At 41.6% G+C, this 114,506-nt stretch overlaps 4 protein-coding genes across 5 annotated transcripts; 2 read left to right on the forward strand and 2 right to left on the reverse strand.

Moving 5' to 3' along the window:
* Positions 1-1,653: 1,653 nt before the first annotated feature.
* On the reverse strand, positions 1,654-13,816 carry LOC137660825 (leukocyte elastase inhibitor-like). The gene is given in 9 exon segments (XM_068395921.1): positions 1,654-2,058; positions 2,182-2,352; positions 4,046-4,188; positions 5,437-5,554; positions 6,445-6,576; positions 6,940-7,053; positions 8,701-8,881; positions 12,347-12,349; positions 13,773-13,816. Coding segments are annotated over 9 exon segments (1,311 nt in total).
* Positions 13,817-20,064: 6,248 nt separating this feature from the next.
* Positions 20,065-28,601, reverse strand: SERPINB5 (serpin family B member 5). Its single transcript, XM_068395922.1, has 6 exons — positions 28,428-28,601; positions 25,706-25,843; positions 24,994-25,111; positions 23,413-23,555; positions 21,788-21,955; positions 20,065-20,457 (listed from the first exon to the last, which is right to left on the reverse strand). Exons 1-6 carry the CDS (start codon positions 28,599-28,601, stop codon positions 20,065-20,067), a joined length of 1,134 nt encoding a protein of 377 aa, XP_068252023.1.
* Positions 28,602-48,269: 19,668 nt separating this feature from the next.
* VPS4B (vacuolar protein sorting 4 homolog B) lies at positions 48,270-70,804 on the forward strand. Of its 2 annotated transcripts, none has more exons than XM_068397059.1 (11): positions 48,270-48,429; positions 51,155-51,266; positions 52,619-52,769; positions 54,299-54,366; positions 55,428-55,547; positions 55,789-55,945; positions 57,397-57,545; positions 57,720-57,801; positions 63,143-63,362; positions 66,357-66,494; positions 68,339-70,804. In XM_068397059.1, exons 1-11 carry the CDS (start codon positions 48,403-48,405, stop codon positions 68,438-68,440), a joined length of 1,326 nt encoding a protein of 441 aa, XP_068253160.1. In that variant the 5' UTR covers positions 48,270-48,402; the 3' UTR covers positions 68,441-70,804. The 2 variants fall into 2 exon arrangements, with proteins under 2 accessions (XP_068253160.1, XP_068253161.1); XM_068397060.1 differs by lacking the exon at positions 68,339-70,804 and adding an exon at positions 67,788-68,312.
* A 12,417-nt stretch (positions 70,805-83,221) lies between these two features.
* KDSR (3-ketodihydrosphingosine reductase) lies at positions 83,222-108,385 on the forward strand. The gene is made up of 10 exons (XM_068396222.1): positions 83,222-83,460; positions 91,089-91,178; positions 92,300-92,356; positions 96,260-96,325; positions 96,478-96,573; positions 97,673-97,864; positions 99,667-99,750; positions 102,602-102,685; positions 104,563-104,664; positions 105,023-108,385. Exons 1-10 carry the CDS (start codon positions 83,353-83,355, stop codon positions 105,140-105,142), a joined length of 999 nt encoding a protein of 332 aa, XP_068252323.1. The 5' UTR covers positions 83,222-83,352; the 3' UTR covers positions 105,143-108,385.
* Positions 108,386-114,506: the final 6,121 nt, after the last annotated feature.

Raw genomic sequence — 114,506 nt, forward strand, 5'->3', positions numbered from 1 at the left:
ATTTCTGTGATTTACACTGCCCTTTACAAAACCTTTCTTCATTTCTCAGAGCATGGAGAGAGCCCTGTCTTTCAGATCTGCATCTCAGATCATTAAAATTCACCAGACAGCCGCAGGCAAGGAAGAAAACGTATTTCTTGGAAGTTCATGGCTACAGTTTTCCACATCCGTAACTTCAATGGGGTGCTTTAGACCATTTTCCTCCTACTCCTTGAGAATGAAATCACTTGATTTATCCCCCCCCATATAAAAGGCAGCCTTCTTTACTATGTAAATAATTAATCCTCTTTAGAAATGTGTGTTTTCATATCCTGTTCCTGCAGACACCGTGCATACAAAATTCTCTTTGGAGTCATTTGAGAACTTAGAGGGGGCTTTGGGGAGGTTGTCCAGAGTGGTGGAGTCTCCGTCCTTGGAGGTACACAAAAGCCATCTGGACACGGTCCTGGGCAACCAGCTGTAGGCAGCCCAAGCAGGGCTCCAGAGGCGCCTTCTGACCTCAACTGTTCTCTGAGCTTTTCTTTCAAAAATGAATGCAGAAAAAGTCCAGTAAAAAGAGGGCCCAAATCCTGCCCTCCTGTATACATAATTACTGTTGTAATCAACTCCCTTTCTAGAGGTGTCCATGAGGGCAGAATCTTACCCTTTTCCCTGACTGAATATTCTTACTGTTATTATCATAAAAACCAATTCTACTAATAAAAACTCACACAAAAAAGATCCAGGGCTCATGAAAGGAGTACATGTCACATCATTCTTCCAATTGGTAAGATGACACTTTAGATGTGAGCATACATCTAAATAAATAAATGAAGCCAAAGCTGATTCTATCATGAGCTTTTTTATATAATGCAGAACAGCACAAAGGCAGATCCAGTATACATCGCTGGGGAGAAGGTGGTACAGTGATCAATAAATAGGTATATTTGCTGTAAATAAGTCTCTCTCGCTTGGCTGTGAACAGGAAAGGGAATTATCAAGGTCAGATCTCCACTGTGCAAAGGATTTGCCACAGCTACAGAATGCAGATAAGGAAAAAGTGTTTCTAAAGCACCTCTCTGCTGACCAGGACCTGGCTGGCCAGGACTCAAAAAATACAGAGCAGGGCTACTCTGTTTTTACTGGCGGTTACTGAAAATTGTTGCAGACAATTCTCCTCAGACAACAGCATACCAACTCCACCTTTGCAAGCCCAGGCAGGTGCTGTACTACACTACATGGCTGGGCTTGGGAACTGTAAAGATAACAGGAGCATATGTGGGCATCGAGGAAACAAAATGTTATTCATATCCAGTGAGGTTAAGGCAAAATTTAGAATCATAGTGTCATAGAACAGGTTGGGTTGGAAGGGACCTTAAAGATCATCTAGTTCCAACCCCCCTGCCACAGGCAGGGACACATTTCCACTAGATGAGGTTGCTCAAAGCCCCATCCAACCTGGCCTTTACTCCTACTCTGGATTCAGATCAATATTTGCAATTCAAGGAGCCTAGTGGCAGAGCATCCAATTGTTGGGTTCTCAGCTCAACTGCTTGTAGTGATTACTTTGACATGCAAACTAGCTGTCAAAAGATTAAGAACACATTGGGGAAAAAATACCATTTTTGATTTTCATCCAGGTGTTTCTCACAATGTTAGAAAATGGCCCTAATTTTAAGGTGAGGAGAGTTTGCCAAAGAAAAGCATGGTTTTAGTAGGATTGTATCTGATAAAGAATAAGAAAGGGTGGTCAGCCATAAACACTTCTGTGAGAGGAAGAGACCTCCTCACAATGACAGCTCCTGTACCAGCTGCTGCTATGGTGCCTTCCTCATTGACTTCCACGTACGTCTTATGGACAATACTTGACAGCACTAGAGATTTTGCAAATGACATTGCAGAAAGATCAGCTTTTGATTCACTGAAGATGTCAGTCATCCCCATCTCTTGTAATACCTCATTGAGGTTAAAGGTGCCTTCAAGCTTGAATCGGGGGAGATATACCTCCACTCTTGTCTCAAACACGTGCTCTGAAGAGGTCCATAGCATTAAATTTTCATAGGTCATTGTGCTTTCAATCTAGAAGAGAGGGGAAAAAAAGAGCTTAAAATAGATGGACAGCTTTGAAAAGTTTAGATCTTTACCCAGCCTTAATTCAGACAACGAACTTTCAGCCATAGTCTGTGATATATGCTGCCTTACCTGCTCCAGCCCACTGGTAGATCCATCAGCCATGTCACCTGGCAGCAGGATGATCATGCTCAGCGACTCCTGAGCATAAGGGAGTTCAAGGACCTGAGCACCCATCTCCTCAATGTAGCCTAACTTAAACATGCCTTTCTGATACATCATCTGCACAGGTTTTGTCTCATTCTACTTAAAAGAAAATTATACAGTTACTTAAGCAATACAGCTCTTAACATTTAAACTTATTATAGGTGTAACATCAGTAGTCAGGGTTTCAGCAGTAATTGTTGTTAGGCTAAACATTTTTCTTTATTTTGTTGCTTCTACAGTGACACACAAAACATCAGCTTTGCCATGCATAAATAAAGAGGATAATTCTCTGAAAAAAAAACAATTTCCCTGCAACTGATCAGATGGTGAAGTTGCTTAGTGGTGTTACACTTCCACACAGGCTGATGCTGGTTGGAGTTGCAAGTCCTAACTTGGACTGGGATAAAGAAGAAACAACACTGCAAGAATCAGGCTGTCATTTATTAGACTGATTGTTTAGACAGGAAGCAATAAATAGGTTAAGGGCAAAATCATAGCGTTTCTCAGCCATGCTCTTCTAGGTCTTGTTATCTTGCCTTTTTTTTGCAATGGGGTAGTTTGAAAGCTGTGTAAAGACTCAAGTTTCCTTTTACAGTTAGCTAACATCTAAAGCACCAAAAGAATAATTTTGGTAGATGACATATTTTCCAAAAAAAATCCTGCTAGTATGGGTTAGCATATGAAGAAAAATCTATACAGCTTCTCCTTATCTCATAGTTTCTCCTACTGCAGCAGTGCACCAAATGTTCTCAGCTATAGACCATTGTCAATATTCATATTCAAAGATACATTTAAAGTCACAAATACAAGTACTCAATATGACAGTTTCTTACCCATTCCATTCTTAACAATGGAATGCAACATGATAACTAGAAATATATGTTTTTCTGACCTTTTCCTTTGATCTACAAGGAACACTCAAAAGAGAATTTTTCCCATACAAAGCTCTTCAGGTTAAGATCAGACCTAAATCTGTCAGGTTTTTTTCTTTTGTTATGGATGAGAACTAACAGAATATTGGCACAAGATATGGAAAGAAGACAAAACTGAATTAAATGGAAGTCTTTTCTGATAACATCTGTTAGGCGAAAATGGCACACACAATATTTGGAGGAATGTGCTTGTTAAAGAATTAACTTTGCAACCATATTGACAATACCTTAGTTAAACAATGAAGGCTTTGGTGATATCCCTATGGCAGGAAAAAAAAGGGCTAAAAATTAAAATACATTTAAAATAAACCTTCAAATGTTGCAAATACTACAAATAAAACAAAATACCCTATAAGAATTTTTCCTTTTTCAAATTGCAGCTGTATATTTGCAGCTTATTGCTCTCTGGCCTAGTTTGTTTGGTCTGTTTGTTTTAATCTCTCAAATGCATAGCTAATGTTAAAATGTATTGAACATATAAATGCCAGGATGACCCCCTGGAGACTATGAAATGGGATGTTCAGATTTGCTTCCATCCATGACAACTGTCTGTAATCACTACTATGTTCAAAAGTGCTAATCAAGGCTAACACTTGTTTTTTGCCTGTCATCAAAGCAAAACTCTGAGTTGTTGCAACTTCTGAGTCTTGTACACTTTTTTAGTAAAGTTTATGGTTTTTTGTGAAAACCCTCCTCCTCCCTCTTCACAACAGGAGAGACAGGTTAAGTTCCCAGCACACCCACACCTTGCTCACCGGGCAGCTGAGCCCTGGACATTGTGCTTCTATGTTATGCTCGCTTCATTGCTCACAGTATCTAGGGTAAATAATGTTAAGATTTACAGAATGCAGATGTACCTGATTCAGTTTAAAATCTTTCTGTACTGTTTTTTGTTCCTCAAACTTGTGTTCCCAGGATGCTTTGAAGTAGATTACGTTCACCAGCACCAGCAATGCATGTACATCGATCACACCAGGAGGAAAGAGTTCCTTGATTTTACCTAAAGGAAATTTTGAAATACACAGGTATTTGCTAGTTGTCATTAAGATTCTGGACTGAGACTCAATTACTTGACTGTGAACTTAGTTTTGGAGAAACTTAGAAATCCAGTTCTTGGTTTATTCAAAGGACAGGGACCATATAGGCAAACAAATGGTAGATTCCTCTGCACTGTTACCAGCCAGGGAGGACAGGGGGGATTGGGGTCACCATATTAGCCAACTGTCAGTGTCAGTGACGATATATATGTGCCAGGTGACATTAACCACAGGGAAGGAAGCAGCACCATTAATCACATACTTCGGTTTACATGAGGGCATCTTTCCCTTTGCACCAAGCGCAGCAGTTAACCAGCTGTGGAGCTTTTGACTTTCTACGCAGAGGCTGAAGTAGGAGTTAGCAGGTCCACAGGCTTCATATGAGCACCCAGAGCAATAATGTCTCCTAACCCTGTGCAAGGTGGCTCCTGAACCTTCAGCCCTTTTACTGGGAGCCAGCTGGGGTTAACAGCTCTTTCCCACACCAGTCACAGGCCAGTCTGCCAGTACAAGGACAGGTTTGGTCAGGAGATGGGCAACTGAGAAATTAGAGAAGCTTTCAAATCTATTTGCCTGTCCCCCAGTAAGTTTTGTGTTCTGTTCAGCCAGAAGATTTAGAAAATTCTCATCTTGCTGCTACTGCAGCTCTGGCAAAACTATAGGAAACTGGCATATATCCTGTTTAGTCTAATCAGCAAGAGCCAATGGCCCCTGCTAGCCTATTAAGGGCAAGAGCTTGTTGATTGTCACTTGTGATAGTGAGCCTCGCTGACTATTTCTCGTCTTTGTGGGCATCGCCCTACATATAACCAGGTCCTTGGTCATCCTCCCTCCTCCCCCAGGTTGTTCCCAGTCTCACCATGAAGCTCACAGCTTCCATCCCCTGCTGTCCTATATCTGCATTTCTGGCTGTTTGCAGAAGCAATTTGTCTGGTCAAGCCTTATAGGTATTATTGCAATTATCATGCCAGACTAAGAGTGGGAATACAAAAGTATTTGACAACAAGCACACCTTTAATTTAGAAATAATTTAGCTGATAACTTACTCTAATATTTCAAGAGTGGATGGGAAGACAAACCATCTTTAAACAGCATGAGATTGAACACCCAGAAATGTGAATAAGTCTTTGCTTTTCATACCCTGGAATTTCTTTTGTTGAAGCAGTGGAAGAAGGCAGTGATAATATAGCTATGTTTTTGCTTTGTTTTACCTTGTGTCTCCCTTTCAATCCAAGTGTTAATTTTTATTCTGGCAGCTTCAACAGCACCATGAAAGTCCACTGTTTGCAGCATTGCTCCATACAGTTCCTCAGTGCACATTAGAAATTGCTGTAAAGCAAAATAAAGATTATGAATTGGTCAAATCTGTTAAGTACTTATTCCCGTTTGAAAGAAATCAATGGTTCAGAGCTATTTTAGAAATTATGAGGGACCTGTTGACTCCATAAGGCAAAATTTCATTTTGGAAACATCAACTATCTGAAGTTTATTCGGAGAACCTTTGAAGAAGAAATAGTTATTCTATTGAATAGGCAAAAAAGTAAACAAATAAAAAGAAAACGACAAGAAAGAGTCTTCCTATAGAGAACTGCATACCTGAGGTCCAGATAAAAATAAAAATTAGAGAAGATGCAAGATGTGTTGTTTAATGCTTAAGTATCCAAATCATTCAACAGAAATAACTGAGGTGACTAGCAAGATATCCATACTAGGATATCTTGCACAAAGCAAAGATGTGACTAGGAAGATACCCATACTAGGTAATCTAGAGACCACTCTGTCCTTCAGTAAGAAAGGAGTAAGAAGTTCAGCACAGCAGCTCTACACATGGAACTATATAACAACTCAGGTCATAAGCCCTCTCTAAGCTTACTGCTGCCCTAGTCGTGCCACTTGCAAGCCCAGAAGTAAGTAGCTTACAGCTAGCTTGAATAGGCCATTTTTGGCTGTAGTCACACCTCTGGCTGAGTGTAGACATATGCTGAAAGCGAACCGACTCCTGCTTTATTTTTGCTCTATAGCCATGATATTCACGGGGTGGGTTTTTTTAAATAAAAGACTTGAAACCTGCCACTCTTGCCTTCTTTCCACCAGCCCCAGGAGATATGGCTCCAAGAAGTACATCAGGTGCTCCAAAATATACACGAGGGGGGCAACAGCAAGGCTCACAGTTACAGTGAGGTAAGGGCCACAGCAGTTAGCAGACACAGGTAACTTACCTGCTGGAGTTCAAATCCTTGTTGTATAAAGAGATTGTTGGCCAAGGTTAAAACATAGCTTTTACCAAGGTTTTGTAGTTGTAAAAGCAGTGCCTGGAATGCTTTATGGTTAAGGTCTCCATCCTTGTTACACTAGGAATATTACAAACACAACAATTATAACGATTCCTCCACATAGCTTTGGTTGTTAATTTGCATCGTAATTAGATTACACTATAGGGATAATTCCTGTTGTACTGATTTTTAAATCCAGTTAGTCTAAGCTTTATAGCCTGATCCTCCTTCAGATGAGACCGCTGAAGGCTTTGGCATTGACCTTATGGAAGACTTGGCCCGTAATAAGGTAACACCTTGTATCAGGCTTTTCCTAGTGCATTAGGCAGACTTTATGCATATGATCTTGACTCCCTCCAGTGGTAGACTCTACTGCTTTATAACTAGTAACCTACTTTGCGGTGAAGAAAAGGCTCCTGTTCTCCCCACCCAAAGGCGTACCTGTGAGAGGGATGACTCTCTTTCCTGGTTTAGTTCTGGCTCCATTTCTGGGGCTGGACTCTCAAGGTCAGATCCAAGGCTCATTCTTCCTGCAGCTTTCCCGACATGGAGCACCTGCAGTTGCAGATTCCAAATTATGGCTATTGTAAATGGGATAAAAACATTTTCCTTGTTTAAAAGATTTGCTATGCTGTCCTATATAAATGGTATAGACTTATGAGAGATATTTTCTCAGCTTCAGTCAGGCTGAAATGACAGAGTTGAAATTGTTCATATATTCATGTTCAAATTCACATTTCTATATTAGCAAACTAAGAAGAACTTGCACTTAATCCCTCAAAATGTTAAATTCCCAATACCTCAAAATGTTTACATTTGATATGTATGTTTATTGCTACATTTACCTTAAATTTCAAAACAGAAAGTTGCCTCAGGCAAAGAGACAAAAATAGTTTTCTCTGAAAACATCAAAACTGGTTTTTTTGTAATCATGCTTAATCTTTGCATCATCTTAGGAAATATATCAAAACCACAGTGCTCTTAATGGAAACCAGTCCTTGCTTCTAATGTGCAAATGTCTCGCTGAAAAATTTCCAGCAGCTTCTCCATTATAATAATGTTGCATCATACATAAACTTGATCTTTTTTATTGAGGATACTGGATCCCCACTGATTTCCTAAAATAAGCAAGAGTCCCTGTGTATTTGGTTTATGTGACAAGGTTATGGTAGCCAGAAGGCTGCAGGGGTGGCCTCTGTGCAAAGAGATGAGGGGCTGCACCCATGTTGAACAGAGCTGGTTCCAGCTGGCTCCAAAATAAGTCGAGTCTGTTTTGCCATGACAGCAATTGGTGAGTGATTGTCCTTATCTCAATCTGCAAACTTTTTCATCTTATTTTCTCTCTCCCTGTCCTTGCTGAAGAGGAAGACTGAGAGAGCGGCTGGGTGGGCACCTGGCAGCCACCAGCCAAAGTCAACCCACCACACCCTGGGAACCTCATGAGGAGGGCATGTCTACCTTGGCTGCGGGTGACCCAGCAGTCAGACTGTGCACATGGCAGTGTTAGGATATGATGGATGAAGATCTACCAGTACAGAACAAGCTACTGGCAAGAACTTCTGCCTTAGGATTATTGGTCTTTTACTGCTCATGGGCACAAACAAGAAAAGAGAAGAAAGATTGTAGAAAGCAGAACTTGCACTGCAGGGAGTAAAGCCACAGCAATTGGAGGGGTGGCCTTCTTCACCCCCTCCCTGCCCACCTGGCCCCCTGTGAGCTCTGCAGGTGAGACATTTTGGCTCTTGAATGTCATAAGTGATAAGTGACTTAATGCTTCCTGCCACCCAGGTGCAATCACTTCAGGTTTCTGCAACTCTCCCCACTACGCACCCAGACTTACACTTTCAGGATTCTCAGAGCAGCCACAAGAGGAAGTGCCTGCCTGTAATTTTGAAACAAAGTCTGATATTCTGACAGCAGGCTGGGGGAAAGCCAGAGTGCCCCACTGTGGTGTATCACGTCCTCTCATTCAGCTCTTGCTCCATGCTCCTGAGTCTGCATGGGGGCATGGTGCAACTCACACAAGCAGATGGCAAGGATCATAGCACGCCAAGCATGACTGTGAAGGCAGCACCTGTGCTTGTATTTGTAATTGTTTCCTACAAGACCCTCACAGATGTGTCGTGGTAGGATGCCCAACATTTCCATTAAGGAAAAAGCAAGCAATGTGGAAGCACCTCGGCATGTTTCGTTAGTACTTACTTTCTCTATCTGAGCAGCAGTGTTGTTTTTTGCACCTAGACGGACCATGGCCAGGGCCACAGAGATGCTCATTGGAGAGAAGACGATGTTCGTGCCCTCTGCATTTCTGTTGAGCTTATTGTAGAGATCAAGGCAAAACTCAGTAATCGGTCTAGAAATTGAGCCCATCATGAAGCAGCTGCTGCCTGGGAGCACAAAAGGAAGAAGAAATTTAATGCAGCTTGTTGCCTAGCTAGACCACACTGTGAAGCATCTGTCTGCCCTGAGATTTTCCCATAGCTGGTTGCTAAATAATAGAAGTTTGCTAAATTCTGAGAGTTTGAAACAGCCAACCTTGCACACATCTGTTGGTCCATGCTACACAACAGGAGCAAGGACATAGCGGGTCTGGAAAAGGGACTTCTGCTCACAACATACGTGAATTCCTCAGAAAGGACCATTTTTCTGTCTTATCCCATGGTGTATCTTATTTCAGATCATGGTATTGAAATCAGTCAACTGTGGATTAACATTTTCCTTCTCCAAACTGGTTTGATGTACACAGTTCATTCTACTCATTCTACTCATTCCTCTTCTAACAACATATGATTAGTGACAGAAATTTGGTGACAGAAACTACACCTGCATATAACCATGTCTGGTAACCAGAGCTATGGTATGAGGGTTTCAAACAACAGGTTTATAAAAATAAAATCACTATTAATTAAATGTTTTCATATATGAAAAAGGGTCATTAACAGCTATGGAGACTGAAGTACATATGGAAAAATGAACAGTTTGAAATACACTTTTTCCCCTCTCATGAGTTTTCCAGGAGCCACAGATTCAGGCAGGATACACAACTAAAATTTCCAAACAAAGAAATAGCTGAACAGCCCTTAAAAGAAGTCTGTAAGTTTCTGCTCAATGATATGACAAGATCTGTCATAGACTGTTTTCTTTTGTACTAGAAACATAGCAGTCTGATACCTTTCCCGTGGGTCATTTACATTAAATCCACTCTGCTAAGAACAAGTTGGGACCAAATTCCAGCTTGGTCCTTGCAAGCAGGAAGCCAACGGAAAAAAAAAAAGGGTTTAGAAACTCCTTTCCTGTGCCTTAGGAGAATAATTGTAAAGCTGTTGTGTGGATACCAGTGGGATCACATCTGCTTTTCTGGAATCAATATACCCAAAAAACTCCACACCACTTTAGTGTCAAACAAATGATATTTTGGACAGCACGCCAGAAAAATGTGTGAAAAGGAAGGCATATACTCCTGCCTGCTTGCAGCTGTAGAGATGAGTAGTTGTGGCCTGTGTTCCAGAAAGATACTTTATTTATGGGAAAATACACAGCCACAGTATGGAGAGAAGGCCCTCATGTCTCCCACAGCACAGATCTGTCTGGCTCTAGCTTCCAGCCTGCATGGGGACAAGCATGGGTCAGGTCCATAGCAAGCTGCCAGAGCTCCTCTCCGTTGAAAAGATGGGTGAGTGCACAGCCGGGTGGTTATTCCCACCGCCCACAGAAAGCCACAGCACAGCAGGTGCTCTTTCTCAGCCCTGTGCCCCCCGGTTGCTGCAGCCCGCAAGGCCAAGTTATGTGAGGAGCTCCAGCCTGTATCACCAGAAGGCTAAGGGTGGAAAAGGCTGGTGCAAAGCTGAACTTCAGGATTTTTCATCAGCAGAGCTCTTGCATGGCTTGTCCTGGGCTGTCGGTGTCCAGCAGCCACTTTGAGAGAGGTCTAGAGCCTTCCTGGGAAGGGGCTGCCTGGTGTTGCGGACTCCTATCCCCTGCCAGCCAATGCTCCCCTGCCACCCCCTTCACCCACTGAAGCACCAGCTCTTCTACCACAGCCACAGCCCCCACACACACACACAGAGCCTGCCCTTCACAGAGCTTTCTTTACTCCAAGAACTACTCAAAATGTCTTGCGTTATCCTCAAGGATGCAGAGCGCACACTGGCTCTTGCTCAGCCATGAGCCAGACATAAACTTTGCATGAGAAGCTGGGGCTCAGGCTCCAGAAGTTACCAGGATGTAGAGAGTTGATGTGGCTCAGCTGAGATGCAGCATTTTGTGCAAACCATCTTAGCCCTCAGCAAGTGCCGGACAATGGGAATGAACTCAGCCCACACGAAAACTGACTTAGCCTAAGACAAATTGCTGCAGTGGCTTGGAAAAGCTGAAAAGTCAAGCTCCTGAATATATGAAGGTGCCATGTGTGGCAAATGAAGCTGTTTCTTGCCTTTTGACTAGCTTGGAAAGCACAGCAATAATCAAAGCTTCATCATGTTTCTGATTGATGCTCTGTGGAAAGAACCTGAAATGCTGAAAGAAAAAGTTCATATATAGAATCATAGAATGGTTTGGGCTGGAAGGGACCTTAAAGATCATCTAGTTCCAACTCCCCTGCCATTGGCAGAGGCACCTTCCACTAGATCAGGTTGCTCAAAGCCCCATCCAACCTGGCCTTGAACACTGCCAAGGAGGGGGCATCCACAACTTCTCTGGGCAACCCGTTCCAGTGTCTCACAACTCTCACAGTAAAGAATTTCTTCCTAATATCTGACCTAAATCTACCCTCTTTCAGTTTAAAACTGTTAACCCTCGTCCTATCACTACATGCCCTTGTAACAAGTCCCTCTCCAGCTTTCCTGTAGGCCCCCTTCAGATACTGGAAGGCTGCTATAAGGTCTCCCCGGAGCCTTCTCTTCTCCAGGCTGAACAATCCCAACTCTCTCAGCCTGTCTTCATAGGAGAGGTGCTCCAGCCCTCTGATCATCTTCGTGGCCCTCCTCTGGACTTGCTCCAACGGCTCCATGTCCTTCTTATGTTGGGGGCCCCAGAGCTGGACACAGTACTCCAGGTGGGGTCTCACAAGAGAGCTGGCCACACTTCTTTTGAAGCAGCCCAGGATACTGTTGGCTTTCTGGGCTGCAAGCGTACATTGCCGGCTCATGTTGAGCTTCTCATCAACCGTCACCCCCATGTCCTTCTCCTCAGGGCTGCTCTCAATCCATTCTCTGCCCAGTGCCCAGCCTGTATTTGTGCTTGGGATTGCCCCGACACACATACATGTTTCATATGAAGACAGACGTTTGTTTTACCCTGAAGTCCAGAAGTACTTCACATAGAGACCTAATATAAATGGGCAAAACAGAGGAGAAACACCCAAAAGGCTCTGTGAACAAACAAATTAAAGATGAGTTCCATCTCATTAATTGTGAAAACAGCTGTTCTAGCTCTGCTGTTTGTGTCTTTGTATGTTTGTGTGTTTCATTTTCCTTTTAATAACACAGTCATCTTACCACAAGAAAAAGACATTGCACTAAATAATCATTTCTCTTTTCTTCCACCTTCACTACCTACTATCCAGAACCTTCTGAAAACAAACCTCAGCACTTCTTTAGTGCTGAAGTTTGTGTTGTTCCAGTTCCACGCCTCTTGGAAGACCTGAAATGGAGCTGTGAAATCGTTCACGGCAAATGTAGGTCATGAGGCATATTGTAGGTGTGCCCAAACCTCAGAACGAGTCAAGGAGAAAAAAAGAGTTAATAAACTTCCACAGCAGGAAGGAGGCACCTCCACCCCACCCTGCAGAGAGAGGACTGGCTGCCACCAGGAGCTGGGAACAGGTTTTAAAAGCGAGTGCCTGGCCTACCTCCTTTAGAAAAAGCAGCAGGCTGTCCTCAGGGTGACATCCAGGTGCAAACACTATGGCCAACTCTGTGGTTTTGTGAGTGCAAACTAGAGAGCTGCCCTGGAAATACAAAGCAAGGGAGGGCAGGTGTGGGAGGAACTCTCTTACTGCAGAATGAACGGATTTAGTGAACTTTTTTAATCTAAATTGGGGCGGGCACAAGTAAAGCCATGCATGTAACCTGTGTAATCATTCAATCAGTGAGAGTTTTGGAGTTACTGCAAGGACAGTGGATTTTGGAGAACACCTACATAGTGGACAACAAATGGTAACGTAACTTTTAAAAGATCTTGGAGTGGTAAGGAGAGGAGATATAAGATCAACAGAAGTGTTCCAGGAAGATCATAGCTGCCATTCTGCACTAGCCAAATTGTCTGCACTGAACATTAGCAATCATGCAGAGACAGCAAACAGGGCTGGGGCTTTACAGCTGATGAAGGGACATGCTTTGTGTGATGGTTCGGTAGCTTTTAACATAGTCTGGCAGATGGAAATTGCTGGCGCTGTTATATGTGAGCACAAAGCTACCCAGGAAAGGAGCTTCCTTCAGAAGAAACCACTGTATACCGGAGACCTTGTAAAGATGACAAACTTCTTCTGTGGCTGTGTGAAATTAAGAACATCTCTTTTCTATAACTATTCATGATCTGTTCTCTCTTTACAGTTTGTTCTCGGCTAAGGGTAGATGAAATCAAGATAAAAACTCTCAAAGAATAAAAAAGCTGTGCTCAAAGCTATCATAATTAATAGGTGTATCAGATTATACTATGCAGTCAACAGGAGGAAGCAGTAAATAAGGCGGGGAGGCTAAGAGCACTGTAGCCTTGTTTTTAAGGTAATTCTATATTTTATACAAGGTAAAGCAAGAAGGAACCTGTTTTCCCTGATGCCACATGCCGATTGCATGTTTTAAATATTCAAACCTGCCTCCCATTAAGGTGCTTTAATGCACATTCATTTCTCATATACAAAGGAAGACAGAATTGGCAGAAATGACATGTGTCTATCCTAGAAAAGGAGCACTTGCCAGATAATACTGTCTCCTCACAATCTATGAAGTGACTTTCTTATTTTTCATGACCATTCGCACAAAAATACATTTCCAAGTGTTTCTGTGCTGATTTGGACTGAAAGGGACTACAACTAATTCCTACGACACAGAAATTCTAATCATCCCTATGTGACACAAAACATTTCCAAAGCAACATGCTTTAAATTAAAAACCAATACATTTCAGTACAAAAATAACTTTTCAAGGGAAATGTTACCAAGTTCGTTTTCTAAACAACTTAGCTTCTCTGGCTGCTACTTTTATGCCAAAAAGGGCTTTTTCTGACTGCTTTTATTATTTTGCATCAGTACCTCCAGGATGTATCTTTTCTATCACTTTCTAGGCCAATTATTCCTTCATAAACAGACGTGGATGTACATTGGGCTGTTACGGGCTGTACAGTGGCAAGTTATTTGCTATGCCTGTGTGCAGCTGCACAGTCTTCTCAGCAAGCTTGTAAACATCGTTGCCAAACCCAAGAGCTAACATGTTGATAGCGAAGACTAGTATCCCCACTAACAAAAGAAAACCTGAATACCACTCCACCCTTCCTATTTTATACAGTCATTGTTTAACAACATAAACAATCCCCCCCGCCCCCAGCAGCAGAGGGGATCAGGGTACAGGGAAAACGACCCAGTGAAAGAACTGCATGCCTTCTCTCTCCTCTAGTGAAAATTTCAAGGCTTTTTCTTGTGCCATGGAAATCTGAGTAAAGAAGGGAAATTAACCTGTTATCTCCCACTTCATGGGTCAGTTTGCCCAGGTCATCAGCACCATCGCTTTATGTGAAGCCCGTTTCTACCAGAGTGGGTAGAGGTGCTCTGAAAGAGCCTGCCTTTCAGCCCTCCTGGAGATATAGGCAGAAAAGCATCTGCTTTCTGGCATAAGCCTCTGAGCTCATCTGTCCTGTGGCAATTAGAGCTTTCGATGGGCAGAGATGTCCTGGGGAAATTTCAGATTCAAAAGTCTGTGAAATTTAGGCAAGAATCTTCAGATTCATAGCTTTGGACATGTGTCCCTAAATTCCCCTTTTACATCCCACTGAAGACCAGCTCCCTTTGTGTAACCTCTTGAGCCACCTGAATTTTAGCAGTGTGTTTTGCTGCCTGCAGCCTGTAAAGGTATCTCCCTCTCTGTCCCATCTGTAAACACAATGTTTACTTTACCAGCCTGTAGACTACTTTGGATCTGCCAAAAAAAATCACAAGTTATTTTTGAAAAAAAAAAAAAAGAATTGTTTACCTTCTTGCCTGAAGAAGTTAAATGAAGAGCACAACAGCTGAGCTCTGGAGCACGTTCTTGTGAATACTGTATTGCAAAAAAACTCTCCTGTGGGAAAGTTCAGCCTCTAACCAATTGTTGATGATAGCAGCATGTTGCAATTTAATGCAAATGCCATCAACATGAAGCTTCCTTCAGAAGACTGGGAAACCTATATCTAGCAATATGCTAATAGCTTTTCTCTCAAGGCTGCCCAACAAGTTTGGCAGGCAATATCTTCTGGCAGCATCTCACGATTGCAATGCCAAGTCACCCTCAGCTGGAAAACTGGTCATTAACCCTGGAGATCCATGGCTGTACTGCTGTGCGTAGTCCCTTTCAAATTTGATGGGGTCTGACCTGGACACAGGGATGTGCAGGGATCATGTCAGGATTCAGAGAAGCCTTGTTTGGAGCTGAGCTTGCTTGCAGAGATAGAGCAAATGAATTGGAAATGCATGAGCTTTATGTTGCCTGCAGCCCTCTCTCTCTCAGGTATGGAGTCAGCTTTATGCACATCGAAGGAGCTTAGAGAGGGGAAGAAGTATTTCCTTGAACTGTAACAGGAATCCCCAGCCAGTGGGTATTCTTTTAAATTGTTGGAATTAAGAATAAAAGAAGGCCAGGAGTGGCTGATCACTTAGGTTATGCCTCCAGCATAACGTGAGATGGAAGTAAGGAGATGAAAAGCATGGAGCTGCACTAGCACAGTGTTTGATCTCCCCTCATCAGCACCACTGAGCTCAGGTGCAACACTGGGTTATGGCAGCTGGACTCAGGGGTCAAAATGAAGTCCTCTAGGGTTGTACATAACTTTGCAACCCTGAAAATTTTCTGTCTTTCCTTTCTCATCTCTTCTTTCTTCCTACAAAGCATAAAACTGGCTTTGGACTCCCAGGATATTTGAGGGATCAGACATGGTGAGGAGAGAAAGGAGGAAAGAGGAAGAAGGTCTCCCAGCACCATCTTGCCCTTCCCATACTTCCCTTCTAGCGTTGAAGCTGGGCCACCCTCTGCCTCAAGCGCAGCTCCTGACGTGCGGAAAACAGACTCCACAACCGGCAGGGTTGTAAAGTAGGTATGTTTATTCAGCGCTGGGCAGCACGGGGGGTAGTCCCACCAAAATCGTGTGTGCAGGTTTGGCAAATTCCCAGAGAATATATACCATAAAGTTATACATAGTCATAGGATTTCCGAGAACTCATTTACATAGCCATGAGATATGCAAATGTCCGTTCGCATGCGCAGTCATTTTTCCTGGTGGTCCTCAGGGGTCTTCAGATGAAGGCCCGTAGTCTTCCTCACTGTGTTCGCTGACTGACCCCTGCTTCTGCACAAACTCAGTCCGGGGATCACGTAGCCCATGTCCTTTGAGGTAGCTGTTGCAATTCCCTTATCGCTATGTTCCCGTGCATCCGCCCCTCCCAAGGCCCAGCCATCTGAAGTGAGACCAGCCTGGAGCCTCCTTATCTTACAGCCATTACCACTCTCCAAATTGTAAAGGCTTCCCTTTGTTTAGTTGAGCACCCAGGATAGTCGAGTAATTAAAGTATTTACAACATCCCCCTTGCCCTTGGAGTCCCAACGTTTCACTCCCACCAGCTTTGCTGTTCCCTGCTCCTCTGCCAAGTTCTCAGCCCAGCTGCCCAGGCTCCAGTGCTCCAGTGCCCAGCAGAAAAGAGGGATTTGTAAACAATGCAAGATACAACGATAAAATGAGTGTTCTTCTTACCTCTATTCTTTTCCTGGCTTTTTTGCTTCCATTTGCCATTCACTTCTTTGTTTCTGTTTTTCCTTCCTGCATGTTTCTGTAGTGCTCCTTAGTCTTTCTCCTGAGTTCTTTCTGTTTCTTTATCTGTTTATTTTTTTGTTTCTGCACATTGTCTTACCATGTGTCTTTTCTTCCTCTACCTTTATGAGTCCTAGCCTCTTTCCAGTGACAGTCTTTTTGAGTATCTTTCAAGACTTTCCTTCTTCCAGTCTCTGTGCTTTCTCCCTCCCTCCTATATTAACATCATTCCTCCACTGATTTATTTTACTTGCTCTGTATCTATATTCCCTCAGAACCTCCTCGAAATCAGTTTAACTGCTTTGCCTCAGGAAATGTCAATGTACGTGCAAATGCTGTCTCTTCTAGGCCCTTAGGATAGTATATTCAGGGTTCAAAACTGTACTGCTTTTCCAGTGGGGCCAATTGGCTCTACATAGCATTTTTCAAGTTTCAAAACCAAACTGCTCTTCCTCACAAACAACTTTTGTTACCACAAGACATTAGGATGTATCCCTTCTCTTCTACAAAATGCTGGGAGCAGGAAGTGGGCAATGACTGTGCAGCTGAGCAAGTGGTGAGATGACTAGACACGTAACACTGCAGTTTGCAACTGCCTGCAAAAGCCAGCCACGGCTTGCTTTTTTCCGTCAGGGCCGTCATCCATCACTGGCTAGTAATGCTCTGTTGAAAGGTGAGGTGGAGCAGCCTGGTGATCTGAGCAAGTCCTCAGCTATGTTCACTTTCTCCATCGTAACCAACACCTTTCAGCACGTACGTGTTCCTATACACAAGCTCCCACACACGTTTTCCCACGTCCTCCCATGTAATTTCTTGCCCAAGGCCGAGGCCAGCGTGGGTGGAACCAATCAATAGACCGTAACAGTGTTTCTCACAGCAGCAGGAACCTTGCTGATACTTCTCCCTCACATGCTGCAAGACGGATAGGTTTCATACTGGGACTGGTAGAGAGAAGAGGCAGAAGTGAAAAATGAACCTGAGCTTTTAATGGGCAAGCTACCCTCTTTGTAACTGACCAATAAATGGGTTTGCCTTCTGTAGACTAAGACAGCTTTGTATCTCTAACATCTGCTTGCCTTGCATAGGCTAGGATACCTTGGTATTAGTCAGGAGGTGGAGAAAGATGGGCCCCACCCTGAGGCAGTGTTTCTCTCTGCTTTCATGGGATACCCTTCCAGGCAAAGCTATCACAAGGAACTCTCTGAGAAGAAATGCTTACGTAAATTTGTGGGGATGTGCTAAGTGCTCTGGTCAGCACTTAAACAGAGTATGACCTCCATTGAATGAAGACTAGCTCCTGGACTGGAATATTTTCAGAACCTGAAAAAACTGAGAGTGTGATGTCTGAGCTTTTCTCCTTCAGGAAATCTCTCCAGGCAGAAAAAAGGGAGGGGGCAATCTGCCAGAGGTTTTCATCAGTCTAGAAGACCAGCACAGATGTAGCGATGTGTGATATGGCCTGCTGGACAACTGGCACTACCTGACCAGGAGTCAGTGCCCAAACACAAACAAACTGTACAGATTATAGGCAACTAGTCCATCTTGCCTATGTATGGACTGCCTGTGCAGCTGCTTAGTCAGTCATCAACCCCATGTGCAATGCCCCGACCGACCTCCTACAGAAGAACCAGTAGAAACCACAGGTCTGGATAACTCCGTAACAGATTAGATAATGATGGGGTGTATAAAACATTTCCCAGTCATTCAGCTATCACTGAAGTTACTGAGATGGTAAAGATCTTTCTCAGACAGGATGGGCTGCGAAGTAATTGCTATATTTTGCATTCTTCTTCTGACTACTATCCATGTATCAGGACACTTGATGCATATCAGCAAAGACCTCTAGAGGTCTGCAGGGTCTCACCTCCCATTGTTTTTGGTGGAAATTAGTCACCTCAGTACCTTCAAAGATATGGGCCAATGACTTCAGTTAACCCTCTGGTATTAAAATGTTTTAGAGCCCATTAAAGGTCCACAGAAGGAAGGAAACTGGTAAAACCACTGAATCATTGTGACTAAAGACTTTTCCTGGGTTGGCAAGGTCAAGAATCAAAACAGAACTCCTGTCTCCAAATTCACAATAACCACCATGCTGTTCTCTGGTGTTAGAAGAGAAGCCTGTGTGTTACGGGTCACATGTTCCCACTTAGAAATCTCTTTCCAGTTTGTTTCAGACCTGAAGCACTAAGAGAAATTCTCAAGTAAAATGCTCCCATTTTTTGAGGACTCATAACTGAATTCTCTCCATATTGTGACCAGCTAGTAAAATAGTCCTTACTGGGAACTATCGTTATGTGGTCCAGAAGGGCAATCCAGACATTGCTTTAGTTTTTTATTTTGACATTGTGGCCTAAGTGAATCTGATCATTTCCATTCCCATAATTTATTGGAGGTCAAGAGCGAACACTGACATTGTCAGTGAACACATAAGAGTGAACACACAGACTGACACTGGAGGTATTGCAGACATTTGACACGGGTTTTATAGTGCTTTATTCTGAACAGTAATTAGGTAAACCAGTACTGAACATATGCAGCAGGCAGTCTTTAGATGGAAATGAAATCTGATTACCATGATTTCATATGGAATTTGGAGACTGGTAATTACAATGTTAATCTCACTCAAGTTGAAGTCCTTATTTCTTTCTCATGCCTCAGACATTAAGTAATTGTATGGAGTCTCCTTATTGATGAATCCAGAACTAGAAATGGCAGATAACCTCTCTGTGAAAAGTGTGGCACTTCCAGAATTAATCCAACTGTTTTCTCTCCTAGAATTGCATAATGTTCTTTTCCTCAGGATATATACAACAGGGCTCCTCACAGCTGCAGTGAGCTGGTCCCCTCTTCCATGTTTGAAGAGCAATGAGTCAAAAAATCCCACACAGAAGAGTCCAGCCTCCCCAATCTACAAACTGACTTAGCTCATGCTGAAGAGTCTTCTGGGTATACGTTTTGTCACCATGATTATTGCCTCTTGCATCCATAGGTCTCAGTGCAGCTGCTGTTTCACAGATGCAAACTCTGATGCTAGCCTGAATTGTCTAGCTATGCTGCAGAACTTGGGTGCTGTTTCACAGGGCATTGGCAGGGCCCTGGACCACCGGAGTGTAGCCAGGTAGAAGGGGAGGGCAATCACACTACATTTTCCCCTTCTAGGCAGTAGAAATCCATAGAGCGTGGGTCACAAGTGAGAGTGGTTTGGCTAGGGAGCAGGAATGTAGCTCTTCCTCCCAGAGCCCTTTCCAGCTCCTGGTCTATCTAATACAGGCTCTCAGTTCAGTTAATTTTGGGAAAAAAGATGTCACAGCGGAACAAAATATACTTGTTGCTGAGGCTGGGATACTTCTCAGTAAAATATAATGTGTTCTTCACAGTGGGAATCCTTCAGCTTAAGGGGATGAAACATAAAGAGATAAACTAGTTCTGCTGCATATGTAGAGTACATTCTATTACCCAGCTGATATAAGAACCTCTTAGATTTCCTTTCAAAGGTGATAGTCAGTATGCCAAGCTTTACAGGAACATGCACCACCATAAATGTAATCGTGCTTTTTCATAACGAATATGCCCTGCTTAAGGGGAACAGAATCGGCCTGAAAGAATCACATTGCGAGTTTTGTTGTGTCTAAACAAAAAGATAAATGGATGGTCAGCTTTAAATTCATCTTTGTGTTGCAGAATCCGATATCCTGGTACCTCTCGGGACTCGCCACCTTGTTCATTTACTTCCAAAGAGACTTTATGGATGATCTTTGACAAAACCACACCTTTTGTCTCACACATCTCAGAGAAATCTGATGCGTTCTCATTGAAGACATTTTTCATTCCCAGGCTTTCCAGAAGTGGCTTCAGGTCATAATCACCTTCCACACTAAACTTTGGAAGAAATACATTCACTTTGGTGTTGGCCATCATGCTGGGATTGGTCCACTGCAATAACGTCTCGGGGGTGAGTGCCTTTTCCAACTGAAGATGTAAAAGAACAAAGGAAATTAATGAGCAGTCCAATGAAAGAGAGAAAAAAAAAAAAAAGACCATCCTGAACTTCCCACTCCTCTCAAGCCCCTAAAAAAACAAAGTCCAAAAGGCAACCTTTGCTTTTGAATTCACCACTGTAGCATCCAGGGTTAACATACTCTCAGTTACATTGATGCAAGTATGATTTAATCCATAGGACAGGCCTCTGGAGCAACTCCACTGTATGTGCATGCTCTGACTATTAGCCCCTTACAAGCTTTTGATAGGCAATCACCTCAACAACCATATGAAGGAACCCGAGAAAGGCAGTCCCTACCCAGGTTGCACACGGCCAACTGGCAGATCCAAAAGTCTTGATTCCTGACCCTACAGACTAATGAAATTGCTGGTATTTGGGACAGAAAAAGACTTCAAATCCAGAGCCTGATCTCAATCAAACATGCAGCTATTTGAGCAATTTTTTTAAAAACTGGGAAGTGAGGAGGCAGAATTTGGGGCCACAACAAATTGGTGTCAGGAAAGGCCTCACTTGTATTTTAAGATATGTGTGTTCTGTAATTTACTTCTACATATAAAAGTACCTTACAGCTGCAAAGGCAGGTTCCTCCTGCCTTTAAAATTTATGGCCAGTTGCAGCAAATTACAAGAGACTTGAGTGATCATCTGCCTCTTAATCCTTAAACTTTGAAGAGAGTTGAAAATATGTTCTAAAATTTTCATAGAGAAATGACACGAGATAGTTGTTCTTTAGGAAATGCCTTATTAATTTTCAAATTTATGTGCAATTGTAATCAAAAATGGCTCATTTTCAGGCACCTCTGCTCAAAATTAAAATCTAGAGAAGTGTAAGACCTTAGTAAAACAAATCACGGATGCATTTCAACTGAAAATAGTGAGGACACCAGAGTAAATAAAGTCAGCACACTGAGTACCCAGTAAGTATGACTTTAAGCACGTCATTATAGGAAGAACAAAAATCTTAAGATGTAATCTATTTATTGGGGTCCAGATTTTCAAATTGATGCTGATTCCTAAAGGGCATCGTGGGCACCTTCTGTACTTTACTGTCTTCCGTGCACACCCTATCTAAAACCAAGTCTTGTCCACAACCTCACAATTGGCCACAGTGGAAACAAGGATGTCACAAGTAGGAGATCAGGAACAGCGAAGCAGAATGAGTGGGTAAAGTCACAGGAAACTTACTTTTTGTTGTCTTCTATATAGCGTCTAAATAACAAAAACCTTCCATAAGCATACGGCACTATAAGCAGGCTGTTTCCAAGGGAAGCATCATACCAATTCTCTTTTTCCCTCTCACCTGCTCCAAGCCAGTGGTCTCATCTTCAATCTCTTTGGGCAGCAGAATGAGCATGCTTATATGTTTGTTAAGGCATGGAAGCTCAAGGATGGCAACATTTAATTCTTTTACATAGCCTAGGCAAAAAGTAGCTTCCAGATTCATCATTTGCACTGGTTTAGTTACAGTCTGCAAAACACAGAGGAAACAATCTAGCATTCCTTTTAATTCCCAAATAAGATGGTGAGAGAGGAAAGTTTGTAAGCTTGCATGGAAGTGGTACATTGAGTTACCATCAGAGAACTTGTTGGCTTTCATATGTAATTAAACCAGCTGTAAGAGACCCTGTTGGCTTTTTACAGTAGGCAGCTGTCCAAAGAAAAGTGGAACAGAATTCTACTGAATACAATAGCAACATATTGGGGACGTGCCTTAAAAGAGAAATTTACCTAATATCAGTGGTCCCTTGTGCCTGTTTCACTGAGTGGTACAAACTATACCATCTACAGGGCATCGTAATGCCAGTAAGTGTCAAGCACTGAGCACATCTCAACAGTGAAGGTCAAGATGTTCATGCGAATAATCGATATTTTGGTTCAGGAGCTGAAACAGAATAAGAAGAAACCTCAGGCTTATCTAAAGCCCTATGTCTTTGCTTTTCATGAATGAAACAAAAAACAAAACAAACCCCTTTATTTCATATGGAAGATTTACAAATTGTTCTGTTCACCTGGAAACTCATTTAAAATTCAAATTCAGTAGAAAAATGTTACTTTAGAAAAAAAACTTGAGATAATTCATTTAAAAATTTCAGTGTTGATTGTATAATTTTAAAAACTTTTTTAGCTGAAACTCTTGGCTGATGTGGTAGTTTATGCATATTTTCAGTGAACCTGAAACTCCAACTATTCTCATGCACATGTATATTTATTATATTCGGAGTATAATCCCTTTATGTCACAAATGTTGCCCAGCTTTATATCTTGGTTTAAAGCTGACTGTCTGATCAGAATATTCATCACTGGTCACAGATTCCTGAAGGCAACAGCCATGGGAGCTGCAGCCACTTGGACCTCATGGCTAAGCAGGGCTGATATGCAGAGGGCTGCAATCCTGAGCCTGACTGGAAAGAGGGAGATTGATGGGGCGCCGTCCCTGAAGAGGAAAGCACAGGGCCAGGCACCTAAGGGGTATACTCAAAGAGACCCCAAGGATGTAGATGTATCACTAGCTCTGTGACCATGGGAAATGCAACCTTTTGTGCTTCACCCCTGCTGGTTTTGGGATGCAGCTTCTGGTACAGGCTGCAATCTCTTGGAAGAAGCTACCCACAAGAATGTGCATCTCCTTGTAGGCAACAGCTGCTTCTGATCAGCTCCTGTTGTCTAAATATACTAAAAGGACAGTCTGTTTTCACACTAGGCCTTTGAAAGATGGATGTGAAAGCACCAGCAAAGTTTTAAAACATGACAAGTAAACCGGTTTAGGAACCCTTGCAAACAGCATATAGGTTTAGATAGAGTCTAAGAATGCCATGGTAATAATAAACATTTCTCATTCTCTCTTATTGGGATTTCCTTAGCTCAAAGTTTGCATTTTCTTGAGTGGAAACAGTACCCTGTTGGGTTTTTTTTTTCAGAACATACCTTGTTGACTCTAAAAGGACATTCTTTGATCTCTGCCTCTGGGAACTTCTTCATCCAGTTTGTGACAAAATAAGCTGCATTAACTAGGAGGATCTGAGTCTGGTCACTTACACTATCCTCATTCAAAATATTCTCCATCTTGCCTGTGAACAGGTTTAAGATGGTTATTAATACAACAATACATTATCAGTATATCAATTGCTTCAACTGAATATGGAAACATTTCACTGAATTAAAAATTTTGTGTCCTGCACCTCACAGCTGAAAGATTTTAATCCTAATGGAAATTTCCAAAAAGAAGCACTTACTTAAAATTGCAGCTTAATGTTTGAAATGGGATTTGGGATCAAGGCAGATCTTCCAATTGACATGTTTTCTTGGCTTATATAGCATGGAATCAAAAATATGTCTACTGCTTTTGTTCAGTACCTTAAAGAAGGTACCGAATTTTCAGTGAAAGTCAACGGGTGTGAGCGAAAAAGCACTTGTCATTGGGAGAGCCAGACTTGAAGGGAAATTCCAGATAAGCAAGCTACTCATGTCTAGAGTCATACATGAGAATAAAATAACCAGAATAACAAAAAATACCGCTCTGATTACAGTTCATAACCAAATACTGCTACAGACTTCAAAAGGAGTATGAAAAGGTCATGTACTTCCCTTGCTCTGTTTTAGACCTGTTCATGCACTGCCATAAAACAAACTGAATCCAGAGCACTGGGGAGGCAAGTCCTGCCTACATGCACGAATTGCACAGGCAGGGCAAGGTGCTTCCACACAGCCACCTTGGTCAGCCTGGGAAGGACCAGATATGACCCATGCAGCCATGTTTTCGTGTTTGCACCACACGAGGGAACACAGGCAGGAACCGACCCCGGAGCTACCTGTGCTCAGGCTGCAAACAGGCCCTGCTATGGGCACTGTGTGCTCGCATGGGCCAGGGCTGGACCTCTGCCCCCCTGCAGACTGGGCAGGCTTGGCCTGGGGACCCTCATGGTCACTGATGTGCATCACCTGGGACTTGGCCCAGCAGCTGGTGGCTCAGCGGTACTGCAGGAAAAGCATCCCCAGCCCCATTGCCACAGAAAGGCACCTCCAAACAAGAGACACGCGTCCGCTTGTGGCACCCTTGCTGGCAAAAGCAGCAAAGCCACTGAGCTGAGCTGAGCTATTAATTAACAACCTGAAAGTCAGAGTCCAGCAAATACTTCCCATTAGAATAAACCTTTTAAAGGTAACCAGGGCCTGGGTTTGATGTATTGCTGTCATATGTTTGTGAAGCTCCACAGCCAGGAACTGTTGTTCTCCCAAACTGTCCCGCTGCACTCACATGTCAGCAGCTTTCCCCAAGGCTAATGCAAGGTCAGTCTCACATTTCCACCTTCAGAAATGCTGCAGTATTACAGTTAGTGATTTCAAAACAGGCTGACGTTGCTAATCCTCATGAATCCAAATAACAGGTCTAGTCTCATTGCTTTCACTATATATTTATTTCTAAAAGCATTAGTAAAGAGGTGTCATGAGGACAAAGATTTCTCTCTTCAGAGGTAAACAGCATCCCCAAGGTTAAGCTGGACTCACCATCAGTTAGCTCTGAAAGAGATTTGTTGATCTTCTGTCGGGTTTCCTCAGCTTTTTCTTTGAACTCCACTAATTCCAGTTCAGATGGAAAAGGCCTCTTTGTGGAGTTGACAAAGTCCTGAAAGACACAAGGTACCAAAGTCACCCTTGGTTAAATGTTGTCCACTCAATGGCTCTTTACACTGCCTGCAACATCGGCATCCCGAGCTACTGAGAATAACATGTATATCCCGTACAGGCCAAACACCTTCCTCACTTGTGTTGTTTCAATAGCCAGGTTTCTGCCTCCTCAGACAGATTAAGAAAACTACAGCTTATGCAGTAATTACTTGGGTGTGTGAACTGGACACACACTTGCGCCATAGAGACTTGTTTTAAAACTCCTTTTCACTCGTACTTATAATGCAAAGACCTTGATGCGGCATAGATGTTATATTGCATTCAAAACTTACTGAGTCTACTGACCTAAAGCATATTAATGAAAGAATTACAAATGTTGTAATAGTTGCATAGCTTGGGGTCAAGCAGCACACTCATCCTTCTACAAAGTTTTACGGCAGCAGAGAATATTACATTGTTCATCATCTGAATCTAGTCAAGTAACAGCCAAAGTGAGAAAATCTATTTTAAATAACATTGAAGTCTGACACCATAACCCGTCAATATGCTGGTCAAGCAGTTCATAACAACGGGGCTTTTCTGCAGTACTTACTGTGGTAGGATTAAGAGACTTGTCTACAAAGAGCCGTTTCACCATTTTCAGTGCAAAGAAAGAGTTGAGTTTGGAAACATCTGAAGTTACTGTTTGAAACCCAAAAGAAACATCTTTGACATCTTGTAAATGGAGTACCTGTTAAATGAACATAATAACATACTAAGCATCTTTTTTTTTATTTATTATCTAAACACTCCTAACAGCTTAGCAAAAAATAATGCTAGTTTGTGACTGAAGCTGTGGCTTTTCCTACTTAAGCTAACAATACAGCCTCTCGCTGTTGTTTCTCAAAAATAATTTATTTATTTGACATCCTCATATAAATCTAAAAACCTGATCCTACCAGAACTTTAACCTCATGTGTTTCTTTCCTGTGAGCAGTCCAAAGAAAGCAATAGACCTGTTCATGCTGGTGATGTGACTTAGTTGATTAAAACTCTGCAGTATGGTGTCATAATGTTTTCACCAAACTTACATTCCTGTCCAAAAACCTGGAGCTTTTAAGCCAGACAAATGAGAGTCCCAGTTAGTCTCCTTTCTAGAAGTGGGCTCCACCTTTAAAAATGCTTAACACATCACCAAGTTTTCTGATTGCTGTGACTGATACATGACATCACATGATATTTCAGCAAAAATTGATCAGATAAATATGTCTGTTTTGGTAGACAAAGTATGAGCTGGAGGTAGGGCTGCTGACACACACATGACCACCTCCCAGCTACAGGGAATGACAAGTCCGGTTCTAGGAACTTCTGGGGTGACCTAAAACTTGCCGCTTTAAGGCACCAGAGGTGAGAGGTTCCTGCTGGTTTTGTTTGAAAATAACCCTGTAAATATGAATTGAACTTCTATGCCTGCTTGTTACAGGGTCTTTGATGGAGGCTGTTTCATTACAGGCCTGCCCAACCCTCCTCACTTGTCTCATATTCCCGCATAAAGCATAGCAGGCGCTAGCAACCTTCTTTTCCCTTTGTCCCTCATTCCTGCTCTTTCTCCCTGAACACATCATATCTTCACAGACACAATAAATTGCTGCTCTGCCTTAGCCACCCCTCTGTGTCCTCACCTCTCTTTGCTCAGTGGGACCAGAAGGAAATATGCTCCCAAGGACACAGCAGCAGCACATCTCTCATAGCCAAACTCCACGGTTATTTCCTCAGAAACAACTTTCTCAACTTATTTCCTTTTCCTCCAACACTTTTTTTTCTTAGCATGTTAAGCGCAGAAAGCTTCTGTGCCTGGAAACTATCTTTGGGGAGAAAGCTACACTACTGCAGCTTCTCTACCTGGGAAAGCTTTTGGCACAAGTTTGTTAAATGATATTCCAGAGTAAGACTGCCAATCTGGCTCCATTTATATCTAGTATCTAAAACCCTAGCATGAATTCGGGGGCAGGCAGAAGCCAGACTAGACATGGAAAATAGGAGATATTACATTTAAAAACATAGCAAGTTTCCTACTATCTGTAGTCAGCACTTTTTATATACCACTTGAGAAATAAGAAACATAAACATGCTTGTGTAATAGAACTCTATTTGTCGATGTGTACATTAAGTTATTATGGGATGGTTCAAAGCAAATTGCAGACACAAGTGAAAACTAAATTAAGCACAGATTACTATTTTGAACACTTCCATTAGAAAGACAGCGCTTGAATTCTGAAATGCTGAGGAAGCTGCAGGATGACATTTAAATTTTTTAAAAAATCCACAGTTAATTTTAAAATTTTTTTAAAAAACAATCCTGTTTGGAAAAACCTGCAATGCCTAGAAGATCTTCATGGATATATGCTGTGCAGCTCTGCGAATAGCACAATACTCATTGTAATCTGTGGCATGAGTGGGGGCACAGGAGGCTGCGCTTGGGGGTACCTTCAGTGAATGAGGAAGTACAGGGAGGAATTCCCAAAGGAGGGAAAATGTATTCAAATAGGTAGAACGTCCCTCAGAGCAAGCTGATAATCAGCATATACATACATACTGAATGTGCTTCTCATTCACCTCTAGGTAACTGCAGCAACCGTGGTCACCCTTGCTGGGATGAAAAGGAACTATGCAAATCTCTGCTCACATGAAGGCAGCAAAAGAGGCTGCAAGGCTGCCTCCCTGCACCAGAGAGTGAGCTTGATAAACTGACTGCATCTTAACTACCATGCTGCATCGTGGTGTTGGAAACCCCTTGAACACCACGAGCTGCTTGTAAAGAAAAACATTCACATTGTGCCCTCTTCTATTGCATTAGCTGTATTGCAGGAGAAAAGGGAAATGTCAGTGACAGGGCTGCTAAGCATAATTGCTGCTGACAGATAAGGGCAAAATTATTTCCAAATATTATTTGGAAATATATTTCCAAAGCTTAGGCATTCTTGAATAATGAAAAAACAATTATCCAGCAAATGCAGTGATCTTGACTATAACTTGCAGCCACAATCAACACTGTGCTAAAAGGAGACAAGGCTTTAATGCAACTGTTGAGGACTCTGCCATGTCCCCTTCCACCTTGTACATGTTTGAGAAAGCTTTTTCTTTATGCCAGATTTTCAACCTTTTTTGCTAGGTGCGGTCATGAAGTGTGGAACCCTTCAGCAATTTCAGATGGATGGTTTGCAGCCTGGCTTACAAAGGAACTAGATGTCCAATAGAATATTAACAAGAATAAATAAGAAAGCCACCTCAGCCATATAATTTTTCAGCCACAGAACAGGATGCTGACAGCTTACCTGTTTCATCTGGTCTGCAGTATCACCTTTCGTAGCTTTATATGCCAGAGCCAGAGACGTTGAGGTACACAGTGGGGCAAAAATAATATTGGCTGTTTTGTCCTTCTCGCACAGTTTTTTGAACATATCCACTGCAAAGGCAGTGTTCGCTAGCTGCAGAGCGTCCATCGTCATCCTGAAACAGAAAAGGGAAAAGAGAGATGACTCAGAGTGTAATTCTAGCTCCTGCTGTGGTGGGGCTGGGTCAGAGCACTGAAGGAGGCTAGACACCAGTATGGGGACTGGGCAGCTTGAACCTTCAGGGAGGGGAGAGGAGGGCCTGAGCAAGCCCACTCAGCTTCAGAGCACACTGGCAGCTCCTGAGGAGCAGGGAAGGTCTCATCCATGTGCAACCAAGGAAATGCAAGTGGTTCAGTAAAAGCCACCATCTTCAAGTGACAGCTGGCAATGCCACGTGTTACGTGGAGCCAGTATTACCAGAAGCACTTGGGGAAATCTGGGTAGGTCAGGGTAACCCATGCATATTGCGTCAGATTGGATCACATACGAATTTAATCTGTTTTTAATTGATACTCTTAAAATGTGCCAACTTACAAGGTACTTCACCTATGCTCTGGGCTCTCCTGGCTCTCAGACAGGCCTTTAATAGTCTCATAACCTTTCCTGACTCCTGCTTCATGGCTAATTGCTCACTAAAGCTTTAGTTTTGGTACATGTCCTGCCTCTAAGAGATGATATCCCATTCTTCTTAGCCTTGCTAGAAGTCTCCAAAAAGCTGTCTGGTGCTGTAGGTTGAGACTGTCCTAGAAACTTAAAGAAAGCCTCCTAAATAAATACTGCTGTCCCCACTCATCACTTACACTGTTTTAACTGCAAATATTTCCTAGCTGTTCTTAATAACCACAATTGCCACAGGGTTGTTAGATTATCTGTGCAGCCAGGAATGGGATGGGTGGTGTTCAAGGGACAGTTGATGCAGTCCCTTCTCTGGGAAACCCAGGGAGTATTCCCATCTTCCAGACTGCTTTCACATACCTGAAATTGCACTTCAGTGTAAGCATGTTTGTGTTGATTCAAGCTAACAAGGGTGAACCACAGAATTTCAGTCAACAGCACAAGTCTGGCTTTAGACCAGCAAGCACACAGAAGACGACCTCTTTGGCACAGTGAATTTGACACTACTCTGCCCCTAATATCATGTATCCCTAAAAAGGACAATCTGATCAAATTGGTGTTAGACAGCTCCATCAAAGCTATTGACAGAGCCAGAAAGGAAATGAAAAAGATGACTATTGGGAGAGACTTCAAAAGGCATAAGGTTTCAGACAGAATCTAAAAGCATTTGCTCTCTCCAGGAAAAGTGTCACACAGAACCTAAAAGGTGTCTCCCCAGCACTAGCTCTCTCCAGGAAAAATGGCAAAACACTGGAATATATATGGTGTGGAGAGGTTATTTTAAAAGGTGTGTTCTTATCCAGACACATACCTATCTGCATTTGCATTTCAAGCTCTGACACTGAAGATCTAGGGGTCCTGTTTTATCCTATTACAAAAAGGAAAGTCAGTTATTTCTTACATTGGCAGGAGGTCTGCTAGTCTTTTGAGAAACACCTTAAGGACGGGGATTTCTCTCCATTAACCGACTAGTTAATACTGCAGTCTCAAACATTTACTTACCTACTTCACATAATTTGCATCCTAGCCAGGAAAGATCTCACTGTGTGAGAGCAGCAAGGTAGGAGAAGACAGAAAGGGGAAGAGGGGACGTATGGGGAGGGAACTGTCTCCAGCAAGGTACCTTTCTTCACTGTTCAATCTCATCCTGGTTTGGAAAGGCATTTTGAATGAGAACAAATCTCCTGTTTGAGCGCATGTGTCATACTGCCCAAACTTAGCTGAACATCTGACACCATTGTACAGAGATGCTGTGGAGCAGTTGTGGTACTTGACAGTAGTGAATGACTTCCAAATCATCTGTGGTATTTATATATTTTTATGGAGGTTCAGAACGAGTTCATAATTTGCCTACAACCCCGTAGAGAAAACACTTTGATTTACACTTACGGCCTGTTTTATTAGAGAAGGCCTTTTACGAAATAAATGTCTTTTTATTTTTATTTTAGTTAACTTATACATGCCCTTGGATCTATTTGGTAAGGTAACTGGTTTATTTGGCAACTGGTTTGTTTTGGACTAAATTATGCTGTATAAAAGGTTACTGAAATGCATTGCACAATCTAATTAATTTAAAAAAAAAAAGATGCTGGCATAAAATCAAGGCTTTTTAAATCCACATTTGACAAGCACACACAGCCAGCAGTGCACTCTCGCAAAATGTTCTGACTGTTGGTATTAGCAACAAACTGTTTGCTAACAAATCCCCTCCCACTGGGGAAAAAAAAAAAGGAATTTTTCTTGAGGAGAGGAAACATTAAATATATATAACTGAAGTTATCGCCACATAAAAATATAGAGGAGTATGCTTTGCAACATCCAGAGGCTTTGCCAGAACCCCGGATTCAGAAGGGATCTGGCCAGACTTGTCCATCTTCAGTAGCCTGGCAGTGCCCAGCAGCTGCTTAGTAAAGAGAGATTATCCATGTGAGATCCCATTGTAATGTGTCAGCAGGCGTCGAGCTGATGTCAGAGTGAGGTTCAGAAAACGCGTCTCAGAGATCTTACGGATGTAAAGGGAGAACTAAGCGCCAGCCCAGCACCCCAATCATCTCTCTCATTTACGTAGTCACGATTTCTCACGCATGAAAACAACTAATTAACAGAAAAGTCAAGCTTGCCAGAAACCATGAGCTCAGCACACACCTTAAAGGAGGAGAGCTTGGGGCAGAACAGCGGCAAAAGACAGTTGAAAAAAATTTGAAGGACAGAGACTGCTGCTGAGAGAGTAATTTGGAACAACAGAGACAAAGGAGCAAATGTAAAATCATCCTTTAAAATGCCTCTCTGCAGTTGCTCATCCCACACGTGCACCTTTGTGCCTGTGAATGTCTTAAATAAACTCCCTTGCATAGGCTACCTGTCTTATCTTCCCCCTTAACTCAACCATTCAGACAGGAACACACAATACGTATACTTTATCTCCTTCTCTTTCTCTCTCTCCCTCCCCCTCCCAGGTAAAATTTGAAAATTTGGGGCAAGTACCAACTTTGCAAGTATTTCTTACTGAGGAGCTGGTGGAAAATTACCCAGGGAACCAAGAACGTGTCATTCGACATCTACCACCCTCAAGAAGACAAACAATATGGAGAACCTCACAATGCAGAAGGAGGCATGCAGTTCACCTGAAAAAAAATCTTATTTTCTAGTGGGGCAGAATATCATTCTTTAGTGCTGGCTGGCCTGATATTATTCTATTTAGGCCTCTGGATCTTCCTTACAGGCTAAAAATCAATATGCAATCATAACCACTTAAAAATACTTCTTGTTCCTTTCCGGCATAATATTGCAAATCCTATGCTGTTATTCTAACATTAGTGTTTTCAGTTATATTGGCAAACCTAGGGTGCTACCTGTGTTTCGCTTCCTTGGGTTGCAAGAGATTCAGAGTAAGGAAATCAAATAGGAAATTTTGCTAAATTAAATTAAACTCTTCTTCCTTATGCCAGTGAAAAGCTGTACTCTTCTGTCCTCATTGGTAACTCTGATACTGTTCATGTCGGATAATTTTCTAAAAAGTTTCTATGTTCCTTTTCAGTGAGGAAATCTGGAGGTATTTGTTCATCCAGTAACTGCTGATACTCTCAAAACTTCTTTTCTGCTGAGTGAAACTATTTCTGGTAGTGGTAAAGTTCTCCATTCTTAGAATTTCTTTCTTTTAGTGCTGGAAAAAATGCTCAGTTTCACCCTTAACCTTGAAGGATCCGACCCATTCTATGATTCTATGATAGCCAAGAATAATCTCTATTCCATCATCTTTTTCAGCTGCACCTGGTCAGTCAGTTCTTCTATGCTCCATTTATTAATGATGTTATGATATTTAGGAGCTCATGACGTTCATACTCTTGAAAGGAATTTACTGTATTAAATATTACAAAAACCTGAATCTTGTTAAAGTCTTGAGCATCCCAAGCCTTGTGAGTCCACTAAAGCCAGTTCCAGTCAAGTGAGAAGGGCTGAGACTCGCGTCAAGAGGAAAGCCCATTAGCTGGCGTTAGAAACCAGATGCAGCTCCTGAGTCAGTAACCACAGGGAACCCTCAAACAGGGAGGAGCCAAAAATTTGAAAATGATGTTTTAGAAAGGCCTGCTGCATGGATTCTTGCTGAGTCCCTCCTTTCCCGAGAAAGCAGTATGTCAGCATTTCCAGAGAGGCCTGCGGCGCTGAGGCATCTTCTAAGTACAGGTAGCTTGTGATCCACCCAGCTTTGCTTAAAACTGTGACTCTGCCACGGTGTTATAGAAACACTTTCAGATAAAGAAAAGAGCTGACAGGCTATAGAACCAGTTTAGAAAAGCCTGTTTTAAACTTGTTTATTGGTATAAGATACCATTTTTGCTTACTCACTCTTTAATGGAACAACAACAAAACAAAAAAAAAAAACAGAGAGGCTTTGTTTACTGTCTGCTTACTAAAGGAAAAGCTAAATATAGCTTATCTTTTAAAAATATAATCAGGAGAATAGCAATGTCTGTGTGGAAATGTCTGACACATCAAGTTAGCTATATAGTAGGGATAATCTGATAAAGCAGAACAAGTATTTATTTTATTCTTGTCTCGGTTAAGCAGTCCTTCCACAAGAACCCACCTGTGGCAGATAAAGGATGGACAGCGTTGGCCATCCAGTGCGTGTATCGGATTTACAGCTCAGGAGCTGTGAGTGTCAGCGCTGTAGTCTCTCCAGTTCAAATAAACTTCCACCGAGAGGATAAATGATATGAAACAACCCACACGCATGTTTTGCATTAAGCTTTGAAACTAGCTCAAGCATTTAACATGACCCCACTTCAGCTCTTACTCAGCAAACACAAAATATAAAGTAAATAAAAGACTTCTGTGAGCCTTCTTATTTCTACACAAATGACAACTCTGGACCTGGCAGACTACCTGGCTATGCAACAAGGACACGATTTCCTCCGAACAGACATTTCTTTGAGGAACACAAGACATCAGACTGATGTGGGATCAGAGCGTCTCATACGGTCAGGGAAAATGCACTGTCAGCAATGTAGCAGGGAAAGTCACTCCAAGAAGGAAAGAGAGAAACAAGCCACCACAACAAGGTTATGCACCACCTCAATAGCCAGTGAATTCTTCAGACTAAATGGTCACACTGAAAATAAATTGGTAATTACTGGACATAAGTTCCTGCTCTTCACCTTACACAAGTGCAGATGAGTCACTTGATTAATAACTCCAAGCAAACAGAGCAGAGCGTACACACCTCTGCAGAAAACGAAAGGAATATTCCTCTGTAACAGAGGCTTCCAAAACAGTCTAAATTCTATTTTGACACATGGAGCATTTTCACGGCATCATACACAACCTGCTTTTTCTGATATGGGGAAAGCCATTTGCCATAAACCACCGTATTTTAATAATTCCTAATGCACTTGCTGTATCACCTGCCAGATCCTATTCACCGCTTCCAATGAATCTTTTCAGGGGGAAGAAATACAGCATGGCAAATGCAGCACTTTTGGGATGAAACCAAAACATTGTCGTTTGGGAAGGCTTTTTTGCTCCTTAAATTCCACATGATCCCTTTTGTAAAAATTTCCTTATCCCACTCCTTCTACACAATTATGTTTCACAACAGAGATTTGTTAACTATTAGTTAGGCATTACTTAAAGTATCAGAGGAAGATAAAAAGCTGTACTTACTTTGCAAGGCTATAATCCTGGTAAATGAATCAATGGAATGGGTACAGCACGATGAACTAGCCACCCGTGGTGAAACCTTGCCGAGCAGAAGACTCTGTTAGCTTACCTGCTCATTGACACCACTCCCACTTTCCCAACCTTAATTTGTGTGCACACACACTCCCTCTCACTCTCGTTTTCTTTTTTTTTCTTCCCCCCTTAATCATTCTTCACAGCACCTCCTACATTGGAGGAGCAAAATGATTCACACCAGAGTTGTCTTTGCCTGCCCAGCTACTGGAGACAACAACAAGCTCTGGCAGGAAAGAGCAGCCTCTGTGCGTTGCCTTCAGCAAGCACAGTACAAAAGGCACCAGACAAGAATGAACGAAGACTCCCAAGGAGAGAATACCAGAGTGGATGAGCAATTAAAAGACCTTCTGAGCAAAACCAGTACTCCAAGTTACATTGGAATTGCCGCTATTTGCAGAAAAATTGCAATTGTGAAAAAGACACTCAGGAAGACAACCAAAATGTGTAGGAGTGCGTGGCTGGCCACTTTGTATCTGTATAAACATTAAGACAGTGTCTTAACTCTGTCTTTGTAAAAGGCGTATGTGTGCATTTGGTTGCCTTAAAAGCCCAAGGCCAGACTGGAGTTAACACTCAAGGAAAAATATCTGCCCTTCTTGTCGCTGTAAAGCGAGAGCTTGCTCCTATAGGCAGCCATGTCCTCTGCAGGGGAGCAGCCTTCCCTGCAGCTCCCTGTCCCCAGAGGTGGGAGGGAAATAGAAAGTCCCATCCCTTCACCTCCAGGATGGGGACCGCTGGGTTCAAGTCATACAGTCCATGTTACTACTGATAAACATGACAGGGATGGGAGAAGAAAGTGAGAGGGAGATGTGATGGTGCAGCCCACCAAGTCTATTTTTATTTGAAAGATGTACACGGTCCTTAGCAAGGAAGAGGTGGCCTACTTCTGCTCCACAGCGTTCCCTGGCTGGGCAGCCGAGCCGCCCACAGAGGGGAACACCAGCAAGTACTCCCTGGGAGGCCATGGCCACACTTCAGTCCCCATGAGGAAACGGTGTGCACACCACACTCAGGTTCACACCGTAGTAACCTCAGGTGGCCCTGCATACTTTTAGACCACAAAAGGTAAATGAAAGATAATTGAGTTTGCTTTCAGGTTTGCAGTGCTGGCGTGCCTGGCTGCCTAAATGAAAGGGCTAGGAAACCAAAGGATGAGTTTTCACCAAGACAGTGCCTCCTTGGTGACAGCTGTTATCTCCTGGAATGACACATTCCTGTTTTGCTTCGAGCATAAATCACTGCGCGCCACAGCGTCCTGATTAGATCCTACCCGTATTTCCTTCCAAAAGGCTCCTAAGCAATTATTACCCAAAGGAAATTATATTTTACTTTCTGCTGTGATGCAGATGGGGTTCACCTCCCATCATTACCAGACAGCAAATCTAAATGCTTTGCCACAAGTGAATCCATAACAAAGACAGGGTGTGGATGTGTTAAAGCAATTAAAATAAAATACAGGCCAGCTGGCTAAACTGTGCCATCTGGGCCATCATTGTTATGTATCTAATTATGTCTTCTGTAAGAGAAATTTTGTTGAAAATCCATAATAAGGTTGGCTGCCAGACTCTTCTCAGATGCCTGCAGGTAATCTAAAGCCAAATATTGCCATCTCTGCAGGAGCAAACTTTCCTTCAGACCCAGGTCTACTAAGTATGGCCCCTGTGAAGTGGCTCAGGAGCTTCTGGATAAGCTGCAGGAAGGGGGACAACAGCCAGGTTGCCTTGACAGAGACAGCACAACTCAGCAGATCCATTTCCTTGCTAGTGATACATGAGAAATACAGATGTAAGTAGATGCATCAGTTTCTTTTAAAGGCTGGGCAGTGGAAAAGGGAAAGGACTCTACATTGCCAAGCTGGAGGTGTGCAAATATCCCTTACCCTCCACTGGATAACTGCTCTTTGATAGCTGAGGTCTGGAACTAGGTAGCTGTACAGAATCCTTCAGCCTGACCTAGTTACTGATGAGAAATTAATTATTTCTGGCCATGGTGCCATGAAACTAATGATCACTGCTGGAATTGTGATGCTTCAAATGAAGGAGTCCACACTGGCACTGGTAACTGAGCGGCTCAGAGGGCAGTCCTGCTTCCCCTGAGAATGGATATTTTGGGGTCATTTGCTGTTGCAGGTAATGTTAAGCTAACTGTGACTTGCCGGTAGCTGCTTGTTCATATTTATGGGTATTCCTGACATATGACTGAGTCTTACTTATAGCCCAACCTGGAAGATGTGGAAAAGCAGAAGATGCTAATGTGAAAAGTAGAAGATGCTTAACCTCAGGTAGTTGAGGTTTGCAAGGGAGAAGTAGTGAAGTGGTTCTCCCCCAGTCCAGGAACATTCTTTCTCAGTCTGACTGAATGACAACTGGTTGCATCAGCTTCCCCGCCTCCTGCATTTACCTTTCACTAAATTAGTCTTGTTCAGTTTAATCTCAAAGTATTTTCAACACACACCTATTATGACCTGTATGTCTATCACCAAGTTAAAAAAAATAACAGAACCAATAATAGGATTTTTCCTTATCAAAAAATCAAAACTATTTTTAAGCCCCCTATGAGTTCAACACCTTCTGCTGTAATATTATCTCAGAAAATAAGGTAAATAAATAAGGTAGAAACAATGCGGGGGTGGAGTGGAACACTGATTATTTAAATCTGAATCCTTGTAACTCAGACAAGTTTCAGTCTGCTGACAAAGTAATAACTAGGCTTTTGTCCCCATTCTTCCAGGTCTTCAATAGCCCAAGGAAAAACACAAACTAAGACCTTGCTGGACACTAGGATCCAGCAGTTACACATGTGTGTCTTCACCTATGAACCTGCAAGCCAGACACGCTTCATTGCAGAAGGGATGCAACCAGCCAGGTGACTCTCCTGTTACTCAGCCTACTTTCTGCCCTCGCTCCCCAGCTCTCCTTGCCACTCCCTCTGAACACCTCCTAGGAAAGCTGTTCCTACATGCTGCTGGAAAGGAAAGAAAAGCAGCCGCCTTCTCTCCGCTCTTTGAACAAGCTCATTTGGGGGGAGGGAATACTCCTACTGCTCAACACAGCACGGAGAACTACTTCAACTATTTCAGAGACTCAAAGCGTCCATTGGAGTCTTTTTTTTTATCTCTTCCTCCAAACTCACTAATGCTCAGTGCATGTCTGATTGCAATTAATGCTGACATGCTTTGGAGACGACACGGGAAATCATCTACAAGTGGGACTGAATAATGAACAGAACAAACTGGTGCATTCTTTCTATGCTGGCAGTCATGAGAGGTCTTCTAATCGAGTTACAGCTTTCACAGTAAGCTTTGGATCTTGCAAGGAAGCCAATGATAGGAGGTCACTTGTACACTTTTATTTTGATTCAGTGATCTACAATTTTAATGCAATTAGAAAACTTCACAGGGTAAGATTGCACTGTCTGTGAACAGGTATACACAGCGGAGCTTTTGATATTCCTCACATAACATGGGCCTAGATTACTATTTAGCAACAGGAACAATCCATAGCCAAAATATTTTTCATTTTCATAAGAAATGCTACCAAAGATCAAACCGTCAGTTATAAACCACAAGTTAATTTGAAATCAAAATAACACTTACAATAATAAAGTGTTATTCTATGGTTCCATTGAGAGAGACACAAACTGGACAGTAACAAGCTATCTCTCTCTTCTCTTCCTTCCCAAGGTGTTTGCACTGATACGCATAAAGGATGGTGTCACATAGCAACACACTGATTCAACGTGTATGGTAGCAATACAGTTTTCTTCAGACATGTCTGCTGACGTAGAAGTATTACTCACTGGTGATTACTTCTAATAACAGACAGGAAATTAACTTCTCATACTTACGTGTGCTCACTTCTGGGTTTTTTTAGTAAGGCTGTTCTGGACTAGGATATACGTTTCATTGGGAAAAAAATGAAATAGGCAGCCAAACAGCTGAGAGCTTTCAGTGAGAACAAAGCCTTTAATCTGGTGAATGGGAAATGAATGATCCTATGTGCTGGAATTAGGTTGTTGAGGATCTGACTATTTTCCCTAAAGGCATTGCTCCCAACACTTAACACCAAGCGTAATGCTTGGTGTAATACAAATAAATTAGCTTAATAAAGAGATTTGACTGTCTACTTGGAAGAGTCTGTGAAAATAGCCTTGCAACATGACTAGGAAGTCAAAATATAAGGGGAAGTCCATATATGTAAAAGAGACAAAAAACCTTGACACATTATTCTGATACTTTATCTTTTCCCCACTGTACAAAGACTAAGATCAGCTTCTGTGAAACAAAAGCAGAGAGACAATGCTTTGGATTAATTACTTCACACTAAAGCATCTGTGATCCACTCCTTCCAGGAAGAAAAAATTTTGAACCCATCCCTGTGTGCACTGCTAGTTCGGGGTGCCATCTCATGGGGACACAGATAATATTCTTTTTCTTTTGACACTGATGCTGGCAGTTACCTCACCAGCTTCTTTTGCCAGGCTGGAACTATGACTCAAAAATCACCTGCCTTACATTCGTCCCAGAAAAAATGAAAACACACTCACATTTGCCATGTTTCCTCAGTCATTTTTTTTGCATTTAGTGATATTTTCAAATGTTTGAAGTGCCACTCCCTAATATTTTTCAGGTGAATGGATTGACCTTATTGAAACCACCTTACCACAGGAGTACTGTTACTGATGATGCTTTCTCTACATATCCACAATTTATTGCTTGATTATATATCTGTGGAGGACCTCAACTAGTGAATTATTAGCAGCATAATAATCCATCAGTAAATTCCTAACTAAGCATAGGAGCAATTTTAGAATTATCCTCCTTTACCTAGCAAAGCAAAATCTGTATGGGGATAGGATTGCTCCTGTGACTAGATCAATGTGGTAAGTCTAAAGAGAGAGGAGATCACATTGACATAAGGTAAGTTAGCAGAAGTACCTTTCCCAAGAGGAGTAAAGGGACCAAGCAGCCCTCTTCCTCAGACACTAAACTGGTTATAACTCAGAGCTTCAGCAGTTTCTGGAAGGGATTACATGACCTTCACTGCCCACTGTAGCAGACCTGGACTCTGACACACAGCTTCTGTTACAGCTCTGTGTTTGTATTACTCCCTTAAGTGTCTCTGTATAATGTACAGAGGAAGGGGGTTATGGGAATTAGGGATATTTTCCCACCTCTTTCTTTTATCCATTGTCATCAGTAGATGGAGTCACTTTCTTCTGTAATTCAAGTAGTTATGTGTCTGTGTGATTAATGTGGGTGAAGGCACACACTTTCCCAGAGTTGCTTAGTGCAATTTCACAGCCTGAATATATGGGTATTAAAGGAAAATGAAAGCTTAGAATAAATATTTGCTGAAGAGTTCAGTGGAAATGGGCATGCCTTCACAGGCTGAATTTTCTACTCTTGTGTGTTTTCAGTGGAGGATGGAGTGAAGGCCTTTGTTGATCCCTGAATGCAGTTAAGATGAGGTGTGAACATGTTACTTCTTGCTTCTACAGTCGTTATTTGGCAGATCTGTTAAAGGCAACCAAATCACAGTGTGCATTCTTATATGCTACTTCAAGGAACACACCCTGTATGATCAGTAAACTACAGAAGTTATACCTGCAAACCTATCTTGACTTCCAGATGTAAAATTTACAAATAATGGTCCAAAACCCCAGCTAATGCAAACTGATAAGTGCCCATGAAAGCAAGGGAGCTGTTCCCATACTCAGCAGTTGATTCAGCTCATATCGCCACTAACCCAGGCCTGCTAGACTTGCATCACAAAACACATAGAAAAGAATATTATATTAGCCCATAAAAGGAGAAGAGTAAAAAACTTGTAAATTGTAAAAAATTATTCTATATTTTACAAAACAAAGTGCTAGGACTTGATAGTAGAATGCTTCCTTTTCTCTTTCCTGGTTACATTTATCCAGGTGATAGGTAACCTACTGAGAAGTAGCTTTGTTCAGTCCTTCTGAGACCTAATGGTCCCACTAAGCTCTCTAGGGAAATTTCAGAGGATAGTGCATGCGTATTCCAGCAAGCTAATAAACTTACTAGCACAATAACATTAACATTTATATAGCAGGAGTAGGACGTAAAGACGTAATTAGGTCTATAGGAACCTATGGTAATGCAAATACCTATCCATCTATCTATCTAAGGTCAAGATTCAAAGCCCACTGGGAAGGTGGCTACTGACTTCAGTGGGTTTTTGGGTAAAATAGAGCAACAGACTTGTTAAGTGAGAATTGTATTAAAAGATGAGGAGAAAGTGTGGTACATGTGGAAGGATTATAGACAGCTTATGGCAGAATAAGAGCCTGGTTCAAACAGCTGCCTGCTTAAGATGAAAATTATTCTGCTAAGAGTGGCTTGGATGAAGAGAAAGTTAAATGATTTCTCTATCCAGTTTCTGCTCCTTTCCATACAAGACCTAATTAAAAGGCTCAGGGATTAATAAAGAGGGATATAGGAAAGAAATGCTAGCCCAGAAATCTAGTGCAGACTAGATTCCAGTAGCTGCGCAGCCTGCTACTGCTAGTACAGCTGCTGGCCTTTGGTGGTTGTGGGGCTTTCTTATGCCCCCCTGAGCCTGTGTAAGTGAGAGGGGCAACAGCAAGTGTCTTACCACTGCGGTGCTCATCCCCCATGTCTTCGTTTAGCCTGCACCTGGGGCTAAACAATAGCAGTTTTTCTATCACCCAATGTCCCTTCCCCAAATGAGGAAGGAAATCGGGAAAAAAAGAGGGAGACTCGTGGGATGAAGTTAACCAGATTTAATGAAATTAAGAAAATCAATATAAATGATAACACAGGACAGACAACAGTATACTCATCCACAGATCACTGGTGGGTTGCTCCAGGAACCACAGCAACAGACAAGGAAGGAGAGGGAAGGAGAGGCAAGGAGAGGCAAGGAGAGGCAAGGAGAGACAAGGAGAGGCAAGGAGAGGCAAGGGGTCAGCCAGGGTCAGCTGCCCCAGATTTAACTGCTGAGGGCCTTGATTACCATGGATGGCCACAAACTGAAACCAAATCCCAGTGAAACCAGGACACCCCAGTACACCACCATTGCATCTTCTGTACTGTGGGAAGAGAGAACATATTGGTTGGAAGACACCTTGGATGGCCCCATTTCTTCCTACCCTCCCATGAATTAAAGCACTGTGAGAGTTCTTCTGTATCTAAGGTCTTCTGCAGTTCTGAAGCAGAGGGCGTGTGTATACCCTTACTTCTTAAAATACCATTTTGAAGAAAACGACAAGACAAACCACCATTCAGTAGAAAAAGTATTTGAAGAAGCTGCAGTACGGTCTAGTCCCAGAGCAGTTCTCTTCCCCTTTGTCGCCTTATTCATTCAGACTGCAAGCCATTCAGTAACGTTGTAAACACTGCTCTCTACAGTCACACAGGCAAAAAACACAATTTAGCAGGAGAATAAAGTCTGCTGGAAGCATCAGAGGTAGCACATCAGTTTTTAAATTTACTCATGCGGCGTGACTCTCTGTTTTTGTCAAGAACCGATCAGGTTCCACCAGAGGGGGGGTTCACCAGCTACGATTGATCAGATCGCAGCCCTCCTCAGTCAGCCCTGCCCAGCCAGCACGGGTCAGAGCCCCCTAAAAACTCCACGGTCAGCCCCACCCATATGGGTTAGAGCCCCCTAAAAATAATTTCCCCCCCTTCCCTCCCAGTGCGCTCGGGAGCAGGGGTTCCCCTCCCCTAGGAAAGGTTCTTAGTTGATCCTTGAGACGAAGATAAAGCACAAACGAGGCGCGGTATTGATTCACACTTGGCTATGTTTACTTGGAGAATGATAAGTGGGTAACGATACTTTGTGAAAGAGGAGAAAAGACACGGAAAAGAAATCAAGAGACAGAAGGAAAAGTAAGCTGAGATTATGGACAGTATAGCAAGGATAGGATAGTCACCACCCAGGATACAGTGGCGTCCTGCAGATCCTCTGTCTTCTGTGTTCAGTCTTCTAGTGGTGGTCCGGCACTGTACCTCGGTGGTGGTCTTCCTTTATACCATGTAGGTAAGGGAGTGGGTTTCGCTGTCTTGACAACAGTGTCTTGGCAAAGGTGTGGTTATAGTTTTGCATATGCACGTATGGCTCACGCGCTGCTTACACACCTTAGGCCTTGCTTATCACTCGGAGTAAACAGGATGTTCTTGGTGGGCTGCTCGCTCAGCCCAGACAATGGTCGGCGACTGATAAGCAGAAGAGTGGTGTGCTGCATCAACAAGCTTGTGGATTCCACAGTTCCGCTGTCTTATCAGTCAAGCGAGTGCACACAAGCAAACTTTGGGACAATCACTTTACATTTCAGTCTCTCACAGTTTTGAAACAGCTAAGTTCAGTTATTCTGCTGTATATTGGAATGGCAAAAGTTATTCTCCTGTCACCTGTGTAGAGGAGTCTGGTAATACTTTTAAAAGTACCTACTGGAGCAGAACTGCTTTTCTGCTTCTCATTGCCTAACACAATTTAGATTTCTGGTACTCTGGCAACAGTAAACACTACAGGCTTTCTGTTGCACTGGAGAGCAGATTCCCGGAAAGAAAATCTGGGTCAACTCACAGATTTGTGTCTTTTTAAGGCAGTGAGACACAAGCTGTGACAACCAGCTGGCTTGAACTCTTGCATAACACAGGCTGTAGAACCTGATCTACCGATTTTATGAGACCCATGATTTCTTTTTGGATTACAGCATTTTTTTTTAAAATCTGGCAGTGATTAAAAAAGACCCCCAGGTGATGAGAGCATCTACAATATCCTTCAGAGTTGTTCCAAAGATTCTACAGGTCATCAAAATCTTAAATGAAGGCAACATGAAGCAATCCAAAGTGCACAGTCCAAATCTGAAGCTTTCTGAACTCAAAGAAACATTGGCTGGGGAACATTTTTTAATTTTTTTAACAATAAAATCTCTGAAGTGAGTTGGGCTGTAAGCCAGTTAAATGCTGTGACTGTGAAGACATTTTGAAGAAAAATGCTGCTATACCAAACTCAACAATGCGTAGCATAAAATCCCTCCCTGAACTCATATATGGCTAGAAGAGTTGGCAGTTCCAGCTGGCAAAATTTGATATCTCAAATGAACATGAGTCAACCATTACAGCCCTGAAGCCACATCTGCTCAATCGTGCACAAAGTCATCATCGAAGAGATTTTATTCCATTCAATCTCAAAGAGTTAGCAAGACCTAACATAGGAAATGCTATGCAGAGAAGACGTAGCTGAAATGTTTGTCCTTGGCCTGGACACAGAATGCCACATGAGTGTCCCTGTCTGGTGAGCTCATGATAAGGAAAGCCTCAGAAATTCCCAGAGTTATGCTGTTTAGGGCAAATATTACCCTTGAAGACAACACAGGCAAAGCTAAGAGAAATATTGTTTCAGATTTCATTTTTGTTCCTGACAATTTCTGCTGGTACTCATGTAACAGTAGAAAAAGGTCCTGATATTCGTTATACTAAATGTTATTCAAAAAATACAGAAGTAGTGGGCTATATATTTCAAAATTTAATAAAATAAGCTACACTTTTATTTCTGTGCTTTGTCAAAAGATTAAGTGAACAGTTTTAAAATATTCCCTCAGTTATATCTGCAATCATTTCCTCAGGCCATTTTCCTGATGTGCTGAATTAATCTCACTGTGAAGTACGGGTGCATTCATCTGGAGTCATTCCATTACCTAGAATAAAGTAACTTAGTCCAGAAGATAACACATTTCATACATACACACACCTGAACAAAATCATAGTGCATCTTCAAGCATTTACATATTTGAAGTTGCCAAGTTTAAAAACTAAACCAGAAGTAGAGTGAAAATTAACATAACTAAGAAATCCAAAGAGTTTAGCTCAAAAGATGCAAATTTAAATTTTCTTTTCCAGGGAGGCACAACCAGACCCATTACGGTACTGTGCTAGAAAATATACTGCCACCATCCACCACAGACTTTGAACGTCTTCCCAAGTGAAATGGATGAGCAACACCAAGGTCTACCAGCAGGCTTCATGTTCTCTCAAGCCAGACTGTAAAAGAAGGAGATGGAAGAGGAAATGTTAGTTTTTGAATGCCAGTTTTGCAAAACTAGATGATTCATCCTCCAAAGTTGGTGTAAATTGTATTCTTCTCAACAACCTGTGACCCCATGACCCTGCCCAGCCATGCTGGGGCTGTGTCTGACCCCGCTTCCCCTCACGGGGGCTGCCCCTGTCCCCCACCCATGGGCCTACATCCCAGCCCAGCCCCAGCTCGTCCCCAGGGAGGTACCCGATGCCTAAGGCTGGGGCTGCCCCAGTGCCCCCAGCCACCCTGCTCCTGGCTAGTGCAGTGGGATGGACCATTGCTGTGCCCTGACCCACCTGAGGAGCCACCTCAGCTCAGATTTGCTCAAGAACTGGTCATTCCCACTGAACAAAATCTAAAACCAGCGGCTGGTGGCAGCAGCAGCAGGTTGTCCCAGCTGCAAACCACTGGGTCTGGCATGTGGGAAGGGATAGATGGCATGTGGCCACGATGTGTGACCAGCGACACTCAGGTGGGGGAAGAGCCGGGCACGGAGGAAATCCCTGCCCAAAGGCCACTTCTCCCTGCCCTGCACCTGTGCTGAGCCTGCAAGCTCTCTTAGAAGGGCTGCATTTGTCCAAGGAAGCCTCTGCCTCTCCTACCCACTGCTTTTACCTCCGCAGATACAGGGGAAAGGGAAGGTGGGAAGGGGACATGTCAAAGCAGGAAGGTTCTGGCTTTCAAAGCCGGGCTCTATTTTCCTTCAGTTGCTGCTGCGGCTGCTGAAGAAAGGGGTGAAAAGACCAAGGGCTGTGAGAAAAAGTTCCCTGACCTGAGGTGTAGGTGCTTGCATTGACACCTCAGGCCATGGGATGGGATACAGAGTCTGAGGACAACTTGCTCTTCAAAATCCAGTGCTTCAAGTCTTGCCCCAAAGCTCACCCTTGTCTCTAATGCCATAGATGTAACATGGCTTTATTTTGGCTTCAGTCTTTCTGGACCAGAGTACAGCTTTAACCCTTTTCTTCCTGGGCTCCATAGCTATCCAACAACCCCCTCTGCACTCAGAGTCCTGAATGCATTAGAAATAAGGGCTCTTAGGACACAGAGCTCCTCCTCCACAACACTGGCATGGTTTCAGTGCTATCAAAAGTGGTTACGGGTGGCAGCCATCCACCTGGGAATACCATAGCAGCAGTACTCCCAAAGGCACTACGACCTGGTCCCGAGGACAGTTGGTGGCTTGGATCTCTTAGAAAAGCAGTGCTCCTGCTTTTTGGCCCAGTGTGTTTCCCAGTGCAGAGGAGGAGGTTTGCAGGCCACTTGGCCAGGCTGACTGTCTACGCTCAGCACAGCTGTACTGCACGTCCATTGGAGGTCTGGTCTGGGGTGCATGAGCTCATTGCATGTACACCAAACTGGATCAAGGTAACGTAATGGGATTTGGACAATTTGAATTTTACTTGCTAGTTTTGTTATTGACAGCCTTTGTTAACCTAGTTCAGACTGATCTTTCTGCATCATTTCATCAGGTAGAAAAATATAGAAAAATAGAGGTTATATTTTCCTACCTTTCTTCTCTGCCTTTTCTATCTATCTGCACTGTTAAGTCCTCTAAGGCAGTGATTTCCCTTAACCTCATGGCTCTCTGTCATTTAGTTGATATTGATACTAACATTACTCATCTCTAGCTACCTCTCAGCTGCCACAGTGGAGGAGAATCACAGATATGGGGCCTGGCTGTGTTGTAGCCATGACTTGTTTTGTTGATGTATCCATCTATTCTTGGCCCAAGGTGTTCACGCAACATGCAATGTGGACCCCTGCCTTCCATACCAAGAGATGGTAGCAGGAAACGTTCTCCACGGCAGCTTACTCAGCCTTTAGAAAGGCGAGAGATCATGCGTGCCTGTGCCACCTAACGTCATAGCAATGTGATTAACAATGCCACAAGCGATTAGGAGAGGCCAACAGGTACCTATATTAACATCTTTAATACATTTTATTTTCATTACACTCAGTTGTACACAATCATTATGATATAGATTCTTAGAATATGGTAACACAGGAACTTCAGCACTGGGAAGCATTAGATAATGCGTCTGTACTTGTCCCTCAAATTGAAGTAATACCCCTGACATGACATTTCATTAGCTTCTCAGGGATTAATCTTGATGTCATTACTCAGCATTCAGCCAGTCTTCCCTCAGGCAAAACTAGCTGCAAAGTCAAATCATAGTAGGAATACTGTATGAGTAAGACTTAAATAAGGAGTGAAAGATTTAGCCTGTTATCTGTAAAGACACAGGTGCCTTTTCTGATTTTTTTTTTTTTAATCTCATTCACATTTGCAGAAACCAGTTGTTTTTTGCTGGAGTTTCAGAAGCCAGTTCAGTGTGACTGGAGAGACATTTACTACTTACACGCCTGTGACGTACTTATTGGTTTAGTCCTAGGTCTAAAAGCTAAACATTACAGACTTGGAAATCATAGGTACAGATGACAGCCAGAAATACTAGTGACAGGGACATATCTGAGAATACTCTGTTATACTAATCAGAATGAGAAGGTAAGGACAGAAGGGAAATGATATCCCCAAGTAAGCAGCGTGTTTTAAATACAAAGGAGCTTAAAAGTAGACCAAAGGCTCCACAGTGGCATAATCAACAGCAAAAGGCTAAAAAGGATGGCTTTGCCTCATGCTTTGAGGATGGAATAAGAAAGAAATGGATATGTGTGATTTAACCACAGAGTTTTCTTGAGCACTTCACACCATCGACGCTGTGCTTGAATTATGATGACAACACAGCTCTGAGGTTCCTTTAGAAATCATCAGCTCTCCCATCACCTGGCCAATATTAGTTGTCTTTTTTGACAAACTCCATAAACCTCACTTTCTCCACCATCTCTCTTTCCCATCGCCTTTCCCAAAGCCTGATTACATGACTTAATCTTTGGTACATCACCTCTTTTCATATTTGCAACTGAGCCAAGAACAGCTGTTACCCACCATGACTAAAAATCAACCAAAGCATCCTCCAGCATGTGGATATATGAGAACACTTACCAAAATAAACTGCCAACCAGATGAGTTGAGGAAGAGGTTACCACCACCTTCCCAGGTATAGGGGTGACTCAGGGTGTACTTTTTACCCTCTGCCCATAACAGGCAGCCTGCTGACAGCATCAGAAAGGTTCAGTGATTTATTTTATTACAAAACAGAATCATGAAGTAACACTGCAATTATTAAGTCAAACTTGCATTGTGGTTACTGGGACGTAGTTGGAAGAATGGGGTTTATTGATCTAGTGAAGTTTCCCAGATACTCCTTTTTCGCCCTAAAGGAATTACAGTAGCTGGGGAAGGGATGGGCACTAATTTACCAGAGGCTCATAAATCCACACAGCAAGTTACCTTCACAAAACTGGTTTATAACTTGCTGTGTGGTCTGAGTCACTTCCTCCCTCACGCTCTGTGGGCATCGCACGTTACCGGAGTTTCGTTACTAAGCCACAGGTCAGTAACACCGGACTGCTCATGGCTGTGGCCGAACCCATTAAGAGCTGGTTCCGCCAACAAAAGCATTCAGCGCTTGTTATCAGGTGATGCAAAAGACAGCGGCCCTGAAGGCAACCAACCCCTGGGGGAGGGCAGGGCGGAGGTGTAAGAAAACTTCTTACACTTAGTGTGAGAGGGGGAAAAAACAATTTTACCCCAAACTCCACCAGCGACCGCTCCCCATTGTGCCGAACCAGCGCGCACACCGACCCCGACGCCTCCGGCCTCACGCTGCTGCGCACGGCACGCATGCGCAGAGCTCCCGCTGCAGCGGGGCGGGGAGAGGCGCACGGCGCTGACCTCAGCGAGGCGCGCGGGGCGGCGCCCGGTAGCGGAAGCGGGTGCGTTGGGGTGCGGAAGCGGACGTGGAGGCCGCGGCTTCGGTTCTGTGGGGGGCGGCGGCGGGAGCGGGAGGAGGGGATCTGCACCACCGGCAGCCGCGGGCCTACCCTCTCTTCTCCTGTCTTCTTCCTCCCTCCACCGCTCCGCTATGGCGGGCACCACCGGCAACCTGCAGGTAGAGCGACGCCGGCCCTGCCCGGGGCGGGGCGGAGCCGGCAGGCGGCGGCGGACGGAGGTCCGCGGGCAGGAGGGGCTGGGGCTGGGGGTGCCCCCGCCGCCTGCCCGGCCGCCCGCCCGCCCGCCGGGTTTCCTGGGCCGGGCCTGTGGGTGGGGTGAGGGGGCAGGGAGCGCAAACGCTCCTGCTCGCGGGGCCGGGGACACCGGCGGGAGGGCCGCGGGCTGCCGCTGTCGGCAGCCGCAGCAAGGGGCTGGCGAGGGGACTCGGCTTGGGCTCGGAAGGAACGGAGGCCACAGGGTAATCACCTCATCAGCACTGGCCTCGGCTGGCGGCGGGCGCCGCCTCCCTGGGGAGGGGACGGGGAGCTGCCGGGCAGGAGGTGCCGCCGGCCGTGCGGGGCGCTGGAGCAGCGGGGCCTGGCGTCCGCCTGGGAAGCGCTGTTGCCTCTTGCGGTCTAGACGCGTGGTTTGGCTTACGTTTCTTCTAAGACTACTGCCTGTAGGAAATCCTTGCTTGCGCTGTTTTTCTGTTTGTGTTAACCCTCAGGTAGGACAGTGTGATCGGTTCTGTTACAAAACAGATCCAGAAATAACCTGTGTTAAAAATAGTCATTTTTTCTTTGGCTGTTTGAACCACGATCATATCTGTAAACTCTTTATGGCCATGTAATGCTTATATGGGCAAAGCTGGCGGAGATGTCACAGGGTCTAGAATAAGCAGAAGGAGAATGAAACCTGTTTAAGCTGATGTTCTTTCTGAGGGTGATGTTCATCAAACTATCAAACCACAGCCAGGTAAATACAGTCTGTGCCTCATGGGTGGTTAGAGCTGGTCATCTATGCCTGAGGTTATACAACTTTCTAATAAATTATTTCCTGTTTGATAGCAGTACTGTTCATCACAGTAACAGGCTAAGATACCAGCTGATGTCATGAAGTACTAGAACTGAGACTCTAATACCCAAGTAATAGTCTTTGGGTATTTACAAAACCAGGGTGTGCCAAAACCAGTCAATACATGATATAGACTTTTTTCTGTTTCAGAGGAGCAGGGCTGCGACATGCCGTATTTTCTCACAGTTCCATTTTAGCAAGTGGTCTTTGCCATTTATTCTTTGGATTTACTGTCACATGTATCACTGTCTTTGTTGTACTGGGTCCAGGAATTGTTGGACTGTTCTGTGGTAATTAAGTCACTAAAGGGACTTAAGAACTTTAAGAAAAAAGTGACTTCTTGTTTGTGTTAATTTTTACTCTTTTGCTGGATTTGAATGGTGCATACAGGGGCCTAATGGAGCTAGCACAAGGTGAGCAGCAAGGAGGGGGACAGCCCATTCATACTTGATAAACTGCTTATCAGCTCACGGCTTCTCCAAAAAGGAAAGACTAAGTTCTGTTCCAAAGAACAGATGCTTACAGTGTTCCAACTCTTGCCACAACAGAGCTGTAGAGTCTGCTTTATTGGATCATTGTTTTTAAATAAATTACTCTCTGATTTCAGGTAGATCTGTTGAGATGATCTTTGCTTCCAAGACAGCAACACAAAGCAACAGAATGACAGATTTTGCTGTTTATTCTTTCATGGCTACTCTTTACTAGCTTTGTTTTGCCTGAAACACATCAGAGTGTCCAGATAGTGGCAAGAGTATCTGTACTGGAATATCTAGTGAAAACTCCTTGCTGCAATTGAAGCTCTCCACCTTGCTCCCTGGTATTACTATAATCATCCTGAGCGTTCTAGCAATGCTCAGGAAAAGAAATTGACTAACTCTGGGAAAATACGTGTGGGGCTATAGAAGATTTAGTTAGTGTTGGTTAACTCTGGCTAACTGGCTACCTTTTTTAAACTTACATGAACTAGTCGTTCAAACTGACAGTTTTAATTGTCCTGAAGTGGTGTAGGCATTCCAAGGAGCGAAGTGTAGTAAAAGGTAATAAGCACTTAAGAGCAAAGGAATAACGGTGATACCATCAAATCCACGGGCTAGTGTGTGCAATACGATGGCTTAGATCACGCTCAGTTTTATTTGAAACTAGCTCAACAAATAAATTAAAAATCCATCCATAACTTCTCCCAGAACTTTTCTTGATGTTTGTGATTTGGGTACATTCTCTATCTAGTAGGGTTTTTTCTCCCCTCCCACTGGAGTGGTAATTAGAATGTCTCACTTGGACATCAAGAACCTAAATCCTTCTAGAAAAGCCAAACAAATAGTCTTTGAAGATGTCTCCCAGCACAGGGTTGGAAGAGTGATAGTGCTAGTTTCAGGGGATTGTAATCACACGTGTCTGTGTTGACCCTGCTATTGACAGGGTTTGTTGATGTCACCAGTCATAGTTCAGAGTGTCTGGGTCTGTGATAAAAAAACAAACTTAGAATGGATTTCCAAATCTTTCCATAATAAATGCAAGAAATTGATAAAGAAAACTGCATAGACAAACCAGTAGTAGTTCCAATTTAGTACACAGAAACTTCTCACTTTTTTCTGTACTAGTAAACTTCAGCAGTTTGTTTATCACTGTCCATAAAAGGATAGAAATATTGTGTCATGTACAAGGCACCACCTGAGATTTGCAATCAATTGCCTTCAACTTTTTGGGGTAACTGTTGAAGAGCAGAAAAACTGGCTATCAAAAAACAGTGTCAGAGCAACAGCTTAAAATGTCACTTTGATCATGCAAAATGCTCTTGTGCAGCACTTAATTGTTTGCTTGTGTTACAGAAAGCAATTGACCTTGCTAGCAAGGCAGCACAAGAAGATAAAGCAGGAAACTATGAGGAAGCCTTCCGCTTGTACCAACACGCTGTGCAGTATTTTCTCCATGTTATTAAATGTAAGTGTAATGTATTGGATGATTAAGTAGAGTTTAGTAGTCAAGTAGTCAAATTTTTACTTTCATCATCAGTTGATGCTTGCTAACTGTAGTTTGACTGAGGTCGTATATTTTGCAGCTTTTGCCTTTACTGTGTTGTGTGCTTGCTCCATTCTCGTAAGAAACCAGATCATTTTTTTCTTGTGTTTTGTTTTAGGGTTTTTTAAGACAGGGAGGCAGGGGTTTGCTGTCTCTCGTCTGGACTTCTGTAGCAATGTTTCAGGCTGGTCACTGCACGAGGAAATGCAACAATAAGTACAGGGATCCCTGATTTTCTGTTGTGCTGAAAACCACGTGTTACACAAGAAGTCTTTGCTGTATCTACAGGGCATTTTTTGCCCCTTAACTCATGCTGCCTGCCTTTGTACAACCTCTCTGCTGGCATTTTTTACTCCTTAATGTCATAGTCTTGCTGTTCATCTTGGCCAACAAAATGTATGAGATGGATTTGTATGTTGCAATTTTTCTTTAGCTTCCGTATTATTATTATTTTATGCCTTTTCACACTTCTGTGTACCTTTTGTGTCACGTCCAGTGTTTGTATGCAAGGAGTGGGCTTTCTTAACGTAGGTACAACCCTAATCTAAGTGGGCTAGGGTTGTTCGCCTGACATAAGTGCGCTTACAGATCTCCATGAAAACCACTGTTTTCTTTATAGTCACTTGGGATAACTTGTGTTTACCACTTCCTATCCATTTATATCTTGCGGGCTTTGTTAGAGTGTCGCTTTCTGTGCTTTTGACAATACTGATGTGCTTTTGGAAACTTAACATGTAAACCTGTTACATTTTGATTGCTGATTTGAATTACTGTAATAGTGACTAAGAGAACAGTGTGGCTGTTGAACCATGCCTAACTCTTTCAGGTGTTTTATGTAATTTTTTTCTTTATTATGTGAAAAACTTTTAAAATTTGCAGGCTTTGGGAAAAAAATATGCTTCTAAATAAAAATTGCTTAGCACAAGCAGCTTCTTGATGAACTAGTTTAGAAAAGGAGTTATTAATACAATGTACAGCAACTTGAAAGGCTGAGAAAAGCTTCTAGTGCCATTGTCCTTAATCCTTTACAGTCAAATTTTAAGCCAAAGCAACATTCAGGTGTATATTTGATTTCTGGTAGGTGATTACATCCTTCCTGTCCCTCCTTTCCATGATATAGTGGAAAAATAAGTAGTTGAGGTGTTTGGTTATGTGGTGAGCCCTGAGAGAGGTATATTGATAAGATACAAAGAAGACAGAGATTTAGTCTTGTTTTCTGATTGATGCACCTGTGTTTGCTGTTAACAAAACATTGTGTCTCTTCAAACTCTTAGATGAAGCACAGGGTGATAAAGCAAAACAGAGCATTAGAACGAAATGTGAAGAATACTTGGACAGAGCAGAAAAGCTGAAAGAATATCTGAAAAAGAGAGAAAAAACTGCACCAAAACCAGTTAAAGAGTCTGGTCCTACTGATGGAAAAGGGTATGTTTTTGGAGAAGGTAAAGCAAAATACTTCCTGAACTCAGCTTATTCTAAAATTCAACTCTTCAAAGATCATTTTAAGTAGTGCTTTTGACATGGTTCAGATGACTACTAATGCTGAAATACAGTGGGCTAATAAAAATAACATGAATTAGCATCATGGGCATTTCTGTGCTTGTTTACTAAAATGTGTGAACATTTGCATTGGAAGTTCACTGAAGAATGAAAGCTATTTCTGACTAATACATGATTATCAGATTTGATGGCAGTGAGCCCGATGACCCTTAAAATTTTTCTGCATTTAAATACTTACTAACTAGAAAATAAACTCAGACAGATGATTACTGGGGCCTGAGTCTGATCTGTCTCACACATGATAAGAGGTACAAAGCTCTATGGAGGGTGAAGTTCTGTAAGATGGACTGAATCACTAATGCCTTGCTGCTGCCTAGTCTCTCTGCTGCCTTTCTTTTATTAGATTTGTTTTTCATTTTGCATATCAGAGAGCAGAACAAGCGGAGCCACCTGAACAAGCAGAGCCTTTTTTGCATTTGCAAAAAGGGGCTTTATGGGGATAGGAGAGAGGAAAGGTTCAGGATGATACCTTCTGGTGGGATTGCCCTTTGTAGCAGTCGTGAACAGCTAGAGTTGCTCAGTTGTCTCTTGAAACTTCATCTGATTTTCAGTCTCCTTCATTGTCTGCTCATCTCATCAGTTTTCTTTTTTGAGCTGTACTGTGTTCTCCTGTTTATAATAGAAGGAATTGGTAATGTCACAGAGACTACATGTATGCTCTTCCCCTCTCTGCTTGAGATTGAAAAGCCACGTGGAAGAGTCTGCTCACGCTTGGTCCAGGGGCCATCCCATGCCTGCATCTGTCCTTCCACCCACCCATCTCTAGTGGGCAGAGGGATGTGTCAGAGGTGTTTAGGGATGTGGTTTAGCGTGGACTTGGCAGTTAATGGTTGGACTTGATGATCTTAAAGGTCCTTTCCAACCAAAACGATTCTATGATTCTATTTTCATGACCTCCACTCCAGTTGTTCACTATCTAGTCTCTTTTTTTTCCTCCTTTAACTTCCAGTTTCCTTTGCTCTGACAAGACGAGGATGTAGAGTTTCATAGTACTAAATGGAATTGACCAAGCCCTGTTGCAATTCCAGATAGGGGACAAGTGCCAATGTCTACAAATGTTTTAGCATTTGTTTTTGCAAAACTGTTTTAGCACTTCTGTGTTGCTCAATACCAGGGCTTTTGTTTCCTGAAGGCTGGCTCAAAGCATGTCGAAGTGTGTTAAGATGGCTCAGACCCATAAGAGGAAGTTGAAATGGTGAGGAGGGTGAATTAGAAAGAACATAGTGTAGAAAAGCAGGAGTACAATGATGTAAACTTGTAGAGATCTGAAAGCATCTCAAGGTTTCTTTCATTCCTCAGACTGGTAGTTTTTCTGCTTTTTTCATTCTGATTTTTATACTAAGACAGCAGTCTCTTTTATTGTATTTCAACATTTGTTCTTGTTTCCAAATCAGGAATGACAGTGATGGGGAAGGGGAGTCAGAGGATCCTGAAAAAAAGAAGCTACAGAATCAGCTTCAAGGTAGTTTTGAAGCATCCTTTTCCTTAAATAGGGTTGACTTCAGTCAAGCAAATTCCTATATTTTTTAATTCAAATGCTGAATACAGGCAGTGATACAGTGTATAGCAGCTACCGGTAGTTTTGTACACAGTAAAAAAGAGGCTTTGTTTGATAATTTATTACCCTTTAATGGTGAAGAACTGTTCCCTGCCAGAAGGTGCTTAAGGAGCTGAAGAAACTGCATTGTTCTCCCTCTATTTTTCAGTGTAACAAAGATCACATGCATTTACCAGATCTCTCTGCCTGTGTAATTTCAGGAGCTATTGTATCATATTTGGAAACTGCGCCATGCTTTTTCTACTTCTCTACACCTTTATTTAATCCTATACATGGTTATATGGGACAGTTTCTTGTATTTTAAAATGACAGAAAAATTATAAGCATTGGACTCTTATCCTGTCTCACTATAAAGACTTTGTTTCCTCCCACATGAATCTGACCTTCAGTTCTTACTTCAAGAAATAGTTTCTTGCACCCACTACTTCTTTGATTCTTTCTATAAAATTACAGCATTCTTGCTTATACATTTGATTGCTTGAAAGTCTGAGGTGTGAGATCCTTGGTACCTTTCAACTTAACACAGGAGTCTGTTACTCAGATAATACAAGCAGCCTTCAGATTACTCCCTTTCATTTTGCTTCCCACAAATTTCAAATTTTTCCATAAGTACAATGATGGTTTAGTGAGGAGATGGTGCCTGGGTACCTCTTAGAGAAGGTACTCCTCTGTGACTACTAAACGCCCCCTTGCTGTTCGCTTATGGACTAGCTTTGACCATTGCAGGACTTCTGCTAACTCCCAAGTATTCTGGTTATCCATAGTTTATTGTGGTAAAACAATGTGACAGGTTTCTGTAGAAATGCCATCCATTTGACTAACATTCATTGTTTATATCCACTTAGAAATGCCTTGGTTTTATTCAGTATGGACATGGGCATTCTTAAATTTTTTTTCCAAAACAGAGTTTATGGAAGTTGTGAAAAGATATGTGCATCACTAATTTATACAAACTTTTCTTATAGGAGCAATTGTTATAGAGCGACCAAATGTCAAATGGAGTGATGTTGCTGGCCTTGAAGGTGCCAAAGAAGCACTTAAAGAAGCAGTGATCTTGCCCATTAAATTTCCGCACCTGTTTACAGGTCAGAATTACAGCATTTATTTGCTATTGGCCAGTCAGGACTGGCATTGGGGCCTGGGAGGAGTGTTATGCCAATGTTTCAGAGACTCAAGCTGAGCTCTTAACAGAGAGATTGTCACCCATCTGACAGAAGTTTTGTGGGTAGATGTGGAAAACCTCTGAGTAAATTAGAGGGGCTTCATCAGAAAAATAGGTTCAGTCTTTCTACAGTATTTTGAAGGCTAATGGTTTCTTTCTTGCAGGAAAGAGAACACCCTGGAGAGGGATTCTCCTGTTTGGACCACCAGGAACAGGGAAGTCTTATTTAGCAAAAGCTGTGGCGACAGAAGCAAACAACTCTACCTTCTTCTCAGTATCTTCCTCTGACCTTGTCTCAAAGTGGTTAGGTGAAAGTGAAAAGTAAGTTGGAGTTGCCAGAAGTCCAGGAAAACGTGGGCAAGAAGAAATTAATATGGAGCTAGATAAGTTGCTGTAAAGAAATTGAATTTGAGGGAAGGTCATGTCTTTTTAAAAACAAACTTCAGGTGTTTCTATGCTTCATGCTGCAGTGCCATGTAAAGATATCATCATGTGCTGCATTTTGTGCAGCTGGACCTGTCTTCAGTGTTCAAGATAGGTTTCAGGAGCACCATGGAGCTCACTCCCCTTTCTAACTCAGCTGTGATTGCACACTACATCAGTCTGAAGCGTTGGGGTACTCTGCCTCGTGGCATCTTCCCACTCATCTGTCTCAGCAGCTATGCTGTTAACACGTGGCATTTCTTTGTCCATGTTTTTTCTTTATCCTGATTTCAAACAAAATCTGGAAGACGTAAGAGACTTGCAAAAATAGGCTGAAGGAGAGGAGCAGCCATGAAAGAAAATTTCGTGGCACCCCATGCTAACTCTTCATTTGTTACTAACGTGATAATGTGAAGAAGACCACAGAAGCCTGAAGGGGCATGTTGGCTGCAGTCTAGAAGTGCAGGAATTTGTCTGTCTGGGCTTCCAGGGAAGATTTCCTGAATTAAGAAAAAGCTCTGGGTTTGTTGTACAGAAAGAACTTCCATATGATGATGAGAATACTTGTCAAAACAACACTTTAATAGTTTGAAGTGTGGGACAACTGAGCAACACTATTTAAAGTTGATAGGATGAGGAAGAAAGGCCATTAGATAAAGTGAACTGGTTTTTTTTTCCCCAAAAGCTGGAAGCCTTAAGCTGCTTTTCGTCTGTTGCAAAAGGAATACAGAACTGGAGTCCAGCTTGACGTTTTTTCTGTCTGAGTTCATTTGAGACTATTGCTTGAGATTTAGTGCCGGTAATGTGAAGGATTTCCCAGCATGTTCTTATTTATTTTCCTTTTTAACATAGTAAAATATGTTAATAGAGATGACGTGGGGTTTTGGTTTGTTGGTTTTTTTTTTGGCAAACCAACTTTTCTTCTCATATAAAAAGTATTTAGTAAAGTTGTATAAAGCAAATGTACGTGTTATTTCTTACAAAATCTCTAGAGTTAATCTGATTAAGTTACAAATGTTAAATACGAGAAAGCCGTGTTCTTTTGAATCTGTCCAGAGTGGTGATTTTGTATAGTGCAGGCTGTCTTGTAGAAATGTAAACCCAAAAAGGGCTTTTTCTTGCAAAACCATGCCTGGAGTACTCTAAAATGTTTCACCTCCCTTTATGCTCAGCTGTCTCACTCAGTATAATGCTGAGTCTTGGAGCTGGAAGAATGTTGTATCTTTGAGTAGCTTTATGTTAATACTTTTTGTAGCTTTCTCTAAAGGAAGTGACTGTATCATAATCTTAAGTTGTGTATTTCTACTGGTGTAATCATTAAGATAACTGAAGCTGTTTCCTTGTTTAAGATTAGTGAAAAACTTGTTCCAGCTTGCCAGAGAAAACAAACCTTCTATTATCTTCATTGATGAGATAGATTCCCTCTGCGGGTCAAGAAGTGAAAATGAAAGTGAGGCTGCTAGACGGATAAAAACAGAATTTCTAGTCCAGATGCAAGGTAAGCTTACTTGGTTTTCAGAATCAGTTAAAGGAATTAAGATACATTTTTTAAGCATAGCTTATATGAGAACACTAAAAAGATCTGCAGTTCCACCCCATTAAATTTTGATGACATTTTAAAACAGTCTCTGTTTATCATCTAAACAGTGAAATGATTTCTGCCCTGATATAGGGGTTGGTGTTGACAATGAAGGAATCTTGGTCTTAGGAGCGACAAACATACCCTGGGTTTTGGATTCTGCGATCAGGAGAAGGTATGATGGCATTTTTTTCATGGTATGAAATTCACAACTGTTGTGAGGGTTCAGTCTGAGACTACTTGAGGTAGTAATCCAGCTCATGTTTGCAGACATAGCTAGTGTTCTACAGCTCAATCCCATGAAATGGACCGAGCCAAACTAATAACCCTTTGCCCCTTTAAAGAGGTAGGTTGTTCACTCTTATATTGGCTCTGTAGTTTATTTGATTTCTTGGTTAGATGATTGTGCTTGAGCAAGCAGAAAACTATTCTGTTTCCTTGTTGGTTGGTTTTCTGGTGGGCTTGGGAGACAAGTTACAAAATACACACCTCAGAAGGACAAGAGGGGGTAGAACTTTCCTTTGCAGCTGTTAACAAACTGTTGAGTAGCTTGAGTTCTTTCATGGAAATGTAGCCTTATGCTACACAGAAACACCATGTTTTTCTACTGGTCAGGCATAATTTGTGATCTTTTAGTGCGTGTTTTAACTACTGTTTTGTAGATAAAGGGCTTCCATACCTGTATCTGATTAGCTGGATATTTCTTTGAGCTGCAGAGCAGTAGAGGACAAATACAGCTGTGTGATAAATATGACTATGTTGTGATGAGGACACAGCTTGGATAATGGTCATTTCTGTAGGCTAAAGAAACATTACTTTTTTTGTGACTGTCACTGACTTTTGTTTATATACTTAGTTCAAGCTGGCCATACTTTGATTGGGAGTTGAACAGGCGACCTCCAGAGGTCGCTTCCAACCTGTATGACTGTAGTTTTGTGTAAGAGATTTAGAGGTGAACGTGTTGCTTGAAATTTCAAGTCATTCTTACAATTCCAGCTCTGGGGTCCACAGTACAAGACAGGCTGTCCCCCTTCTGGACTTGCTCTATCAGGGGGCCATGAAAATGATCATAGGGCTGGAACACCTCTCCTGTGAAGACAGGCTGAGAGAGTTGGGGTTGTTCAGCCTGGAGAACAGAAGGCTCCGGGGAGACCTTATTGCAGCCTTTCAATATATAAAATATATAAGAAAGACATAGATGTTTGATTTTTCTTTTTACCAAGGCCTGTAGTGACAGGACAAGGGGCAACAGTTTTAAACTGAAAGAGGGTAAGTTTAGATTGGACATAAGGAAGAAATTTTTTATGATGGGAGTGGTGAAATGCTGGAACAGGTTGCCCAGAGAAGTTGTGGATGTCCCATTATTGGAAGTGTTTAAGGCCAGGCTGGATGGGGCTTTGAGCAACCTTATCTAGTGGGAGACGTCTCTGTGCATGGCAGGGGGGTTGGACTAGATGACCTTTAAAGGTCCCTCCCAACCCAAACCATTCTCTGATTCTCTGCAGTGTGAAAGAGTAGCTCCCTAACTCTTGTCCATAGATTTAAAGGATCTTGTACAACAATGGCAGTAATCAAATTAATTTTTCATAGATTTGGCCCACTTTGTCAGGTATATATATATTGGTGCCCAAGTTATCTTCTCCTCCATTTTACCCGTCAGAGGAAAGGGGGCAACCATAAATAGATGTATAATGGAAATCAACTCTTGGCTTCGTGGTTGGTGCTATCGTGAGGGTTTTGGCTTTTATGACAATGGGACACTCTTTGACAACTATAACCTCTTAGGGAGGGATGGGATCCACCTGTCTAAAAGAGACAAGGGAATCTTCGGCAGCAGGCTGGCCAACTTGGTGAGGCAGGCTTTAAACTGAAGGACTTAGGGGGTGGGGTCCAGAGTGGTAATGCTCATGCCATTGCCTCTATTGGGGGAATAAGCCAGGCCAATCGGAGCAGAGAGAAAGGTTCCTTAGCTGCCTCCCAAGATAGGAACAAGAAGGCCAACCGCCTCAAGGGTATGTATAGGTATCACGGATCCTCTTGCACCTCTCCTGGGAAACCTGCATGCTTGGCTACCTCTCTGAAATGCTTGTATACCAATGCACGCAGCATGGGAATAAACAGGAAGAACTGGAGATCTATGTGAGGTCACAGGGCCGTGATCTCATTGCAATTACAGAGACATGATGGGATAGTTCTCATGACTGGAACGCTGTCATGGATGGCTACGTACTTTTTAGGAAGGACAGGTCACCAAGGCGAGGAGGTGGAGTTGCCATTTATGTGAGAGAGCAACTGGAATGTATCGAGCTGAGCCTAGGGAAGGATGAAGAACGAGTAGAGAGCCTATGGGTAAGAATTAAGGGGCAGGCTAACACAGGTGCCACTGTTTGGGGGTTTACTACAGGCCACCTGATCAGGAAGAGGAAGTAGATGAGGCCTTCTACAGACAGCTGGAAGTAGCCTCACAATCACAGGGCCTAGTTCTCATGGGGAACTTCAGTCACCCCCATATCTGCTGGAAAGACAACATAGCTAGGCACTCACAGTCCAGGAGGTTCCTACAGAGCGTTGACGATAACTTTTTGACATAGGTGGTGGAGGAGCCAACGCAGAGAGGTGCGCCGCTACACCTTGTGTTAACAAATAACGAAGGTCTGGTTGGAGATGTGAAAATTGGGGGTAGCCTGGGTTGTAGCCACCACGAGATGGTGGAGTTCAGGATTCTGCGTGGAGGAAGTGGGGCAATAAGTAGGACCACAACCCTGGACTTAAGGAGAGCTGACTTTGGCTTCTTCAAGGACATCCTTGGGAGTATCCCATGGGTTAGGGCTCTAGAGGGCAGGGGGGTCCATAAGAGCTGGTCAATATTCAAACATCACTTCCTTCAAGCTCAAGATCAGTGCATCCCTATGAGTAAGAAATCAAGCAAAGGGGGCAGGAGACCTGCGTGGATGAGCAAAGAGCTTCTGACAAAACTGAAATGGAAGAAGCAAGTCTACAGAATGTGGAAAAAGGGAGAGGCCACTTGGGAGGAATATAGAAAGGTTGTCAGAGTATGCAGGGAGGCGACAAGGAAGGCCAAGGCCCACTTGGAATTAAATCTGGCAAGGGACATCAAAGACAACAAGAAGGGCTGCTTCAAGTACATCAGCGGCAAAAGAAAAACTAGGGAAAACATGGGCCCGCTGCTGAATGAGAAAGGTACCCTGGTGACGGAGGATGCAGAGAAGGCAGAGTTACTGAATGCCTTCTTTGCCACAGTCTTTACTACTAAGGCCAGCCCTCAAGAATCCCAGACCCTGGAGGTACGAGAGAAAGTCTGGAGAAAGGAAGACTTTCCCTTGGTTGAGGAGGATCAAGTTAGAGATCATTTAGACAAACTGGGCACCCACAAATCTATGGGCCCCAACGGGATGCACCCACGAGTGTTGAGGGAACTGGCAGATGTTATTGCCCAGCCACTCTCCATCATCTTTGAAAGGTCATGGAGAACAGGCAAGGTTCCTGAGGACTGGAGGAAGGCCAGTGTCACTCGAGTCTTTAAAAAGGGTAAGAAGGAGGACCCAGGCAACTACAGACTGGTCAGCCTCACCTCCATCCCTGGAAAGGTGATGGAGCAGCTCGTTCTGGATGCCATCTCTAAGCATGTGGAGAAGGTCATCAGAAGTAGTCAACATGGATTCACCAAGGAGAAATCATGCTTGACCAATCTGATAGCCTTCTATGACGACATGACTGGCTGGGTTGATGAGGGGAGAGCAGCTGATGTTATCTACCTTGACTTCAGCAAGGCTTTTGACACTGTCTCCCATAACATCCTCATAGGAAAGCTCAAGAAGTGTGGCTTAGATGAGTGCACAGTGAGGTGGATTGAGAATTGGCTGAAAGACAGAGCCCAGAGGGTTGTGATCAGAGGTGCTCAGTCTAGTTGGAGGCCTGTAGCTAGTGGTGTTGCCCAGGGGTCAGTACTGGGTCTGGTCCTGTTCAACTTATTCATCAATGACCTGGACGAAGGAACAGCATGTACACTCAGCAAATTTGCTGATGACACAAAACTGGGAGGAGTGGCCGATACACCAGAAGGCTGTGCTGCCATTCAGCGAGACCTGGACAGGCTGGAGAGCTGAGCGGAGAGGAACCTAATGAAGTTCAACAAAGGCAAGTGTAGAGTTCTGCACCTTAGGAGGAATAACCCCATGCACCCGTACAGGTTGGGGGTTGATCTACTGAAGAGCAGCTCTGCAGAGAAGGACCTGGGTGTTCTGGTGGACAAGAAGTTCACCATGAGCCAGCAGTGTGCCCTTGTGGCCAAGAAGGTCAATGGTATCCTGGGGTGCATTAGGAAGAGTGTGGCCAACAGGTCAAGGGAGGTTTTCCTGCCCCTCTACACAGCCCTAGTGAGGCCACGTCTGGAGTACTGTGTCCAGTTCTGGGCCCCCTAGTTCAAGAAAGATAAGGAATTACTGGAGAGAGTACAGCGAAGGGCTACAAAGATGATCAAAGGACTGGAGCATCTCTCTTATGAGGAGAGGCTGAGAGAGCTGGGTCTGTTCAGCTTGGAGAAGAGAAGACTGAGAGGGGATCTTATCAACACTTACAAATACCTTAGGGGTGGGTGTCAAGAGGAGGGGACCAGACTCTTCTCAGTGGTGCCCAGTGACAGGACAAGGGGCAATGGGCACAAGCTGAAACATGGGAAGTTCCATCTGAATATGAGGAAAAGCTTCTTTACTTTGAGGGTGACAGAGCACTGGAACAGGCTGCCCAGGGAGGTTGTGGAGTCTCCTCTGGAGATATTCAAAACCCGCCTGGATGCAACCCTGTGCAACATGCTCTAGGTGAACCTGCTTTGGCAGGGGGTTGGACGAGATGATCTCCAGAGGTCCCTTCCAACCCTTAACCATTCTGTGATTCTGTGTATATCAAGATAATTGTGTTCTACAGAGTTTGGAGTTGCTCTTATTTTGTTGGTGGGAGGTAATCCCCACTGTGAGAACAGATGCTGCTTCAAAGGAAGAACTGCAGTTATCAACATTTTCTACTGACAACTGTATTGAGAATATGACTTCAAATTTGCTTCCAACTATGAGGTTTTCTTTAATTTAGTTGGAGACTGTAGAAAGTGGTTGTTATCAGGCAGTTCTTTCTTTGAGTGTGAAAACTGTTCAGATATACTTCAACACATAAAGACTTTTTCCCCCTCAGTTTCTTCTTTTAAAACACAAACTCTGCTGGAGGGAATCTGGAAAAACTTCAGTCTGAAGAGCTCTTTGTCATGAAAAGGAAGTAGTAGTTATATTCTGGATGTTAGCTTATGCTAGCTGCAGTATTGTTTATGAGAACAGGTTGTTGAATATTTGCCTTAAATTTTTTTTAAAGGTTTATAATACTGAAACTGCTTCTTTCTAATATTATTAAAAACCAACTATATACTTATTTGCATAAGCTTCTTTCCACTGTGCACCTGCATGAGCTAGCATCTGTGCAACATGTTGGTTTTTTCTTTTTTAAACCAGGTTTGAGAAGCGTATTTATATTCCTTTACCTGAAGACCATGCCAGGGCTGCAATGTTCAAACTTCACCTTGGGTCAACTCCACATCTCCTAACGGAATCAGATTATCGAGAGCTGGGAAAGAAAACTGATGGCTATTCTGGTGCAGATATAAGCATCATTGTACGTGATGCACTGATGCAGCCTGTTAGACAAGTGCAATCAGCTACTCACTTTAAAAAAGTAAGCAGGAATCAAAAATTTTTTGAGTTATTTCATCTCTGAGAACTGTCTTAATTTGAAAATTCCTTGCAAGTAAACTGAATTTGGTTTTGGGTAATACTGCACACTTCTGAATGTCCTTTTTATCAACCAGGGGAGAACTTGGGTATTCTTCCTCTTTTTTTTTTCCTTCCCCGATCCCCCCACCCCCGACTCCTGCCATAAGTCCGGTGGAGCTAATTTGTGGGTATTCATGCTGTGTAATCCAAGCTCTGATGACTCTTCATGTCTCTAAGTAGTGTTAAAAGCATTAAGTTTGAAGTTTGACTTAAATGTGAATGTTAGAGGTGCTCTCTTTCTTGATCAAGTTACGTGGTTCTTCATGTTTTTCTAGCATGTTTGAATAAATGTATCCCTCCTCCACATGGGAACAGATGGATTATAATTCTGCACATTCTGCTTTTTTTTGGCTTATTTTTCAAGCTGAAAAATTAAGGTTCTTGTAAAGTTCTGGTAAAAACATTGAATCAATGTTACTTGCGACAGCAGTAAAGATGCAAGACAACTGAGCAAGGTCTGTGTTTCATTGTTTGGGCAGCATGCAGCATCCTATGGATGCTGCTGTAATGTGAAAACTAGTTTACACTTATTTAGGTGCACTCTAATGAGACTATTTAAACTATACTGTTTGGCTTATCTTGCAGTTACTTCTGCATACTATGTATTGACTTAAGAAACATTTCTTCTAGTTGTTTGGATCTCAGAAACTTTATGTGACAAAGAACCACCTAGAATTCTTTAACAGCAATCTAAACCTGTTAAATCTGGCAATGCTTTTTTTTACCCCGGAGAATTTGCACATATGGGTCTTGCTCAATCAAATTAATTGTTCTCTATAAACTATTAAGCTCTTCAATGGAGGAAAAAAAAGTGTGATAATGTTATCAGTGGTTATAAACAGAGTTCCAAATGCATACAATGTGTATTGGTTAAATAAAATTATATTTTTCCTGTATAATATGATTTTAGAGTAGACCCAGACTAAAAGTATTTTTCATTTACATTTTTACTGCAAACTTTCATTTTACAGAAATTCATGTATCTTGGGTGAAGGTATGTCAAGGTATTCTGGAGAGGTTTTTGCTGCTGTAAAGGGAAGCTTTCCTTTGTTGCTCCTTAAAAGAGCAGGTGTGGGCTTGGGTACGGTGGGAAAAATTTTAGCTCCTAAGCTGTTAAGAGATGCGTACCATGTGACATGTTGGCAGCAGTTCTTTGTCATCTCAATTACAATTTTTTTACCAGTAACTCAGCCTGACTTAAAATGATTAAGGGCCCTAAACTGAACAGCTACAGTTATTTTGAATTGAAGATAGGCTTTTTTTTCCATGTAGTTTCTTCCAAGGTATGCATTCAGCTTAAGATTCAAAGAGAAGGAACGCTTAAATCCAATATGGTCTAGAATGAGAGGTCTGTGTAAGTTTCTAGAGTCTGCATTGAAGAAACCTTGGCCAGCTCTGTAGTTATTAAAATAAACCTGCAGCCTGTCATTTCGGTGGGGACAGGGGGGAGGGAACCAATCATTTTAAAGAGGTTTTGAGGAGCTTTTCCCAGTTGAAAAGCAAAACGAGTATTTTGAAATGCTGATTTGATAAGTTTCTTCTGGGCGCAACTCAGCAGTAACACTGTGATGTAACCTGTATTTGTTTAAAAATAAGCAGCTGTTTTGATATATCAAGGATTTTTTAGATGCTTCCTTCCCTTAGGTAGTTCAGGCATCACTGCTTATCCATTGTTGACTTTAAGTGACTATGACATTTCTGGCTAAAGGGCTATTAACCTTTTAGCCTTTTGTTCAAATTTGGAAGAACCTGAGGCATGTCTCAGACTACCATGGAGCAATGAAATAACTTCAGTTGTCACAGTTTGCGGAGCAACCCAAAAGGAATTCTTACCCCTTACCTCCTTTTGCCCCAAAAAAAGAAAGGGAGAAACCCCCACAACTGCAGTACTTTGAGGGCTCTGACATAAACCAAGTTGATTCTACTTGTGTTGTTAGTACTTTAATTGGATGCAATTTCCTATTTTTGTAAGCAAAATCTTAGCTTTATTGATTATTTGCATCATAACAGACATCTTGCCCCAGTTAAACAGTGCTTTCCTCAATTATTAATAATTCATTGTAAACCATTCCTTGCTCTATGTGATAATACAGGTTTGTCAGAGTGCATTTTGAATATTACAACCTGTGCTCTCCAACATCGTGCTTTAAATGCACTTTGGAATAGCAAATCCAGTTCTCTGCTGTTAAAAATAGCCCGTCAGTGTATTGTCTGTCAGTCTTTGCATATTTTTTGGGTTTCTGTGGATATGCGATGCTTCAGGTAACGATGAAGGAAAATAAAACTGTGGGTCCCCGATAATGTGTTGCAGAAAGGGTCCAGACACCTGGTGCAGCATTTTTGGGTCTGTCCATGTGTCTGGAAAAAAAAAGGTGGTTTCTGTTCTCCGAGCAGATGGCCCTGCTTTCAGTCGAGTGCTGCTAAAGTGGTGTCAGAAAAGGTGCGGAGAACTCTAGTGCAGTATGTCAAAGATTGAAAAACCATCTTTGGCTTCCTGACTTGAGGGGCACTCAAGGATAATTACTGAGAAGTTTTTAGAAAGCTGTTAACCAGTGATGAATGAGCTCCCAAAGTGACCAGGGGCTAGGAAGGGTGGTCTTGTCCAACTAGATTTCCTGGCATGTTCGTTTTCCACAGAAATCCTTAACCTTAGGAGGGAGCGTCTCCTGGGATTTGACCTGATGTGAATTTAAGTATCTGGCTATATCTGCATGCTTTCAAAGTGAATGATGTCAGTACATTTATACGTTTTCTCTTTCACAGGACATGTCTTCCCAATGGGTGGGGCATCTGCATAAAATCAAGGAATGTTTTTGCTCTAAAGATGCTGTTCAGCTTCTGTTTTTTGTCTTTAAAAATTATAAGTCCTATAAACTGACTATTTTCTTATTTTTAGGTGAAAGGACCATCAGTGTCTAATCCAAATATGATGGTAGATTTGTTCACCCCTTGCTCTCCAGGTGATCCTGAAGCCATAGAAATGACATGGATGGACGTTCCAGGTGATAAATTACTGGAGCCTAAAGTTTCCATGGTAGGTATTCTTTTGTAGCAGTTCTTTCTTGCTTTGCAGAACTCTGAAAAGACTTTAAGGGAAAGACTCTTTTTCAAATGGTTGTGCAAGGCAATCGGATGAGTTGTTTGTTTTCAGAAGCGCTGGACATAGCAGATAACGTTTGAATTCCCAACACACAGCACTACAGTACGGCATGCGTGTGAAAAAGGCAGCTCACTATCCCTGATAAGCATTTCTTTCTTATTGTTCTTGTCTGCTGGTATACAGCTGCTGTCCTTTCATCCATAGACAGCATCTGGCTCTTCCACTGTTCTTTTACTTGTCTTTTATTCATTTAAAACCTTTGGGATCCCTGCCCCATGATGTGCTTGCCTTCCCATCACTCTGTAGTATTAATATTGATACTGGGAAACGGAAAATTACATTCAGTGTAAATTGGGAAGTGATGTGCTGGAGATAAATATTGCTCATGAAATAAGCATAAACAATAAAATGTAAAAAGATTGTGGATGTAATGGTAGTCTTGGTTAAATAACATCCCAGATGATACAGTTCTTTCAGCTGTTTTCTTTGTGCATGTTAAAATACTAGCTTTGGCCTAGGGAATAAAATATGTCATTTTAAGACAAATTGAAATTTTAGTTCACTACTTAAAAGAAAAATAATTGCTGGACACTTATTCTGTATTTTTTGCTCAAGAGCAACAAAATAAGATTCTGAATTTAAGCACAGTGTTTGAGGGAAGGACTTGATTACAGCAGCACAGATTTGTTATTTCTTGTGTGCACACAGTCCTGTAATGAACGAAAGAAACCAGTGTATTTCATGGGGATCACAAACCTCTAAAACAGTAGGCACTGCTTTGTAAATATAACTGTTACTGTATTTCAGAAAAGAGTTTTCTGTGCATATTTGCATACTGAGGAAGCACAAAAGGATGTATGAGGTGCAGGCCTGCCCTAAAACTTCTGCCTGCATGGTCTAAGCGGATTTTTAATCAGTCTTTCCTGGAATTAAACATAACTACTCCTTGTATACTCCTAATGGTCCCTGGGCTCTGATGCACTGTAGTTGCATAGGCAGTTGTTGCAGTGTCCAAAATCAGTTCTTGTCCTTAAAAAGATCAGGCTTTAGTTCTTTCTAAGCAGGGTATTTCTAGTCTGATGCGATAAATATCAAGTCAAGAAAATAATTATATTAACTTTTGGGTTTACCCATGATTTTATAGAAATATGAGGTGTTAGGCATCTACTTTTTTCAGTTGCTTTTGGCTAGGACTTGATTAGTTTTCTTGCCCCTTTTTACTCACAGGGTGTTTTAACTGCTGCTTTCAACTTCATAGACCTGCGATTTTTCTGAACTCCATTTTCTAGTATCTAGATATTTATCTAGGAAGTTGACTGAAGAGACAGAAATTCCTGGTCATGAACAGTAAAACTTTGCTAGAGATGAATCACAAACTACTGTACTATGAAGAGTACATGGGAACATCTAATTATTTTCCACTTCAAACTGCTGTAGTTAAAGATGGGTTGAAAATAGTAACTGACAAAAAAAAAGGAAGTTTGGTTCTTTTCAGTAAAAAGAGATGAATAAAACTTGAATGGATGAGTGGCTTATACCTAAACCTGAGGTTGTCATTTCGTTATTAGAAAACTCACTGACAGTTGTCTGTCTTCACAGGGTTAAAATGCTGCCTCTGTGCAGAAGTGTTTAGGCTTACTTAAAGTTGTGTGTAAACAGGAGCTCTGATGGTCATCTTTTAATGGGCTTTTTAATGCATATTTGTCTCGGCAACAAGATTGTTAGCAGTGGTACTATACTTGCTTCTGAAAACACTTGGTTTTCTTTTTTTCTGACAGGCCGATATGCTCAGGTCGCTAGCTAGCACAAAACCAACAGTTAATGAACAGGACCTGGAGAAGTTAAGGAAGTTTACAGAAGACTTTGGTCAGGAAGGCTAAACCAAAGATATATGTGAAGCATTAGAACTTTTTTTGCTTTCTTAAGTATTTTTGTGTCTTTATTGATGGCACTTCAAATAAATGCCAATAAAATCACTCCTTTCGTATTTGCAGAAGGAATAGAAGATACCTTTGCAAAGACCCTGAAGCTCTTTTATTGTATTGTTTTCCTCAGATGTCTATTAAAATGTCTTCTATTGAAAAAATAATATGAAAATACAATTTTAGGGTGAGACAGCAAAGTGATGTGGTAACATCTATTAAATACTAGAAAACTTTAAATTATTAGTTCCATTTTAGATATTGTATTAGACCTGGGTACAAGTGAGTTTTAAACTTCCAGTAGGCTCAAAAAACCCTTTTTTGAGGGGTGGAAGAGAACATATTTGTCAGATGTTTTCAGTATCGATCAGCCTATATATTAATTGCTCTCATTTCATTTAGAAAAATGCAGCAAAATTTGCTAATCAGGCATACTGCAAGTGTGGGTTCACTATTGAAGTAAGAAAGAAAACACTTGTGAGGATAAGTCTAAGAATACATTGGGCCAGTACTTTTTAAATACTGATGGAACTGGTATTTGGCTTTTTCTGCTATGCTGCGTTAAAATTTTGCCTTAGACAGCATGCTTTTGTTTTTAACTCTTTACTAGCTGATACACACTCACTATGCAATTTAGCAAAAGGTTGTTAAATATAAGTATCCCAGAAGGTGTTTTGCTGGCTGTTCTTGGTTTGTTTGGGTTTTTTTTGTTTTGTTTTGTTTTTTAAATCTGGATTTACTTTCTGCAGGAATTTGACTAAAGTTAGAAAAAAGCATTAGTAATACCCTGTAAGATTCCACATGTCAAGTCTGGCAAGGTATAGGTAGTCTTTGGAGAATGTATGCGAGGTATTTTGGGAAATAGCACGCAAGGAGAGTATAACAGATGTTTTAGCCACAGACTTCCCAGTGATAAATTAACTCAGAACCCTACTGATAACTATTGTATATAAGTTACATCAATTTAGTGCTTAAACTTTGAGAGAAGGCTGGCACTTTAGTACAGAAGTAGCACTTCCATTGATCTTTTTCTGAAGAACTACAAATTGACATGTGCCTGAATGTAACTCACAACACTACAGTGTCAGCATTGAGTTTGTGCCTTGTAAGTTTGCACTGGCTGTAGATACGAAACATCATTAGGATACCTAGACTGCTCTATGTACACTGGAGCAGGTTGCCCAGAGAAGTTGTGGCTGCCCCCTCCCTGGCAGTGTTTAAGGCCAGGTTGGATGGGGCTTTGAGCAACCTGGTCTAGTGGAAAGGTGTCCCTGGCCATGGCAGGGGGTTGGAACTAGATGATCTTTAAGGTCCCTTCCAACCGAAACCATTCTGTGATTCTATGATTCTGTGTTCCATTGTCATTGTACAACTCTATCCTATATATGCTTTGTTTAACTTGCATTAAAAGAAATTTGCACATTTTGTGTGTGTATGTTATATGTACATATACACATATAATCATCTTTTGATGGGGTTTGGTTTCCTTTATGTACATATTTTGTGTACTTTATAAATCATAGGACGGGTGAAATTTGCTGTACTTAAATGAAGTAAAATGTTATAGTAGAACATCAGCTATGTTCTTATGAGTATTTCTTCACTGTTATGTTCAAGTATTTACTGCTTGATTTTTTTTTTTTTTTTTAGACTTTGGTTTCTATGTTTAACAGCTTAACAAAATACTTAGTTAAAAATTCTTTGATCTGCAAGGTGCTGAACTTTTGTTTACTAACATGATGAGACATTCTTTCCAAACTTGTTCACTTACACACAGCTTTACCTTTGTCTTACGTTGGAATGTGTAAATGTGAATCAGTGGACTGCAAATCTTTTTGTGGACCTTTGTAGGGGGCGCGGGGGAGGCAGGAATTCCAGTGTAGGTGCAGGCAACTATGATTAGTAAACTTAATCCTCATTGCAACAGGATTGCTTTTTTGTAGTTGCCTCTTGTGAACACTTAAGAAGTGAGCCACATACTGGCAGGGCTCACTCAGAGGTTTGAAGCTACTATGTGAAGTACTTGTCTCTCGAGCTTTTTTAAAATGAGAGTCCTTACTGCAATCTTAAAATTCTCAGGAACTTTTTTTTTTTTGTGGTAGGCTGATTTGTCCTATGAGTTTCCATAAGCTTAACTGTGTAATCTCTTATCTTTAATGTAGAAGAAAAGTATACTGTATGTTTTAAACTTACATCTTGCTGCTTGCTCAGTTGTGGGACGATGTCTGTAACAGAAGCATTAATGTTTGATGTTTATAAAGTTGTTTTTAGAAATATATTCCAAATAAACATTGCTGCTTAGAATTGCAGCTACAAGGACAACTTTTTGGTTTGCTGTCTTTGTAAAATGGGAATAAATTAATATATATCACAGAGCCTCCTAGCTAAGTTATCCCAGAATAGATGATAGCCAAATGGGGGGTGGGGTGGGGGTGTGCAAAATCACTTTTTAGTTTTCAGTGTTAATTGAAAATACTCTAAAGAATTTATGAAAAGTTATATTTGCTTTACTTAATCAAAACCTCTGTAGAGTGGCTAAATTAGTTGTACATTTTTCATGAGGTCTGATGTATGACTCGTCTTTGGCTAGTTAGCTTGCAAGTTTTTTTCCTAACTTCTGGTGTTACTGCGTACTCTGACTGCAATATGAAAAAAAAAAAGTGATTTTCTTTCCTTCCTGTAGGTAAAATAGTTTTTCAATTAAATCAGTTGTATATGTGCTTGTTGTGTTCGTCACAGATGGTTTCTTCACATTAACATTAAACTTCGAATTTCCTGTCACTTGTGGTATACATCTCAATGCATATACTCATAGAGTTAGAAGAGCTCAGTAAATTAACTTGTTATATTTTTTTCTAAGTTGCCTGACTGACCTCAAATTCCAGTGTCTTGTTTCTTTCCTGATTTACCTGGTGGCTTTGTGTTGTCATTCTCTAGCACAACAAAAACATACACATCTCCTTTAAGTTTTTTGTTTGATTGATTTTGGGTTTTAAATGATCTGCTGGTCTTCGAATATGCTTTTGTTTTAATTAGTGGAGCAGAACACTTGTAGTTTAGGGAGATGCTCTTGAATCAGCTTTTGTTCATGCTCCTGTCTGTCAGGGGTGTCTGATCATAGTTTGCTCTTTTTGTCCACTGGAGCAAAGAAGCTGCTGAATGTTCTCTGGTCAGGCCAGAGACCTGGTCTCTGGTCAGGCCTTTTGATCTACTTTCTGTGTTTAGTCTTCTTCCTAATAATAATATATTCTGATATTTTTTTCATGTTATTTCTGAGGATTATCTTGACAGGAAGCTTTCTAATAGTTCAGAATTTGTTGAACTATGCAGGAAGATCTTAATTTTGCTGTTTACTCTTCCCTTCCTCCAGAATGACAAGCTTGTTTCATGACTGGCTTCCATACATGTTTTTGGTCTTAACCAGATTCATCCTAGTAATCATGGTTGACTTAAAGCCGTTCCCATAACTTACGTAAACTATTGCAAGAACTTGGTGGACTGTTTGTTTCCTACTGTGCTGCTTTTCCAACAGATACTTAACTCTTATCAAAACATTATTCTTGAGCAGGTAGCTTTTGTTGTAGCTCTTGTGGCATAGCTCCAGTGCTTTCCCCTTTGATTTTTCTTTAGTGTTTAACAATATTTTAATCTAGTGATTTTATTCCACAAATCCTCTGTCATCATAATTAGCTGTGTAAAAACTCCTTAATTGTTCGTTCATCCTCTGTCCTGGCATTTGCGTACTGTCAGCCCAGATATTAGATAAGCTTGTCCTGTTATTTGTCTTTTGGTCCCTGTGACCTAATTACAATTCTTCCTCTTCCTCCCTGCCTCTAGAGACACACGCACGCCCTTCTTTCTGAGGGTAGATTTTGGACTAGGTCACTGGTTTGTGCCATTTTGTGTTTACTCACCTTTGCATCCTTTATCCTGCCTCAGAGGCTTCAACTTCATGAATGAATGCTCAGGAATACTTCTTCCCTTCATCACATGAACTCAGTGTTTGGGGACGCCGGAGTCCATCTGTCCATACCATCTGTGCATGGTACCTGCCACGTGTACAATCTGCTAGTCTTTTGCAGAAATACTTTACATTTCAGGGCTCATTTATTTGGTCTTCTCAACCATTAGTCATGAAAACAAAACACAATGTCCTATCTGCATCATAGCAGGAGCTAAGTTCTCTTCTAAAAAGGCTTTGGTCGTGTTTTGAGACATCTCCGGGAAACAAGTCACCGACACCTGAGCGCAGGCCTGATATTGATAATGAAGCCAGGGTTTTCTTTGCTGCTTGGTGACCTATTACCAGGCACTGTGCCATGAATTGGCAAGACTTGCTTTTGCTTGCCCTCCCTCCTCCTCTGCTGCCTCAGCTAATATTTAAATCTAAGCTATTCAAGGCAGGGACTTTGCTTTCAAACATGCTCAGTGTCACCTGTGTTCTGTAAACGATAAACAATAATTTCCTCTGACTCACTCTGTTGTCAGCAGATGACTGTCCACAGGTAATTTGTTACAAAAATCTCAGCTGGAATAGTTGCCTTCTGCTACTGCCAATGTCTCAGCAATAACAAGTCAGCTAGGCAAGGGACTGAGGAAGCTGCTATAAATATCACCATCTCATACAGGAAATGTAATGGCCAATGAGGACTGTTACTTCTAGCTGTGACTTGGGCTCTGGAAGAGTCAAGTGAATCGTTTGCCCAATAGAAAGCTAGGAAAAAATTACAAGTAAAACTCTACAGATTCAAATTATCATTTCTCCTTCCTCCCCTCCTTGAAGGCTGGAGCATGGGCTGTGGCCAGGAGGCTCTGACCTCTCAAGGCCTTTTTTTTCAGGCAAGATTTTAGAAAATCTGGAAAAGTAGCTGACTACTGTTTTCAAACGTGCCATCTAAAATGTCAGTTGAAATGCTCATGCTCTTGCCTGGCTGAGCCTGAGCTCACTTGTTTTAATGATGTTTTAATGAATTAATCACAGCCATGAATTGCTCTGTACACAACTGAACAGCAAAGCAATTACTGTTTTTTTAAATCTTTACACCTGCTCTTATTTTGATGTGGACTTGCGTGTTTGTGTCCAGCCTAGTTCTGTCTCTATAATTTAATAAAATGTTTTCTTTTTTAGTTTGTTTTTACCTGCCCGAAAACCTCATGCCCATGATGCACATGTCCACGGCCAGGACAGAAACAAGCAGGTAGTTTGCCTGCCTGGCAGCAAGCCTTGTGCAGTTGCAGCATTGCAATAGTCTCCACAGGAGCCGCAGGGCCTGCTGACAGAGCCTACGACCTGCCGTCTGCCCTTCGCCTTCCCTGTGCCTTCACCAGCTTCAGGACAGAGAAGGGATGCCCGTATAAACAGATACTGTCATTGCCTAAACGCACGCAGAGGGCTGTGCATCGCCATATACACACGCATCGCCATATACACAAACGCTGGTTACAAACACCTCAAAAAGATGCGTGTACCTGTGTGGTGACCCACCAAATGCACAACAGGTAGTCGCTGTAGAGTTACCCTCACCCAGCACTTGTAGCACTGTGAGGTGCCTGTCCTTCCACGTTTAGATGGGCTCAGTCCAGCAGGGAAGGAACATGTTGGATCATTTGTGGGGTTTCTTTTTGCGGGGGGGCATAGTGGTGGTGTTCTTCCTGGGCAGTCAACATGGGGTAAATGCATCTACAGAGACAGGTGTGGGGTGAGAGACACTGGTCTGTGCCTCAGATCTCCTGTAGCTGGCACAGAGTGGAAACGGACTGGTGAACAAGGGCAGTGAGGCCAATGCTCCGGGCTCCTATGGGGTTTTGTCCTGTGTTTGTCCTAGTTGTCAGCTGTGTAAAATGGTTTCCACAAGCTTTGTGGCTATTGGGCTTATTCTCTTGGGCCTTCTGTTGTGTAAAGTGTGCTCCCTTCACAGCAGTAGATACTGCAAATGCACGATGCTTCTTAGAAGAAGAAAAAACGTTTTGATCAGAATTTTCCTTTGATGCGAAATGTTAATTGGCAGTCTATGCCTGCCTCTTTCCTGTTGCTTTTGAGCAGTAGTCTTTTTCTTTGCTCTTCTAATTTTGCTTTCTTTCTTTTTTTTTGTCTGACTTAACCTTTGTTCTTCACACCATTTTTTTTCCTCAAATGGAAGATAAGGCACTGATTCCTTTTTAAATCCTATTTCAACGCTCTTTAAGTTTCTATATTTCTCCAGTGTTTATACCAAAGCAAGCCTATTTGCAGCAAAGCAAAAGCTGACAAGAGTGTCTCTGATTTCCCTTTCTCCCTTCAAAGTGACGGCACCCATCTGTACACGCTGTCCTTTCCCTGGCTGACAGCAGGATGGCAATGGGCTGCGCTGTTAGAGGATGGAGACGGACTTCGAGGAGCACAAGCCACTCTGATGTATTCGATAGCAATGCAAGGAGGAGAAAGGATTGAGTTGCTTGTTTTCAGCAAGCTATTTTTGTACTTGTTTCTTGGGTTAGAGGAGAACTGAGCTACGTGCTAAATTTCCATTGCGTAACAGCAGCTTCTCTGCAGTGCACGCCAAAGATAATTTATCAGGGGCTGATAATAAGTGTAGATGTTGTGTAATTGCATCCAAGAAATAAACACCAGCCTCTTGCCAGTGCTGTGTATATCCAGTACGGTAACCTGGTACTGGAAGCAGACTTAATTCGTCTTAAAAGATTGAGCAAAGTTCTCTGAATTGCTTTGAAAGAGAAACTGGTATGATCCTGGAGGAGGTAATTTCAGTTCTTCCAGTATTTTTAAGAATGCAGCTACAAAGCTGAGAGCAATAGGAGAGTACGAAGCTCTCCCACGCAGCAACATGAGGTAGGGCAAGCAGCTCTAGAAATGTGAAACATTGCTGACGAGAGGCACAAAGACGATCTGGAGAGCAACGTGGTAGCTTTAAAAGCACAGAAACTACCTAAGAAGATCACCTACAAAAGGTAAGTTTTTGAGAAACCAGAGGCCTACCAAGACTGCAAATCATCAGCTCAACCTTTTGTAGTAAGATTGAGTCGCAGGAATGTGTGTGTAATAGACATGGCTTGACTGAATGACTTGGGGTGGTATAACGGGTAGCTTCATCCTGAAGCAGAGCAAACTCATGAAAGTTTAGGACCTGTCAATCTTTAAAGATTAACTACAGGTACGTGTTTCCAAAGGCATGATACAAAGCACAAAATTATGCCTATTTTGGGAAAGTAACAGTAATGGCTTGGGTGGGAGCAACTTCACCACCAAGCTGCTGAGCAGAAATCAGGTAAAGTGAAAGAAATAGGCCAGTAGTTGTTGGAAGTATAATTATAAAAATGTCCCCTATCTGGCTAAAAAGTGAAAGCATTCATGAAAATACATATCCAGGAAGGTAATAATGACAGTAATAGGTGAAAGACTGCCTCTAAGGAAAGGCAAAACAAGATACACCATTGCTCTAGCAATGTGATAGCTTCAGTGGTAATTTCTGAAGGACTTAATTGAAAACAGACAAGAAAAAGGCTTCCTCCCTTGGCTGTCCAACTAGAATTACTATCTGAAAATGTAAAAATGTGTAGTGACCAAAGAGCTAATTCCTCCACAGGTGAAATTCCGTATTAAAGCTCTGTGTCACTGTATCAAACATGAGCTTAGAGATGGTTACTTCAAGCCACAGCAGCTGTGGATTTCCTAGATAGGTAGGGAGCAAGGGCAGGTGAAACCACGGTAATCTTTACCTTACTTTTTTTTCTGAAAACAGTATTACAATACTCACATGCACTGCAGGTTTGTTAAACAAGGGATCAGTGGGGTTTCTTAGGTCTGCGAGACTCTTCCCTTTCTCTCATTACCCAGTTTCCCAGCGGGAGATAGGTGCCACCCCACAGTAAGCACAGCACTGGAGTCTTCTCCCCTTCCATCCCCCTGAAGCACAGATTCCCTGTCAAAGCACAACTTCTTCGCTCCCTCCGGAGGGCAGATCCTTGCTTTATGCACTCAGCAGTTCAGCTTGTCCCTTGGACACCAGGTAAAGGGGCAGCTGCCACCAGGATGGAGAACTGTGAAGCAGGATAGGAGTTGTGGTATCTGATTTTGCTGGCAAAGGAAGAAAGGCTCTACTGTGGCGCTGAGAAGTGGAAAGTTGCAGGGGGAAGATATGGAAAGCCAGAGCAATTCCAGAAAAGATGTGTCACATCTTCAAATCCTGTTATGGTAAGAATGGCTCTACAGACCAATTTTTAGGATGAAGACCTTCAAAATACAAGGGACTAAGCTTTCTGCAATAAAGACAACAGCATGTCTGCTTTTAGGAAAACAATCACTTGTTATTAGGAATCAAAACATCCTCTTACTCAGTATTCAAGGCAGAATAAGTAGTGGAGAAAATCATACTTGCTGCACCTGAGAGGAAGGTGATTTTGGTGGAACTGCATTTTCAAACTCACTAGTGTATTGCTTCTACTTGTATAATGCATTTTCCTGTGCATGTTTAATCATGGTGGCCTGGTAGTCGGTTCCCAGGGGCTGGGCACAATATGGCTGGTTAGGCAGCGAGGCAATGGAGGAACTGTACAGCCTGTCACAGCTTCTGCGTCAGGCAAACACACGCTTCGTGTCTCTGTGGCTTCAGCTGGTCAGACAACTGTTGTTACCAATAATGTCACGTGTGCTGTCTTGTAACACGAACTTCCATTGGAATCATCTGCTTAAATATAACTTTTGAGGTGATAAGAACAATTGAGAATGAGTGCTCTTATGTCAAGAGACAAAGTAGATGTCCCCATGCAAAAAGCCTACATTCACTTCTTAGAGATACTTAAGTTTTAGCACGGAGCCTTCCAATGCAAAGGGCATCTGTGGCCCGTTCCCTCCTGTGCCCACTCCTGCCTGCCTTCAGCGGTACGTGCCTCAGTGATTTCTGTGCCGCCCGAGGAGAGGGAAGCCGCTCAGCCTTCTCCTCCAACCCACAGCATCCCGAGGAATATTTGGCAAGCTAAAGGAGTCTCTTATGTCCAAGTGTGAACAGAAAATTGTTCCATCCTGAAGTCTGGTGTAAGTACGTGTACCAAATGAAAAGAAACATAGATACTAAATGAAATTCAAGATCATCTTGGTCCCAAGTTTAATTTATGCCTTTTTAAGTTAGACAGTAGAGGTTTCCTTTTACTACTGGGTTGTCATTTTATTTCAATAGATCAATTGCTCAATATGCATAATATCAGTACAGTTATTTCTTCAGCATAAAATAAAAAATAAATTAGTTATTAACAGATAATGGTTCATAATTTATGAGTGGTTAATTTTGGATATTGTTTTTCTTTTTTTTTTAAACAACTAGAGCAAACACACTGAACAGTTACACAAGCTTTAAGAACAGCGTGAAAACAAAAATCTGATTTAAACAGTGCTTTCAGCATTCTTGTTTCCAGTGTGTTCATGCCAAAACAGCTGCAGAAGCCCTGGGAAACTGGCCTGGTGGCTGGGCTACATGTGTGTACGTCACCTGCTTTTGCACCACACAATCAGCCACCAACACCTCCTCTGCTCCCAGAAGGCAGCCTTGGTTCGACCTGGGCCCAGGCTGCCAAAAACACCGCCTGCCTGCGTGCTGGCAACCTTGGGGAGTGATTCTGAAGAAGCCCCTGGGCCATCAGCCCTGCCCGAGTTCATCATGATAAGGGCTCCTGGAGTAGCTGGAAGCTGCAAGAGCGCTGGGATCTGTCCCTGCTGCCAGCAAGCACCTCTGGGATGATATGCTCAGTATGGGAGCACTGGAAATCTCCTTCTAGGAAGACCTACAAGATCGCCCCGACGGCTCTCCAGCAGAGAGGGTACCTAGACAGGGCATCCTGGCCTGGATAACGCTGTGGGAGCCATTTGGCCTTGCAATACAAGGACAACTCTATGATCTCTGCCCAGCACAATGACCAGTACACAAGCTGTTGTTCAGCTACAGGGGGTCTGTTTTTTTTGTTCAGGGAAGTAGGGGGAAGCACAGCCCGGCAGGCAACTGGGTGCGATAGGTATTTCAGTCACACTACGTTAGTTACCACCATATACAGGCCATAATTTCTTTCCTCTTTCTTGAGTACCCTCTACGGACAACTGTCAGGGACAGACAGTATGTTAGATAGATCCTTTTCTGATCAGGTACAGCAGTTCTTCTGTTCCTATTAGCTAGTCTTCCTCAAGAGATATGGGATCAAGCAAGCTGGTTGACAGGAACCACCCGTCTAGGCTGCCATTATTCTAAAACCTGGAGCTTCACAGGAATCCCAGAATTACTAACATCACTCTAACCTCTTGTAACTACTAATGCTCATTTCTTAAGAAGTCTGTTGGATGCCACACCTATGCTCCTTACAAAAAAAGGGGGAAGGCTGGAAAAGAAAGGAAGTTAATTTGGAAGGACAGAAGGAAAAAGTTGTTTTCCTTGGCTGTGGAAGTTACTCTTTCACTGCTATTTCTTTTTCTAAATGCAGTAGGACAGGCTGGATGGAAATTACATCAAGAAGTCTCTGGCTTTATCACAGTGTAGCCTATAGATCCTGGACTCCCCTCCCTCTTCCCAATATGCAGACAACACGACCAGAAAATACAGCAGGTGAATAGTCGGGCACAATACAAGTGACTCCAGAGGCTGGGGGCTGCAACCTTGCTACCTGCTCTTCTAAAACTTCATCTCTTCTCCCGAAGGCATCTTAAAACAAGCCATATTTCTTTCACATGTACCTAGTATGTTTTGGGAGCACTTATCTTTCAAGAAGAAGATCAAAAGGACACTTGTAATATCAGCCATTTGTGCTGTACTATTACCAATTCACAGATTCGTTTCCATGTTTAAACAACTACTTTGATTCTTTAGTTGCCACACTTTGATTCATACTGAATAACGCAACCCATAATATTGTTATTGCAAAAGTCTGTCGAAAAATTGAAATTAACAAAACTGAGGAAGCAGAAAACCACAGCTGCAACAGCTCTTACAGTTCACTGCTTTCATCTGCTTGTATTGTATTCCCTCTGCTTCTCTAAACACATCACTGTTGTATTGAAGCTTCTTCTGAAGATTAATTAGCAAAGCAATGAGCATGTTTTATCCATTCTTTTCCCCTCCCAGTCCTCAGGGTATAAACAGACATTGGTCAGCTTGCTCTTTAAAATTACACACTTTGTGATGTTTACATTAGCATTCCATTTCCAGTCCCACAGTCATTGAGAAAACAGTTTTATAGTAAACAATTCGCTTGTGCCAGGAATGCGTTTTCCTCTGTCAATGGGGTCATATGAGACGAATACAAACCAGATAACCTGGGGAGGGCAAACTTCAGTTTCTGTTGGCATACTTTAAAGAATAAAAAAAAAATCTCCTGGGGAATTCATTCATTAATTATATGCCGTTCTTAAGGTCTTTACCTTCGAATAGACTTTTCACACAGAAATACATGACACTTTACAATCCACAGAACAAAGCAAGAGCAGACATTATCATCAGAGCTGCATTGTCAACCCCAAGGTTGTAAGGTGACCTTTTAGCCAAAAGAAAAAAGCAGTATGGATTTCTCCATAAAATCTACTATAAGAGACCTCCACGTTAGTCTAGCAGGGCTTCTAAAATATGGTAAGATGTCATCATAACTGTGACTGATCAGGACTGTATTATGTATTCAAAGCTTTTAAAGGCCCCCTACCAATATGTTCAACCTCCATTTTACCAGAAATGTATTGCAGATGATTTCTTGCACCCATGTCCTCACCTCATTTTGATGTTGAGAGTGATATTGCATTGTGAAAAAAGGATTTATCTCTGTCTGCTTTGCTTTATCTCCACACTGCTAACATTTGACCTTTCAAAGTCTCACTGTCTTCTGTGGTAGAAGTCTATAGTTATTAGCTGATAATCTCCTCTTTTGTGTTAATTTAGTATTGTTGGAAAGATAACACATATAGACTGTCCTATATGTAAATAGGAAAGCAACATATTTGATTGCTGCTTTTTCCAGTCTACATCTTATTTTGACTTCTGCTAACAATATAATCACAGAATCACAGAATGTTAGGGATTGGAAGGGACCTCGAAAGATCATCTAGTCCAATCCCCCTGCCGGAGCAGGATTACCTAGACCATATCACACAGGAACGCGTCCAGGTGGGTTTTGAATGTCTCCAGAGAAGGAGACTCCACAACCTCTCTGGGCAGCCTGTTCCAGTGTTCGGTCACCCTCACCGTAAAGAAGTTTTTCCTCATATTTATGCGGAACCTCCTGTGTTCCAGCTTGCACCCATTGCCCCTTGTCCTGTCAATGGATGTCACTGAGAAGAGCCTGGCTCCATCCTCTTGACACTTGCCCTTTACATATTTATAAACATTAATGAGGTCACCCCTCAGTCTCCTCCAAGCTAAAGAGACCCAGCTCCCTCAGCCTCTCCTCATAAGGGAGATGTTCCACTCCCTTAATCATCTTCGTGGCTCTGCGCTGGACTCTCTCTAGCAGTTCCCTGTCCTTCTTGAACTGAGGGGCCCAGAACTGGACACAATATTCCAGGTGCGGCCTCACCAGGGCAGAGTAGAGGGGAAGGAGAACCTCTCTTGACCTGCTAACCACACCCCTTCTAATATACCCCAGGATGCCATTGGCCTTCTTGGCCACAAGGGCACACTGCTGGCTCATGGTCATCCTGCTGTCCACTAGGACCCCCACGTCCCTTTCCCCTACGCTGCTCTCCAACAGGTCTGTCCCCAACTTGTACTGGTACATGGGGTTGTTCTTGCCCAGATGCAGGACTCTACACTTGCCCTTGTTATATTTCATTAATATAATTAACATACTGTCTTTTCTTAGATGGATCGCTAATCAACTTCCATTGTTGCCACTGTAGCAGCTGGCATTATATGCACGATTTCTTCCTCCCACCTCAGCCTCTGCAGCACTGAACTCAAAGTGCCACCAAAGACATATTCCAGGTCAATCCCATTTCGGGACTGATTCTTGGTTTCTCATCCTTTTACTGCATCAAATTCAGGTTCTTTATTCTCACCTTGAAAACTGCATAATCCCTGCCCACATCTCTATTCCCATTTCCGCCTACTCGCTACTTCTAATCTCCTCTTCAATATTATTTTCACACACTTCTGCACACCCTCTTGCCTAGGGGTGTTTGGTTTTCTTTTTTTTTTTTTTTTGTAAATTACTTTGTACAAGTCAATGACTGCGTAATACCTAGTGAGAAAAAGTACTTTAAGGGAGTTTTTCAGTTACAAATAATTATACCTTAAATTAAAAAAAATCAAATGCATACATTTATACTGATAAATATGTAAATATCTAAGTCAGATAGATGGAATTATTTTATTTGGACTGCTCTTGAAGGGTTTTTTATTTCTTTGTTTTAATCTTTGTTCTACTATTATGCCTTACAGCTGAAAACCATGCTTTTATCTTTTTTTCATGCGAATAACACTAAAAAGCTGCAGTTTCACCCAGCAGGGAACAGCATGCTGAAAAAAAAAATCAGATTTAGATTTTAGAACAAGGGAGCAGCATTAACTCCAACTGCAGCCAGCAGCAACCGGTGGAGCTCAACTGCTCTGAAAACTGAGTCTGGCAGAATCCGCTTCTGTTTTTACTGGAGGCGACGAAGTAAAATAGGCTTTATAACCCAGCCATGATAAAGTCAGTTAACTATCTTTCATAAAACGTTTATGTTTCTCCCTCACTGACACACGGTGTCCTCCCATACAATGCAGTACTCTCTACTTTTGTCCCTTTCCAAGTGTGTGTCGCAGAAACGGTCTGACACGTCTCCACCATTTCAGTAACGTCAATTGGTAACCTCAGGCCACGTATTAATAAGTTTGTGTACAAACAGGTGCATAACATTGAAGTCATTTTTGTAAGCACACGAGGAAGCCAAGATAAGTGCTTGGTATTGCCATACTTAACCAAGACGGCTTTTTTTTTCCCTTCCCGCCCACAAAACCGGCGTTCATTGCTCCGTGAAAGGGCATTCGGGGCTAACACCGAGCACATGCGTCTCCACGGCGAATTGGCGGCCACCGGCCACCTCCAGCCCGACGGCAGCGCCAAGGCCACGGGAAGGGGACGCCCCCAAGCAGGCCTCTCGCTAAGAGCCGGTACCTTCACAAGGACCTAGCTCTTCTGACCGCTTCGGTCACCCCCGGAGAAGCCTTCCCTCTGCCCCGGGCCCCGGCAGGCATCGCCTCGGCGACCGCAGCCCTGGGGCCGGGCGCCGCCCGGGTGCCCCTCACCTCACGGCGCCGCAGGCCCGGCCCAGCCCCGCACCCTCCTTTCGGCGGGAAGCCACCGCCCGCTCCACGTGACCGGGGCGAGGCCCCCACCCCCCCCGCGCAGCCCCGCCCGCCCCGGGCGAAGACCCCGCGGGGCTGCAGGCGCAGAGCTCCCGCCCCGCCCGTAGGGGGCGCCCGCCCGATCCCCGCCTCCTCGAGAGGCATTCTCTCTTCCCCGCCACCCTTTGCCTCCACCGATGACCCTGAAAACAGCCTCGGGCTCCAATCTGTGCACACCGTCCCGCCCCTCGGCCAATCCGCGGGCACCTTCCTCCGCGTGGCCGGCCAATCCCAAGGCGTCGGCCCGCGCCCGCCTCGGCAGCCAATCAGCTCGCGGAGTGGCGGCCGGACTGTCGTCCTCCTCCTCCTCCTCCTCCTCCTCCTCCTCCTCCTCCTCCTCCTCCTCCTCCTCCTCCTCCTCCTCCTCCTCCTCGCTCGCCCCGTGGCAGCGCCTTCCACCTCCCGCCAGGTGCCGCGGCGCAGGCGGGCGGCTGCTGTAGCGCCGGGCTGTGGTCGGCGCCCCCCTTTCCCTGCAGCTGCCGCCTGCTTGCCGTGACCCCTTCCGCAAGCGCAGACCGAGCCATGCTGCTCCTGGCCGCCGCCTTCATCGTGGCCTTCGTTCTCCTCCTCTACATGGTGTCGCCGCTCATCAGCCCCAAGCCCCTCAAGCTGCCCGGCGCTCACGTCGTGGTGAGTGAGGTGACCCGGGTCGGGGACGGGACGACGCGTCGTGCGAGGAAGGGGTCCCCCTCGCCGTCCCCTTCGGCCCCGCGCCGGGGGAGCGGGCCGTTGGCGGGGCGCCGCCGCTCGGCTTCGGCGCCTTCCCCGCCGCGGCGCGGGGGCTTCCGCGCGAGCCGCCCGCGGCCGTTTTGTCCGTTGGGCCGGCGCGCCGGCCGGGGGGCAGGGGGGGCGCTCCCGCCGAGGTGGGCGCGTTGCGCCGTGGGAAGGAGCGTCCCGCTGGCAGCCAGGCTGGCACCCGGGGGTTATGACGGCGTTAGGGGCCGCCGCGGGGAAGGCCTCGCTCCAGGGGCTGGTGAGCGGAGGAGGCCTCTCGGTCACGGGAACGGCGGGCTGCAGGCGGCGGGCGAAGGAAGGGGGGGCTGCGGCGGGGTGTGCGGGCGGTAAATCCCTGCAGGCACCCGGAGGGAGGCTGGTGGCAAAGGCCCGCACTGGGGAGGTTCAGCGTTCGGGGTGCCCACTGGTTTGCAAGGAATCTTGGCAGCTGGCTGTAGCACCCCAAGGTACCAAAACATGGGAGCCACAAGTCCGAGCGATAAGGAAATTACCTACTGATGGCTCTGACAAGCTCTGTCTATCTCGGTTGGCTTAAGGTGATCGTCTGACTCACCAGAAGTGCAAACCATCTTCAGTCTTAGTGTTGACCTTTTAAGACATTCCTTTTGTACTTTCGAAGTTATCAGTTACCGTTTGTTTGTTTGTTTTCTTTTAGCATCTCCCAAGGTATTTAAGTGGTGTGTGCACTCATAAACAAAAGGCAAAATCTATGGTTTCCTCGTTCTAAAAAACCGAGTCAGACACGAGGAAATGGGAAGACTAATACAAAAGAAGTGCTCAGATGACACTCATGCACCTTTTCATCTTTATGTACATAGATATCCATGTCCATGAGCAATATTTTGACTGTCTGTAGTAAGATGGTAGAAGTAAGTCTTCAGAAGGAAGTCTTCAGAAGAACAGACTGTTGAAACAGGTCATGAGTAGTACATCACTAGAAGTTGTATGGGTGTGAGGCTTGGCGGGGAGCCGGGGAGGAAGGGTGACAATACCCAGGTGCTTTCAGGTAGATCACAAAGTAGTGAATTTGGATACATGAGAGCAAATGAATTAAGCAGTTGAAAGAATCGAGGTCCTACAATCAGCAATTTTAACTTAGCTTTAAATCCCTAAGGTATATCCTATGCAGAGAAGCTGTAGTTTACTATTTGGTTAAATTTGCTTTTAAGGGGTGAGTAGCACTTGCAGATACCATTTATTACAGTGCAAGTTTGGGATAATCAGAAGTTAGACCTTTTAGGTGCAAGTGAATTTACAGCTACTCGTAAGTGGGTTGTTGGGGGTTTTTTTTTTGAGCTCTGTATGGTGCCACTTTGGTTTTTTATTATTATTTTTGGAGCTCCTCTGTGGAGGATGGAGCTGTCCCCAGGATAATTTAGACCTGTCCAAGTTGCAACAGTATTCCCAAGTTGCTTTATGCAATAGGTGTTACTTGGATGCTGTAACTGGCTTTACAGCATCATATACTGTGTGAGGTGTGTTTACGCTTGCATTAAGGTTCTCTGGTTATGGCACTTCCCACAGAAGTAATGCTTGTTAAGGAGGAGCCCTTCAATACTGTCTAAAAGCAAAGGTGAAGCAGACTTAAGGGCCTTCTGTGACTTTTATGCAGAAATAGAATAGCAAACAATAAGAAGTTCAATGTATTTTATTCCAAAATTTTGCAGTTTTGTTTTTATAAATATATATATGTATTTTGTAATTATCCCAAGTTTTGTCTATTCTTTATGTGGTTAAACTCTTTAAAAGCTACTGTGCTGGTTCTTCTAATCAGAATGGTTCATTTTAAAAGTTCACATTGAAAATGATGAGAATATTCTTGTTGGACAAACCTCCCTATAACCACTGCTGCTAATTATATTGGTAATTTAAGTTGAATTTGCTACAAGTAGAAGTCTCAAAAACGGTATTCCTAAAAGTCTTATAAAACTAGGAGTCCAGCTAGGGAAGTAACTGTATTAATATATTGATGGACGAAAAGGCTGTGGATATATTTAACTTGATGATACAAATCAAAATCTGCAGGTAAATAGTGTTATCGGTGTCACTGCTGGCAGAGCTACTTGTTTTATTTTGACTTTAGTTATGCTCTTAAAGTATTCCTGCAAACTAATGAAATATGGAGCAATTATTTGAGTTCACTAGTTCTTAGATTTGTAGATGCTGTTAATAACGCTGAACACTTGTACATTTGGATTTCAAATTTTCTAGTGTAAAGCATAAGGGAAAAAAATTAGATGATGGTACTGTAAATAAGAAATTTTGTTCAGGGAAGCTTTCCATGTTGTGTGTGTAAAGTGAATTCTTACATTGTATAGTGGCAGTAAGTGTTCTGTGCTACTGAAATAACTGAGAGACTTTATGAAACTATTTAAGGACCATAACAGTATCTAAGGACTTCTTTGGAGTCTTCTCAGAAAAATATCAAAATCTGTTTAAGTGATCTGCATATATAAATTCTTTTTAGTTTATTACTTGATTCAGATAAGACTGTAGATGAACATTTGGTAATTTTTGTCAGGCCTTAGTTAAACCGAGTCTTGAAATACAGAATAGAAGCATAAAAGAATAAAGACCTGCAAATTGCATATTTAGCTGGTTAAGCCCTTCCAAGAGGGCAAGTGATTATCATTGCACAGTAAATATAGTTTTTTAAGATATGCTTGAATAAATTGTTTTTTCTGAAGCAGAAAACATCAGTCTTACCTAGGAACTCTTCTTTATGGAGGCCTGTTGAAAGTATCATGAAAATATATCTGTTAGATTTCTGAAGGAAGGTCATCGTGCAACTTCAGAGGCTATTACATACCAGTTACTGAATTTACAACTTAAGTCAGCATTCTTTTCACTCTTAATCCTTCATTAAAAGTATTTAATTAACAGTATTTCTTGTCACTCCTAACAGTTACAGTTAATAGATGAGTTATGGCTAAGTGACTGACTGATTGTCTTTTGGGATAGAAATTTGAAGCAGAAAACTTGTTTGTGGCTTTTTTCTCTCTGTCCTCTCCCAGAGTAGTTTACATGATGGAAGTGCTCGCTGTGTTAAGCGAGGCATGCTTTGTGGAGGAATCCTGATCATAGGAGTCTCTTTTTTTTATGAGAGAATAGGACTGCTATTCAGAGTGAGAGTCTACAGAACTCCAAATTACGAATAGTCTAATCTTGTGGGGGTTTTTTCCCCCCTCCTATCTGCTATGTATTTTGCTGACCCTAGTCAGCACCATTAAATAAAAAGGACTTCTCTGCTATCAAATTGGCTCAAGCGTCAGGTTTAGCTTATTTAAAACAAAATGCTTTTTAGATGTTTGGTACTACTTGCTTTGTTTCTAGCATGACTAGGAAAGTGTTCTCAAATAAAGGGTATAAAAGTTATTTTTGTGCTGTAGAGCTGCTGCTTCTTGTGCTGAACTTCTCCATGTTTTGAAATCCAGAAGACTGTTCTATACATCTGTTATTTTGCCATTGGCTTTAACTCTCTCCTTGGGTCTCGGGCTACATACTAGCACACATTACCTATTTCATGAGAATAAGCTATTGTTTTCATAGCTGGTTGTAATAGACAGGAAAATGGAAATAGGATAAGACAGTCATCGCTGCTTCCTGTGCATTGTGCTCACTTGCATCCCTTTCTCAGGGATGTTACACCTGCCCTACATACGTTCTCTCTGCCCTTTCTTTCCATTGCTCTACAAAGGTACTTTGCTTGATGGAGCAGAATGCAATAAAAACTTAAGATGTTAGAGCAAAAGCAGCCTTCTGTACATTTCATAAGTGATGTTTAGAAACTGTCCTTGATGAAATACCAATGCTAACCTTCCTTGCTTCAGCCTTAATCTTTCTAAAACCAAGTTTGGATTTCTGCAAAAAAGCCCACAAGATCTTGGTGATACAAATGCAGTTTACCAAAGTTTGTGGACTAACAATGGCAGGAAATCTAAAGATGTTCTTTGCTTGGGACTATCTCCCATTCAGACTGAAAAGGGCCTTTCGCTTGGACACAGTTCAGGATGATCATGCCAAATCCACATGCATAAGGGTCACCTCTGGTCTAGAAGTAGTTTCACCACTTCTCTGCAGAGCCCAACTTGGTAACTGTGGTCAGCTTTAAGGACGGCCAATCTTGGTGTCTCAGCACTGTAGTTCTTGTGTTGGGAGTGATACGATCTGTGGTTTGGATGCATCCGAATGGTTCAACGAGGTCATTTTGAGTCTAGTCAGGCATACTGGCCACTTAGAGCAGAATACAGGGATGTTCTGTTTCGGTGGAACTAAATACCTTCTGTCAGAGCATTGTCTAAAAGCATGAAGCCAGCTTGCATCCTGTGCTGAGTGAAAGTTAATAAGGTCTGTTGGAGATACCGTATGAATCAAGTCTTGATTTTGATCATTCCTGATGACAGTTCTGTTTATTTGGAGTTGGACTGTCTCATCAATTGAAGCAAATTTCCAGGATCTCAAATTTGAAAGTCAAACACAGCAACTCTCTGTACCTCACCCTAGCATTTCCATTTATCAAGGGGGAAATAAACCCTATGATCCTTAGAAGCTGAACTCTGTTATCAAGGATCATAGCTCGAGAATTTGGAGCCGGACCCTTTTTGGAATAGCTAATTTGTACCTGTTCTTCTCAAACACAGAAACAGCTAAATAATACTGCTCAAGGGCTGGTAGTGTTGCATTCTGAACATCTGAATTAATACTGTGATGTAACTGTCCCTTTCTGTCAAGAAATTAGTCTGTGTTTTGAGTTGCTGTGACCAGATTTTTATTTTTGCCGTCTCCTCTGAGGCTGGGTTACGGTGAAAATTAAAAACGGGCTCAGTGGCAATTCAAATATCTGGAACGAATGAAATGCAGTAGCACTGTAGGACTATGGGCCACAAGGGTAAGTAACCGTGATAACGTCTTGTTTAGTGGAGTAGATGTGTGCTCTTCCTTTAATTCTGAGCATCTATGTTAGTAACTTACCTACCTAACACACTTCGTAGATTTGCTTAGGCTAACTTCATTGTAGCACAAAGCAAAGTTTTCATTGGTGTTAGGGATTTTTTCTTTGTGTTATATTAGCATTCATGGTGAACGTTCCTGAAAGGTGTGCGTATTAGTGACAAACTCCCACATACTAGTAAGAGCCTCCCACATAAACGCTAAAGTTCCCAGCTAATTGATGCTGCCTTTTGTCAGTGACCTATCTGACATGAGCCCTATTCACTGTTCTTGGGTGTGACTGTGAATAGAAACTTCCTTTTTCTGTTTCTTGCATGACTTCAGACCTTGTCTTTCTGAAAAGAATGTTAGTGTTGTCTGACAGGCCAAAGGCTTGGTGCCAGCACCTTCACCTTCAAAGAATTCCTCAAGCACTGGTGTAGTTGACCTGTTCATGATACTCATCAGTTTGTGCAGGTAGTAATCAGGTAATAGCTGTCTCTCAGTGCTATGCCAAATATTGGAGTTGGAGCAGTCTGCCATGCACACTGATTAGTTTATGTGCTGGTGTACCTACTGCTGTTGAAAATCTGTAGAAGCAGCTCACGAGTGCTGTGGAACTGAGGTCTGCCTGAATGTATCAAACTGAGTCTTTTAATCTTTTCAGAGATGCATTGAAGTCTTGCAAGCTATTTTGCGAATACACTAAAATTCTTAACTTTCCACCATGAATCATTAAATTAACTCCAGGGTTCTGCTGAAGTCCCAAATTGTTAACTAACACTCACAGTCTTACGGACTTGATTTACTTTAAAAGCAGTCATCCTTGGTTCAGAACACTACAGGCTGGGTTTCCCATTTCCAGAACAGGACATGCATCTTGGAGTCATTCTCAAAGGTTAGTGCGAAGCTAATCTGAAGCAGCTATCTCTAATAATAGAGGAAGCCTAAAGAGCTGAAGTTCGTCTTTGTGAATGTTGCACCCATTCTTGGCCCGTTTTTGACTGCAGACAAACAGTCAGAAACCATGGACAATGTTGTAAATCTTTGTTTACTGGGATATTTGACTTAGCCTAAGCTTTTTGTTTTGAAGGTTAGTGATAAAAATACTCATATGAAAGAAGAGTTTAGTGGCTCATGGGAATGTGCTTCTGACTCTTCTGACTTTACTGCCTCCAGGAGTGGAATAAATTTTAAGGATAATGCACCTCTGAAAACAAAACTGAGGCATTGGCAGATGAGGAGACAACACAAGGCTTTTGATAGGGTGTGTAGTTAGAGATTGGGGATCTTTGCTCTTCCGCTAATTAGCTCAATGCCTCAATTTTCTCATACTTAAAATGGAGGTGATACCTTACTTTCTCTGAAGCCTTTTGGAATGTTTTGATAAAGGACAAAAAATGACAATTTCCGGAGCAATCTGAATAATGTCTTTTTCCAATTATTAGGGCATTTGTATTTCAGAACTAATTTCATCAGCAGAATATTTTTACAATAACTGCTTCTAGACATTCTGTTCCAATATTTTCTCAATTATAGCGTCTTAATATGGTATTAAAAGAAAATTAATAATTTGGGTGTATAAGGAAGATACCAGTGTTTGTTTAAGGACAGGAGGCATGTGCAGACTGAGACTGGCTTAAATGAACAAGTCGTCTAAAGGCAGCGTCATCCAGGCAGATGTTTTTATCTTAGTCAAAAAAAAAAAAAAAAAGAGGTCAGGATTGTCATCTACATCTTGTTCCTCATGGAGTTCATAAGTAGGTTTATTGAGATAGTGAGAGAGGTGTTAAGGTGACTTTAACCTGTATATTAGTATCATTGGCAGTGTATCCTGCCATCAACATATGCAGGGCTGTAATCCTCACCCTGCATTTGTCTATAGACAAACTATTAATTTCCTGTTTGCATATAAGACTTCAGTGTTACAGTTTAGAGGAAGAAGAAAAGGTAATGGAAGTTTAGGTGCTGGCATCCCCACAAAACTGGAATTGTGGGATAGCACGGATAGTTCAAGTTCAAGGTCCAGACTAAAGGACTCAGAAATACTCTACAGAGGGCCAACTGTTGAATTAATGGAATATTTTTAATACAAAAGAAGGTGTTTTCTGTTTATGTTTACGTGATATCTTCAGCAGGCAACCTACAATTGTTAATTTTACAAATAATTTCTACTGCAACCGGGTATGGAGGGGCAGTATGTAATTGTATTATTATGGCTAACATTAATAGTGATTTCAAACTTTTAACTACTTCTGACTTTAGAAATAACGTACGGAACTTAGCCAAAAGCATGTGAGACTGCCCATGTGGGAGTGGGTCTAAGCGTGCCTGACATAAGAAATGAGCAAAAAATACCACTGAGGTAAAACTGGTTTTGGGGTAGAAACAAATGCTCATCAATCTATTCAGGTCTTATTGAGTATGAATGAAAAATAAGTAAACTAACTTTAGCGTATCTTCTGTATTCATACCTCATTGGGGTGATATTTTAATCTCAGTATACTTTTAGAATTTTCATTTGATTTGACTCATCATGTGGGAGAAGGGATGAGAATAGTGGTCTAACACTGCCATTTTCAAATAACTTTTAGGTAACTGGAGGCTCCAGTGGAATTGGAAAATGTATTGCTATTGAATGTTATAAGCAAGGTGCTTTCATAACACTGATTGCAAGGGATGAGGTAAGTGTATGTGTATTTTTACTGTCTGAACTTTGTTCACAAAATCTGTATAGGTGGGAAATAATTTTGGAATTTATAATTAGTCATGCATTCTTCAGTGTATATTTTAAGGGGATCCTAAGCATTTCACATAAATGCATTTGAATAGCAGAGGTGGCTGCTTTTTTAAGAAATGTAGCCCAGCATGGAATTTGTGATTAGCTTGCCTTAAAACTCTGCCAGTGCTATCACTTCTGTTAATGGCATTCATTATTTCACTGTCTAGATCTGTGGCAGAGGACGGAAGCAGGAAAAATCCTATATTCTTTAAAACTGTAGAATTTCCCTCCAGTAAGTGACAACTGGGGGGTTAAAGACAATTCTTGAAATTCACAGAATGTTTTGGTATCTAATCAGCATTATATCATACTTTTTACTGCTGAAAAACTGTTCATCAAGACAGCTTTAGAGGAAAAAGGGTTGCTTTTTTTTTAACTAAGAGGTATTCAGAATTTGGTTGGAATGATTCTGTTTTCATAATGGGTTGCTATTTTATTTGTAGAGAAGAAACTACATACTTGGGAAATAAAAGCACTTAACTTTTTTTTGGGGCCTCAGTCCCAGCTGTCTTTGATAATTTACTCACACTTGAGAACTTACTTTGCATAACCCTGAATGCAGCCAGAATTAACACAATTTTTCTTGAAAGGAGTGTGACAATTTAAATTTACCAAATTTTAGTTTAATTTTTTGATAATTCCATGACAGTGATTGTTCTTCAGAATAGTTTATGTAATGTTACGTAAATATAAAATAGAACCAAAATACAGGAGAAAAAGTAATACCTACAGTCTTAGGTGCTCTGTGTAGTTGTATGAAACACAAGCATTAAATCTATAATAGAAGTTGTTACTGACTTTAGAAGATGAAGTGAAAAACAGGTAAGCGAGTTCTGGTAGCTTGATGGATTTCATATTTTCATCGTATATTCATAAATTGTAAAATGACAATAGTAAAGTGTTAACTAGTTGAGGATAACTTTTTGGGGGTTCTAGGGAATGTTTTTAAGCCTTATTGAAATACTGAAGACTAATATTGCTCTCAGAACTGCAGTGCTTTAGCTGTTCTCATGTCTATTTCAGAACAAGCTGTTGCAGACAAAGAAGGAAATAGAAAAGTATTCTGTTAATGACAAGCAGGTAAGATCACTGCTAACAGTGGCTGTTGTGTGTTTTGTTTAAGACGGTCACTACAACATAATTCAGTAGTCCTGTTGTTAAAACAAAGCTGCTTGGCAAAAATGAGTGAGGACTCAGTATTTGAATTCAAAAATACCAGTCTGCTTACATGAGATGTTCTGGACTCTGCTACATCTTATGTTGCCTAGCTAGTGCATTAGCCTGCTTTTCATAGAGAAGAAAATTGATGTCTTGAGCTGTAGGTGTAGTACACTTTTCTGGATAGCTGCAATTTACTGTCACTCAATAAGTGTTTGTATTCTTCAAGATGAAGTGGAAGAACTGATTCATAAATACAGTGGTTGTCTTGTGGAAAGAAGTTTAGATACTTGTTTCCAGGTTTAGGTCATGCCATCGTACTTGTATTCCTTTTTCTGACAAAGAAGTCTAACAGATACGTAAGTTACATTTGTAACCTTCTGAGACTTCTAAACACTGAAGCTGCTTTGGTGAATAGATAGTGCACTCGTGCATAAAGGCATTGTTTTAGAGCTTGCAGAAGTACTAGCTTAAAATAGGTAAGCTTGCTATGTTCAAAATATGCAACTTCAAGATGAAATGCTAAAATTATTTTTTTGCAGTACTAATAATCAAGGGGAGACAGGAAAGAGTATTGAGACTGTTAACACCTTTGACTTCTCCTTTCTTGTGTTCCAGAACTTTTTTGTTACTTTCATGATTACAAATACAAGCAATTTATTTGTCTGTGAAGAGGGATTTGAATTGATAAATTGGATATTCTGTTGAAAAGAAGCAATGGAAAAAGCTGAGCATTTGGAGGCAATAATGTTAGTACTAGGTGATACAAAAATTTCTTAATACCTCCATTTCTTAGATAAGATTTTGTCTTCAATTATATGTTTGACAAATGGCTCGAGCTGATATTTTTTTTTTCTGTTCATGCTGCCTTACTCAGATCAACTTTATTTGTAAAACTAAGCCATTTGAGGTGAGAAGAAACTATATTTTGGCCATTTAAAAAAAAAAAAATCCCAATAACTATTTTCTTTTAGCTGCTCTAGTAGTTTCCCAAGCTTAGCATTAAAGTTAATGCCTTGTCAGACATCGTGTCACGATGTTCTTCTTAAAATCTGTCCAAGCTTGATAGGTGCAAACTTTTTTAAGAGTATTACTTGGTGCATGTTCATAAGAGTTTCAGTTAAAATCTCCAAAAGTACCTTCAAGACTGAGCAAGCTCCAGCGTGAACTGAACAGGACTGCTTTTGCAGAAGCAGCTTTAGACTTGCAGCCAGGTTAAGCATAGGCAGTGGGAGTGATGAGTGGGCTGGCTCTTCTGTAGCTATTGTTGCGCTGTAGAGAAGGTCACAGGGAAGCCTGCCTGATCTAAATGCAAAGAACAGAACTGGAAAAAGCAGAGAGTCTGGGGCAGAGCTCGCTCTGGAACAGCGGATCGGAAGCTGGGAAGTGAGGGTAGCTGAACCGAGGGAAGCTGTGCAAAAGGATTGCTGAAAGAATGTAGAGAAAGGTGTTGTCTGATATGGATTACATACATGGAGACGGTTACATTTACTAGATGTTGAGCTAAGAGGCAAAGATCCTCAGGGAAGATTACTTTTTACGTGAGCATATGCTGTCACTGTTCAGCTCTTGGATGTACCCATGAAACCAGGTTGCGTTGACAACTAGGGTCTGGCATCTACATACATTTTAGCATTCGACTTGGCAAATGTTCTTGTGAAGACGTTTGCATGCGATTTATTTGGGGTGCTGACAGTGCAGCCTTTATGGGTATAGGTGTGCATTGGAACAAAATCCTTGGGTTTTTTTTGCAATTTTTTTTTAATCCCTTTCTCAATATAGAATGTTCACAGTTACTTCCCTGAGAGTTGAATTGATCTTTTATTGTGAAAGCTTTGTTAATGATCCAACACCATGCAATATTTAGAACAAAAGGTGAGGAACAGCGCTGGGGATATTAGACTATTTCTGGTAGCATATTCTGTGTCCTAGGCAAGGATCTATAGCGCATGCTTTGGAGTGAAGGTAATCAGTATATTGTAGCAGAAGAAAGAACGTATGATAATAGAAGCAAAGAGGTGAATTGTATAATGTGATAGTAGTCAATAAAAGCTGTGGTAGTTCCTGAGTGTGCTGTTCATCACACTATGAATAACTAATCTGTGCAACCTGATACATTAACCAACTGCTGCAATTTTCATACAGAACTGTGTTTTTTAACCTCCTCACTGATCTTGCAAAGACATCCAGATAATAAATCAATGTCATTTTCATTCAACTGTGATTTTGTTCTTAAACTTATGTAGAAGATAAATATTGCCAAAATGTAATAAATGCCCTAAGGGGAGATGCATGCAGACCCGCCAATAACTTGCGCCACAAGTTTACTCTGATGTCCAACTACACACAGTGCTGGGAGGCAGGAATAGCCAACCTGCTGTACAGGAATGGCAAGCAGATTCTGTTTATGCAGCTAAGAAGTGTTGCAGTCTGCCCAGAGGCGGAACTGACAAATGACTAGCTGTCAAAGCAGTTAGTTATGCTGCAGTAAGCTTTTTTTTGTGTGTGTGTGTGTGTATCCACGTGCTCCATGACAAGTGGTCACGATGATACTTGTTGCAAACTGGTGATGACTTTGTTTTATTTCACCTCAAACTGAGTTTAAATGAATTGACCAAAGTAACAGACAGGATAGAAATTGTAACAAGAATCCAGGAGTCCGTCCTTTTATTGTACTATGAGATTGCTTTTCCTTTCCAGATCATGAATTGCCCCAAAGCTCTGCCGATTGCTCATCAGAGAGGGTAGCTTATTTGTCAATACCTGGCCAAGCTGGAGTTTATAGCAATCTTACAGTTTGTAAGTGGTAACTCAAAGGCAGTGCTTCATTTGGCCAGAAGCTGATTTGAAGGTGCTTCAAAACGTAGATTCTGAGGTCATCTTACTGAAAGTAATTGGTAACTTTCAAGAAAAATGGGGCCTAACTTTTAGCTGCAACAAAACTCAGCTACTGCTGTCATCTGTTTTTTGTTGTCTGCTCCTGCCCGCCCCCTCCTGGCCAGGGCCAATGCTTATTTTCATTTTGGTATATCTTTCAAACTAAAACCCATAATCTATGGTGTCCAGACAAGGAATAAACATACACACATTACTTCCCTTTTTAGATATTTAACACTGTGGAACTAGTCAGTTTCTAATAGAATTTTTATTTTAATTTTGTCCTTGACGTCCCAATTAAAGAGTATGCAGCTAAGTTTACTACTGTTCTTCAAAAAAAATCTTAAGAAAAAAGTGGGTAGCATGCATTGCCAGTACTAAAGTTAGCATGTTTTTAACGCTTGCTTTATAAATTTTGGAAAAGTTTTTTTGCAGTGCTGATACTGCAGTTTCAGAGCAACACTCTGCAACCATGCTTTCTACAATGTGGGAAAAAAAAAAGTTTTTCTTAAAGATGAGCCTAAGCCACACAAATGGTTCAACTTATGTTTAGCGCTGATGGCAGTTAAATGTAGCACTGTGGAAGTTTGACTGCCTTAGAATAATTTTATTAAACTTTATCTAAATAACTCGAGTCAAAGCGTGTCTTAGTACAGTAAATTAGAAATGATACTTTGCACATGAGTAGCTGCTTTGAAGATCCTGAAGTGTTTATTGGTTCTTAATATAATCTTTATTATACTAGGATGTGTGTGATGGGGAGGAGCTTGGAGGGGTCAGGGATTGCTTTCTCCAGTGTGGGAGAAGTGCAGACTGTCCTGTTAAAAAGACTTCTTGTCTGTCTGGAAATGATATGTCATTGGATTTTGTTTCATTTTCAAAGGCTCGGAGTCAACAGTTACTGGACTTACTGTGTTGTAAAAATGTTCTTTCACTTTCTTTTTCTAGGTCGTACTATGTATTTCTGTTGATGTATCTAAAGACTACGAACAGGTGGAGAATGTTCTAAAACAGGTGAGGAAGTAACTGATGCACCTGTGTATCTTAAGAAGCTTATCTCTGTGTGACATATTTGTAATGGAAAGAGTTTCTTATAATGATGCTGTGCTATAGGAAGGGGTTTTTTTCCTGCTAAAGAGCTTCTTAACCTCTGTCCCCTCTTGCAGGCTCAGGAGAAGCTGGGGCCAGTTGACATGCTTGTAAACTGTGCAGGAATATCAGTTACAGGAAAATTTGAGGATATTGAAGTGAATTCTTTTGAAGTGAGTGAGCATGCTTTTTTATACTATTATATGATGATTTCTTTTCCAACCATTCTAACAATTAGATTGCATTCCTGTGTCTTTGCAGACTTTGTATGAATAATGATACACTTTCCTTGTGGTAGTTGTCGGATTAGAATATATCTTTAGATTTGTGAGGATTGCCTCTAATTTCTCACCTAACTATTGGTCCATTGATGGGTCAGAACAGTGAATTCTCCCTCTTGAGTTCTCAAGATGGCAAAAGCGCCTGGCATGTATTTTTATAGGTTAATGCACTGTGAAAGGCACTGAATTTCACATGGTCTCATTTTTTTTCTGGTGAAGATTTATATATATATAACCTATTTAAGAAAAATTAGACTGTTATCAGCTCTGAGATGCACAAATTGTTTGCAGCTTGGGAAGCTGCTTGCTCTGATGAAAAGACAAAAAAACCTCCCCAAACTCCTGTATTTTGGTTACTTTATGCCCACAGCCCTCAGGCTCCCAGTCATCTACAGATAACATTGAATCATTTGAAAATACTAAATAGGCATAATTTTATAATAAATTTTAATCATGCGTTCTGTTGCTTTTATAGGCTATCAGTTGTGTTTTAGGTCTTCTAGAGAGTGAAATTAAAGACTTCCCCTTATCCTGTCAAAGATTAAAATCTCTGAAATGCATAAATACGTAGAATTTTTCCTGTTTCCTGTTTTAGAAAGCTCTTTGAACCTTCATTTCAATATATTATCATACATCATGCATAAATGCATTGCTTCCTGGACACTCTTTAGGTTAGATTTTTCCCTCAAATAGTCATCTTTTTTTCCTCGAAGACCATATGGTTCACAGTATTATCAGTATCCTGGATGCTATTAAGACTTGTAGATAGACTGGATTTCTTTTTGGCTTGGAGTGAGATTTTTAGCTGTAAAACAGTTTATGAAGCTGTAGAATAGAAAACAATTGTTTCTTTTGCCAGCTGATAGAACTACAGATCTAGTGAACTTCATTGTTAAAGCAGACTGTAATAGGGATTTTTGATAAATAATACCAAGCAGCTGAAGGATTCTGATTCTGCGGCTCAAATACCATATTAATATCGTTTGTACAGAGACTAATGGCAGTCAATTATCTGGGTAGTGTTTACCCTAGCCGAGCAGTAATTGCTACCATGAAGGAACGAAGAATGGGAAGGATTGTGTTTGTATCATCTCAGGCTGGGCAGTTAGGCCTGTTTGGTTATACAGCTTATTCTCCAACAAAGTTTGCTCTTCGAGGATTGGCTGAAGCCCTGCAAATGGAGGTATGTGTGCAATAATTTAAGTATTTTTGATTGTAAACAAAAATAGTTTTTTAAACTAGCAGCACAGCACGTTTTCATTTAAGTAGTTCTCTTGTGCAGCACTGCTGATATCTGTGTGCTATGTTGGCCCTTTTTTTGGCAGCAGTACAATCCTATTGCTCTGCATGGGGTTGCAGAAACTAAGCTGATTTCAGTTGCGTAACAGGGAAAAGATTGAATCTGTTCCTAGAACTGACGACTACATGTGCAGATTTTTTTTTAATCTTTTATGTTAGCTAAAAGGACTTGGATTTTAAGTCTTTTGAGTAAAAGTCTTTTTCAAGGCTCTAAGTGCAGAATGATATTGAAGATCCCATGGATGCATGAGGGGCAGGCCAGTGATGCCCAGCTTGTTTGTGAGGCTGTGGTACGTGAACCATATGAAACAGTAAAACTTGCAAGCTTGAAGTAGAGGATTGTCCACAAAAAAAATTGTGGTGACAGTGGTTCACCCTTCTACATTTTGGTGTATATGTGAGCTTTTTATAGTGCAATGATCTAAGCTTATGCTTAAATCAAGACTGAAAACCAAACGCACACTGGTTTGGTTTGAAAACCAAACGCACACATTATTCACTGGAACAAGGTTGGTAAGTACATTGTAATAAGACAGGTAAAATTGATTTGAAAATTACTTCCCTTATTCTTCTATTAAGAATGTATGTTTTAGTTAAGTGTTTGGTTCTAGACCCTTGCATAGTCCCTGTTGTTACCCCATTTTGTTCAGTGTAGTTGTATGCCTTGATCAGGATAAGAATGTGGGGTAAAACTGCCTCTAATCACTTCTGGCCTGCCACATAGAACAGCTTGACTGCAGGGTCTTTCTTCAGACTGGTGACAGATATTTTTGTGAAGACTGAATTATTCAAAACTGAAAATAGGGCATTTATGGACTTGTGATGTGGTATTTCAGTAAGTGTTTTCAGTATAGAATGTTTCATAATATAAATAGAAATGCTTAGCACTTTACAACACTTTGCTTTATCTTAGCCCTGTGAATATTTTCATTAAAAGCTTCTTTATTTGTATTGGGAGTACAGATTTGCATTGCAGTACTTTCTGAATAGTTCAGTAAGTGGTATAATTCTACAACACATACAGAACTAAATACAATCCTTGACTGGAGACCTTCCATTTTTCCTCACGTTTTCTAATTTTTTTTGTCTCCTTAGACTTTGAGCCCTTGCAAGTTCATATGATGGGTTGAAGACCCTTGTGACTTGTGTATACCTCTTAAAGATATCAAATTTGAGTTTTGTTTTGTTTTTTTCTCATATTTGTCCAGCAGTGAAAATATGTTGACATAAACAACAACAAAGCAGCATGCTAATAAGCCTCAGTGGGAGCCTTTTTGGCCTTGTGTTTATAAATGTTGGTGTTTATAAATACTGGTGTTTGGCAATGGTTTAGTCCTTTTTAAAATCGAAATTGGTAAAATTATAGAGCTAAACTACTTTCATATTTCTCCTAAATGTCTTAAAAACCACTTAGATTCGTTAAATAATTTACATAAAATGCAAAGTTTTTAGATATTTTTATTAAACAAAACAACACAACCATCTTTTTAAAATCTTTGCTGTTCTGCTTTCTCATTTGACAAAGTTCTGAGTCTTGCAAGTGATGAATATGAGGATGACTTAACACTAGAAGCAATTTAAATTCACGCTTGCTGTAGGTCTTTGGTACAAGAGAAATTAATGAAGTTATGAGGGACATGTAAAGGCTATCAGTATTAACATAACACTTACTTTTGTAAAATACAGGTAAAACCTTATAATATCTACATAACGGTGGCCTATCCTCCAGATACTGACACACCTGGCTTTGCAGAAGAAAGTAAAACAAAGGTAAATTGTCCTTCAGTAATACTGTAATGTTTTTAAAGCTTCACTTCGTAGTAAGCAGTGCATTTCATATTTCATTCACTTCCGTAGCACTTCTGAAATTAGTGCATATTAAGATTTTAAGAAGTACTTTTAAACACTTCAATTTTATCAACTTAACTACTCGGAGTTAAATAGCTTGTAGGATAATTTTGTGTAGTTTATTCTTCTGGCTTTAAATGGAAAAATTACCTACCTTTAATATCTGAAACATTGCAAAGTCTTTCTGTACACTATCAAAATATTGTTGTGGAATGGTAAACTGTAAAACCACTATGTTTTGATATCCAAGCTTAATGAGTCAAAAATAATACCCCTATTTTGAATATTTGATAATATCCAGTTGTTCTGATAGATATGACAGATCAAAATAAACCTCAGTTCCTTCAGTGAAGTCTGCAAACTAACCATGCTGTATGAATGTATGTAATGACACAATTCAATAGTGGCTGGTGTCTAGTATTAAAGTGAGAAGGAAACTCTTACATTGTGTTTGTAGTGCAAATGACTCACTTTTCAGAAGGGTGTGTCAGCAGTAGACCTTTTTCATTTGGCTTACCTTGAAAGTGAAAGTTTTGACCTTCAAAAATCACCTCTCGTCTTTTGACATGTCCTTACACATGATGTTTAATTCCAAAAACTACATGCAGGCCCCCTGTTCAGACTGAAGTATCAGGTAACCAGAGAAAAATGTGTCTATCTTTTATTTGCATACTGTGAACTAGAAACCTGATACCGAAGGAGATCAGCCTTTTCAAGATGCCCCATCGTGTAGGGATTTCCCATAATAGGAAACTGGGGTTGGATTCCCTTTTGTCTTTCGCCCTATAGGATTCAGTAGGGATTGTATAAGACAATTCTTACTTCGTCATTTCTTGATACAGATATTCTGTATTAAATGTATACTCCCACACATCCACATAAAATGCCAGAATTAGACATCTGCAGGTACTTGTATAGCTTGCATATTCTCTGGGATTTTTTTCTTCGTAATAATAGCCTATTTCAGGGAAACATAGTCAGCAGCAAAATGCAGTGTTCATCTAAGATTTCTCTTTAAAAGATTCAGTGAGATTTATCTTACTTGTCAAGAGTGTTCTCTTTTAAGCAAAGACTTATGCTTTGTTTTAGCATACATGAAGTCATCGGGTAACTTGCTCCTATCATGATAGTGCACCTTAATTCTCTGCAATATTGCATTGTATCTGACAGTTCAGATACTCATTTATTACTGTTGTATTTATTTAATACTACTTAGTTCAGAACATCTGTCTTTGTAGGACTCTTTAGGACTAGGCTGTTTTTCTATGTAATCATTGAATATAGTAAAATAAAATGTCAGGAACTAGGATACAGCTTTCCTGTGTGTAATTATAAGCTTTTTTTTTTTTTTTTTTTTTTTTGAGGTAACTGCTTTACAAATGACAACAATGCTTTGGCTGGCTGACTAGCCAGATCAAGTATTTAATGGCCGGTTTCTGCCTGCCTTTTTCTCAACACGGCATTAACTTTAGCTGTTGCCCCTGAACAGCTGCTAATTTTTTTCCCCAAACTTACAGTATTTTCATTACTGTTGATATCCCTATATCTCTTTCAGATTTGGTTGATACTGGCCAGTAAGCTCAAAAGCACATAGGGGTTATGAGATGGAGATCTGATGACATCAGCCATATCATTGTAGGAAAGCATGTAAAAGGTGTTTGTATGTGGTTTCTGCTGGTAAAGACACTGATTCCTCCCCACCCTGCCGTAAAATACAGACGCAAAAAAAGTTTACAGTGAGCCTAGTCAGTGAAATCAGGATTCATAATTCTACGGGTATTTGGAAGGAGGCCTGTTTCTGTGAAATTTAATTTCTGTAGTACTTTGGAATGATAATGAGAGAGAAACCTGTAGTTGCTCAGCTCTTCCCTGGAAGTGGCTTTTTAAAGTATTAATCTGGGAATTAAACTAGTCCCAGTATTTGACTAGGCTTGAATGCTTCAATTAAATTTTGTTATTAAATGTAACTAAATTAGCCATTACAAGAAGTTGACTTGCGACCAAATGCTCTTTTCTCCCTAATTTCACAGAATCACAGTGCTGTTTTTTCTTCGTCAACAGAACCATCTATCTTAACATATTGAGCATTTAAATAGCTTGCTATGCAGTTAGATCCATCATTATTTTATTTGTTAAAAGGACATGAATGACAAGCATGCTTCTAAATACTTTAAAGCATATTTTTGCTGTTTTTGTAACAGACCAAACTTATGTGGGTTTTTTTTGGTGAAAGAAATCATGATTGCTAAAATGACTGCTATAATTGCTTTCTCCTAGTGAGGTAAAGTGGCATAAATGCTCTAAACCACGAAACAATAAAATGCAATGATGGATTTTGGTGAATACCAGTGTGTGGGGTTTGAGAAAAAAAAAAAGGATCTTAAAATATTTGAGGCCTATCCTTCATTTCTGGCAAAAAATCATTAATGAACTACTACAGGTATTGAGGAGACATAGTTTAAGCATTTTGATAGCTTCTACTGAAAATAAAATACTTGGGGGAAAAAACCATTTTTCATATTTTATTAGTAATAAATTATTTTTTTGAAAAGTACTACTCAAGGAAAAGTTGGCATTTCCCTTCATAAAATTAGATTATTATTTATGAAGGTGCTTTTACCTTTCTTTAAGTGGATGTTTTAGGTGACAGTATGATACCACTTGCTAATAGTGATGTCATCCATGACTAAAGACCCCAAACCAAATTTGACCTTCATGTTTTTCTCTCCTGTGTGTTGTTAGTCAAACTTATATTGGTGTTTTTCTACTAAAGCCCTTAGAGACGAAGCTAATTTCTGAAACCTCATCTGTTTGCCAAGCAGAACAAGTTGCCAGAGTGATAGTCAAAGATGCCATAGTAAGTAAATTATTTTTTTAAAGTATATTCTTCGTTGGAGAGACTAGGTTCGCATGTAATGCTTCTTTAAGACTGTAAGACAATGGCTAAGCTAAGTGCAAAATCAGTTTACACAAAACAGTACTCTTTGGTTAGTTTGAACAGGAAGTATTTTCTTTATTCTTCTTTTGCCACTGTGCCCACAAATGATTTTATACAGTCTCTTGGAACTAAAAAGTATCTGAAATTGTACATTAGACAGAACAAAATGATGCATCAGTGTGATGCAATGTCTCAAAGGCAGATTATGACTGACTTTAAAGCATTAAACTCTATTGGCTTTTTATGTATCAAATACCATTTGTCTAACCTCAAAAGCTTGTTGGACTGTCTTTATTTTTATTGAAGATGAGTTCATATAAAAATAATTTTAAAATAAACGAAGACACTCCAGCCTTTTGGCTTTTAATGTCCTAGGTATGTGATTTATGAGTGATTAAAATACATAAAATGCTGCTCTTAGTGGTTAAAGATGTATTACCTTTCTGAGGAATTTTTTTCAATGTTTTGTGCTATGGATGCTTGCATGTTTAATAAAGCGCCTCAGAATGGAAGCAAGCATGAAATTTCATGTTCATAAAGCACAGTGATTGAATCCTAAAATCTGTAATTATTTTGCAGTTCCAAATACTCTTGATCTTCAACATGACTTATATCTACAGCAGGTGTTCAGTTTTGAAGTTTTTACAGTATTTTCACAAATACAGCATCTAAACGCAAAATGGTATCTGTTTTGGGGGTGGTGCGTTTTAAAAGCAAGTACTGCCTCACATAGTATTCTGCCTTGGTGCTTAAGGATAACTAATCTCCTCTCTAATCTTCATCATTTGGTATTTCTACACCATGCTTTCCAGCACTTTGGATGATATATTAGTTCAGACATGGTCTTTATGCACTCAAGCCATCAGCTGAGAGACTAAAATAGAAATTAAAAGGTAGGTCTGTACTGTAGGAACTCGTAGTCCTCTCAGGTGTGTTTTGGGAAATAACCAAATCTCCTATCCTCTACTACTTTTCATAGATTCACTCCTAACCCTGATTGAGGAACACCACCTTTTCCTTTCACTTCCACATTCCATAAATTTAGTCCTGTAGTGTTTCAAAAAGTCTGTTTTCCAGCATAAAGTCTGCTGGAAACAAATCAGAGAAGCCTGGGAGTCAGAGCTATAGAGCTGCGATTTTCCTGATGAGGAGTCAAAAACCAACCAACTTTTTCCTGGTGTCTGTCCCTGCTCTTCTGCCAGCTGAGTTGTTTAGCAGACTGTGTATCTCGCGGTTTTGAGGAGGCCAAGTTAAAAATCCTTGATGTAGATGGAGGATCTGTTACCTAGCATCTGAAATACGCCCCCCTGCCAAATGTCATGTGATAGCAAACTAATTTTAACAAAAGGCGAACAGTATTTTATTCTACAATTATAGTGGTGATTGGTGATCTGACAGAGTTAGGGTGTAATTCTGTCTCTGAGATATGTTTACAGATGGGAGACCATCATGCATTTTCTCCAGTAGTAAGCATGCGTCAAGAAGAAATTTAGAGCCTTTCTGTCTTGTAAAGAAATCTGCAGTAAGTCAGCACACCTCTCTGTACAGAGAGATTAGCTTCCTTGTCCGTTTTTAAGTGAATGCCTTTTGGAATGTCCCTGTATAGCACAAAATGTTTTTGTATATTTTGACTCTTAATTGTGTTAATATTTTTTTACATAAAAATATTTGTTGTCAGTGACGTCAGTCAGCTATGTTCATCAAGAATAGCTGTTGAAATAAGACACGCGACGATTTGCTGCAACGGGGTAAATTACTTTTTTTCTTTTCTTAATTACTGTTTTTGTTCCATCCAGCAAGGGAACTTCAACAGCTCAGTTGGATCAGATGGTTACATGCTATCAATATTGACAAGTGGAATGTCACCAGTCACTTCTATTACTGAAGGTCTTCAGCAGGTAGGATTTGGGAAGGCCCCGTAGTCACAATTTCTTAGTGTTTAAAATACTTTAAAATGTAGAACATTACGCAAACATTGATTATTTTTTCATCAAATGGCTGTTAATACTGTGGAGACTTGGGTTTAGGAAACAAAAGTAGAATTTTCAAGCTGAAGCAGCAAGTTGGCAGGAAAGATAAGATTACTACCTGCTACTCAGTCCTGAGCTGTAACATAGTTATGATGGTTTTCATGAGTGAGTTTTCTTGAGATTATATAACATACCTGCCTGGAACTTTTTTTTTATTTCACGAGTAAATAATATGCTGCAATCTGAGTTCTTAAATGAATTGAAAGATGTTTCTGTCTGTTTCCAGGTTGTTTGCATGGGCATCTTTCGCATCGTTGGCCTATTTTACCTAGGAAGTTTTGACAGCATAGTTCGTCGCTGCATGATGCAAAGGGAAAAATCTGAAAGTGCAGATAAAACTGAATAATCTTACTTTGAATTGAAAGAAGAATGTCAAACAGTCCTGGACAACTTGCTGCTTCTGTGGGACTCAGTTTTTCTCCAGAAGGATTTAGACTGGAAGTACTTGCATATGTGACAGATGAGTCCCCTCAAAAGCTATGAAAGAAAACAAAAGTACAACTCCAGAAAATGCCAAACTATGCAAAAGTTTGAATGAGGATTAGAATTTTTTTTTTGGTGATTTGGGTTGAAGAGAATTTGGGGAACTTGTAAGTGATCTGCAGAGTAGAATTTGAGAAGGCACTATGTGCGGTAATTCTGGACAAATGCTTAAGTTTTCTCACTTTGGTGCTTGTGGACAAAATAAGTACCATGACAGACTGGGCTGAAGTAGATTGAAGTCCCCTGAACAAGTTGGTACCTTTTGCTAACGTTTTGGGACTGTTTTTAATTTAGAATGTTAACTTTTCCTTTGGCCAATCTACAGATCCTTCTGTCAATGACAGCTTTCCTTATTCTATTCAACATGCAACTGTGGAAGCCTTAAGATGGCAGATACATTTCTATGATCCAAGCTTTCTCAGTTTGGGAGTAATTAAAAAGTATGGTTTAATTATACGCATACTTTCTAAAGGGAGATGAAGAACCCACTCCCACAGAGAAATGCTAGGAGATGTGACCGGGTCTGTAGCTCTTCTGGCCTTTGAAGTATGTTATGAACAAAAAAAAAAAAAATCAAACCAGTATCAAGTGTGTTGGTTATGACTTTCAGCATTTTAAGCCATTGAAATAATGTACAATTTTTACAGATACTTACTTTGTCTTATCTGCCAGTTTTTGCTCTGGAAAGGAAAGTGGCTTAATGCTACTGTTATGCACATTGTTTTTCAAAGCTGCAAATGATGAGCCAAATCAGTAGTTGATGATAGAATTGATTGTAATTAAAATGCCAGGCTCTTCCAGTAGCAGGAATGTAGCTTTTGGGGGCAGAGGGGTCGGGAGGGGGAGGGAGGTGTGCCAGAATGACATTCCACGCTTAATTTTGTCACCACACGGAAGAACTTTCACATGACAAGAAATGATATAAAATACTCTCCTTGTATGCCCCGCTTCTAATTTGTTTCATTTACATGATATGAAACAAGGCTGCTCAATAACTGCTTCAGAATACACAGAACCCAGTGGTTGTTTGTAATAAATCTTAACACTGAAAAAGCTTGATGCATAACAATGATGTTTTTAAGGGTGCACTATATACACTGTTTATTTAATGGACCACTATAGCAAGTGCCTTGTGAGCTGCTTTTTTTTCAAAAGCTGCATATTTTGTATTTGTTAGCACTGCTGTGTTTTCAATGTCATATTTTCCATTTTCAGTCGGTACTCTGAATCTAAAATTACTCATAAAACTGGGCACTTTCACTTCCTTGAAAGTAGTATTTAACAACAAAATAGGCAAAATTGATTGCTTTTGTTAAGTTGTGCTCCACATCTATTTAAGAAGAGGTATTCAGTTAAACTGAGATGAACAATAATAGGTGGTTAACTGGAAAACCTTTAAAATGTAATTTATTGAGGCTGTTTATTTCCCTTGCTCTGAATTTGGTTGATCGCTTTTCAGATTTTCTTCACAGAGACTGAACTTTTTTTAATACTTGGTTTACAAACATATTTTTGGGGGAGGGTCATATTGGCACTCTCATTTTAAGTTGTTAGACTTTCATTACATTGCAAACGTTGAGGCATTGTTGAATTCTCCACAAAGCCTATGTTTTAGGTCCCACCTCCTGATTTTGTTTAGATACGTGAAGTTGTGCATGCCTATAATATAATACGAATTTTGAGAATAGAGTGTATTCCTGCCTTTTTAAACAGCTGGGCTTCAGTGCAAAGAAATCTAGCGTGCGTATGTGTTTCCTGTGCTGCTTAATGTGAATGACATAAGGGAGCATTTGTCATACAACCATTGTCAACATTGCTGTGTTTCTTAAAGCAACATAACAATGCCATTTGGACGCTATTATCTGTGTTAGAATTTTGATGCAAATCAAATACTCCTTTGACCACCTGCAAAAGATACCAAAATGGGTGAATCAGTTATGCTGTAGTTTGAAAGAAATGCTTATGTAAATGACTTGACGTCAACACAAGCTTGAAGGTCAGGACTTGAAACCAGTAAGACTTTGGATACTTGAATTTTCGGATCTTCAGCTTGAAATGTTAAAGGGTTTTCATTTAAGAAACATAATGCAGAAGGTCAGAGCACACACAAGACACTATGGCAGCTGGGCCTCTTTAAAATATTTCAGGTTGGACATCTTGGATCACTAATCACTCTTTCTTGACTGAAGAGTCCTCCAAATAATGACTGATATAATTCAGCACAAGTGTCTGTGAAGGAGGAATAAGAATACTGGGTGAAAGTTAATGCCCTAATCTATAGGGACTTCAGTTCACACCTAATCTTGCATAGTGTAAGTGGTTGTATTGACAGTAAAACCCCTCAGCAGTTGTGGAAATTGGAACAAGGCAAGTTCTTTGAAGGAACAAGTAAAGAATAATCTTTTAAAATGTTCTAGTTTCTGCTGTTGAAAGTTAATGCAGTTAATTTTAACTGATAAACTTTTCAACTGTTTTATTGTCAAAATGCAGTAATTTGTCAACTGCAGCAACCTTTGGTGTAAATTTTGTTTTCCTATGCACATTCTCTGTCTACCAATGTACTCGTTTTAAGGTCCAATATTAAGTGAAGGAGATGCCTTGTAATCTTGTGGAAAAATGTTTAGCAGCCGAAAAACTTTTGCCAGTTTAAGTGTTACAAAACCTCTGCATTGAAATGTTTTAGCCGTGTATTAGATCTGTGAAGAACTTCAAATAGGCTTTATTACTTATTGTCAATAATTTAATCACTTGTGCCATATCAGTCGGTGTCTTGTCTCTTTGTTTTCTTGATCAATCTTTAGGATTCGATTTAGGCTTTCATGGTCTTTTCCATGTAGTTTCTAATGACTGTCTGCTTTAAATACAGATTTATTGTAACATTACATATAGTTTACTTCACCAAGGTGTTCATGTGCAATTTAAATAGATTTAATATTTTACTAAGAAAAAAGATACAGATAACTAAACTTTATTTGCTGTGAAAAACTAGGCACCTTTAAATGGTAAAAATATATAGCATTATTTGTAAAAAGAAACTTTGTGCTTATTGCTTCATCATTTTTGTGCCAGAACTGTAAACTAGTTTTCATATTTTATATTTCTCAAAATAAATGCAGAATCAACAAAATCTGTAAGTTCTAAGTTCTTTGAGGGGATGAAGAACAATGGATAAATTAATTTGCAAGGCTTGTTCTTTTGGTGTGGTTGGGGTTTTTTTTGGTTTTTTTGTTTTTTTGTTTTTTTTAATCTGGGATTAGTTCAGCATGATCCTCTTAATTTTGTAGGACAGCAGAGGGGGCAATACATCCCTCCATTTTAGCAGCTTGGGGCAGAGGTGTACAGCAGATGAAGGATGTAAAGAATTTGACTGAATACTGTCAGCAGACCCAGTGTCATCAAACCATAATGAAAGTGGGATTGAACTGAATCTGCTTTTATTGCAGGAGGTGCTGCCAGTGTGTAACCAGTGCTTGTGCTCTCTGGAAGTGCTTGTGAATCCTGATGAGCCAAGTGATGCTCGTTCTTCCTGGTGGAAAACAATGGAAATAATAGTTGTGGTAGCTGTCTTTCGTACCACCACTGAGCATGCAGCTGTATAGAAAATTGCTATATTAATGTTTCAGCTCTGTGGTAGGAAGGCTTGAGTGGAAAGCTAGCTCCAAGATAATAGTAGGGGAGAAAATAGCCCTAAGATACTTATTCTCAAAGTAAATCCAAAATCACAAAAGTTCAGTCTTTTAGAAAGACATTAAAATATCAGAGACCCAAAATCAAAGATGGATTGAGGAAAGTATGTGCTATTTAAATGTTGTTTTAAAGCTATGGGGCTGGTGTTAATCTTAGAATGCTGGAGAATTAAAAGTTTTGAAATGGAAGAAGGCCATGTTGCAACTGGAGCTGCTGATTTTTCCTTTTCAGTAAAAGCAGCAGGCCAAAGTAGATTGCTCTTCATTCCTTTTCATAATCAGATTTCAGCTACAAGGCTAAATTATCTGCTAGCTCCATTTTTTTTTTTTTTTTTTTTTCCTGCCTAGCCAGTACCAAGCACACTGAAGAGCAGGTGTGTATGTTTGTCTGTCAAAGCTGATAGTCAAACCTCATGAAGTCATTTCCTTTCCTCTGTCACTGGGGGGAGACTCTCACGAGAGCCAGAGACCTTTAAATGAGGTGTCTTGTCTTGCCACACCTCCTATCTTCTTTCTCTTACTTCCTTTCTTTCAACCTAGATGCACTAAACTGGTGAAAAAGAAGACCGTGCTAACCTTCCATTGTTGGTGGTCTGTGGTGGTGGGGGAAATAATACTGTTAAGCTTTTGGACAGAAACTTGCACTGAAGGAAGTGGAAAGTGCAAATACTTTTTAAAAAAAAACAAAGATGCATATCTGATTTGCTGGAGGGGGGTGCGGGAAGCATTTCATAAAGCTGATTGGGAAGGTTTGCTGTTCGGGGAAACATTGAAGGAATACAATACCAAACCTCTTCTGTGGTAGAATACCACCAAGCCAGTCTGAAATTGTATTTTTCTAAGTTGAAAACAAGTTTGTTTTCAGCTTGGAGGGGAATCCCCGTGTTAATTTTAAACCTTTCGAGTTCTAACTATGAAGTTCGTTCTGTAGTAGTGCTGCTAGAGCAATGTAAATAAACACAAGGGGCGGAAGCAAAACATATATGACTAGCACTAAATCATCCTACCCAGCACTGACAAGTCCCTTGGCCAAAATAAGGTGTTAAATCTGTAAAGATACCAGCTGTAAATAATATATATAAAAATAAGTCTACAACAAATTTTAAATGTTCTAGGTCACTTGCAACTGAGGGGAATATCCCTTTCGAAGCTAACAGGTGCCTCAAAGAAAGTAGTTAAAATGGGGTGTGTTGGTCTTTATCTCAAAGCATTTACTCAAAAAATGCTTTCCTCCTTTTTACTTTGAGAATTTTAACAGGTGTAATAAAAGTTGATGGATGCTCCTATTTGTCCAGCAGACTCTTCCCATTTCCTGCTCCTCCATGCTGAAACCACCACCTTCGCCCTTCTGCTGTTTCAGCTGGGAAGTTGGTCTCCAATTCCTTTTTCCATAGCAGGAAGACGGAAGAACGGGCATAGGCGGCATTGCACAAATCAGAGGAACAGGATGGTAGCTTGCGAAAGGTGGTGAGACAGGTCAGATACCGTGAAGACAAGATGCTATTGCCACATAGCGAAATAGAGATGTCAAAGAGAAGGATTTCCAGAGCTGGATGCAGTTGTTTTGCTTCCTTCCAATCCAAACCATGGGGCCTCTGTATCTTCACGAGAAGTGAAGATGGTTAGGAGATGAGTACAGTAAAAGGAGTTTGAAAGTCAGGAGCTGTTTGCTATGTTGGACCCTAAGGATATTATCTGCGTGCCTCATTCCAGCTGCCTTTCCGGATGAGCACAATTAAGCCCCATGAAGTCAACCATAATTGAGGGTTGAGCACGCTTTAAGCGTTTTACAGTAGCATTCTCTGCTCTGCAAGCGCTTCCAGGCAAAAAAGGATCCACTCCACACCTCTAGCATTTGCAACATCGGCAGGATGAAAGGCAATCTCCCATTTCAGGAGCGCACTCTGAAGAAGTGAAGAAGTTTGTTCAGGTTAACCTGCCACCGTCCTGGTTAACCATGAGAAAAATACACATCCAGGCTTCATGGGTGCTACTTTTCCCTATACTTTTTACATGCAGAAAACTTGTTTTTTAAAGCATTGTATACGACAGACCCTAGCTGCTGCCTGGATAGCGATGTTGGGCAACATGTTGAGCAAAATAGGTGAGAGTCTTAGCGATAAAAGGTGGTGTGCAGTTGATAATTATATGCACGCATGCGAGTCTCTAGTAGAGCATTGTTTTGCATTCCACGCAGCTTGGCAGAGACACTGTAGGTCCGTGGATATCATGGTCTCATGGACAGAAACAGACGTGAAAGATCATGGGGTTGGTATTTTAGTCAGGGCAAGTTAGAAAGCTCTTGCAGGCACAAAGGCATGCAGAGCAAATACATGCTGGCGTGGAAAGAAGCACTGAATGTCTGGCCGTGGGTGGCACAGACAAAGGCCTCGCTGGACAGAGCACCAACGAGCATTTACAGAGCCATTGGCTGTATGAGGAGCAGCCTGCTAATTTGCATATGTGCAAATTCTCCACAATTTTAGTGGACTCTTTCAATAAAACCAGTATTGAAGCTGTGATAGAACACCGTAAGGCAAAGGACCTCTTTAGTTGTCATAATTGTATTTACCTATACCACTCTAAATATTACTTTTGGGTTGCTCAAATTTAGTTTTTTGTTGGTGGGTTGTTTTGGTTTTGATTTGTTCTAGAAAAGAAAATCTGCAGATTTTCAGCAAAAAATGTGTCAATGTCCTTGCTCACTTTGAGTGCTGTCGCATGGTGCAAACATACACCCCACTTGTTCCATGCCTGCTCAGGCAGGGCCTTAAACAATCGCTTGCTTTTCTCCAACTTGCCTGCTCACGAGCCAAGGAAATAAAAGGGGGGGTAGGTCACCAGGAACCAGAGTTGCTGTTGAAATCCTGTTGATGTTAATACAAAGGTACAGGGAAAAGGTGTCCGCTTTCAGATTGTCAGAAAGTTCGGTGTTTATTACATTACAGTTCATTACAAACTTTTCTAGATCATTTGTTAATAATGTATCTGCTGCACATGGGGCATCTGGGAAGCTATCAAAGAAACAGCAGGCTTTGCAGGATCCTGCCTGTTTGGTCAGTTGCCCAAGCATGGAGGAGAAAGCCATCCCAAGAAAATAATCTGTCCTTTACACTGCCAGACCTGACTGGTGCCTGTTGTCGATGCTCCTACCTCTGTAATTGTCACGGGAGCTTTTTTTCACATGAGCTTCTGTTTGTATTCCTAATTGAGTTCCAGTTCTTTCTACAGCGAATTCTTCTTACTAGTCTGATTAATTTTTGTGGGCCAGCTCACGTAAAGGTAAATGTGTGCGCCGAAGGATTTGCAGGATCAGATCTGGAGTAGTCAGCGTGTTATTCTGCTACCTAAAAGCACCATAAGGATTTCTTAGCTGACTTTACGCACTCATTCCATGTTCCTTGATAAATCCTGAGCCTCTCTTGCTGGTTTTTCCTATCTGCCCCCCAAAACATATTGCCTTTATTTTGGATGTCTTTTTAACTGTTGTTTTATCTGGCTGAACTCAAACAAACAAGCAAGGTAAAAAGCAGTACTGTGATGCAAGCTTGTGACACTTTAATAGATGCTCATCACCCACTCAGGTAGCATTTTAATTGGTTTTAAGATGCCGCTCCCTTCAGTTACAGCCATAAATGCTGGTCAGATGCAATGCATTTGACACACTAAGAACAAGAGAGACTGTTTAAATGCACATAATTTTGTTTGGCTTTTTTACAGAGTCTCAATTTGTCATTCTTCAAGGCACAGTTTTTGTTTCCCATGACTCATCCTGAATACCCTTGCTTAAAGCAAACAGCTCCTAGGGTTTTGCCTTTTGTTTTTCATTTTTTTTGGTACAGTCTCAGCTGTGTTTGGTTCTTTCTTGTGAACCATGACCACTGTTTTCCTATTACACTTTTAAAAAGGCTGGGACCTATCGTTCCTATAGCGAAGTGATGAATGTAGAGCTGGTGGGGAAAAAGCATCGTTACAATCTATTCGAAACAGCGTATCTCATAAAGTTTTGCTGTGCTCGTTTCTATCAGAAATCAGTTATGAATTCTGAAACTATTTTGTTTTACTGATTATATGCCCTCAGTACACTCTGTTTGTTTAGTTTGTCTTACTTCCATTTCTGCATACAAAATACATTTAAATACCCTAAGCAAATTCAGTGGTATTTTCAATTTCTCCACACAAAAGCCCATTGATTTTATATGCATCTTCGTTTTCTGCATCAGTCCCACACTGATTTATCCTCTGGGCTTTAAAACCGATCCTGCTATGACATTGTGCAGCTTCCCCAGACAGTTTTTCTGTGTTACTTAACATCTGTGTCTGATGTATTTTCAGTTGCGGGACCAACTACGTGAGATTCAGTCACTAGCACAGTGACAGACTGAATGAGCAGCCTGGCTGGTTGTGGCTGTTGTGATTTTCTGTATCACTTGTTCCATTTCAACCATAGCATGTTACATGGACATGTCAGGTTACTTTCTGTATTCAGAGGAGACCTTTTTTCTCCTTTTTCTTTTGGTGCAAGAAGATAAAGGCAGCGAGTTTACTTGGTTGACAGATCCCTCGTCTGCATTCCTGCCATGAGAAGCAATCCCTCATCTCATCGCAAATGCCTTAGTTTTTGAAGTTTTTTATACAGACAGCGAATGAGGAGGCGTGTTTGCGCTCCGGCATTTAACCGTGCCGTGAGTTACACGCGTGCCCTGGTGGGGTTCATCCCTTAGCCTGTGGCTTCGTAGAGCACTGTCCATCTCCTTTTGACCTCATTTCACCTGCTGTCCTGCAACCTTCGTCCCTCTGAATCCCCGAGAACCCAACCAGCCCCCTTCTCCGCATCAGCAGGCGGGAGGGAATACGAGGCGGAGCAGGGGGCCCCGCGTTACTCCCCTAATTCCCCAGGCGTGTATGAGGCGGGTGAGCCCTTCGCTCCTGCCAGCCCGCAGGGACGGGGCGGGGGGTCCCGGCCGCCGCGCCCGGGGCGAGCAGCGGCCGCTGGGTGGCAACAGCCACCCGCCGGGGAGGCGCTGCCGGCGGGGAGCGGCGCGGGCGGCCCCCGCTCTGCCCCGCGCCCCTCCGCACCGCTGCGCCTGCCCCCCCCCCCGGAGCCGCGGCCAGCGGCAGCATCGCTCCTTTCGGGGTCTGCGTGTGCTCCGCTCCCCGTCGGGGAGGGGAGAGGAGAAGAGAGGATGGGGAATCCTTCCCCTTGGGATGCCAGGACCTCCCCTTCTGGATGCAGCAAAAGCTGATCGCCCTCCCCGCTCCAGCGCGTTTTCCTCAAGCAGGGGAGCTGCAGGCCTGTGAACCACGCGTGATGGGTCAGTGTGTGAAGGAGATGTGACCCTGAAGATGGAGACTTGGAGGCAGCATTCATTCCCTGTGTCCCTTGTCAAACCTAATTTACATTCAGAGCTTAATCCATGCCTTGTCTTCCTTTTAGGTTCAGGGTAGTTTATATATGAGATTATCATCCCACCTACACTCAGATCGACAAAAATAGAATTTATCAAACTTCTCTTTCCCCCCCTCATATTAAGCAGAGAA

Source organism: Nyctibius grandis, chromosome 3 (genome assembly GCF_013368605.1).
Source record: "Nyctibius grandis isolate bNycGra1 chromosome 3, bNycGra1.pri, whole genome shotgun sequence".
NCBI lineage: Eukaryota > Metazoa > Chordata > Aves > Nyctibiiformes > Nyctibiidae > Nyctibius > Nyctibius grandis.

What these genes read in the sequence shown, in the direction of transcription:
- SERPINB5 (XM_068395922.1), bottom strand. Translation starts at nt 28,601, where the DNA reads ATGACGATGGACGCTCTGCAGCTAGCGAACACTGCCTTTGCAGTGGAT. An exon ending in AGTCTCTTAATCCTACCACA is followed by an intron (nt 25,112 to 25,705) that starts GTAAGTACTGCA and finishes TGTGTCTTTCAG; the next exon opens with GACTTTGTCAACTCCACAAA. An exon ending in AGACCACTGGCTTGGAGCAG is followed by an intron (nt 20,458 to 21,787) that starts GTGAGAGGGAAA and finishes TTACATCTTCAG; the next exon opens with TTGGAAAAGGCACTCACCCC.
- VPS4B (XM_068397059.1), top strand. Translation starts at nt 48,403, where the DNA reads ATGGCGGGCACCACCGGCAACCTGCAG. An exon ending in CAGCTACTCACTTTAAAAAA is followed by an intron (nt 63,363 to 66,356) that starts GTAAGCAGGAAT and finishes TCTTATTTTTAG; the next exon opens with GTGAAAGGACCATCAGTGTC. An exon ending in TGGAGCCTAAAGTTTCCATG is followed by an intron (nt 66,495 to 68,338) that starts GTAGGTATTCTT and finishes TTTTTCTGACAG; the next exon opens with GCCGATATGCTCAGGTCGCT.
- KDSR (XM_068396222.1), top strand. Translation starts at nt 83,353, where the DNA reads ATGCTGCTCCTGGCCGCCGCCTTCATCGTGGCCTTCGTTCTCCTCCTC. An exon ending in TGGAGAATGTTCTAAAACAG is followed by an intron (nt 96,326 to 96,477) that starts GTGAGGAAGTAA and finishes CCCCTCTTGCAG; the next exon opens with GCTCAGGAGAAGCTGGGGCC. An exon ending in CTGAAGCCCTGCAAATGGAG is followed by an intron (nt 97,865 to 99,666) that starts GTATGTGTGCAA and finishes TGTAAAATACAG; the next exon opens with GTAAAACCTTATAATATCTA.